Below are 144,179 nucleotides of genomic sequence, written 5' to 3'. Positions count from 1 at the left end.
TATGTAAATATAAGTCAAAGTACCTGCAAGGATTGTTTTCGGTTTAACTCTATTGCAAGTATCCCCTAAAAAAGTAATAACCTAATGTTACGAATTAGAGAAATAAAATGTAAAAGAACGATATATGATAAGATGTATGTATCTAATTGTATGTTTCTTTTTAAATAGAACTTTGTCCTGATGAAGGTGTTATTACACAAACCGAAACGCTGCGTCAACAACTTGTTTTTAAATTGTTCTTTATGTGAATTGATAACTTGTTTTTTTTTTTTGTTTTTTTTTTAAAAACCTTTATTGTGCAAGAAGAGCATACAAATACGGGCCTACAACCAATCAGGCCGGCCACGATACATTATGCATAGCACATTAAGCAATAAGGAAATGTACGGTAGCACTCAGCATTGAGCAAGCAAGTAGTCAAGTCGGGGAAAGGCTGAGTACTACTGCCGAAAACAGGATCAAAGAAGGTTAATTTTTTTTTTAAATAGGGAGTATAGCAGGATCAGGTGCAGTTTCAATTATCTGGATCCCCATAGCGGCCACGAAGCAAGCAGCAAGACGGAAAGGCATCGACAAGAAACAATATCAACTACAGGTCGCATCAATCAGGAAATAAACGCCACATATCAATTCTGTGCCAACCGTGACCCGCCATTCACCCACCAACCACCTAAGCAAATAGTAATACAGAACAAAGGAGCCAGAACAACAACAGTGGTGACACGCATCCTCTATACCAACCCAAATGATAGGAAAAAGAATTGGAGGGAAGGGGAAAGGGGGAGGTATTACAAAAGGGAAAAGAAAGAACGCTGCGCTGAAGCGAGCGCCCCACAGTGAAAAAGGGCGCACTAAGTAACTGAAGGAGCGCACTGTCAGGGTGGGGGCGCGCTGGTCATAACATATATGCAAACAATACCAGAAAAGGAGAACAAATCGCCCCCCATCCTCACCTACAGTCACGTCACGGGAGACTCGCTCAGGCACGGCGCCCCGATAAAGAGATACAAAAGGGCCATAAAACAAAGAAAGAAAACAAATAAGAAGCCTCAACCCACCCACCCCACCCTGCACCCCTGCAGAAGGCTATGGCCTACGCCCCCAGCAGTGTGCCTGTCGCCCTAATTAAGAACCCAAAATGTAGAAAGGCCAGAAAGAAGGAAAGGAAGAAAAAGGCAAAAAGAGAAAGAAGACCAGGGGGAGGGGAGGAGACCATCATTCAAGACGTACGGCCCCCACCGCCCACCCCCCCACACACTTATGCAACATCAAGATGAGATCAACACAATCACAGGTACCATAAGGCCCCGGGGGGATCGTCCATATTATCGTGATCAGGTGCATTCGTCTTCTCCAACCGGTAATCAACAGTCCTTCGAGTTCAGCCAAGCTCACCCCTGACCTTTCTTGGTCATAGCCACCAGACGTGATGAAGGGTTGGGCAGCAGGTGTAAGCCAGAGGGACCCGGCAACCAGCAGCAAAACAAGAACTGTTCGCGGTAGTCTAGACTTTCCAGTGTTAACAACAGGAGCAGCAAAGCGCAGAAATGCAATTCCGCCGCACAGGGAAGCAAATTCTCCCCCACGAGGCACCAGCGGGACCCCGCCAAGACAAATCGGAACAACCATTCGCGTTGGTCCCCGAACACTCCAGCAGGAACGGGCCCCAGCATGGATCCCGCATACGATCCCGGCACAATCAGGCCAACCTGGAGAAGCAGAGCCGCAGGAGTAAAGTCTTGTCGACGCCCGGCGTCATCACCCCCCATTGCAACCAAGGGGGACGAAGCAGCGCACACTCGAGGCCGAGCCGCATTTACTAGGGACGGCCCAACAATCATGGCGGCGATCCGTCGATCTGGTGCAGGGGCGGCGGGGGCCATGGCCACATGTAGAGACTGCAGGGCTGCAAGGACATCACAGATCGTGGGCTCGCGCTCACAGGGCCAGCCCCCCATACATTCCAACAACACAAGATCAGCGCCCAGAGGAAATCCGTGATCCAGGGCGTCGGCCGCCATCTTGTAGGATCGGCCGCGGCTCCACGCTCCACTACTCCCGGAGCGGCCTCTTAAGCAAGGCCACCGCCGAACTTCACTCGGGCCCCCGGAATGGCAACCTTGGTGCAGAAAGGAGAGCCACCAAACGGGGGTTTGCCAGCGCCTCCGCCCCGAAGGGGCCCCGCCGTCTCTGGTCGCAGGGCATCAAGATGGCCGGACAAGGCAACAAGGGGGGGGTACCCTCGTACGCGGTTCACCCCCATCCACGGCGTGCCGCGCTCTACCGCCGGGCCCACCGGTCGCTGGATCGAGCCCGGACAATATCCTCCAGCATAACCGCACAATGGCCCTCACAGCCGACCCCTCTCCTCCACCAGGGGCCGTCGCCGACACCACCTCTCCGGCCGATCCAGTCAGGCAAGTCCCCGGTCTCCACGCCACGAGGGCCACGGATCGAGCAGGAGCACAGCTTCGGGTCCACAGCTCGCAGGAGCCCCGGGGTCAGACGGTAAGCCAGAGCATTGCTTCACCTTCCAGTTTTCTACCGAGTGTGTCGTCTCGGGGCAGGATTAATGGCAGGATAAGCGCGATGGGAAGGAAGGCTGGCGGAGCCGAGCTACAATGCGGCCATCACGGTCGCGAGCTTGGCTCCTCCCCCCGATAACTTGTTTTTAAATTGTTCTTTATTTGAATTGACACATTTTTAATCCTTTCGTATGGCACTTTATTTTTGTATTTATTAATGCATTGTATGTAATAAATTGTACAATTTTCATATCGATTTATTTTTTAATTGTTATTATTTTTGAAATGTGGTTGCTGATTTGTTGATATTTTGAGTTATGAGGGGACATATAAAATAGGTTTTTTCCCTTTGGAAAACTTTGGGACCTTTTTCCTCTTTTGATTACATATCACTCCTTGTCCTAGATTGAATTTGTAAGGAGACCTCCCTTATTTTTGACCATTCTGGGATATAGCACACACGTCTGTGGTTACTGCATAAGATAGTAAATAATTACAGATTCTCAGGGTAGCCCTGTTACATGGTAGACAGTGAATTGTTCTAATCACACACAGGAGGGGTGCAAGCTGCAGACATGTTGTGGTGAGTTTTCATTTTCATGCCTTACACTGAGCCTGAAGGACTTTCCATCCTTACACTATTCAAAGAATCCCGGGGAAGCCCCTCTCTCTTATTTCAGCATCAGCCTGAAACGTCATAAGCAGTAATAAACCACAAACAGCTGAGGAGAGACCAGGAGGAAAGAAATGAGTAAACAATACACTTTCCAGCACCAGGACGTCTGCTAAATAATAGACAGCTCGCCGCCTTCCTTGAATCCAACAACTCCCTCGACTCCTCACAGTCCGGCTTTCCAGCCAAACACAGCACCGAAACCGCCCTTATTGCAGCGACCGACGACATCCGAACACTACTGGACAACGGAGAAACAGTTGCCCTCATCCTACTCGACCTTTCCGCCGCCTTCGACACAGTCTGTCATAGCACCCTCATACAACGCCTCAGCAACATCGGCATACAAGGAAAAGCCTTGGACTGGATCATATCGTTCCTCGCCGGAAGAACCCAAAGAGTCGGACTCCCCCCATTCATATCAGAGGCCACCGAAGTCATCTGCGGAGTACCACAAGGATCATCACTCAGTCCCACCCTCTTCAACGTCTACATGAGCCCCCTCGCATCCATCGCGCGACAACACAACCTTAACATCATCTCTTACGCTACCCAGCTGATCCTCTCCCTTACCAAAGACCCTAACACCGCCAAAACCAATCTTCATGAAGGCATGAAAGAAGTAGCCGAATGGATGAAAAACAGCCGCCTAAAACTCAACTCAGACAAAACGGAAGTCCTCATTCTAGGATCATCCCCCTCTGCCTGGGATGACTCATGGTGGCCATCGGCCCTGGGCACGGCACCCATACCCATAGACCACGCACGTAACCTAGGCTTCATCCTAGACTCCTCCCTCTCGATGACCAGACAAGTCAACGCCGTCTCATCCTCTTGCTTCAACGTACTTCGTATGCTCAAAAAAATCTTTCGCTGGATCCCCACCGAAACAAGAAAGACGGTCACCCACGCACTGGTCACCAGCCGACTGGACTATGGAAACACCCTCTACGCCGGAACTACATCCAAATTACAGAAAAAAATGCCAACGCATCCAAAACGCATCAGCCAGACTCATATTGGACATCCCGCGCCAAGCTCACATTACTGGTCACCTGAAAGACCTCCACTGGCTTCCAGTCCACAAGAGAATAACGTTCCGTCTCCTCACCCACGCACACAAGGCCCTCTACAAACTAGCACCCGAATGCCTCAACACATGACTGTCCTTCTACACACCGACCCACCAACTAAGATCCTCCAATCAAGCCCTCGCCGCAGTTCCGCGCATCCAAAAATCCACCATGGGAGGAAGATCCTTCTCATACTTGGCGGCCAAAACCTGGAATTCTCTCCCCAATCACCTCCGCCTTACCCAGAACCACATTTCCTTCAGGAAGGAACTTAAAACCTGGCTATTCGATAAATAATCCCCCCCTCCCCCAAGCGCCTTGAGACCCTCTGGGTGAGTAGTGCGCTATACAAATTCCTGAACTTGAACTTGAACTAGGCCTAATATCTGCAAAGTGTATATATTTCTTATGTTTAAATTTGATTTGGAAATAGTTACTAGTGACCACTAACTATGCAAGATGATTAGAGTAAAAGTGCCTATTATGTTTTATTCACTTTTTCAGTGGGTCAACCACGAGAAAGCAAACTCAGCTTTTTAGGTCTCGCCTATGCAGCACGCATGCGCGGCATAGGAGACCTTTAGCCGTCGTGCAGCTCTTTTTCAAAGCTCGTACCCGTGCTTGTGGCAGAATACGCCTTGCGGGAGTGCGCAGCGGCGCACCACAAGCATGTGGTTTGAAAAAGAGGAGACTGCTCACTCGCGGGTGCACCCCTCAGCCTCTCTCTCCCACTGCAGCCTGCACGCCTTTTAAAAAAAAAATCTTTCAGCACACCTGCTTGTCTTTCTCTTTACCCTTCTCCCACTTGTTTCCCTTCTTTTAGCACTCTTGTTCTCTTCTGTTGCTTTTTTACCTTTTTGTTTTTTCTAATTTGTCATTCTCTGCCCATGGAGGCACGCGCGCTTGTCTTTCTCTTTACCCATCTCCCTCTTGTTTCTCTTCTTTTTAGCATTCTTGTTCTCTTCCGTTGCTTTTTTACCTTTTTTTTTTAATTTGTCATTCTCTGCTCATTTCTCCTTCTGTCTGTTTTCGTTGCTGACCCGTCGGACTGGCCTGGGGCGGACTTTACGGCATGCACCCCCCCCCCCCCCACCAGGGAGCCCGGGAGAAGGGGTCTGCCGCCCACGCCAGGAGTTGGCCTTTCTCTGCTGTACCCAGCCACCACCTCTACAGCCTCCCAGAGAAGGAGCTACTCCCTTCCACTACCCAAGCTGACTTAACTGCTCCTCTGATTTCCGTGAAACTGCGTCAGACCGCTGGTTTTCCTGCATCACTGTGTAAGAGCTTCAGAGGGAGAGATTGCTTCCCCGGGTTTTATCTGCCCTTTCTGCCGCTCTCCAAATGCAGCCAAAAATGTATGCCAAATGCAGCCAAATGTGGCAAAACCTCTCAGTTTTGACTTAGGCTTGTTCTCATGGTGCCTGAAAAAACACAAGCTTGCAGCTGTGCAAATGGGCGGGCCCGAGAGGAAATAGAAAATTCTCTGCATTTTTTAATGTACCTGTCTGTGTGTGTGTGTGTGTGTTTTCATGCGTGTGTGTTTTCATGCGAGTCCATATTCAAAAATATACGAGGGTGCATCTCTGGGCCCTGCTGCCACTATAAGGTGTGCTCCTTCTTAAAGGTCTCAAAGTTCCTCATTTACTTTTCCCTATTACCAATCTTGTCTCCTGTCCTATTACTCCACTTCTTTCCTCTTTCTTCCCATCTTTTGCCACTCCCTCCTTATTCCCTCCCTTCTTCCTCTCTGACATCCTCTTCCTTTGCCTCGTTTGTTCGCCCTTATGTTCTTTCTCTCATCATTATCCCTTTCTCATGTTGCAAGTATCCTGCTCATACACAGAACTGTGCACAGAGACCTAGGACATCGGTGAATTATGGTGTACACAGAAACTCACCTCAGCACCTAGAAAACCCCAACCAGCTAGCATCAATGTCCCATTAGCTCTTCGTCCTATAGCAAAGCAACCAATGATTGGACAACCTAGAACATGCGACTTAGTACAAACTCAGGAAAGGTGGGAAGTGAGAGCACTCTTTCGTTATACTCTCATACCAGTTCACAACAGGAGTAAAAAAGAGACACAGTAAGGTTAAAATATTTATTTTAATGACGTGATCTCAGGTGAGGTATCTTAGCCAACATAAGCAGACATATGATTAGAAATAATATGGTCAGCATTGTTACAATTCCATAAAACACAAAAGGAGAAAGCATTTTACAATGCTGGTGAAAACAGGTAGTATAGCACCTAGTTATAACACCCTCCCTATATAGGAACTATGTTTATAAACTAAAGGTCTCTTAGGCTTGTGTGGGGGACCCCATTACCTTTCTGCTCAGTAAGAGTAAATCACATCAGGATCAGCATGTAGCTCTCTGCATCCATGGAAACGGAAAATCTTCCAAGTGTGTGAATTCATGGCAACTGTGGAATAATAAAGGCGCCAGAATCTCAGTTGGCTCACAGCTGCCAAATTGTTGGGTCTAAAAGTGTTACTCGATCATGTCGAACAACATCTACCCTGTTATGATAACCTTGATGGCTTCAGCACTCACTGTACAGACTAGGGGCACGATGTAAGTCTAGTGATGTCGAAAACAAACCTTTTCTCATGTGTTGTGTAGACCTTCACAAAGCCTAACTTACAAAAACAGCTATGTGCAGTGTCGTGTGCAAAAGCGGCAAAAAGGTAAAATGGCGTTTGAACTTCTAATGCGCCATGCTAACATCACTCTCATTCCAAGGAGGCCTTAGGCCACACTACACCCTCCCTTGATCGAAGAACGCACCATGAAGCGGGTAAAAATTCATAGAATTCATAGTTGAAGTTCGAATGAGACAGAACCAAGTTCATAAATGTTGCCAAACTTGATAAATGGGAAAAAAAATCTGAATTAAAAAGGGGGACCAAGTCATTTTAAACATCCACAGGTGGCTATGTTGTAAAATAAGACCTCAAGTAATGATATGTAAAAAACATGTATACATTGTTGATGAGAGAGAAATAATTATTGTACGACTAGTATGTGTCTATGAAGTAGAAAAAAATCTTTCCTTCAATCCAACAGCGTATAGGCACTGTATGCCGCAACAGCCTCCAACAGGAAGGTGTTGTATCATCCACAAACATTTCTGCCATCCAGTTAAGTAATGGGAATGAACATACATGTTCCTCAATGGCCGGAGCCTCTAGCACAATCAGAGGACAATTTGGGCTTACTTCGAGATAACTGCGTGCCAAGTCGAGTGCAGCAGACCATATATTCCAATTGCCAAGGACCCCATGAGCCGCTGCGCAGGCCATAATCCCACTTCCAGAACAGTCTAGTTCATGAGCAACTAAGGGACTCATTAGTAGATCATAATCCGGGTTAGGAGACACTGTGTTGCAGAGACACAAATCCAGGGCCCATTCAAAACCGCAATCCAGGCAGTGGAAAACAGGCTGCATGCATGTAAAGTACGAAAACCGGAAGGATAAGCCATACGCCACACTCAAAGTAGCCAGAGGTAGCGATCCATAGTATTCAAGCATCCGGTTACGAAGCTGGAGCAGCCGAGGCTGGTTGTCGAGGGGCACAAGATGTGCAACCATTTTTCAAACTAACAATAGTATGCCGGCTCCCAAAGCTAGAATTAACAGGAAACTGCTAAACAGGCTGGATAAAATAGAATGAAAAAATGACGGTATCACACCAAATAAAGGGGCCTATTACGATAGAGGATTTTCCGCATCCTCCGGGCCGGCGGAAGCCACCGCCGGCCCGGAGGATGCGGAAAATCCTCTGCGGACCCACCAAAGACCCACCGCCGCATTAGGATGGCTGGTGGGTCCTGGTGTCCGTCCGCAGCTTTTCCGCCGCGGTTGGCTTACAACCGCAGCGGAAAAGCTCTAATATGGTGACGGTGTCTCTCAGACACCGTCAGCCATATTAGGATGGGCTGTGAAAAATGCTTTCCGCGGCGGGTTTTCTGCCGTGGAAAAGCATGTGTAACTTCACTGCGGGGGCCCGTTGTGGGCCCCCTGGGTGAAAGGGGGGTGGGGTGTGCACATGGGAGGTACCTATGGTACCACCCTGCATTTGTATGCAGAAATCGGCAGGCACCGCACGGTGCCTGCCGCTTTCTGCATACAAATGCAATGTATGCATTTTTACCATTGCGGCGGATGCAGCTTGAAGCCGCACCAGCCGCAATTGTAAAAATAGAGGATGTGACCGCCAGGGTGGCGGTCACATCCTAATTGCACTGGAGGGAACTCTGCAGGCCATGCGGAGGTTCCCTCCTACTCAGGTCCGTCCGCCATCATAATCGGCCCCATAGTTTGGAATGAGGTCACAAGGACAGAACTTACTACTTTAAAAAAGTGTGCCAAGCCCGTGGTGGAAGATGCATTAAAGATTGTGTGAATCAAAGCACCGAAATGCAGGGGTAGGTCATTATTTAATAAGGCATGCACCTCCGTTCGAGTGTTAGCAATGTGAAGGACGAATGTTTCACATGCAGATGTAAGGGGGACTTCTTTCTGGGACAAAAGAGCCCTTATTCCACTCATCTTGTTGAACTCTGCTTTCAAGGTCGGAATAGAAGGCCAGATGGATACATCGAGCCTCCCATGTGGAGGTGGAAACAGAACATTCTTACAGCAAACAACACTTTGGGAAACAGTAACGATATACAGAATTCCTGCAAGCATACCACAGCAATCTTCATTATTTAATAACAAATAACTACCGTTTGCAAGCAACGTGAAAGTTGGTGTAATAGCCGCGGTTGGAGTGCCTTTCAAAACACACGCAAGATTCAATGCCAGTACATTACAAGAACCATGCAATTGCAGATTTCTACAGACTAACGAGTGATCTGGTGTGGATGTGCAGTCTTCACCTTTCAAATAAACTTCCTTTCCTTCCCTCAAACCCCTATATGTAAACGGGAGATTCCAGACTTCATGAAGAGGTTCAAATCTACCTATCGCATAGTGCTTCATACATGACTCAAATCTAAACAGAGGGAAAGGTAGAGTTATTAACCCATGGATGAGCCAAACAGCCGAATCGGATTCGGCCAATGAAAATGGTAACGGTTCCAGTTTCTCAATATGCAGCAGTGAAAACGTGGCATCTTTCATTGACATAAATTGTTGTTTAACAGTCAAATTAAAAGGTAAAAATAAAGACGTCGTGTTCATGTAATCCCAAGGCACCTTCCCAGTTGATTTTGTCCATGATACAGAACTGCAACGTCTTATTGTACAATATCAACAACAGAAGAAACAATATTATCTAATGTGTAAATATGGGAAGAAAGGGTGTTAATGCTATTATCTACAACAGCAAGTACTACTTTTTCTAAATTAGCTTGATCAAAAGCTCTGAGCCTAGAAGCAGCTTCAATTTGGGACAGTTACCAAACTTCGTTATAAATAGCATATATCCATCTTTTAAATCTGCCTGCTGAAGGACCTTTCACGAAGTCATTAAGGTCAACACTGTCAGTTAATTTGGAGAAATGTAATATTACTGATGCCAAGGTGGAGGGTTTAAGCCTTCTTTTGCATAGCTTGCCAACACAATAGGTCGTAACAGAATGACCATTCTCAAAATGGGGATCTACTCTAACCACGGTATAACCAGGGCTCAAACTCAGAAAACGGTGTTGGCAGGAATCTGCACTTTTTTGCCATAGTAGCCAACCTTCAGGATTCAACCCAGAAATATTAAAGGACGAGTTCTTCAACATGGCTTGTAAATCAGCAAGTGGAGCACTGGTGTAATTACCCCAATGGGGGTATTCACCCAGATCAGGAAATGAAGGAGCATTTAATTTTTTAGACGTTGCCAATCAGGTGGTTTGTGATATAGTCAAATTCAGAAACAACATATGGTTCAGGATGAGACATGCACAATGCAAAGCCTTGGTGCCTTGCACTTGCCAACTTTTAGAACCCTAAACTGATTTAAGATCTATAGTATCTTTCCACATTTTATAGCCCCCACAGCTAATTGGTCAATAAAGGACTTCGAATACAGCAATTTCGTGTGGGTAAGTCTAACTTTGGAAAAGGACTTCTCAGTCATTTTAAAATAAAATGCTTCTGGATTTGACTGATCAAAATCAGTAAAATAAGAAAACGTTTTCAAAAGAGTTTTGGAGCTGCCTTCAACAGGTGCGGGACAATGTTCCCACTGCGTGTAGTTAACCACATTTCTAAATGTGTTTGCTTTGTGCAGAAAATGATTGCCATAGTGTTGGAAACAAAACAAATCACCATAATTAGCAGAATTCAAATACAAATCTTCAGCATCAAAAGCAGCATAATATTTCAAATCAGAAAATAGTGCCTCTACTGCTTGTACGTCCCAATCATCAGAGCGGATATTTCGTTTAACCACATCCCCCATAGAAACACAGAGTATATTAGGGAACATTAATAACCTTTGTGGGCCCATGAATCTGGAACTTTACAGCATCCCATACAATCCCATCTAAAACGGGCCAAGCAGTTATATTCACAAATGTCTGGTCCCTTTTCATGATGTCTGGCTAAACAAACAGGAGAAAAAGGGTCTGAGGGAAAATATTTAAAGGCCTACCCAGGGTGAAGTCCCCTACTCAATCAATTCAAAACCAAAAACACACTGGGGGTCTACATCAGAGCCTATCGTGCTCCAGAAGTAAACGCACACTCCTAACCAAATCAGTCGGAGTTACTGAGGCTATATATCATTAGCTTACTCATAAAGTGCCAAAATAAGCAACCCATATGGTGGGATTCATTACAATTGTCGAATAGACCCATACAGAGAAAGAATGGATGTCCATCAACGTCAGATGTAGATCATGTATTCTCATTTGGTCATCTAAATAGGAATGGTGTGTCTCATGATCATTGAGACTAATCCATAACCTGTACTCATCTGGGTCACATCTCCAAATGTCGTGAAGACCATGAGCGCAATGATCGTGCTGGAGTCCAGTGCAGTGCAGAAAAATAATAAAGTGTGGTGGAATTAAAAAAGGATAGAAGATCAATACAAAGCTTTAATATAACTTGATCTCTCCCTTACTAAAAACAGGAACAGTGCAAAGATGCAGTCTAACCATATAACTGCATGTATCCGGCCAACATGTTTCAGCCTCAAGGGAACCAAATCCCACGGCTTTCTTCAGGGCCACAGTCCTTAACGTTTTCTACTGCATATCAAAAACGTGAAACATAACTAAACCAATCAAAGGATACAAATGTGTTGTAAATGTTTCTCTCAATCCTCTGTATCAACCAGTATCGTTTGTATCTGTTCACAAAAGAAATCGGAGATATATAACATGAATCCCAGAATAAGGTTACCTCTTGGCCAAAGTCCCAAAAAAAAGGTGACTACTATTTATTAACTCACTAAGTACTGACCTGCATTGTACAGGGAGTATACCTCACCTCTCCTGGTACCTTGCTCAGGTTAAAATGAGGCTCCGCTCTGTAAAAGGTAAAGAAAGGGATGAAAGAGAAGCGGTAGGCTGAAGTAACCTAGTCTTCTCCTGACTGCCTTGACTGATACCCTTCAGGTCTTTACACCTTTTAGAGCATTTACCAGGTCTTAAACAGAAAGAGAAAAAGACCCTGTCCCCGAAAACAGTCCCAAGTACCCATCTCAGTCTGTACATTACTTCATCAGAGCAATAAATGTAACTGCCCTTGGGTTCGTACTACGCACAATGAATCACTTTATTGTTAAAGAATGCTATCGATAGAGGAGACATAATGAAGACCCTCATTTAAATTACAGCAATGGAGTCACCCTAACTATCTGCTCTTTGTGGCCTCAGCCATTACTTTCGCGCTGAAAAACGTCTTTAGCAGTAACCCTACTTCAAGCAGCTCACGCCTCACCTGTCCGTCGTTGCCTCGTAGCTTGGAAGTGAGCTAGGAGGGAGGCAACGAGGGCAGGATTGTGGCCGCTTAAAAAGGGTGTATCAAGGGGAGGAGCCTTCCTAAGCGTTCAACTTTATACAGAATGGTGAAATAACGTGAAATGTTACATACCCCCTTGTTGAAAACGCGCTGTTCTAAACTCGCGATCGACTCGTTGTTTATCAGGCGGGGAGACGGTGCTGTCTGTTGCCTGATCTGATTGAAAAGCCGACCAAACTCCTCTCGCGAGAGCAGCGCGCCGGACTACAAAAAAGCATCATTACGCGAACCATTGTAGTTCTGAGGCCAGCTCTAGACAAGCCGCCAAATAAACTTGAAAACGAGCGGATTGTCTGATACATTTTGTGAAATCACGCTCACTACCTCTATATCAGTATAATAGGTTGGGCGTGTGACTGACAGAGTTGTAAAGTTATGTCTACCCAAAGATACATACACCCCATTTTAGTAGTCCTGTTCTACTATCCATTCCCTGCACCAGCTTTATTGAGCCCTGTCAAACCATGAGGCCAGAGAGCACATCTCTTAGGACAGAGCCGTATCGTCGACACTGTCCGAAACCCACAACTAAATAAATTGAAAAAATATCCAATGCTGTGAACAGGCGGTGGAACAGTCCTGTATTGACAACAAAGTAGGGTGTGTGAAGTGTAAGGACATGCCAAAATCATTATATGTTTGTGCAGTCACGTGGAGAAAGTACTATCAGCAATGATACACTGCCCAGTCACCTAAGGGATGGGTATCTACCAAGGAGAAAAAAGGGGAAAAACAGTGTACCAATTATAAGTAATTCATCCTGCCATGCTAGTGTGCACTATTAGAAGCCTTGGAGAACCTTTAACATCAATTCAGGGCCGCCCACGGGATCTCGTCATTGAGTCCACTAGTGTCATTGGTCAATTCCACCCTTATATTAAGTGGTGGAAGAGGTATATAGACAACATCTTGGTAATTTGGAGAGGAGGCCGTGAGTCAATCCTCTTGTTTCATCAGTGTCTGAACATGCAAAACCAATTTTTGCGGTTTACAGTGGAGATCAATAAAGACAGGATCTCCTTCTTAGATCTCTCTATTTATGCCACCGAGTCAGGGCTTCAGAGTGAGCTATTCCACAAACCAATGGCCAGGAACTCTCTTCTGCTATATCCCAGCATCCCAGCACCCCAAAGCCCTTAGAGATAATTTGCCCTTCGGGCAGTTTCTCCGAGTGAGGCGCAATTGCTCAGAGAGAGAGACTTTTTCTAAACATGCTACTGAGCTATGTCACCAACTATCTGAAAGACAATATCCGAAGAGACTAATTAAACGTTCTCTTAAACGGGCCTCCAACAACAATCGCTCAAGTTTACTTGATCCTCCGGTGCTTAAACCACCATCAGAACGTATCACTTTTGTTAGCACTTTTAACACCAAGTCTAACAACATACAACAAATAGTCAGGCGACATTGGAAGCTCTTGAATGCCAGCAACAACAAAATTGAGCCCCCCCTCTTTGCTTTTAAGAGGTCAACTAGCCTACGTGACAAATTGGTCCACACTCGACCCAAAGATGTACCTAATAGACCCATTGGCACATTATGGGATCTCCCAGCTGTAACAGGGCACCACCCTTGTGGTGCTTGCTCAGTGTGCCCCCAGACTGCTCGTTCCCTTGAGGTCGACATAGGCACTAGCCGTCTGTGGGTGCAGAAACAGTTCACCAACTGTAACAGCACGAATTTAATCTATCTACTTACATGTTCTTGTAACAAGAAATATGTTGGGATGACCACAAGGAAGGTACGCACAAGAATACTCGAGCACAAGAGTGTATTTAGGTGCAAAAAAACAGTATTGAAACTGTTTAAACATTTCTTAGAGCGCAATCACCAGGAGACTGATTTCACATGGACAGTTTTAGAGAAACCATATGTTGCGCCACATGTAGCTGACATCTCCAGGTTTCTTTTTCTTAAAGAACAAAATTGGGTCTACAAATTGACCACTGACACTAGTGGACTCAATGACGAGATCCCGTGGGTGGCCCTTAATTGATGTTAAAGGTTCTCCAAGGCTTCTAATAGTGCACACTAGCATGGCATGATGAATTACTTATAATTGGTACACTGTTTTTTCCCCTTTTTTCTCCTTGGTGGATACCCATCCCTTAGGTGACTGGGCAGTGTATCATTGCTGGTAGTACTTTCTCTACGTGACTGCACAAACATATAATGATTTTGGCATGTCCTTACACTTCACACACCCTACTTTGTTGTCAATACAGGACTGTTCCATCGCCTGTTCACAGCATTGGATATTTTTTCAATTTATTTAGTTGTGGGTTTCGGACAGTGTCGACGATACGGCTCTGTCCTAAGAGATATGCTCTCTGGCCTCATGGTTTGACAGGGCTCAATAAAGCTGGTGCAGGGAATGGATAGTAGATCAGAACTACTAAAATGGGGTGTATGGCGTCATCTTTGGGTAGACATAACTTTACAACTCTGTCAGTCACACGCCCGACCTATTATACTGATATAGAGGTAGTGAGCGTGATTTCACAAAATGTATCGGACAATCCGCTCGTTTTCAAGTTTATTTGGCGGCTTGTCTAGAGCTGGCCTCAGAACTACAATGGTTCGCGTAATGATGCTTTTTTGTAGTCCGGCGCGCTGCTCTCGCGAGAGGAGTTTGGTCGGCTTTTCATTCAGATCAGGCAACAGACAGCACCGTCTCCCCGCCTGATAAACAACGAGTCGATCGCGAGTTTAGAACAGTGCGTTTTCAACAAGGGGGTATGTAACATTTCACGTTATTTCACCATTCTGTATAAAGTCGAACGCTTAGGAAGGCTCCTCCCCTTGATACACCCTTTTTAAGCGGCCACAATCCTGCCCTCGTTGCCTCCCTCCTAGCTCACTTCCAAGCTACGAGGCAACGACGGACAGGTGAGGCGTGAGCTGTTTGAAGTAGGGTTACTGCTAAAGACGTTTTTCAGCGCGAAAGTAATGGCTGAGGACACAGAGAGCAGATAGTTAGGGTGACTCCATTGCTGTAATTTAAATGAGGGTCTTCATTATGTCTCCTCTATCGATAGCATTCTTTAACAATAAAGTGATTCATTGTGCGTAGTACGAACCCAAGGGCAGTTACATTTATTGCTCTGATGAAGTAATGTACAGACTGAGATGGGTACTTGGGACTGTTTTCGGGGACAGGGTCTTTTTCTCTTTCTGTTTAAGACCTGGTAAATGCTCTAAAAGGTGTAAAGACCTGAAGGGTATCAGTCAAGGCAGTCAGGAGAAGACTAGGTTACTTCAGCCTACCGCTTCTCTTTCATCCCTTTCTTTACCTTTTACAGAGCGGGGCCTCATGTTATCCTGAGCAAGGTACCAGGAGAGGTGAGGTATACTCCCTGTCCAATGCAGGTCAGTACTTAGTGAGTTAATAAATAGTAGTCACCTTTTTTTGGGGACTTTGACCAAGAGGTAACCTTATTCTGGGATTCATGTTATATATCTCTGATTTCTTTTGTGAACAGATACAAACGATACTGGTTGATACAGAGGATTGAGAGAAACATTTACGACACATTTGTATCCTTTGATTGGTTTAGTTATGTTTCACGTTTTTGATATGCAGTAGCAAACGTTAAGGACTGTGGCCCCGAAGAAAGCCGTGGAATTTGGTTCCCTTGAGGCTGAAACATGTTGGCCGGATACATGCAGTTATATGGTTAGACGGCATCTTTGCACTGTTCCTGTTTTTAGTAAGGGAGAGATCAAGTTATATTAAAGCTTTGTATTGATCTTCTATCCTTTTTTAATTCCACCACACTTTATTATTTTTCTGCACTGCACTGGACTCCATCACGATCGCTCATGGTCTTCACGACATTTGGAGATGTGACCCAGATGAGTACAGGTTATGGATTAGTCTCAATGATCATGAGACGCACCATTACTATTTGGATGACCAAATGAGAATACATGATCTACATCTGACGTTGATGGACATCCATTCTTTCTCTGTATGGGTCTATTCGACAATTGTAGTGAATCCCACCATATGGGTTGCTTATTTTGGCACTTTATGAGTAAGCTAATGATTTATAGCCTCAGTAACGCCGACTGATTTGGTTAGGAGTGTGCGTTTACTTCTGGAGCACGATAGGCTCTGATATAGGCCCTTTTCATGATGTGTCAAGAGGAGTGGGGAGCCAAAGTTCCATCAATTAGTCTAATTGTAGATCTTTTGTGAACATTGTGACCATTTACAAAACAAATAAAGTACACCACAAATCCGATGGACATGAACAAAAATATAGAAAAACGCACCAGCCAAATGTAAGTCCAAGGGGGTATCAAAAAATGTTTTTTAAACCAAGTAGAGAAAAATCGACATTTTTGAAGGGGACTTTGATGTGGTCGATCCAGTGTCAAATGAGAAACGTGATTGATTAGCCACACAGGTCTCCAAATCAGGCAGTGATAAGTTAGTGGGGTAAGTATACTCAGTATCATCAAGAGGATCACCAGCAGGTGTATTCAATAAAGTATTTGCAACTGTATTCATTTCACTGGCAACATCAGGCCCGATAGCAGTATCCAAGGCCAAAACAGAGTGTTGCGCCATTGCTAGACTCGAGACCGCAGGTGTTATACTAATCGGCCACCCTGTGTAGTTTGACATTGTCAATGGAGATGTACCTGTTCTCCTTTTGCCCAGGAAGAAGAGGTAAAATGACTGTTCTTATACCCTGCACACCAAGCACAGAAACTGGAGCTCGATAGGAGGGACCGAATTCCTTCTTGTTTTCGATCTTCTCGCGGACCAGTTCTCCAACTTGCGGTAGCCGGCCGACTACCGGAATCTGCAACGCAGCATTAGACGTGGAGGGCAAATGTTCCTTTGCAAGACTGTCTCTCGTGTTTTGTAGGTCCTGTAAAACATTAGAATGTTCATCTATGTCAAAGGATGCGGCCGCCACCGCCATGTCTAGACTCTCAAGGTCTGGAACAAACATTTTGATGCAAAAGAGCATTTCGTATGGGGTCCGCCCACCCAGAGACCTTCTAAGGAGATTATTTCATGCACGTTATACGCTATAAAGGTGGGTTAGCCAGCCACGGCCAGTACCTAACACCTTAGCTGTCAAGGATTGCTTTAAGACACGGTTCATCCACTCCACAACACTATTACCCTCAGGCCGGTATGGAGTAGAAAATTTGACCTGGACCCCCAAAGAACTCATGGCATCCTTGTGTGCCTTAGAGGCAAACGCTGGACCCTGGTCCGAATGGAAGGTACCACACGCAGAAATTCCCACAAAGACACACAAATCCCTTACGACAGTTCTGGAATCAGCACTGCGTTGAGGCCACAACCACAATAAGCGTGTGCAAGAGTCAACTGCTACTAAGATGTACTCATACACAGTATCAGAGGAGAAAGGACCGCAGTGATCCAAATAAACACATGCAAGCGGTTTATTAGACATGAACAACTGAGTTTGGAGCAGGCGTGCAGCAGTAGAAGGTTTAATTTGCTGACAAATACCACATTGAAGGACATAATCACGTGTCTGTTTGTACAAACCCCGCCACAAATAACGTTGCTGGAGGAGAGATACAGTAGCTGACACTTAGGCATGCGATGAGGCCATCCCAGTGTGGTCTGCTGTAATCAAAGTCTGCCTGCGGTCCGCGTTGGGAATCAACCTGCCACCAACATTGTTAATTCTCACATAAGGAACTTTATCAGGGCTTAAATGATAGGAGTACTTAGAAGGGAAACCCGTAGGGTAATTGCCTCCCTTCTCTGTCGCGGCAATAGCTGCCAAGATGTCATCATCAATCTTACTTTTGGAACGTGTAACTGCTGCTACTGCATATGTTGCAACTGCGGGCTTTACAGCATAATCCACGATTGTCATTGTATGATTGAACACAGAAGTAACAGTCACTTAGAGTAGTCACACTGGGATCTACGTACTCCAATGCAAGCATCAGAGCACGAAGTACTGAATATTGGGCGGTACAGTCCCCTAATGTCTGTGTATGCACGACATCGGACTTGAATTCACCATCCACCATAGTACCCACCACAATTGTGCAGGCGGAAGAATATGCCTGCTTTGAACCTGTAGCCGCTTGCGCGCTTCTGTCGGTGTAAATGATACAATGAAAATCCTCAAGTGGGCGCATGGTCAGAGGAGCATAATGAACAAAATCATACTGCAAGAACTCTTGAGTCTGCAGAGAGGAATCAAAAATGAACGTGACATCCGGGGATGTCAAGGACGTTTTGCCCATTGTATCTCCCGCGGGTGTAAAGTTTTGAAATTTGGTACACTGGCTTTCGTCACTGCCTCCAAGGCAGGATATGGAGAAACAACCAAAATGGGTTTTCCCTGCGACAGTGCACGTTCCTTAAGAATCGCCATTTGCACTGCTGTCAAAACTTTTTCCACAGTAGAAAACCTCAACTCAGCCGAAGTGTAAAAGTGTGACTTGTAAGCGATAGGGACTGTGTCTCCCTCATTAGAAGTAAGGTACGTGAAACCCACCGCCCCTGGTACGATTCTTATAACCAGGTTGGTGTGGTTATCACGGGTCAACAAGACTTTAGATTCGAGAAGATCAGCCTGCAAAGATTGCAAGATGGCTGAATGTTCAGGCAGCCAGCACGATTTGGAGAAATTTGGTTGTATCAAAGCGTAAAGTGGCTTGATACGCTGGGCATAATCTGGAATGTAGGTACGCCCGAAATTCAAAAAGCCCGGTAATGATTGTAGTTTTTTCAGTGTTGTGGGAGCGCGCAGTTGTGCGAGTTTCTCTAGGAAGTGAGGAGCCAAACCTCAACCTTTATTGTTGAGCTCATAGCCCAGGAACAACACTGTGTACTCTGCAATGTGAGATTTCGCAAAGTTGAATTTATAGCCAAAATCTGAAAAATTACAAATTATGCAGTCAACGCGACACAAATGCGGCCATAATTCGTCGTCTGTGAGATAAATGTCATCCACATATGAAAATACATCTGCGACGAGCCTCTCCAAAAGAGAGACTATGCGGGCGGCATACACACCTGGACTATTTTTGTAGCCCATAGCCAAATGACAGAATTGGCGTAGTTTGCCACCACTTGTAAAAGCTGTCCATTGACTACTAATAGAGGACAGATTGTGGGCAAAGAAGCCATTGGATATGTCAAGTGTGGTTTTAAACCTTTTGCGCACAAGACTATCCACAAGAGCAGAACTGTGAGTATTCTGCACCGCACACGTACGACAATGTGAATTTAGGTATCGGTAATCCAATACCAAATGGTACGAGCCATCTGGCTTGGTCACAGTAAAAAGAGGGTTATTCATTGGAGACACACACGTTTCAATTACACCTTGATATTCCAATTGTTCAAGGATCTCAGCCACAGGAGCTTTCGCTTCACGTCGCATGGGGTATTGGGGTTGAGCCTGCGGCATTGACCGTAAGGGTATATCATGTCTGGGGGAGAATTATCCTAGCCACAATGAGTACAGTACAAAGCAGACGCAAGCACCTTAGCCTAATCTTCCGCAAAACGCAGAGCCTGCTCCTTCGGTACAGTGTGCGTGAAACTGGGGAGGATTACCTCCTCCCCTTGTGGAGCGGCCAAGACAAAAGAAGGGGGCCAGTCGACCTCTGCCAGTAAAATGTCATAAGTTGTAGTCAGATTTTCCCCCAAAAAACCTTTTATAGCACATTGTATGTCATCTTCAATTAAAAGGTCGATTTCAAAAAGCCTGTCAGGGGGAGCCACTCTAGTGTCAGCTGTCTCAACTACAACGAAGGTGTCAGTCGCTGTCACCTTCAGTAGTGGACGCAGCGCCTCTTGCACTATGGTAATCTCTACCGCGCTGTCCAACAGCGTCAGTGCCCATGTCAGATGCCGAAGCTGCGTTCTCACTAACTGTGGCATATCTTGCTGTTAATGTTGCTACTTTTTTATTTTGAAACTGAGGCCTTTGACATGGTGTGTCGTCCTGCTTGCCTTTTTTCCATCAGCCTTACGAGGCTGCTCACGGCTCTGTTGTGCACCTCGTCCTCTGCCGCCGCCTCCTCCACCAGTGGGCGAGACCGATGTTTCCTATAAAGAACGAGGAGAACGTTGTTCAGGAACCTGAAATCTATCAGGTGACTTAATTGTACTGCGGTCACGCAACTCATAAGTTCGCTCGGCAGAGGCAGCTGTAAGTGAAGCAGGACAGGACCCTTGTTTCTGTTGCTGTTTCCCCTGTTTTTTATTCTTACTTCAATTTTGTTTCGGAACTTTCTGGCGTTCATCTTTATCAGAAGACACCTGTGGTGTTTACTGCTGTGTTTGGTTTTTAGCGAAAGGCTTAACACCCAATCTATTACGGCCAACTGTCTTATAAGCCTCCGTAATAATTCTCGGTAACTGACGGGATTTGTCGGCATCAGGGACATCGCGCAAAGCACTAGACACCTGGAAGCTTACCGCATCTCCCTTAACATTTGCAAGGACGAGATCGCGAACCATGTAAAACGCTCCCACGAGTCGCATCCATAACTCGACAGCCGCCTCCGGCCCGGGCCCATCTTGAACACGTTTAACGACGGAGGGTAGGACAGCCATTGAGGTGGTGCTAAAGCACCTAGTATACACTGCCGCAAAAGTCACACCCCAAGTGGTACAGTCATTCACTTCTGGCACTAAGTCTTTCTGCAAACTAATGGTAAGGATCCTGTGTTTCTCCACAGGAGTGGTATTCAGGAACACTGCCTCCAGTTGGTCAAATTTCTCGGCAAGCCAGAAAGGCATCTCATCCTTGTCTTGGGGACGCTTGCCCATAACCGCATTAACCATAACGGGACTAAGCTTCAGCCCGTTCGTTCCAACTGGATGCGCCGCACCGTCCGGGGCCCCACCCGGGAAGTTGCGGGCAACGTAGTGAACCAAACCCCTTATCACTGACACCGCAGATGCATAAAGGGTCCTTAATTCCGCAGCTGTACACCGCACCCCATTAGGGTACGGAGTATATCCAGCTAATGCAGGCCAAGATGCGCCTGCAATTGACAACGGCCTTGTCTGACCGCCATCATAATGTGGGGACGGGCGCCATTAAACCAAACGGCATGCTGCCATACTGAAATTGGAACTTCCTGTGTCCGATACGGAGCGTAGTCTGCAGGCACGGCAGCTGGAGTATAAGTGTGAAAAACACCAGAAGAACCATCAACCGCAGGAAAAGTGACCCATGAGTAAAACAACTCAAACAGGTACGCTGCATTCACCGATACAACAAAAATCACTGTCATGCCTTCTAAAGAGACTTGGAAATCCTGCAAATGATTGCACACAGCCACAAGGCTGTGTACTGGGATATCAACTGCAGCCATATCGACACAGTGTAAGATAAGTACAATGCAATACAAAAGCACAACAGGGTAGTAACTCTATAGAAAACCCTTTTATATTATCAAGCTTGAAGAGACCTATGTAACTAGGCAGGTTTATCCCTACACCACTGATAGTGAGGGGGTCGTGGACTGATATAAGCACTACACAAGAGTCTCCAAATAAGACCACACTCGTTGGTGGCGCCCTGTTGCAAGGATCCTGCTCATACACAGAACAGTCCACAGAGACCTAGGACATCGGTGAATTTTGGTGTACGCAGAAACTCACCTCAGCACCTAGAAAACCCCCAACCAGCTAGCATCAGTGTCCCATTGGCTCTCCGTCCTATAGCAAAGCAACCAATGATTGGACAACCTAGAACATGCGACTTAGTACAAACTCAGGAATGGTGGGAAGTGAGAACACTCTTTCCTTACACTCTCATACCAGTTCACAACATGAGTAAAAAAGAGACATGGTAAGGTTAAAATATTTATTTTAACGACGTGATCTCAGGTGCAATATCTTAGCCAACATAAGCAGACATATGATTAGAAATAATATGTTACAATTCCATAAAACACAAAAGGAGAAAGCATTTTACAATGCTGGTGAAAACAGGTAGTATAGCACCTAGTTACACCCTCCCTATATAGGAACTATGTTTATAAACTAAAGAAGGTCTCTTAGGCTTGTGTGGGGGACCCATTACCTTTCTGCTCAGTAAGACTAAATCACATCAGGATCAGCATGTAGCTCTCTGCATCCCTGGAAACGGAAAATCTTCCAAGTGTGTGAAATCATGGCACTGTGGAATAATAAAGGCGTCAGAATCTCAGTTGGCTCATAGCTGCCAAATTGTTGTGTCTAAAAGCGTTACTCGATCATGTAGAACAACATCTACCCTGTTATGATAACCTTGACGGCTTCAGCACTCACTGTGCAGACTAGGGGCACGATGTAAGTCTAGTGATGTCGAAAACAAACCTTTTCTCATGTGTAGACCTTCACGAAGCCTAACTTACAAAAACAGCTATGTGCAGTGTTGTGTGCAAAAGCGGCAAAAAGGCGTTTAAACTACCAATAAGCCATGCTAACATAACACTCATTCAAAGGAGGCCACACTACACTCAAATCTTATTATTTTTGTTTCCACATTTCTTTAATCCTTTTCCTCTTCTCCACTCATTTTCATCTATCTCTCACAGTACTCTACCCAAACTCCCCGAAGAGTAAACCAACAGGCTCTGGGTTTACCCGTTTCTGAGTGGGTTTTAAAATCACTGCACTAGGTACAGGGCAGGCTCCCGCCTCTAGGCTGGTGTTACCAGGCAACTGCACAATTGATCAATAGGCTATTATTCACAAAATATTGTGTAAAGCTTCGAAACTTTACAGATTTTAGGGACTGGTACAAATTAATTAGATTATTCTGTGAAAGATACTAAATATACATTTGCATGCTAGGCTAAACCATCACTAGAAATATACAAGCATTGGCATAGCCAATAGGTCTCACCTTTGGGACCTTATAAGTGTTTAGCCATGCAACAGTTAATGCTGTTGCACCAAGGATATTGTGCTGCATAACTAAATACTCATAAGGTCCCAAAGGCGAGAACTATTGGCTATGCCAATGCTTGTTATTATAGTCACTATTAGGTTTAGACCTCTGACCTTCAATGAACAGCTCCTTTATTAGTACAAAAGTAACTAATATGAGCAGTGTAAATTGTGAATAGAAGGTAAATTCTGTGGTGTTCAAAGTAAACTAATATGTGTAGTTATAACCAGTAAAATATTTAGAAATCATTTTCCGAATGAAATATAGAATTGTTTTTGTACAAATGTTTTTTTGATCAAAGCCAATGGAATTAAGGGAGTTTGCATAGGTTGAATTGAGCCCATAATTAGGGCTATGGCACATGTACAACATAAAACTGTGCCTACCTGAAACAGATAAACAAGCATTTGCAATGCACAGGGTCTCGCATTGGTGAAAGTTAGAGATATGAGAACGCAGAATTGCCACGTTAAAAATAACTTGGAGGATGTTTTACAAATTTAGGTGACCGCTCCTGGCACTTTCAGAATCTAAGTACAAAACCAAATTGCTGGTATTTTAGCTGAAAAAGGAGGGAAACCTCGAGTCAGAGCAGTAACATGAGCCCGGAAGTCCCGGCGCAGCCAGAGAGGGGCAGACGCACAGACACACCCACTGCACACGGAGAGGGGCAGACGCACAGACACACCCACTGCACACAGAGAGGGACAGACGCACAGACACACCCTCTGCACACAGAGGGAGGCAGACGCACACACACACACACACACTTCACATAGAGAGGGACAGAAGCACAGACAGACCCACTGCACACAGAGAGGGACCGACGCACAGACACACACACTTCACATAGAGAGGGGCAGAAGCACAGACAAACCCACTGAACAAAGAGAGAGAAAGTGAAACTTACCTTCACTTCCTGCATTTCTGAATCATGGCGGCAGCAGCTCAGCTCGGGAACCTCCAGGAAGAGGCCACTTGTTCCATCTGTTTGGAATATTTTAAGGATCCGGTGTCCATAGAGTGTGGACACAACTTCTGCCGCTCCTGCATCACCCAGAGCTGGGAGGGAAGAGATGGAAACTTCCCCTGTCCACAGTGCAGGGAAATATCTTCTGGGAAAAACCTCCGACCCAACAAGCAACTGGGGAACATCGTGGAAATGTTAAAACAGTTTCATCTGCCCCCCGTGAAGCCCCCGGAGGAGAATCTGTGTGAGAAACATAGTCAGGCACAGCTGCTGTTCTGTGCAGAGGATCAGAGGATGATATGCTGGGTCTGCCGGGAGTCCAAGGAGCATAAAACTCACTCAGCAAGTCCCGTAGAGGAGGCTGCAGAGGAGTACAAGGTACGTCCGTAGGCCTTAAGGGATCTCAGTCACTTTTTGAGCCCCATTGAAGCCTCTGCAGAGGATCATACTGTGTGTGTGTGTGTGTGGGTGTTCTGGAACTACAAGTAAAGATTACAGGGTGTGAGTATTCAGAGATCACAAGTCTCTTTTATAGGGTGGCCAGATGGCTCCATGTCACAGGGACAACACATTTCCATTCCTGGATTTTGCTTTTACATATCATTTTCATCTGGTGTGTTTAAGCAATAGGGTTAAGTAAAATGAACCAAGACTGCAACTCCCAGAATGCACTGTTATGTTAAATCAAAAGTACAGAAATTAAAATGTTTTGTCTCCGTGGCATGGCGTCATCTGGGCACCCTCCCTGTGGATGCCATTGAGGAGGCTGCTGAAGAGAACAGGGTATGTCTGTGGGTGTTCAGGGAATCAAAAGGCACCGAGAGTCCATAGAGGAGGCTGCTGAAGAGAACAGGGTATGTCTGTGGGTGTTCAGGGAATCAAAAGGCACCGGAGAGTCCATAGAGGAGGCTGTAGAAGAGCTCTAGGTATGTGTGTGGACGTTTATGGAACATAAGGTACCCGTGGACCCAAAGAGAAGTCTGTGCAAGGAGTGTATGTGGGTGTTCAAGATTCACAAGTGAAGGCATTCTGTACTTTCTGCAGAGGAAGAAACTGTAGAGGAGCACAACGCGTGTCTGTGGACAATCATGATTCCCAATTTAGGGGTGTTAAGTGTCCTTCAAGAAGGCTGCTGAAAAATACAAGATATGTTTGTTGGTGTTTAGGGATTGTAAGTGAATCCACTCCATGAGGGCTTTAAAAGGAGCTGCAAAAGAGCACAAAGTGTGTCTGTCAGAGCGCTGGGATCATGGGCCGTATACTGTGATCCACAGAGGCGGCTGCAGAGGATCAGAAGGGATGTGTGTGGGTGTTTTGGGACCTTGCACTAGACTCCAAGGATTCCGTGTGGCACTGCAATGTGAGTTGTCGGTGTCAGAAGACTTTGAGACCATACAGAGTGTGGCACACGGGTGCACATGGTCATTGAACACATAAGAAGTTGTGCAGCAATGCAGGGTGTAGCACAGGAGCTCAGATGGTCATCAGACACAGCAGAAGGTGCAGAAGAAGAGCTGCAGCAATGCATTGTGACGCGCACAGGATCTCAAGGGCATTGGTGCAGATGACTCCCCAGCAATGCAGGATTCACCAGACACAAAGTGAAGTGCAGGGTCCAGGTGCAGGAGACTTACATCGTCATTAGCACAGAGTGAAGATCTCCTGTAGCTTTAGCGGCATGAAGCTCGCCGGCTTTGGGGACCCCTCACAGGATGAATGACCGTTGCGCTGGGCTGCGATCACAGGCTCCTGGTCTGGGGAAGCTCAGAGTCTTCGACCTCCTCACCTCAAAGTGATGAGCACTGGACTGAGCTCTGAGTGATCAGAACAAGACCCCCTGCCCCCACCAATCCCCCCCCCCCCCGCAGGCAGTCCACCTCCGGGGTCCTTCCTCAGAAGCAACAGAGGTCCTTCCTCTGCCTTGGGGGTCTAGCGCCTCCTGTCGAAGGGAGACGGCCATCATTCCCGCCTCTGGTCTTCAGCGTTCTCTTCAGTAGATGTCCTTCTTCGGTCCTGGGGGTCTAGCGCCTCCTGTGGAAGGGAGGCGGCCATCATTTCCGTCTCTGGTCTTCAGCGTTCTCTTCAGTAGAGGTTCTTCCTCGGTCCTGGGGGTCTAGCGCCTCCTGTCGAAGTGAGGCGGCCATCATTCCCGTCTCTGGTCTTCAGCGTTCTCTTCAGTAGAGGTCCTTCCTCTGTCCTGGGGGTCCAGTGCCTTCTGTAGATGGGAGATGGCCATCATTCCCACCTCTTGTCTTCAGCGTTCTCTTCAGTAGAGGTCCTTCCTCGATCCTGGGGGTCTAGCTCCTCCTGTAGAAGGGAGACGGCCATCATTCCCACCTCTGGTCTTCAGCGTTCTTTTCGGTAGAGGTCCTTGCTTGGTCCTGGGGGTTCAGCGCCTCCTGTAGAAGGGAGAAGTCCGTCATTCTCGTCTCTGGTCTTCAGCGTTCTCTTCAGTAGAGGTCCTTCCTCGGTCTCGGGGGTCTAGCGCCTTCTAGAGAAGGGAGACGGCCATCATTCCTGTCTCTGGTCTTCAGCGTTCTCTTCAGTAGAGGTTCTTCCTCGGTCCTGGGGGTCTAGCGCCTCCTGTTGAAGGGAGGCGGCCATCATTCCCGTCTCTGGTCTTCAGCGTTCTCTTCAGTAGAGGTCCTTCCTCTGTCCTGGGGGTCCAGTGCCTTCTGTAGATGGGAGACGGCCATCATTCCCACCTCTTGTCTTCAGCGTTCTCTTCAGTAGAGGTCCTTTCTGGGTCCTGGGGTTCTTGCGTATCCTGTAGAAGGGATGCGGCCATCATTCCCACCTCTTGTCTTCAGCGTTCTCTTCAGTAGATCTTTCCTCGGTCCTGGGGGTCCAGCGCCTCCTGTAGAAGGGAGACGGCCGTCATTCCCGTCTCTGGTCTTCAGCGTTCTCTTCAGTAGAGGTCCTTCCTCGGTCCTGGGGGTCCAGCGCCTCCTGTAGAAGGGAGATGGCCATCATTCCCGCCTCTGGTCTTCAGCGTTCTCTTCAGTATAGGTCCTTCCTCGGTCCTGGGGGTCCAGCGCCTCCTGTAGAAGGGAGACGGCCATCATTCCCGTCTCTGGTCTTCAGCGTTCTCTTCAGTAGAGGTCCTTCCTCGGTCCTGGGGGTCCAGCGCCTCCTGTAGAAGGGAGACGGCCATCATTCCCGCCTCTGGTCTTCAGCGTTCTCTTCGGTAGAGGTCCTTCCTCGTTCCTCGGGGTCCAGCGCCTCCTGTAGAAGGGAGACGGCCATCATTCCCGCCTCTGGTCTTCAGCGTTCTCTTCAGTATAGGTCCTTCCTCGGTCCCGGGGGTCTAGCGCCTTCTAGAGAAGGGAGACGGCCATCATTCCTGTCTCTGGTCTTCAGCGTTCTCTTCAGTAGAGGTTCTTCCTCGGTCCTGGGGGTCCAGCGCCTCCTGTAGAAGGGAGGCGGGCATCATTCCCGTCTCTGGTTTTCAGAAAAGGTCCTTCCTCAGTTAGGGGGGTCCAGTGCCTCCTGTAGAAGGGAGGCGTCCGTCATTGGTCTTCTGTGTTCTCTTCAGTAGAGGTCCTTCCTCGGTCCTGGGGTCTAGCGCCTCCTGTAGAAGGGAGACGGCCATCATTCCCGTCTCTGGTTTTCAGAAGAGGTCCTTCCTCAGTTAGGGGGGTCCAGTGCCTCCTGTAGAAGGGAGGCGTCCGTCATTCCCGTCTCTGGTCTTCTGCGTTCTCTTCAGTAGAGGTCCTTCCTTGGTCCTGAGGGTCTAGCGCCCCCTGTCGAAGGGAGGCGGCCATCATTCCCGCCTCTGGTCTTCAGCGTTCTCTTCAGTAGATGTCCTTCTTCGGTCCTGGGGGTCTTGCGCCTCCTGTAGATGGGAGACGGCCATCATTCCCGTCTCTGGTCTTCAGCGTTCTCTTCAGTAGATGTCCTTCTTCGGTCCTGGGGGTCTTGCGCCTCCTGTAGATGGGAGACGGCCATCATTCCCGTCTCTGGTCTTCAGAGTTCTCTTCAGTAGAGGTCCTTCCTTCCTCCTGGAGTCTAGTGCCTTCTGTAGATGGGAGACGGCCATCATTCCCGTCTCTGGTTTTCAGAAGAGGTCCTTCCTCAGTTAGGGGGGTCCAGTGCCTCCTGTAGAAGGGAGGCGTCCGTCATTCCCGTCTCTGGTCTTCAGCATTCTCTTCAGTAGAGGTCCTTCCTCCTTCCTGGAGTCTAGTGCCTTCTGTAGATGGGAGACGGCCATCATTCCCGTCTCTGGTCTTCAGCGTTCTCCTCAGTAGAGGTCCTTCCTCGGTCCTGGAGTCTAGCGCCTCCTGTAGATGGGAGACGGCCATCATTCCTGTCTCTGGTCTTCAGCGTTCTCTTCAGTAGAGGTCCTTCCTCCGTCCTGGAATCTAGCGCCTCCTGTAGATGGGAGACGGCCATCATTCCTGTCTCTGGTCTTCAGCGTTCTCTTCAGTAGATCTTTCCTCGGTCCTGGGGGTCTTGCGCCTCCTGTAGATGGGAGACGGACATCATTCCCGCCTCTGGTCTTCAGTGTTCTCTTCAGTGAAGGTTCTTCCTTGGTCCTGGGGGTCTAGCTCCTCCTGTAGAAGGGAGACGGCCATCTTTCCCAACTCTGGTCTTCAGCGTTCTCTTCAGTAGAGGTCCTTCCTCGGTCCTGGGGTCTAGAGCCTTCTGTAGAAGGGAGACGGCCATCATTCCCGCCTCTGTCTTCAGTGTTCTCTTCAGTGAAGGTTCTTCCTCGGTCCTGGGGGTCTAGCGCCTCCTGTCGAAGGGAGGCGGCCATCATTCCCGTCTCTGGTCTTCAGCGTTCTCTTCAGTAGAGGTCCTTCCTCTGTCCTGGGGGTCCAGTGCCTTCTGTAGATGGGAGACGGCCATCATGCCCACCTCTTGTCTTCAGCGTTCTCTTCAGTAGAGGTCCTTTCTGGGTCCTGGGGTTCTTGCGTATCCTGTAGAAGGGATGCGGCCATCATTCCCACCTCTTGTCTTCAGCGTTCTCTTCAGTAGATCTTTCCTCGGTCCTGGGGGTCCAGCGCCTCCTGTAGAAGGGAGACGGACGTCATTCCCGTCTCTGGTCTTCAGCGTTCTCTTCAGTAGAGGTCCTTCCTCGGTCCTGGGGGTCCAGCGCCTCCTGTAGAAGGGAGATGGCCATCATTCCCGCCTCTGGTCTTCAGCGTTCTCTTCAGTATAGGTCCTTCCTCGGTCCTGGGGGTCCAGCGCCTCCTGTAGAAGGGAGACGGCCATCATTCCCGTCTCTGGTCTTCAGCGTTCTCTTCAGTAGAGGTCCTTCCTCGGTCCTGGGGGTCCAGCGCCTCCTGTAGAAGGGAGACGGCCATCATTCCCGCCTCTGGTCTTCAGCGTTCTCTTCGGTAGAGGTCCTTCCTCGTTCCTCGGGGTCCAGCGCCTACTGTAGAAGGGAGACAGCCATCAATCCCACCTCTGGTCTTCAGCGTTCTTTTCGGTAGAGGTCCTTGCTTGGTCCTGGGGGTTCAGCGCCTCCTGTAGAAGGGAGACGTCCGTCATTCCCGTCTCTGGTCTTCAGCGTTCTCTTCAGTAGAGGTCCTTCCTCGTTCCCGGGGGTCTAGCGCCTTCTAGAGAAGGGAGACGGCCATCATTCCTGTCTCTGGTCTTCAGCGTTCTCTTCAGTAGAGGTTCTTCCTCGGTCCTGGGGGTCCAGCGCCTCCTGTAGAAGGGAGGCGGGCATCATTCCCGTCTCTGGTTTTCAGAAGAGGTCCTTCCTCAGTTAGGGGGGTCCAGTGCCTCCTGTAGAAGGGAGGCGTCCGTCATTCCCGTCTCTGGTCTTCTGCGTTCTCTTCAGTAGAGGTCCTTCCTTGGTCCTGAGGGTCTAGCGCCCCCTGTCGAAGGGAGGCGGCCATCATTCCCGCCTCTGGTCTTCAGCGTTCTCTTCAGTAGATGTCCTTCTTCGGTCCTGGGGGTCTTGCGCCTCCTGTAGATGGGAGACGGCCATCATTCCCGTCTCTGGTCTTCAGAGTTCTCTTCAGTAGAGGTCCTTCCTCCTTCCTGGAGTCTAGTGCCTTCTGTAGATGGGAGACGGCCATCATTCCTGTCTCTGGTTTTCAGAAGAGGTCCTTCCTCAGTTAGGGGGGTCCAGTGCCTCCTGTAGAAGGGAGGCGTCCGTCATTGCCGTCTCTGGTCTTCAGCGTTCTCTTCAGTAGAGGTCCTTCCTCCTTCCTGGAGTCTAGTGCCTTCTGTAGATGGGAGACGGCCATCATTCCCATCTCTGGTCTTCAGCGTTCTCCTCAGTAGAGGTCCTTCCTCGGTCCTGGAGTCTAGCGCCTCCTGTAGATGGGAGACGGCCATCATTCCCGTCTCTGGTCTTCAGCGTTCTCTTCAGTAGAGGTCCTTCCTCCGTCCTGGAATCTAGCGCCTCCTGTAGATGGGAGACGGCCATCATTCCTGTCTCTGGTCTTCAGCGTTCTCTTCAGTAGATCTTTCCTCGGTCCTGGGGGTCTTGCGCCTCCTGTAGATGGGAGACGGACATCATTCCCGCCTCTGGTCTTCAGTGTTCTCTTCAGTGAAGGTTCTTCCTTGGTCCTGGGGGTCTAGCTCCTCCTGTAGAAGGGAGACGGCCATCTTTCCCACCTCTGGTCTTCAGCGTTCTCTTCAGTAGAGGTCCTTCCTCGGTCCTGGGGTCTAGAGCCTTCTGTAGAAGGGAGACGGCCATCATTCCCGACTCTGGTCTTCAGTGTTCTCTTCGGTAAAGGTCCTTCCTCCGTCCTGGGGGTCCAGCGCCTCCTGTAGAAGGGAGGCGGCCGTCATTCCCGTCTCTGGTCTTCAGCGTTCTCTTCAGTAGAGGTCCTTCCTTGTCCTGGGGTCCACCGCCTCCTGTTGAAGGGAGGCGGCCACCATTCCCATCTCTGGTCTTCAGCATTCTCTTCAGTAGAGGTCCTTTCTCGGTCCTGGGGGTCCAACGCTCCTGTAGAAGGGAGACGGCCACCATTCCCATCTCTGGTCTTCAGCATTCTCTTCAGTAGAAGTCCTTCCTTGGTCCTGGGGGTCCAGCGCCTCCTGTAGAAGGGAGACGGCCATCATTCCCGTCTCTGGTCGTCAGCGTTCTCTTCAGTGCTGTGCAGAGCTCCATAAAGTTAATAGGGGGCAGTTTATATCATGTCCTAGGATAGTTCACTCCAATTCAACTGTCCAGCCAGATTCATAATTAGCCACAGACCTTTAGAGGGAACAAGTGAACTTGAGAGTGAACCACACACAATCCCTCCTTCCATCAGGATAGATATTCAAGGCAAAAGTTGTACTTGGCCTGAAATACAATCTAATGGAGGGTGGGGGCAGTGGGGGTGTGAGGAGCAGGGAATGGTGGGGAGGCTACAAAGAGAAGGGGGACTGTAGGCGCAGACTACAACCAACATTCTGATTCACCCTAAAACAGAAAGCGTTTCACACACACCGAGGCCCCCATCACCACACATGTTCACAATATTGCATCCTATGGACCTGGCCTGAAGGTACCTGAGCGTGATAGCACTGTGAGGCCGTTCTCATGGTAATACAGCGCTATACAGATCTGTGTCACTACATGCATGCTACACATACACCCTATTTCTCTGTCACAGACCCTGCCTGGTGTTGGGGCCTGCACTCTTCCTGTGTCTCTTCTCCCACATACCCTGCCTGGAGTTGGGTCCTGCACTCTTTCTGTGCCTGTTTTCTGTCACAGACCCTGCCTAGGGTTGGGGCCTGCACTCTACGTGTGCCTGTGTTCTGTCACAGACCTTGCCTGAGTTTGGGGCCCGCACTCTCCCTGTGCCTGTGTTCTGTCACAGATCCTGCCTGGGGTTGGGACCTGCATTCTTCCTTTGTCTGTTTTCTATCACAGACCCTGCCTGGGGTTGGGGCCTGCACTCTTCCTGTGTCGGTTTTCTGTCACTGACCCTGTCTGGGGTTGGGGCCTGCACTCTTCCTGTGTCTGTTCTCTGTCACAGACCCTGTCTGGGGTTGGGGCCTGCACTCTTCCTGTGTCTGTTCTCTGTCACAGACCCTGTCTGGGGTTGGGACCTGCACTCTTCCTGTGTCTGTTTTCTGTCACAGACCCTGCCTGGGGTTGAGGCCTGCATTCTTCCTGTGTCTGTTTTCTGTCACAGACTGATCATTTCTTTTGGTGTCTGTTCCCTCACAGATGCTGCATGTGGCCGGCACCTGTATAGGACAAGGTCCAGACGTGGTTAATCAGCCAAGGGGATCTAGATGTAACATATTTAAGAACAATTTGGATATGTGTGGCCAGAATTTACAATCTGGACATCTGTTACTGGTACTGACAGTCTAAATTGATATGGGCAGTACTTACAATCTGGATACAGAGTGTAAACCGAGGGGATGGCCCCTGGGAAGATACAGATGTTTGGGAAGGTCAAGGGTGAGCGGTTGGGTCAGGGAGGATGTATGACGTTATAACGCATACTTTTACCACGCATACCATTACAACGCGGTATTTACAACGAATACCGTTACAACGCATAGCGCTTAGAGGTGCTGGATAGTGGTAAGTATCATTTTCTATTCCAACACCAGTCCCCGTGGACACTAGGGAAGGTGTTGGATAGAAAATTAAACTTATTCCCTATCCTAGAGCGCCCCCCAGCGCAATGCGTTGTAATGGTATGCGTGGTAATGCCTGCGTTGTAATGGTAGTGCATGGTAAAAACTTTGTTGTAACCGTTGTATACCGGTCAGGGATAGTGCTCATTGGAGAGATGGGTCTTCAGCATTTTCCTAGCTTGGGGGAGGGTCGGAGCTGATGCCATATCGAAAGGGATGCTGTGCCAGATCCTGGGAGCATGAACGGAGAAGGCTTGCCTTCTGGGTATTTCTTCTTACAATTTTTTGTCTGGAGTCTGGTGATATCCGCACTCCTAGTCAGATGTTGTTACCTAGACTTGGCTGCTTTGTTTTGCCAGGTGAGCTGGGGTCTTGTTATCGAGACCTTTATGCGATGCCGCTGGACTGGAAGGAACAGCTAGTCTAGGTCTTTTTCTATTTTAACCCACATGAGGATTCAAATACAGCGATATTTAGTAAGCAAGAGCAGCAGAGCTGTAGATAGTAAATAAAGTGATATGTGACAATAAATAAACACCTACTATTTTAAGACAGACTTGACCAGTGAATTTCATCTAAACTTTCCATTGAAATAAAAAAAAATACATTAGGGGAAGCAGCAGAATTGTGCATAAGAGATAAAGTGCTGCATGGTGATCAGTATGTGGTAAGTAAGTAAGTGCTGCATGTGAAATTGCACAGAATATCTTGATACAAATTCAACCAGTGACTTCCATCTAAATGCATCCTTAAATACATAATTTATTTTTCATATACAGTGCGGAAAAGTGCTATGTGGCCATAAATATAGATTTAATAACCTTTAACAGGTTGAACCAATGGAAGACATGTCATCCCCTATAAAGAGCTGGGCCTGTAAAATGTCATCTAGGTCGAGTAATATATAACTTTAGTCCATCCGCAGCTAATGCTACTGCTTCTAGCTCAACTCAGAGCCCTCCGACCCAGTTTGTGACTGGGGACCATATCTCTCGACCAGTCTTTCCTTCTTATGGCCTTTAAGTTTGTATAAGCTGACCTCTATATTATTAATAGACATGAATCTATTCAGCCACAACACAAACGTTGGGGGGTCAGGTTTGAGCCAATCCGATGCGATACGTAATCGTGCTACCGCAGTGGCAACGAAAATCAGGTACATTTCTTCCTGACCTCTGATATTAGATCATGCGCTATCTACCAGTCCTAAAAGCATCGTTACCGAAGTGAAGCTAATAGAATTTTTGGTAATAGGATTTTAAAAAGCCTCTATTCCTTTAATAAAAGGTAGTAGCTGAGGACATGAGTAAAACATATGCACAATCTCTTGATCAGCTCTGCATTGTTTACACACAGCCGCCATCTTTCCCCCTGTTATCGGCTCTAGTGTAGGTCTTTTAATGTGAACGTGTTATGATTTATTCAAGCCGCTTCATGATCAGGGGTGCTGGGGTGGTTTTGGAGCGACCATTGACCAGGGTCATGTCTCTGCCCCATGGGAGAGGCCTTGTACTTTTGTTCTGAAGTCATCTTCCAGGAGAAACCACTTCTTAATGAGAGGACATTGGAATCAAGCGTTCTTGGCATTCTTTGTCATTCATTCATTGTGTTGCTTGAATGAGAGGTCTGTGTCGAGGGGGGGGTAAAGACCGATGGGTTTACATTGGAGACACAGGCTTAAGTCTGTGGTTGTTCTGAGCTGGTGTCAAACAGGAAGAGTTCAGTCTTTGTGGGGTTTAACTTTATGACATTAGTGAACATCCAAGACTGGATGAGATCAGGGCAGGGTTTGTGGATGTCATTGGGTGAGGATATTTAAGGTAGAGTTGGGCATCATCTGCATATTGATGGATCTTGATGCTGCTGTCTGTAAGGATGGATCAGAGAGAACCCATGTAGAGGTTAAAGATGATGAGAGAAAGGAAGGAGCCCTGAAGTACTCTGCAGGAGACGGGGAATGTTGGTGATCTTGTAGAACCTTTTTGCATGAACTGGAGCCATTTGAGGAGGAGGCTGTTGTCGACTCCTTGTAGTGTGGCTGTCTCAGGCCTCCATACACAGTTATTGCACTTAGAAAACTCGTTAGCTTTGATATTTTCACTTGGTTCTGTGTTGTTTTGGAATGTTTGATAATGTCTCTAGGACAACATCTCTTCTTTGGTGCCAAGTCTATCTGTTTCCATGCTTTGGGCATAAAGTGTGAACAATGTCAAGCAGCAGTAAGTGCCAGCGATGAAGCTTGTTTCCATGGTCCAGGGATTCTGATCCTTCTTGGCAAGAACTGGTACAAAAAAGGGACATCATTGTCTGTGATACCTGGGGCTGGTGCTCACAATCCTGATATGTGTGACTGGTACTTACAATACTAATGTATGACTGGTACGTACAGTCTGGGCACGTGTGGCAGGTACTGTAGTTACTTTTTTTGTAATTAAGACCACACTCTACTGATCTACTCTTATTTCTTGCCCTCTCATCCCTACAGGTGAAACTTCAAGAGTGGCTGCTTGTCCTGAAGAAACAGGAGGGATATTTTCTGGAGTCCAAACTCAAGGAGGAGGAACAATATAAAACCATGAGGGTGAGTGGCTGCAGTGAGTGCTGTGTCTCTGTATATGTCTGTGCCCATGTCTTTGTGTGTCCTCTTTAGTTCAAGACACACAGAGGCGGATGAGTCACACTACAGACTGGGTCATGGTCCCCACCAAATAAATATTCTGACCGGAGTCACTGCACCTGGATATTGGGGCTGAAATCGGACAAGGGCTCGTCCTAAAAAACATAAAATCAAGTAGTACTCTTCTGACCTTAAAGTAGTACTTGCATACTCACACGGTGCGTGTTAGAGTATGTGTGCAGTGGGGTGGCATTATCTGGCTGTGAGTACGTACCACCGTGTGTGTGTGTGCATATATGTGTGTGTGCATGTTCATGCTTAGGGATACGTGTCTAAGTATGAGTTTATATATGGATGGCCCTGGAGTTATCTTTGGGAGCACATGCTTGTCTGCGCATCCCTATATCCGTCTTTTGGGCAGGATTACTGCTTGTGTGTGTCTCCATATTCATATATAAAATTTTGAGCCACAGAGTATACAAATACATGTCCTTATCTTTATGCATGCATGTTTGAGGGTTGTGTATGCTTTAGTCTGGATTTATTGGCTGTGAGTTTGTACCTACATAAGTGAATGCCTGCCTGTGGGCTTGTATATCGCAAGGTCTGGTGGCATTTGTGAGTGTCCACATACATGTGTGCATCTGTGAGTTCGTGACGTGAATGCATAAGTCTGGAGTTATACATCCGTGAGATTTTATATCCATTTGTGTGTGAGTATATATGTATGAATGTGTGTCTCTGAGTGTGTGCATGCATGGACTGAAGATATCCATCTGTGAGTTTGGATGTATGACGTTACAACGCACACTTTTACAATGCATACCTTTACCACACATTTTTTACAACGCAACATCCATTACAACGCATTCCATTACAACGCATGCCATTACAACAAAATTTTAAAAACTACATTTACAACGCATTCCATTACAACGCATACTACCTTTACAACGCATACCATTACAACGCATTACATTACATTGCATGTTTGGTAAGTATTGGATAGTGTAGGGGTCAAATTTACTATTCTAACTCCAGGGGGTGCAACAGTAGGTTAAGTGTTGGATAGTGTAGGGGTAAAAATTACTATTCTAACTCCAGGGGGTGCAACAGTAGGGTAAGTGTTGGGTGGTAATGTTATGCGTTGTAATGGTATGCGTTGCAATGACATGCGTTGTAGTGGTGTGCGTTGTAGTGTCATGCGTTGTAATGGTTGCGTTGTAAATGCATGTGTTTTAATGGATGTTGCGTTGTAAAAGTTTCGTTGTAATGGTAGTGCGTTGTAAAAGTTGCGTTGTAAAGGTTGTTACCCGTGAGTTTGTACAAGGTTTGTGTGTGAGTATATATGTATGAATGTGTTTCTGAGTCTGTGCAAGCATGGACTGAAGATATACATCTGTGAGTGTGTACAAGGTTTGTGTGTGAGTCTGCAAATTAATGTGTGTGTCTGTATGAGTGGGTATCTCTGTGGATGTGTGTATGTATGCACGTTACCGCCCCTTGTCAATGTTCCGCCACTACCTACCTCATCCCCGCTCCCCTATGCCCTCCTCCCGGAAGGAGGTTTAGCCCAAGACACTGTGCACGCATCAAGGCTATCTCAGGACCTGCCTACCTCAATGACGCACAGCACACTCGGTCTTTCGAACATTTACGCTTACCTTTGCCTTTTTATGTGATTTCTGCCTCAAATCTGTTGTAAAGCGCTCCGATACCCTCGGGTCTGGCCAGTGCAATATAAAACCTCTTAATAAATTTGGAGTTATCTATCCATCCATCAGACTGAGAAAGCCTGGTGTAAGCCCCTTCCTAAACAAAGGTTTTAGCAATGTAATAATGCTACGGTATTGTATATACATCGTCGAACACAATAAATAATATACCTCTCTCTAGACCTCTATTTCTTTACCTTGTAGAATGAATCTTAATGGGTTATACATACATTTTGTGAAACATCATGGATACAACATCTTATTATTCAAAAATTGTATTTATTCATTTTAGTTGGTATCTGTATTCATTTACATTGATAGTATTAAAACAGGGAAAAAAATGGAATCTAGAAAAACATACATATTCATAAAAATCTTTTTGTCACAAGTTTCGCTTTTTAATACATTTTCTACATAGACCAACAATTTCATATCTTTATTTACAAATTCAATTTAGTTCTCTTCACTGGACCCCTATAATAATATCATACACTAATCACGTAAACAGAATCACATTCACACTCAATCACACCAATAAAACTAACATACACCCCCAAAAGCACATACACATCCTGGTCAGAAGGGGACATAGATATTGTGAATCTCCATGACCGTGTTGTGGGTTGGGTGCATACAGTAAGGTCGACCCCCGTTTCGGTGGAATATGTCTGATGTTAACCACCTTCTTCAGGACCTTCCAAAATCATATATCTTTCACCTAGTGGTAGGAGTACAGATAATAATGATGCAAGAAAAATTCTCAAATGGTTGCCGCCTTCAAATTAACAAACTATTGTTAAGTCTGTTGGGTCAGTTATAGATGACTCCTATTGGGATATGGTTCTGTTAAACCTGCGTAGACCGGAAGAATCCTCTCTGCTTATTCTTCCAAGATATTTTCTTTGTAAGTGAACAACATCGCTTCTAAGTTGACGTTATTACCTGTTGTCTGTAGTGGTGCCACCACACTGGGGAACCATGTAGAATAAGCAATCATATAGTTTATTACATCCATGAATCATGTCCTGTTAATAAGGGCTCAGGCTTCCATAATTGAGTCTATTTCTAAATAGTATTCGACGTATACAGAACCTAGAGGGACGGAACAATCAGGAGAGGCCACGGAGGCCGAATTTGCACAGCTATCCTCGGAAAGGAACAGTTATATAATATGCAGCAAAAATACTAAAACAGGAAATACGAGGATAAATCAGTTGCAAGCCCATAACCAGGAGGGGATGCCTCCAGAAACTGTGTTAAATACAAACATCAACAGTCCTGTCACGGCGGAGAGCAAAGTGAATTCAGGCAATAAGGGCACAATACGCACAGACCTTGTGATCACAAAGACGGACCTCAACACCAACCAGGTCATGGACCATAGGGAAACAAAGAACATTAGCATTTGCCAATCCCGAAGCAAGGTCACGACAGACTTACCAATTTCCACTTTCATAAACATAGATCACCGCCAGGGACAACATCTTGAGGCACTTGCAGAGCATAACCACATCAGCATGGAACAACATCAGAGAGAGTCAACGAGCCAACTGCCGGAAGCCGGAAATTACAATCAAATGATGGGAGCAGCCGGGACTCATAGAAAAACAGGAGTACACCAGATACATGCTGCCGCACAATCAAATATGCAAGAAACAGAAACCAACAGTGTTGGACTTGGCCCGCAGGGCAGGTTCACCCCTAGACTTTTTGCCTTATTTGTGACCCTGTGTTAGTGATTTTTGGGTCTCTGCGCACTTTCCCCTGAGTCCCAGAGTGAAAGTGCGTGCGTGTAGTATGGCTGGCCTGCCCTCCCATAGGAATGCATGGGGAATGTGTGTGTCCCTAGTAGTTCCTGATGCGTGGGGAGTACAGGCTCGAGTTTAGTATGTATAAACTCGTGAGAGTGAATGCTGCAAGATGGTTTCTGCGGCATGTGTGTGTCTAGTTGGGAAGTGCTACTTCTGGACATTGAGATATGTGTGCAGTGAGGGTGCTGGAGCGTGATTGGCTGGAGCTGGCTGGCATGCCAGGCTCCAGGAAGTCTGGATGGGTCTGCCCGGTGGTGAGTGGGAGATTAGCATGAGTGATGTGTGGGAGGAGTGTACCTGTGTCCTGGATGGGCTGGGTTTTCCCCACACAATGCTGGCTCCGCCCCCCTGTGGTGTGTCTAACGACCCTAGCCTCCCCAGTGAAAGGAATGGGTGGTTGGGCCATCAAGAGTGCTCCAGAACCAGCTGCGACTGGTTTTCCCCCCACCCTGCACCCTGAAACAAAGGATTTGTCAGTATAAGAAGGGGCTGTGTCCCCACTGAAAATGTTCTACTTTTGAATCCTGCCAGAGGGGGCTTGTGCCGCTGCTGGGGCCAGAAGGACCGCCACTTGGGGAGTCTCCCTGCCTGGAGACCCAGTGTGCTGGCTCTGGCCCAGCCTTGCCCCCCCCCTGCCTGCCTCCAGCCCTGCTGGAGCCCTGTCCTGTCCTCCAGTGCTGGGGAGCACTGAGGACTTCTTTGCCTGCAGCCTGAGAGCGCTGCTCTCTGCCCTTCAGCGCTGGGAGCGCGGAGATCGCCTGCCTAGCGCTTGGAGAGCGCTGGATTTTACCCCTAGCGCCTGGGAGCGCTGTGGTCACCCCTCTAGCGCTGGGAGCGGTTGGTCTGCAGAGGCCGGTGCCCACCCGGCATTGTCCGCCCCGAGCGAGGGTCACCGCGCTCCTTAATTGAATTGGAGGCCGGTGCCCACCCGGCATTGTCCCCGGATCACCGCCGCAGCCCAGGAGTGTGCTGCCCCCGCCGGGCCGCCGCGCTGCCTACCGCGACCCGGAAGTGCTGGGTCGGCGGGCCAATCGCTGCGCGGCCCGGGGGAAGCCGACCGGAAGTCCCGCCCCGCTGCCGCGACCCGGAAGTCAGGCAAGCCGGGGGCAAGACAGAGAAGAAACCGGAAGCGGACGGGAGGCCACCCCGCGCTCCGGTGGAAAGAGAAGCCGGCGTCTTCCCGTTTCCTCCCCAGGCTCCCAAAGAGAGGGAGAGCCCAGGGAGGAGTATCCAGAGAGCCCCGAGGAGCGGGAGCTCTCGAAGAGCAGAGCCTGCCACGTCGTGCCTGGGACACCGGGACGAGAGGAGAGGAGCCCCGCCCGCAGCCCAGCTGAACAGCCGGTGAGTGCGAGGGCGGGTTCGGTGTGTCCTGCGAGTGGCCCCAGTGAGAGGAGCCCGTTTAGCATTCCTTTTGGCCACGAGGTGCCCCGGGGGCACCAGTCGAGTTAGAGCCCAGTGAGGCTCTTGGCAAGCATCATTGCTTTGGGTCCCCAGAGAGGGGGACCCCACAGCCCAGCGAGGCTGCACCTTTTTGTTGCTGGAGCCCTGAGAGGCTCAGCAGCCCCCCTTACTTGTGTAAGAGAGCCTGAGAGAGGCTCACCAGTGCCACAGTGGTGGTTCTTTGAGCCCAGAGAGGCTCCAACGTTGCCCTAACTTTCCCTGCTCCAGTTGCCCAGCACTTTGTGGGCAACTGCCACGTTTAGGCCCTGACATTGGGACACCGGGACAGTCACAGGTGGTGACTTGTGAGTTTGGCGCAATTGTTATTGATTCTGCACCTCTGAATGTATTGTTTATGCGTCATGTGCCTTTACACCTCTGAATGTTACGGCATCATGTGTTTTGCTTTTACACCCCTACAGGTAGTGTGACGTGTAGGTGGTTGTTTTCTCCCTAGTACAGGTGGTGCTAGCGAGGCCCTGTTACCAGTGATTACTGGTTGTATGCTCTACTTTTATATTGGGTACTACAAGTGCTATTACTGAAGGTATTGCTGTTACTGAAGGTATTGCTAAAGTGCTCTTACTGAAGGTATTGCTTACAAAGTGCTATTACCCGTGACAGTGATCCAAGTGGTCCTGTCCTGTACAAATATCCCTTGTAAATTCCGCCCGTGCCTGCTGGCACAGTGTAACAAGATGTGTGTTTTATCTGATGTATATTTATTATAATACAAAGGCTATTTTTACATAACCTTGTGTGGAGTGTTTCTTTGTGGTGGGCCTTGGGTGTTGTTGCTGGGGTGCATGCGCAAATACTTAACTTACATCGCCTCCAAGTTTAGCCTTGACTGCTCGCGCCACGTTACCTAGAGGGCGAGTGAGGGGTTATCTTGGCGTGTAACTCCCTTGCCCTGACACTTAGAAATGGCGATCCCTGACTGACCTCGACACGAGTCTTGGCCGGCCAGGGTCCCGTTTCTAACATTGGCGGCAAGCGGTGAGGATAAGGATTTGTGTTTGCGTTGTACCACAGTAGCAACTGGCCACTACAAAGCTCTGCATTTTAGATAACCACATTTTTGGGGATTATTGTGTTTTTGGTGAAGTTCCATTATTGCTTCTCCTGAAGAGTGTCATTTGATAATTGTGTTCAGTACATTTGTGCCCCGCCCTGCTTCCAGAGCTTGGTACCTGTGTCTCATGTGGTCAGGTTGAGAAGTCAGGGGTGGTAGAAACTGCCTTACCGATCCGAGGGGAGGGTGTGTGTGGATGAATGGTGTGTTTCCCTGGACGCATGAGTGAGTTCTTTTTTTTTTAAGGAGAGTGGAAGTTTTGGAATTGTGTACTTTTACTTCAGATTGCTAGGTCCCTTGTGTTGCATGTGTCTGTGAGCATCCTGTCAAGATGGAATCTCCTTTTAACCTTTGTAGCCTGTTTAAGTACAGTGTGCATGAGTTGGTACGGTTATGTAAGGAGAGAGACATCCCAGTGAGTGAGTCAGACACCCAGTCCAAGCTTAGGGATAACATGATCCTGTGGCAGAAGAGTGACTGGGAGCGTGAGCACAGTGAGAGGGAGAGGGCCCGGACCGCACACCATGAGGGTGGTGGGTCTGAGGGGAGCCCTGAAGAGTCTGATGTGGAGAGTGAGTTTGACAGTGAATGGGCGCCAGCAGAGAGCGAGTACCCCCTAGATAGGGAGTCCCTTGCTGGGTCCCGTGTCAGATGTAGCCCCCCATCCCTTTCCCTGTCCCCAGAGGAGTGGGTGGATAGGAGAGAAGAGAGGGAGCACCAGCTGGCCATGGAGAAGCTCAGGTTAGAGCATGCCAGAGAGATGGCGCAGCTGGGTGTGAATGAGCGGACTGCAGAGGCTGAGAGGGCCTTGGCCAGGGAGAAGTTAGCCCTAGAGTGTAGGTTATCCCCTGACCACAGTCATAATTTTCTGGATCCCCCAGGGAGGGTTGAGTCCAGTGGTGGCAGCTATGTAGAGCCCAGTGCGAGCAGTCCCACCCCCAGTTCCCCCAGTCTGGTACCTGTTTCCCCATAGGAGGAGTTAAGGTTGAAATTCAGGGGCAGTAGGAAGCTGCCTCACCAGTCGTAGGAGGAGTTTGAGGATGAATGTTGTGGGACACTGTTTGATTGGGTAAAGGTTCACACGAAAGATGATTTTGATGTCTTGTTTGAGTTGATTGTCAAGGAGCACCTGCTCAGTTGTTGTTCTCCAAGGTTGCGCACACACCTGTTGGGGTGTGGATTGTCTGAGGCAAGTGAGCTTGCGGAGGAAGTGGACCGCTGGGAGAGTGCTAGAGGTTCTTTAGAGTCCCTAGTGAGTGAGTCCAACAGTAGTGGTACAGGGAGCTTCCAGCCCAGCGTGGTGTAAGAGGCTCAGTGTAGCCCAGCTAGGTCCCAGTATAGTGAGAAGGGTGGAAGGGCTGACTGCCTGGCTCAGTGGAGCAGGAGTCAGGGGGTGGCTGAGAGCACCCAGAGGCCCGAAGCCCTGTCTCAGAACTTGGGTGGTTTCTTGAGGGAACACCAGGTTAGGGACCTAGGCGGTCCTGTTAGTACACTTGAGGAGGATCTCCTAGTGTCTAGGGAACCTGGAGCGTCTGTAACTAGAGCTCCAGGGGTTCCAGTGTCCGGCAGTGTCGCTCCAGTTGGGAGGGCACAGAAGTCCGAAGCGAGGAGTGATTGGGGGATGAGTTTCCCAGTGGATGCACCAGTGGACCAGAGACTAGCCAGTGGGGCTAGATCTTCTTGGGTGGACCCGGGTGGCGCCACTTCTGGTCTGGGGGATCTTTGCGCACTGTCAGGTGGACAGGAGGCGGGAGATCTGCGCCAGACAGACCGTCACACGACACATGGGTCATGTGTCAGCCTCAGGGGGATTGCGTGTGAGTCCCCAGAAGTCCTGGAGTGCCAGGCAATTATTCCACCAAAGGTTTTAGACCGGAGGTTGGGAGGCCAGGTTCAGGTTCGGCCTGACCTGAAGGGTAGGACGACTGTAACCAGTGTCCTGACCGGTTCTTCCAGAGGAACTTCTCCAGTTGGGAGAGGGCAGACCTCTGGAAGGGGGTGCAGAGGGTGGGAAAGCCCACCTCTGACCCCGGCGCAACCTGAGGGGTTAAACCCTGGGTTGGAGTGGCGTTGTAAGGGTACCCCTCGCAGGAGGAGGAACCCTGGAAGAAGAGATAAGGGGAGGAAAGCCTTCTCTGAGACTCCTGGTCCGCCTGAGGTTGTAGACCAAAGGCTGGTGAACCAGTGGCAGTCTAGTCCTGTCTTGCAGACAGGGAGAGTGGAGAATGGACACTATGTGCCAGGGGTTACTACCCCCCGCTCTGCGAATTGGCAAGGACCGGTGGCACCTGGGTGGCCCAGGGCCTGGTCCTGGCCGCGGACAGCTGAGGAGTACCAGTGGGGTAGCCCAGTTGGTCCTTACAGTAGCTTTAGAAGGAACCCTAGGGGTTCACCGTGGCATAGAACAGGAGGGTGTCCCGGCAGTGGCGGGCCTGCGTCCGTGTTCTATCGCCCCAAGCAGGGAAGTCCATCACGGTGGTGATTGTTCTCCCCTGCGTTTTGGCTGGAAGGGGGTTGTGTTGGACTTGGCCCGCAGGGCAGGTTCACCCCTAGACTTTTTGCCTTATTTGTGACCCTGTGTTAGTGATTTTTGGGTCTCTGCGCACTTTCCCCTGAGTCCCAGAGTGAAAGTGCGTGCGTGTAGTATGGCTGGCCTGCCCTCCCATAGGAATGCATGGGGAATGTGTGTGTCCCTAGTAGTTCCTGATGCGTGGGGAGTACAGGCTCGAGTTTAGTATGTATAAACTCGTGAGAGTGAATGCTGCAAGATGGTGTCTGCGGCATGTGTGTGTCTAGTTGGGAAGTGCTACTTCTGGACATTGAGATATGTGTGCCATGAGGGTGCTGGAGCGTGATTGGCTGGAGCTGGCTGGCATGCCAGGCTCCAGGAAGTCTGGATGGGTCTGCCCGGTGGTGAGTGGGAGATTAGCATGAGTGATGTGTGGGAGGAGTGTACCTGTGTCCTGGATGGGCTGGGTTTTCCCCACACAATGCTGGCTCCGCCCCCCTGTGGTGTGTCTAACGACCCTAGCCTCCTCAGTGAAAGGAATGGGTGGTTGGGCCATCAAAAGTGCTCCAGAACCAGCTGCGACTGGTTTTCCCCCCACCCTGCACCCTGAAACAAAGGATTTGTCAGTATAAGAAGGGGCTGTGTCCCCACTGAAAATGTTCTACTTTTGAATCCTGCCAGAGGGGGCTTGTGCCGCTGCTGGGGCCAGAAGGACCGCCACTTGGGGAGTCTCCCTGCCTGGAGACCCAGTGTGCTGGCTCTGGCCCAGCCTTGCCCCCCCCTGCCTGCCTCCAGCCCTGCTGGAGCCCTGTCCTGTCCTCCAGTGCTGGGGAGCACTGAGGACTTCTTTGCCTGCAGCCTGAGAGCGCTGCTCTCTGCCCTTCAGCGCTGGGAGCGCGGAGATCGCCTGCCTAGCACTTGGAGAGCGCTGGATTTTACCCCTAGCGCCTGGGAGCGCTGTGGTCACCCCTCTAGCGCTGGGAGCGCTTGGTCTGCAGAGGCCGGTGCCCACCCGGCATTGTCCGCCCCGAGCGAGGGTCACCGCGCTCCTTAATTGAATTGGAGGCCAGTGCCCACCCGGCATTGTCCCCGGATCACCGCCGCAGCCCAGGAGTATGCTGCCCCCGCCGGGCCGCCGCGCTGCCTACCGCGACCCGGAAGTGCTGGGTCGGCGGGCCAATCGCTGCGCGGCCCGGGGGAAGCCGACCGGAAGTCCTGCCCCGCTGCCGCGACCCGGAAGTCAGGCAAGCCGGGGGCAAGACAGAGAAGAAACCGGAAGCGGACAGGAGGCCACCCCGCGCTCCGGTGGAAAGAGAAGCCGGCGTCTTCCCGTTTCCTCCCCAGGCTCCCAAAGAGAGGGAGAGCCCAGGGAGGAGTATCCAGAGAGCCCCGAGGAGCGGGAGCTATCGAAGAGCAGAGCCTGCCACGTCGTGCCTGGGACACCGGGACGAGAGGAGAGGAGCCCCGCCCGCAGCCCAGCTGAACAGCCGGTGAGTGCGAGGGCGGGTTCGGTGTGTCCTGCGAGTGGCCCCAGTGAGGGAGGGCCGCTCCCCTGAGAGGAGCCCGTTTAGCATTCCTTTTGGCCACGAGGTGCCCCGGGGGCACCAGTCGAGTTAGAGCCCAGTGAGGCTCTTGGCAAGCATCATTGCTTTGGGTCCCCAGAGAGGAGGACCCCACAGCCCAGCGAGGCTGCACCTTTTTGTTGCTGGAGCCCTGAGAGGCTCAGCAGCCCCCCTTACTTGTGTAAGAGAGCCTGAGAGAGGCTCACCAGTGCCACAGTGGTGGTTCTTTGAGCCCAGAGAGGCTCCAACGTTGCCCTAACTTTCCCTGCTCCAGTTGCCCAGCACTTTGTGGGCAACTGCCACGTTTAGGCCCTGACATTGGGACACCGGGACAGTCACAGGTGGTGACTTGTGAGTTTGGCGCAATTGTTATTGATTCTGCACCTCTGAATGTATTGTTTATGCGTCATGTGCCTTTACACCTCTGAATGTTACGGCATCATGTGTTTTGCTTTTACACCCCTACAGGTAGTGTGACGTGTAGGTGGTTGTTTTCTCCCTAGTACAGGTGGTGCTAGCGAGGCCCTGTTACCAGTGATTACTGGTTGTATGCTCTACTTTTATATTGGGTACTACAAGTGCTATTACTGAAGGTATTGCTGTTACTGAAGGTATTGCTAAAGTGCTCTTACTGAAGGTATTGCTTACAAAGTGCTATTACCCGTGACAGTGATCCAAGTGGTCCTGTCCTGTACAAATATCCCTTGTAAATTCCGCCCGTGCCTGCTGGCACAGTGTAACAAGATGTGTGCTTTATCTGATGTATATTTATTATAATACAAAGGCTATTTTTACATAACCTTGTGTGGAGTGTTTCTTTGTGGTGGGCCTTGGGTGTTGTTGCTGGGGTGCATGCGCAAATACTTAACTTACATCGCCTCCAAGTTTAGCCTTGACTGCTCGCGCCACGTTACCTAGAGGGCGAGTGAGGGGTTATCTTGGCGTGTAACTCCCTTGCCCTGACACTTAGAAATGGCGATCCCTGACCGACCTCGACGCGAGTCTTGGCCGGCCAGGGTCCCGTTTCTAACAAACGGTATAAATTGGCAAGATACAACTGCATTGCTGTTCACACCAGAATACATTTCTAAGGGCAGATTTGACATTATGAATCACGGCAACATTCTTCGCTTACTATCTCACATACCAACCCTGTCTGAAATCACGTCAACTGACCTAGTCTCGATAGAATTTATCAAAGGCAAGGATGCCGAGTCTAGGGGGAAAACGCGTGCTTTATAGAGTTAACCTACTATCGCACAAATAATATATCAAGAAAGGGATACTTTTTAAGAACTGGGGGATAACCATTATGCCACACATCAAGCCAGGATATCCCGACCTGCTGAGGCCAAATCATACAGCTGGAAACCCGGCACCCGATGGTAGGTTCATCAGCTCGGTACTGAAAGGAGCCAGGGGGCAAAGTAAAACAAATGGAGAAGTCTTCCTGGCAAAATGTGAAAGTAATCAAGTCCCCACAACAATACCAAAATGGGACACCAACATAAGATGGAGCTCAAGAACAATAAACAACAGGGGTACAGATTGACAACTTAGAGGGAAAAGAGAAAGATCAGTCATAAGTCGGTCTCTACGGATATGTTCCTGGAATGTGAATGGCCTGGCAAGCAAACTGTTGGATGCGGATTTCATTGATTATATCAGGGCCTTCGACATTGTGGCTCTACAAGAGACCTGGCTGAGAGAATCCCCACACTTGCAAGGATGTCTGCGCTTCTACACAAGTGCACTGGCTGAGGCAAAACACGGCCATCTACAGGGGGGCTTGGCCACATATGTTGCATGTGAAATTAATCTCAATGTCCAGAATCTAGGCTCTTCTTCATTTGCAGGTCTTGCTTTAAACTTACACTGCTCGGGCTCAATACTAGCAACAGACCTTAACATCACAATTATCAACGTCTATATCCAACCAAAGCGAAAAGGTAAATTAATAAAAGAAATGTGCAAGTTGGTAGAAAAATATATTACAGAAGGACCATCAGCGGAGCTCATTCTTACAGGTGATCTAAACCTAAATCTAATGGGGCCGAAATGTCGATACAAAACACAATCTGGAACATTCCAACGCAAGGGGAGCCACCTTCTAGCAAGCAAACAAAAGCAGGACTGTCGGCCTTGGAAGAATTGGAACACTTACATTTAAGAGCACTAAACGGTAGATCAAGAGGAGACAATCCCCCTGTAGCAACATACTGCTCATCCAGGAATAATACTATTCTGGATTACACTTTCGTCTCCCTTGATCTGTTCCAGTACATTACCCTATTTCGTTTAGGGAACAAAGGGGATAGTGATCACCGGCCACAAGAAATTGAGCTTAGAACAACAGTCCAAATGTTCCACCAAACCTGGAACGATGCCACCACTACTTTAAGTGGCTAACTCAGGACATGGAAGTAGTGTCTTCTCGGTTATGAGGGCATGCTTGGAACACCACTGCAGGTCACCAAACAGGTACTGTTCTGGGCTTCAGGGAGCTATAACATTACAGTTTTGCAAAACACAGGCACACATTCCTTATTAACACTGGTCATACAAGGACACAACCCTCTACCAAGGAGAGAGCTATGAGGTGCAACCCTCTGCCAGGACCAGTGACACAATACAAGAGCACAACACTACCAGGACTGGTGTCACATCACAGGAGCACAACCCTCTACCTGTATACTAGTGACACATACAGTAGCACAACCCCCTACCAGCAGTGGAGACATATCCGACACCACAAAATGTCTGACACCAGTCAATTTTGGTGACGCATGAGAAACGCACCGCTCTCCACTGCTGAACCCCTCCTATTCCTACTGGGACGAGGCGTGCCTCACGTGATAACACACAGGCTCCTGCTCTAAGGTACAGTGTGATGTACCTCACCTGATAACACACAGGCTCCTGATTCAAGCCACAGTGTGACATACCTCACCTGATAACACACAGGCTCCTGCTCTAAGCCACAGAGTGACGTACCTCACCTGATAACACACAGGCTCCTGCTCGAAGCTACAGTGTGACATACCTCACCTGATAACACATAGGCTTCTGCTCTAAACCACGGTGTGATATACCTCACCTGATAACACATAGGCTCCTGTTCTAATCTACAGTGGGACATAACTCACCTGATAATTCACAGCCTCATATCTTAGGATAGGACAAGATGTCGAACCAATCTCCTCACTCATCTTTTACAGAAATTGATTAATTACCTTCAGAAACATTGATTTATCTGGTAATTCTGCATTTTGTAACAGAATGCACATACTTTGTTTATGATTTTGAACGTGAAATTCCCACATCAGTGATTCCCCATCACTCTGAATGAGGGCCATTGTAGGACACCCTCTCAGCGTCTCCTTCTGGGTGAACACATCCATTGTGGTGGCAGGACAGGGGCAGCCCGCACTCCCCAAATCTTGTGTCTTCCCTCCCAAGAGCTGAAACTTCCTGGACCACCTTCTTTTACAGCATCATTTGACTTCAGCCAGTCCCTCCACTCAGCCTGTCTTTGACTGTCTCTGCCTGCGGTGGGTTCACTTCCTTGCACTCTCCATGAACGAGCTTCTCTGCAGCTTCACAAATTCTGACCTCTCTACAGTTCATGAGGTGTCTGAGGGAAGGGGGAGGGCAGGAGTGTGAGAAGGATGGAAGACAGGAGAAAGGAAGGTAGTAAGAGATTGCCGTTCAGAAATTAGGAAAAGCACATTAGTGATCTTATATTTTAAGGAACTATCCACCCGTCCACCCTCCTTCTGGACTCTGACTCCAAGTACAGCTTGTAGAAAGCTTTTTATTATCTAAACCGCTTTTCTTTGCTTCTGACAGAACAAGCTAAGAGTTGAGAAGAATAAAATTGAATCTGATTTTGAAAAGCTGCGGCAGCTTCTGAAAGAAAATGAGCAAGCACTGCACAGAAGACTGGAGGAGATGGAGAAGAAAATGACCATGATAGAAAATGCAAATATCACCAAACTGTCCAATCAAATCACCTCTCTCAGGGCCCTGATGACGGAGATAGAAAAGAAGTCTGAGGCGCCAGCGTGGGAACTCCTGAAGGTGAGATACTGTTTGGGAAATAAAACAGAAGAAGGAAGTGAAATATTCTTATTTTGTGTGCATTATTAAATGTATGAGTGGAACACATGTGATCTCCTGGCTGGGTCAATGCACAGTGACCCCACACACTCGGACAGCCACACACAATATACAGAGATGGATAATTTACATTGTCCCACTTGATGCTGTGAGCCCAACTCAATATACAAACTGTGAAATGTACATTGACCGTTTACGGTGCGATATACAAGTTAATAACCCATCTATATACAAAATATATATGTGTTTTATCTATTGGGATAATGCAACACACCAAGCAATTCCAGTGACTGTAAATATGTATGTATAGGCATTTATATAGCGCACTACTTACCCAGAGGGTCCCAAGGCGCTTCGACCGCTGCGAAACCCTTCCTGGCTTCCCTGAGAGATGGTCCCTTAATGGGTATCTCCAGGGTGAGACCAGGCATCCCCGGCGGTCGGGTGGGGCCATTAGTGAAGATGAGGCAAGCTAATGCCCAGAGTTGCCGAGTGTGATCGCTGATCAGAGTGGGCACCGAGGCGAGAGAATTCTCGAGTCCGCTGACCCTGGTCCAGAAACCTGCCGCGCCGGGAATCGAACCCTGGTCCCGGGCTGTGCTCTGCTCTCGGGTCTGCCGCCTCTAACCAGTGAGCCACACTACTTCACTAAATAATATATAAAGACCAAGGAGCAAAAAGTGTTAAAAGTTATATAGAGATGGAAAGCTTAATGAGCGACAACACCCGGGAGAAATGGAAAGAACCCAAATTCCTTCTTTTCTAAGTTTGAAAACATTTCTGTTCTAATGCGGTTACTTTTCTCCTGATGCAGGTGGCCACTTAGGTTTGCATGCACTGAACCTCTTGTTAGGGTGAACAGCTATATTACTAGGAATTTGGAATCAGTAATGGAAAGCTGTTAGAAATGGGATTTCTGGCTAGCTGAGACTTGCGCCAAAGCGAAGCAGAAACCACCACTCTAGTCAGGATAAGGGAGTTCCACTCCTAAAATAACCCCTGGTCACCCCCTTGGTAGCTTGGCACGAGCAGCTAGGCTTATCCTAGAGGCAGTGTGTAAGGCGTTTGCACATAACCAACAGTAATATTGTGTATGCACTACAAAAGGAAACCACACCAGTTTAGAAAATATTTTTATATACTTTAAGACAAGACCAAATATGATAAAAATCCACAATACTATACTTAAAATCTGCCATTATCAAAATAAGTTTCAAACACAGTTCCTTGATGTCGATAGCTCCGTCTGGGGCTATCACGGCATTGTGAACAACAAATCCAAAAGTTCTGGCTGGTAGTGGGGTCGCGCGCCAGCTGCAGTGCCGGGAAGACCAGCCAACAGTATCTGTATGAAACGCAGGGCGATGGGGCCCTTGAAGTCGCTCGCGTTGCAGGTCGAGCTCCTCTCTGATGGAATCAGGAGCGCTGGCGCTGACAGGCGTCGGGTGCTGCGGTGCGAAGTGCAGCGGTACGGCGTGCGGTGCCCTCAGGTCGTGGTGCGAGCAGCGGCTCGGTGGCGGCGTTAGATGACGTCGTCGGTGAGACCAGGGTCGTGGTGCGGGATGAAGGTGCTCGTCACGGTGCGGGCAGGTCACGGTGCAAGCGGCTGCGTCGTCGTTGCCGAAGCGCTGTCGTCGGCTGACGAACGGGAGTCGATGGCACCGGCATTGGTAGGCCAAGGCTGCGGTGCGGGATGAGGGCGGTGCTTCGTGTAACTTACAAGCGGTGTCCTCGAACCACAGTGCAAGCAGCGGCGTAGACTTCGGCGTGGAGCGGTGCAGAGTGCAGTGCCAACAGGCGTCGTCGGGGAGACCAGGGTCACAGTGCGGCGTTGCGGCGGTGCTCTCTAGGGTACCAAAGCTTCGTGAAGCGAAGCGGTGCGGAGTGTGGTGCTCACAGGTCGTGGTGCAACCAGCGGCTCAGTGGCGGTGTCAACAGGCGTTCTTGGTGAGACCAAGGTTGCAGTGCGACGGTGCCATTTGTGGTGCCTTCAGGACACGGAGTCGGCAGCGGCGTTATAGGCGTTGTCGAGTTGCTTTTCCTTTGATTGCAGCACACACAGACAGTCCCCAGTGCTGCGGGCAATAGAGCTTGAAGTCTTTGTGGTTCCTGAGACTTCGTGAACAGGGGGCAAGCTCTACCTCAAGCCCTTGGAGAGGCTCACAAATTAGGTTGTAGAAAGTCCAGACCAGGTCTTTCACTGCCCAAGACAAAAGCAGCCACTGCAGGTCAGCCCAGCAAAGCACCCAGCAAAGCAGTCTTTCCATTTAGCAGCTTCTCCGGCTCTTCTTCTTGGCAGTCTTCTTGTCCCAGATGAGTTCTAAAGTTCAGGGTCTGGGCCCCAGTATTTGTACACAACAATCCTTTGATCTTTTAGACAGAGGGTGTCTGTGTCCGGACAGAACCAGTCCGGCCTACTCTGGTGTGATTTCCTGGCAGGAGGTGGAGACGGCATTGTCAGAGGCAGACCAGGCCCTTTGAGGTGCAAGGAAATCTCCCCCATCTTCCCCCATCGCAGCCCAGGTCTATTCAGCCCTTTCCTGACATACCTAGACTATCTGGAGCTACATCCGCTCCCCAGCCTTCTGTCATCCAAAACCCAGACAGGCAATCCACATCCCAGTAGAGGCACTCAGGACGGCCGAGCAAAATAATACCCACTTTCTAAAAGTGGCGTTTATGAACTCAGAATAAAAAGGGCACCCTCGCTAAAAGCTGCGTCTTTAGATTCTGAGTTCAGGCATAATAAATTTAATTTCCTTACCTCCTTACCTCCTTCCCCAGGCCAGTTGGGTTTATAAGATGTTATAACCGGATGGCCCGATCCATCGAATGGGGGGAGGGGTGACCTTACAATAGTGAAGAGCGAATTTGGCTGTATTCACTATCAGGACATCCCACACACACACACACTCGGGCATGTCCTACCTTTCTCATACAATGCACCCTGCCCATAGGGGTACCTTGGGCCTACCTTAGGGGTGTCTGACATGTAATAAAACGGGAGGTTCCGTGACGGGCCAGTGTGGGCATGGGCCGAGTCAACATGGCAGTCGCAACTGCGCGCAGACTCTGTGATGGCAGGTCTGAGTTAACTTTTTCTGTGCTATGTGCGTGGGTGACACAATCCGTGCTGGAGGCCCACGAGTAGCGTTTGATTCACAAGCCCTAGCACCCGTAGTGCACTTTACTAGGGACTGACATGCAAATCAAATATCCAATTGTGAAAACATCAATCCATAACATACTTTACCACAGGAGCACCTGCACTTTACCACTGATCAGCAGTGCGAAAAGTGCACAGAAACATTACGCCAGCAAAAACAGTCAAAATCGCGAGGTCAAAAAGAAAAAACTCAGGGGAAACACGCCAAAAGATGCTAAGTCTAACACATGTCCCCTCCAGCTGAAAGTAGGGAGAACTACCCACCCTCCTGGGAGTTATATTCACTAAGGCAGAAGAACCTGGACAGACCATCTGCATTGGCGTGTTCTGTGCCAGGGCGGTGTTCCACCATAAAGTCTATTGCCTGTAGAGAGATGGACCACCTCAGCAGTTTCGGATTCTCACCTGTCATTTGCATCAACCATCTGAGGGGCCTGTGGTAGGTCTGAACCCGGAAGTGAGTCCCAAACAGGTATGGTCTCAGCTTCTTCAGCGCCCAGACCACAGCGAAAGCGTCCCTTTCTATGGCACTCCACCTCTGTTCCCTGGGCAGTAGTCTTGGCCCTCTTCGTTTATTTGCGAGAGCACCGCTCCCACTCCATGCTCTGAAGCGTCGGTCTGCACAACCAATTCCTTGGAGAAGTCGGGTGCCTTGAACAAGGGTGCCGTGCACATGGCGGCCTTCAAGGCATCAAAAGCCTTCTGGCCGGACTCAGTCCAGATCGCCATCTTTGGCTGCTTCTTGGAAGTCAGTTCAGTTAAGGGGCAACAATGGTGCCGTATCACTTAAAAAACCTCCTGTAGTACCCGGTGAGTCCCAAGAAGGCCCTCACATCCGTCTGGGTCTTGGGGGGCTCCCAAGCCAGAATGGTGTCAATCTTGGGCTGTAGGGGCGCCACCCGGCTGCTCCCTACCTGGTGTCCCAAGTACACCACCGACCCCTGCCCGATCTAGCACTTACTGGCCTTAATCATGAGGCCTGCTTTCTGCAGCACCTTTAACACTTACCTGAAGTGCTGCAGGTGTTCGTCCCAACTGGAACTGAACACCGCAATTTCGTCCAGGTATGCTGCACTGAATTTCTCCAGCCCAGCCAACACCTGGTTGACCAACCTCTGAAAGGTGGCAGAGGCATTCCTCAACCCGAAGGGCATCACACAGAACTGGTAATGTCCTTCCGGGGTTGAGAACGCGGATCTTTCCTTGGCCCCCTCAGTTAGAGCAATCTGCCTGTACCCCGACGTTAAATCAAACGTACTAAGGAATTTGGCAGCTCCCAACCAATCGATGAGCTATGTTTCACCGGGGGGCTGTCACCGGTGTCCACATCCTGGGTATACCAGTGAGTAACACCTGGGGTCAAGGAGAAAAGCAGGGCAAACTGCCCCAGCAACTGGCGACACTCGCTCTGTTGCTCAGTGGTCAGGGTGGGGGAGAGAATCCCACCATCCACCGACCCATCCCCCTCTTGGGCAGACAGGAGGTCTTGGAGAGGCTCACTCCCTGCTTCCTCCCCGTCGTCCGTCTCCAAGAGCATGCTCACTTCGGACCTCTCAAAGTGGGGCTTGAGGGGGTTCCCGTGGAGGACCCATAAAGGGGTCCGGGGAGCCTGCAAATCCACCAGGTAGGTGACTTCACTTTTGCGCTCCACCACCTCAAATGGTCCAGTCCACTTGACCTGCAAGGCACAAGGTTCCACTGGGGCCATAACCCACACTTTTTTCCCAGGTTGAAACTTGACCAGAGTGGCATTCTGGTCATACCACTTCTTCATTTCTTCCTGGCTGGCCTCGAGGTTTACCTGAGCGAGTTTTCTGAAGCAGGCAGTTTGGTTTCGGAAGGCCAGCATGTAGCTAAACACATCCTGGGGCGTCTTCCTGGGAGCAGCCTCCCAGCCTTCCTTCACCAAGCTTAGAGGACCTTGCACCGGGTAACCGTACTGTAGCTCAAAGGGACTGAACCCGAGAGACTTCTGGGGTACCTCCCGGTACGCAAAGCAAAGGCACGGTAAGAGGACGTCCCACTTTCGCCTCATGGGTTTGGTGAGACCCTTGTTCATGCTCTTCAAAGTCTGGTTGAACCTTTCCACCAGACCGTTACCTTGGGGGTGGTAAGGTGTGGTGAACTTGTAAGCAACACCACACTCCTTCCACAGGGATGTCATATACTTTGATATGAAATTGGCACTCCTGTCAGAAACCACCTCTCTGGGGAACCCCATCAGCAGAAGATCCCCATTAACGCCCAGCCCACCACTGGCGCTGTTGTTGTCCTGAGAGGGATTGCCTCTGGGTACTGTGTGGCATGGTCCACCAAGACCAGGATGTACCTGTTGCCCATGGCTGTCTTGGGATCCAGTGCCTCCACAATGTCCATCCCTACCCTCTCGAAGGGTGTCCCAACAACTGGGAACGGTTAGAGAGAAGCTTTGACCTTCCTCCCACTCTTGCCACTTCCCTGGCAAGTTTGGCAAGACCGACAATGCACATCCAACTGCCTTCGCATTTGGGGCCAGAAGAAGTGGGTGACAAGCCTGTCAAAGGTCTTGTCCTGCCAAAGGCATGTCGTGAGTCAGATCCAGTAGCAAGGTCTGGAAACGCTGGGGTACCACAAGCACACAGGCTGACCCAGGTTCCGCGACCTTAGGCTCGCTGTACCGGAGATCATTCTCCCAGTAGATCCAATGTGACCAGTCGCCTGGGCTGCGGCCTGCCGCGGCAGACCCTCCAGAGAAGGGTACTCTTTCTGCTCCTGGCAGAACTCCTCCCTGGTGGGACCCCCTTTTTGCTGCCAATGGTTCAGCTCAGAGATTTCCCCCAGTTCGGCTGCATGTTCCCCTGTAGAAACCGGGGCGTCCCCCCTCAAGGTCTGCCTCCTCCCGGGCCGGGGGAACTTCGGGGCCGGTTTACCACGCCCCGGCCCTTTCTCTTGGCAGGGACCTAGGCCACTGTTTCAGGCTCCGGGTCCCTCTGATCACCCTCTCTGGCCACCATGGACCGAGTGGACACGCATGCCCACTCTGACAACCCAAGCTTTTCCAAGTGGGACCTGAGCTCAACATCCTTCCACAAGGACTGCTCCAGGTCATTACCGAGCAGACAATCGACAGGCATGGAAGGGCTCACAACTACCCTCAAAGGACCTGTGACCCCCCCGCCCCACTCGAAGGGATCCTGCGCCACCAGACACTGGTTCTCTGAATTGTCGACCGCAATTACTTTGTGGAATTCCCCTGGGATTTCCTGCTTCTCAGAGATCAGGTGACACCGAACTGAGGTCACACTGACTCCAGTATCCCTCAGAGCTTCTACCCTTTGCCCATTGATGGTTGCCTAGGTGCTGTATTTCTGTGTGTTAGGGGGCACCTGGTTTCCTGGGACCATCTCATTGTCCCCTAGTGAGATGAGGGTCATTTCTGCAGGGTCATCACCCTCCTGTGGGTACTCCACCTCCTTCCCAAGCGCTACGCTAGCCAACACTTTGGACTACCCATTAGTGGGTGACTGCGCCCCCTTTGAGAACCTGGGGTCCCCCTTCATGTGTCCCACCTGGTCACATGCAAAACATCTGTGGGGGCCGGTCTCATCCGGCTTTCCGGTTGAGACAACTTGCTTCTCATCTCCGGGGGGATGCGAACCTTTACCCTGGGTGTTATTTTGGGGCCCTTTAGAGAACTCCTGTGTTTTACACTTGTCCCCCCCCCCCTCCCCCCCTTTCTGCTGGGGACTGTTAGACGGACCGGGAGGGTCGGCCGAGGACAAGGGGAGAGGTCTCCGGGGAGAGCCGTCTCCAGCGATCGTACAGACGAGTAACTTCCCCCCCACAGATGTACACCACACAGAGATAAGGTTTAACGTTCTTTATAAGCAATCTTTAAGTACGGTGGAATGGTACAAGGAGGTCTGGACTCAGGGGTCCCCTCGATTCTAGTCTCTTGGTTTGGGGTAAAGGGGTAGCGGGACAGTCTTGTTACCAATCTGGTAGATGCGATGATAAGATGGATAGCTCACAATCCTCGAGCTCGGCGTTCTAGATGATCGGGCCGCGGCGGAGCCATCAGGTCCCGAGATGATCGATGATAGCGACGGTCCGCGGCGGAGCCAGCAGGTCCCGGTGAAGGTGGTAGTTACAAACGGTCCGCGGCCACGCCAGCAGGTCCCGACGAGGATGAAGGTTTCAGAAGGTTGCGGCAGCGCCAGCAGGCAAGACAGTAGTTCGCAAGGCAGGGCTACGGCAGCGCCAGTAGTACGTCAAGGATGAGTTCTTCACTGCGTCTCTCGACTCCAGGATACAACTGCCTTCCTGCTCTGGAGCTGCCCCAATTATAAGTCTGGTGCCCTTTGATGTCCGGACCCTCGCACTTGGAGGTCGGGAGGTCCAGGATGAGGGAGTCCAGACACCCAGCAGGGGGGTGGAGCCAGCGCCTGGGGGAGCTGGGGGCGATCGGCACCTGGCGGGGGAGAGCCATCGACACTTCTTTCTCCCATTGACCTGCCAAGTGGTCCGCTCACCTCCTGGGTGGATGGTGGTGCCGGGATGTCGGGGCCTGGCCAGGCCCAGGGTTAGGGTCGATCGGAGGCCACGCAGCCTCGTGGTGCAGTGTCCAAGATGGCGCCCAGGCCGGGCGAGGGGGCCGGTAGTGATTCGGGCCCATGAGGCAGAGATGTCCGGGGACAGGGGTCCCATATGAGACGGGGAGCGGGTGGTTTCTGTGTGTAACACCTGGAGGGCCGGGCTCGGGCCTTGTCATGCGGGGAGGGAGCAAGCCCTTCACGTGGCCTGTCCAACATGCGTCCCCCCCAGCTGAAGGCGAGGAGAGTCACCCATCCTCTTGGGGACTCTCCTCGTCGAGGCGGAAAAAGCGTGACAGGCCAGCTGCGTTGGCGTGGTCTTGCCCAGGTCGATGTTCCACAGTGAAGTCCATCCCCTGCAGGGAGATGGACCAACGCAATAGTTTTGGGTTTTCCCCCCGCATCTGCATTAGCCACTGCAGGGGCCGATGATCTGTCTGCACCCGGAAGTGGGTACCGAAGAGATAAGGCCGGAGCTTTTTGAGGGCCCACACTACTGCGAATGCCTCTCTCTCTCGATGGTGCTCCAGCGTTGCTCTCGGGCCAGGAGGCGTCTGCTGATGAAAGCCACTGGTTGGTCAAGTCCTTCGGGGTTCAACTGGGAAAGGACTGCCCCAATGCCATGGTCGGAGGCATCCGTTTGGACGATGAATTCCCGACTGTAGTCGGGGGCCTGGAGCACAGGGCCGGAGCACATGGCGGCCTTCAGCTTCTCGAAGGCCGCTTGACAGTCTGGGGTCCAGTTGACCTTCTTTGGGTGGTTTTTGGATGTGTGTTCCGTGAGGGGCCCCACAATGCTGCCATAGTCCCTCACGAACCGCCGGTAGTAGCCTGTGAGTCCCAAGAAGGCGCGGACCTCGGTCTGGGTGATGGGGGGCTGCCAAGACTGGATGGCAGCGATCTTGAGTTGCAGAGGGGCCACCAGACCGCTTCCCACCTGGTGTCCGAGATAGGTCACGGACCCCTGGCCAATTTGGCATTTGCTGGCCTTGATCGTGAGGCCGGCTCGTTGGAGGGCCTGCAGAACCTCTCGGAGGTGGTTGAGGTGGTCGGACCAGTGGCGGCTGTACACAGCGATATCCTCCAGGTAGGCGGCGCTGAATTCTTCGAGTCCCGCCAGGACCTGGTTCACGAGCCGCTGAAATGTTGCTGGGGCATTCTTCATGCCGAATGGCATGACCTTGAAGTGGTAGTGGCCATCAGGGGTGGAAAAGGCAGATCGTTCTTGGGCCCGGGGTGTGAGACCGATCTGCCAGTAGCCCGCTGTCAGGTCGAAGATGCTGAGGTAGCGGGCAGCTCCCATGCGGTCGATTAGTTCATCTGCTCGGGGGATGGGATGTGCGTCGGTTCTGGTGACAGCGTTCAAGCCCCGGTAGTCGACGCAGAACCGGAGCTCAGGAGTGGTGCCGGGGGCGGCCGCTTTGGGGACCAGTACCACTGGGCTGGCCCAGGGGCTGTCTGAGGGCTCGATGACCCCGAGCGTGAGCATCTTGGACACCTCCTCTTGGATGCAGGCCCGTACCCGATCTGGTACGCGGTAGGCCCGATGTCGGACAGGGGGACTGTCTCCAGTGTCCACGTCGTGCAAGCACCAGGGGGTGACCCCTGGGGTGAGGAGAGCAGGGTGGCGAACTGCAGTAGGAGGTCTCGGCAGCCTTGGCGCTGCTCCGGGGTGAGGGCCTCTGAGAGTCGGACCCCGTCCACGGAGCCGTCCTTCTCCCGAGTCCGTAGGAGATCAGGGAGTGGTTCGGAATCCTCTTCGGCCCCGCTGTCTGTTGCCATCAGGAGGCTGAGCTCCGAGCGCACAAAGTGGGGTTTTAATCTATTGGCGTGGAGGACCCGGAGGGGGTTCCGTGAAGATTCCATATCGATGAGGTAGGTGACAGGGCTCTTACGCTCGACCACTTTGAAGGGCCCTGTCCACTTGTCCTGCAAGGCGCAGGGTTCGGTGGGGGACATCACCCACACTTGTTGGCCGGGTTCGAATTCGATGGAGGAGGCATTTTGATCGTACCACCTTTTCATGTCTTCCTGACTGGCCTCCAGGTTCGCTTTTGCCATGTCTCTGAACCGTCTGGTCTGATTGCGTAGAGTCAGGAGGTACTTGAAAACATCTGGAGGGTTCTTCAGGGGGGGCATGTCCCAACCTTCTTTGACTAGGCTGAGCGGCCCTCGCACAGGGTGTCCATATAAGAGTTTGAACGGGCTGAAGCCGAGGGACTTCTGGGGGACCTCTCGATAGGCAAAGAGGAGGCACGGCAGTAGCACATCCCACTGGCGACGGAGGGGCTCTTCCAACCCCCCAATCATCCCTTTGAGCGTGCGGTTGAACCGCTCGACTAGCCCGTTTCCTTGAGGGTGATAGGGGGTCGTGAATCGGTAGGTGACCCCACACTGTTGCCAGAGGGACTGCATGTATTTTGAAATAAAGTTTGTGCCCCGGTCGCTGACGACTTCTCGGGGGAAGCCCACCCGGGAGAAGATCCCCATCAAGGCCCGGCCGACTACCGGGGCTGTCACAGTTCGCAGGGGAACAGCCTCGGGGTAGCGGGTGGCGTGGTCTACCAGTACCAGGATGAACCGATGTCCTTGTGCTGTGCGGGGGTCCAGGGGCCCCACAATGTCTATCCCCACCCTCTCGAACGGGGTGGTGACAACTGGGAAAGGTTGCAGAGGTGCTTTTAGTTTGCGGCCGCTCTTCCCGCTGGCCTGGCACGTGGGGCAAGACCGGCAGTGATTGAGTACGTCGTTTCTCATCTTGGGCCAGAAAAAGTGGGTCACCAGGCGACTGTAGGTTTTGTCCTGACCCAGGTGACCAGCCAGTGGGACATCGTGGGCCAGGTTTAGCAAGAAGTCTCTAAAGCGGAGGGGCACCACTAGCACTCGACTGGCCCCTAACTCCGCGATTCTCTGTTCGCTGTACAACAGGTCGTTGTCCCAATAGACCCAATGGGTTCCGGAGGTATCCCCTGCGCTCTGGGCGAGGGCTTGTTGGCGGAGTCCCTCGAGGGAGGGACAGGTCTTCTGCTCTTGACGAAACTGTTCCTGGGTGGGCCCCCCTTCCTGACGCCACTGAGCCAGGTCGGGAAGGTCCTGGGGCTGAGCGAGCCCTTCGGGAGTTTGCTCTGGGGGGACGGCACGGTCGGTGTCTTCTACTGGAGCGACCGGGGGAGGAGGTGCTGGCCATTCAGGTTCTTCGGGTCGGGGGATGGTACGGGCAGCCATGGACCGGGTGGTTACGCACGCCCAGTCCGGGAGGCCCAACATCCCCAGGTGCTCTCTTCTCTCTACGGCGGCCCACGGGGAACTCTCAAGATCATTCCCCAGGAGACAGTCCACGGGGGCATCATCTCGGACCGTCACTTTCAACATGCCGGAGGCTCCTCCCCACTCGAAGGGGACGCAGGCCATCCGACATAGACTCTCCGAATTGTCGGCTGAACGGACAGGGCAGAGAATGTTCGGCAGGATCTGTTCTGGGGTCACCAGGTGACAGCGGACGGCTGTTACACTGGCCCCGGTGTCACGTAGGGCTTCGGCTCTGCGTCCATTAATGTTCACCCACTGACTGTACTTCCTGGTGTTGGCGGGTAGGGGGGCCCGCGGGACCATGTCTCTTCCCCCTAGGCACGCTAGAACCATGGCGGCCGGTTCCCACTCTTGGTGTTCTTGCTCGCACTCCTCTTGTTCTTCGGAGATTTGTTCTTCCCCCAAGGCGGCGGCAGCCATCTGGCGGGGTCTCGGAGTCTGGTTCTGTGGGCAATTCGGGTCATTTGCGTAGTGGCCGACTCGCTGGCATCGGTGACATTGGCTCTGTACCCCGGGCGGGCCGGGGGGTTGCCCCAGTTGGCCGGGGGTGGGGTGCTGGCAGCGGGAGCGGCCGGGGCGTTGTCTCTTCCTCGTCCCTGGCCCCCTCCTCCTCCGCGGGGACGGTGCTGACCTTGGTTGTTCCGGTTCTGTTCATGTGGCCCATTTCGGCCCACTCGGGTAATTTCCCACCGGTCAGCCTCGGCGGCGAGCTGCCGTGGATCAGTCAATTTACTGTCGAGGAGGTGCTGCCTGAGCTCGACGAAGCAGTTGTTAGATAGGTGCTCCCACACCATGAGATTGAAGAGTTGCTCGTAGGTCGTTACATTGCTTCCCTTGATCCAACCCTCGAAGGCTCGGCTGAAATAGTTCACGTACTCCACCCAAGTTGTACCCGGGATCCGGGTGCAGTCTTGGAACCTCTGGCGGTACATTTCGGGTGTGAGCCCATAGCGGGTGAGGAGGGTAGCCTTCATGTGGTCATAGGAGGTCATCAGGTGCTCTGGGAGCTGTAACAGGGCGTCGGGCCCTCATTGACGAACCTCCCCCATAGACCGGCTCCCCAGTCACTTCGATCGATCCGGTGGGAGGTCATAGCGATCTCGTAGGCCTTGAACCATTGTTGTATGTCGTCATCTCGGAAATATTCTCGAACGACATCCTTGGGGATGTGTACTTTCTTTTCTGTTGCTCCCGGGGTGCGCGGTTGCTCGGGCACCCCTAATTCTTTGTTCTGCTTACGTAAGTCTATTTCCGCTAGTTTGCGCTCGTGTTCATACGCTAGTCTCTTTTCTTCGAGTTCTCTTTGTCTCTGTTTCTCTTCCCGTTCTTCTCGGAGCCGCAGATGTTCTAGGTTCAGTTTTTGTTCGGCTAATTTGAGTTCGCCATCCATTTTGAGCCGGGCCATTTCTAATTCATGTAGTCTGCTTCTTTCTCGTTCTTGGATCTCATCTTGCGAGAGACCCGTTCTTCGCTCCTCGGGAGCCGTGGTGTTCCTCTCTGATGCTGCAATATTTTGGTCCGGGGGTCTGACGGCCCCGGTTTCTGCCCATGACTCAATGGCGTGCTTGAAATCGTCTTTAGTACTCAGACCGGTGGTAGCGATACCTAGTTCAATGCAGAATTGTTTCAACTCACGATGGCTGTACTCTTCCAATTTCTCCATCTGGAATTTCTCGGTGGATCCACTCTCTTTGGTTGTCATTGTGGTTTCGTCGTGGGGTGAGCTACTCTCTGTACGATTACGCGTTGATTCGGATCGCGCCGCTGGCCACCAATGTTAGACGGAACGGGAGGGTCGGCCGAGGACAAGGGGAGAGGTCTCCGGGGAGAGCCGTCTCCAGCGATCGTACAGACGAGTAACTTCCCCCCCACAGATGTACACCACACAGAGATAAGGTTTAACGTTCTTTATAAGCAATCTTTAAGTACGGTGGAATGGTACAAGGAGGTCTGGACTCAGGGGTCCCCTCGATTCTAGTCTCTTGGTTTGGGGTAAAGGGGTAGCGGGACAGTCTTGTTACCAATCTGGTAGATGCGATGATAAGATGGATAGCTCACAATCCTCGAGCTGGGCGTTCTAGATGATCGGGCCGCAGCGGAGCCAGCAGGTCCCGAGATGATCGACGATAGCGACGGTCCGCGGCGGAGCCAGCAGGTCCCGGTGAAGGTGGTAGTTACAAACGGTCCGCGGCCACGCCAGTAGGTCCCGACGAGGATGAAGGTTTCAGAAGGTTGCGGCAGCGCCAGCAGGCAAGACAGTAGTTCGCAAGGCAGGGCTACGGCAGCGCCAGTAGTCCGTCAAGGATGAGTTCTTCACTGCGTCTCTCGACTCCAGGATACAACTGCCTTCCTGCTCTGGAGCTGCCCCAGTTATAGGTCTGGTGCCCTTTGATGTCCGGACCCTCGCACTTGGAGGTCGGGAGGTCCAGGATGAGGGAGTCCAGACACCCAGCAGGGGGGTGGAGCCAGCGCCTGGGGGAGCGGGGGGCAATCGGCACCTGGCGGGGGAGAGCCATCAACACTTCTTTCTCCCATTGACCTGCCAAGTAGTCCGCTCACCTCCTGGGTGGATGGTGGTGCCGGGATGTCGGGGCCTGGCCAGGCCCAGGGTTAGGGTCGATCGGAGGCCACGCGGCCTCGTGGTGCAGTGTCCAAGATGGCGCCCAGGCCGGGCGAGGGGGCCGGTAGTGATTCGGGCCCATGAGGCAGAGATGTCCGGGGGCAGGGGTCCCATATGAGACGGGGAGCGGGTGGTTTCTGTGTGTAACACCTGGAGGGCCGGGCTCGGGCCTTGTCATGCGGGGAGGGAGCAAGCCCTTCACGTGGCCTGTCCAACAGGGACCCTGCCCACCTTTGGCTGAGTCTCGCCCAAAACGCTTTCTTGTGGACCCTGGTACTCACTCAGCGGTCCACCTCCAAAGCAAGCTTCCTAGGGTCAGTCTGCTTACTATCAACTAGGTGCTAGTGCAGATCTGCAAAACATAGACTGGACAGGTCCTCCCATGCAATCAAATTGTAGAGCCCCTGATACTCTGTCACATTACTGCCTTTTACCCAGCCAATAAAACAATCGGCAAAACACATCCACACACTCCAACCATGTGTTGGCATTGGACTTCTTAGTGGACCTAAACTGGTCCCTCTACTTTTCAGGAGTAAGACCATACTTAGTGAGGAGGGCGTCCTTCATGTCTGGATAGGTGAGGTGATACCCCCTTGCCCAAAGCTATTAAAGTGTCCCTCACGTCTTCAGGGAAGAGAGGCCTCAATCCTACTCCCCAATTCTCTTCAGGGACCCCATTCATGTGGATTGCTGCTTCGTACCCCTGAAACCACCATTGTATGTCATACCCCCTTCTTGAATTCCTTGCCCACATTCTTAGGGATGTGCACGATTCTGTCTGCCTGTCTTGATGAGTTGCTGCCACCATCTGAACCCGGCCTTCTTCTTAGCTCTAGCTCCTTAAGACCTCGCTCATGGTCTAACATCATCTTTCTTCTATGGCTATTCTTTTGTTTTCCCTCTCATTTTCCACCCTGAGTTTTTCCAACTTGAACTTCCTTGCTTCCCGCCTGGCCTCCAGGTCCTCTGGGGACAGGCCACTGCAGCCTGGCTGGGAGGTTTCTCCCCCTCTAAACAGCACTTCCAACCTAGGACTAGGCTCCTCTGCCTCTCCACTAAGATCACCAGATTGCCCACTCACATTTCTGGCTTCTACCCAGGCCGTCAGTGCCTTTTGTAGCTCGTCCTTCCTAGTGAGGCCTCTGACTTGGACTTTTAGGTTTTTGCAAACGGATTTCAATTTTCTAACAGTGTAGAGCTCCAACCTATTCTCCTCAAATCAATTTCCATGGATGCAGCAGATGATGCTATTGATTGCAGCATGATCAAGTAGAAAGTTCACCTGGCAAGATCACAAAAATCAGCCATCTGCGATATGGTAGTAGTCCACACCAATCACCGTAAGTCACGTGCAAACGCAATTCCTATCCTCACCGCTGACAACCAATGTTAGAAATGGGATTTCTGGCTAGCTGAGACTTGCGCCAAAGCGAGGCAGAAACCACCACTCTAGATAGGATAAGGGAGTTACACTCCTAAAATAACCCCTGCTCACCCCCTTGGTAGCTTGACACGAGCAGCTAGCTTATCCTAGAGACAGTGTGTAAAGCATTTGCACATAACCAACAGTAATATTGTGTATGCACTACAAAAGGACACCAACACCAGTTTAGAAAAATAGCCAATATTTTTATATACTTTAAGATAAGACCAAATACAATAAAAATCCACAATACTATACTTAAAAATCTGCCATTATCAAAATAAGTTTCAAACACAGTTACTTGATGTCGATAGCTCCATCCTGGGCTATCACGGCGTCGTGAACAACAAATCCGACAGTTCTGGCTGAACACGGGGTTTGCAGGCCAGCTACGGTGTCGGGAAGACCCCCCAAGTACCTGTGAGAAATGCAGGGCGAAGAGGCCCTTGAAGTCACTTATGTTGCAGATCAAGCTCCTCTCTAATGGAATCCGGAGCGCTGGTGCTGACAGGCATCAGTTGCTGCGGTGAGAAGTGCAGCGGTGCGGCGTGCGGTGCCCTCCGGTCGCGGTGTGAACAGCGGCTTGGTGGCAGCGTCAGATGGCGTCGTCGGTGAGATCAGAGTTGCGGTGCAAGATGAAGGCGGTGCTCATTACGGTCCGGGCAGGTCACAGTGCAAGCAGCGGCATCGTCGTTGCTGAAGCGCTGTCGTTGGCTGACAAACGGGAGTCGATGGCGTCGGTAGGCCGGGGCTGCGGTGCGGGATGAGGGCGGTGCTTCGTGTGACTTACGGGCTGTGCCCTCGAACCACGGTGCAAGCAGCGGCGTAGACTATGGTGTGGAGCGGCAGTGTTAGGGAGGCCAAGGCATCCTCATGAAGCCAGGCGGTGCAGAGTGCGGTGCCCACAGGTCGCAGTGACAATTTTATATTACGGGTGACCCGTGATTATATTACAGTGTGCAAAATGAATGTCCACAAATTGCTGCCCGGCAGCAATAGAAATTTAATTTACAACTGGATTGTTTTAAAACCCTAAACGGCAACCAAATTCCTCACCCATATGGCCTAGGGTGGGATTAGAGGTGTAAACCTCCTTATTGTGGTCATACGCTGTCACTTTAACTGTGATGCTCTGCTCAAATAAGTTGATTAGTTTACAGACGAGAAGCTTCCTGAGAAGTAAACGGCACTAGATGATGGTGACACAGAACATCCAGAACATCCCTCCGAGGGTGACAGGGAGCCTCCCTCGCAGGGTGACAGAGAGCCTCCCTCGGATGGTCAAAGTTGAAGTTGTTGATAATTACTATGACCTGTCCATGTTGGTAGAAACGTGTAATTTACCAGTTAGTCTAAACACATGTTCAAATGCCATTTCTTCCTCTAGGAAAATGATAAATAATAAACCTATGTTTCACCGGGTGACCAATTTGGGAATCAAGCCCACCACCAATTTAGCTAAAAGTTTGACCCGTAGTTTTGTGCCAGTGTTGAGAAATGAAATGTGACCAGTAAGACCCACATTCCAGGGGAGGCTCATCCTTCTTACAAGAGAGGACCACTCTTGCCTCCTGCTAGAATGATGGACCCGGACCCGTTGATATGACCTTGTGACTCATTCTAGGATGCTCTCCCATGACCTTTTGATTTAACATCTCTTGTAATGACAGGAAGGTGAATCCTGACATGTTGATGAACCTCTTGTCAGTCAAGGACAATGGGCCATGACCTATTGATGAACCTCAAAGGGTCCTATGCATTTGATTTATCTGATAATAGTGTCCCTCTGCTTGCTACTACCCACTAAGGCAGTCACTCTACTGACTTCTGATTGCAATAGACCAGGCTTCTCCAACGAGTAGCGTGTGAGATACTGTTATCTCTCCAGATACCTGCAAGTAGCTCATGTGTGTTGCCCAGCCTACTAAATTCGATGATTTTCCTTGGTTGAATTAATATATGTTCACTAAAATTCTGAAGCGTATATTTAAGATGAATATGTATTTATTTTTAGAACTCATGAACTGATCTTTTGAGGAAATATGGATTTCCAAAATATATTTAAAGCTGTTATTTGAGTGATAAATCATGCAGATTTGGAGAGACGCATTATTATTATTATTATTACCCGGGGCCGGGAGCATTGCACCTATGGTGTCCTGTATTACTCTTGCAGCTTTGGAGAGATGTTTTATTAATAACTAGCAGCCCGCCCCGGCGTTGCCCGGGGCAGAAGGGGGCTGGGGGCGGCATCGTAGCAGGAAAGGCGCAGCAGAGTGGCCGGGAGCAGCAGAGCGTACTTACAGTGTTTCCTTGCTCCCGTTTTGTTGGTCCTGGCCGCTTCTGCCCACGCTCATGTCCGCTGGTTCTCTGCGCTCGTTTTCTTGGTCCTCGCCGCTTCTGCCGACTCTCCTGTCCGCTCTTACTCTGCGCTCCCCTGGGCATGTCGACGCTCCTCTACTCGCTCCGGACCTTGGAGGGTGTCGCTTCCGCGGTTTCTCCGAGCTCGTTTTCTTGGTCCTGGCCGCTTCTGCCGACTCTCCTGTCCGCTCTTACTCTGCGCTCCCCTGGGCATGTCGACGCTCCTCTACGCGCTCCGGACCTTGGAGGGTGTCGCTTCCTTTCTCCTGTCCGCTCCTCGCAGAGTGTTGCTTCCGGGCTCCCCCGTGATGTCAGCACGCGTCAGCACGCACGTCGTTAGCTGGCACTACTTCTAAGGGACTACTTTCCCTTAAAAATTACGTTTCCCTTCTAACATATATATTTTGTTTTTATATAGCCTATGTCCTTCTGCTTGCCCTGACGTTTTCAAAGATGTATTGGGTGTTTGGATTGGTGGTGTGTGTAGGAAGGTGGATATCTGACTATCGTTACCCCCAAACCTTTTGCCTGGTGTTTAGCTGGTTTTTGACATAGTTGGCCTGGGATCCTGCTATTCAGGGCCCCAGGCTAATTGCTCTCTCCTTAAAATGGACTCCATGTACCTTAGGTACATACACAATTGGAATTGGTTCACCTTATTGCCCCCTGTAACAGTGTACCCTAGGTACCCAGGGCATAGGTGTTTCCAAGGCCTACCAGGGGCTCCAGCATGTAGTGTGCCACCCCTGGCCTGGCCTCCATATTTGACACAACTGGCTGATCACTCAGCTGGGGTAAGTTGGTGTAATCACCTCTTGCTTAGGTGTAGTATATCTATACCTAACCTAAACTGGACACATATGTTCCTATCAGCCACTTCTATGGAAGGCCTCATCAATACTGGAGGCAGAGTGCTTGGAAATATGTGAGATGGTGCTCTAGCATGAGCTGAGCCTGTCTGCAGCTGTCGGGAACCACTCCCTTAGCTGTTCCGGGATATTGCCATACCATATACTCTTAAGTGCATTATAATCCTCGCGGTTATTTGCTAACTTTGGTTTGGCTTTATCAAAACATGTCGAGTAAGGTGTCATACGATTTGGAATACTATCACCTCGACAGTTCTGTCGACGGGGATAGCATTCCACCCTTCTAGAGGGACACGACATGTACATAACCTGAACCCCGGTTAAAGTTAACCAGAGCCTCAGCATCACAAAATGGATGCTGCCACACAGACACAAGTCTGACCTCCTGCTGCTGGGAGTCCTTCCAGCGAGGGAGGCTTGGACAAAGGGTTTTCTGCCTTGGGAGGTGCGAGCACCACCCCAGGCAGGATTTTGTGTATTGGGTAGGACAGGGCTGAATAGAATCAGACATGCCCGGGGCACACAAGGTGTCCCCGTGCATAAGCCAGTCCAAACCGGTCCTGGGACTTTCCAGACCCAGGTCTGGCGAGGAGCTGGACAAAGGAAAGGGGGTGTAACCGCCCCCCTTCCTGGTCCCACCCAGAGGAGGGACCTAGCAGGTGATCCACCCCTCAGATTGGGAATAAGAGTGGGAGCAGTGCCATAGCACCTCAGATCATCCTGAATCAACTTGAAACTAAGAAGACGACTGGACTTCGACATTCTGCTGCACAGAAGACTGAAGAGCATCTCCCTTGTGGCCTAGGAGTGGCCACCCTGTGAACACAGGCACCATCCAGAAACTCGACGTCTGCTTTGCCGCCGCCTCCCGCCGGAGCCCGAGCCCAGAGCCTGACAAGACCCAGACTCCCAGACTTCTCACAGCCCGATCCACAGTCCCTGCAAAGAAGGGACCCGTGGAGGCACTGAGAGACGTGGGACCGGACCTCTTGAAAGACCCCCGAGACGCTGACTGCGCAGCACCCGAGGCACCCTCGACGCTGTGCTTTGGGGTTTGAGAAGCCCCTCAACCGAGCAGCCCTTGCACCGAAGATCACCCCGAGCATCTCCACGATCTGCGTGGGGCCCTTTTGCATCGTGCCACTCAACGCGCCATCCCGGCCACTTGCCACGTGGTCAGCGGCCGTCTTGGCGACGAAACCTACAATCTACACTGCGGGTCTGGTTGCTCCAGACTTGCCCTCGCTCCTGTAAAAGTGAGCACCCACTCTGACCTTGCTGGTCCGAGTGATAAGCCTTTTTCGATTCCTGCGTGGCTTGCATTAGCCAAGGCCTGTTGGCTCCGATCAAGTTGCCGACACCGCCATCAGCTAGAGGCTTCGTGGGACAGCTCGTGACCGACGCCTGGACGTCCTCGACCTCTTCGTGTCCACGTGGCTGCAGAGAGAAGCTACACCTCATCGCCTGTTTGCACCCGACATCGCCTGGTTCCATCCTGGTTCCATGGTAGTCACTGGCTAGTGACTTTGAACATTGTCCCCTCTGCTTTCAGGTCTTCACCACTTCAGATCCACCCTTGGATCCACCGGAACTCTTCACATCGAGCCGCCTGCAGCATCTTCAGCTCCAAGCACCATCGACCTGCGTGACAAAACCCGACACTACTTCGACCCTATGCACCCGCTTCCTGTGGGTGAGGTAACTCAGCAACGCCGGTGTTCCCACACTGGTACACACCTCTAGTGTCTGTGTCTAAAGTTTCATTCATCTAGGTCACTCGGAAGGTTCCTTAATAACTAACTTTGTAACTTTTACGCACCATTGACTTAACATTGGTATATGCGTGCACTTTCCGCACTGCACCCGAGTCCCGCGGGCCTTTCCCGACTTCTTCACTGTTAGTCCCGAACAGCTCCAGCGATTCCCCAGGCCCTAGGCCTACTTCCTTTCAGCTAGGTGGTTCTTATACCACTATTTTAGTATATGGTTTAGGTGGCCCCTAGGGCTCATCCATATTGTGCAACTTTGGTATATTTAAACTGTGTTTTGTTTTAACGCTTATGCTTCTGTGCTCATAAAGAGTATAGGGGATATTTGTAGTAAATAAATATATATATATTTTCAATATATATCTGTGTGGTGTCCTTTCATCTGGTATTCAAGGGGATTGTGTAGGGTAAGACCGCTTGCTTCACATGCCTTTACGGAGTTTAGCCTAAGACTGCTTTGTCCACGCTACTAGGATAGCTGGTCTATAAGGTTGACTTACAACCAATCATCATACGGGTTGCTTGGCATGGTACAAGGTGATCACTAGAACTAGTGAGCATCATATACCAGGCCAACTTCTCACATTGGTGGCAGCGGTGGGATTTGAGCTTGCTGTTGTTTTACCATTACAATCTTTGAGAGTATCATTTGAAAGATCATACAGGTACCTGCTAGGTACATATTAAAACAAGACTAGTATACTTAAGTTCTACTGAACTTAGTTGTTGTAGAGGATAGGGAGTAGCACGCCCTGATTACAACTACTAGATAGGTTTAGTAGGTAAACACCAGTGTAGGTAGATTGCAACATATCCACCCACACTAGAGCAATGTCTGGAGCAGAGGGATCCACGGGGAATGCCTCTGTTGAGAGTGACCCTCCAAGGGCGCCATCCAAATTTGCTATATTCTCCTTTAAGGAACTAAGGCAGCTATGTGCCTTAAGAAGTCTTAGGACAGGGCCATCCCCTACTACAGACCACCTTAGAGAGCTTTTATACCAGTCTGAAGCTCTAAAGACCTCTAAAGCAGACCCCACAGGGAATGCTGAAGGAGGCTCTCCCACTGAAGATGACCATACTGACACCCCTGTCCCTGTAGTCCAGATAGATGAGGATGACCAAGTCATTGGAGATACTCAGCCTGAGGAGGAGGAGGAAGAAGAGGAGACAGAAGGGGGGAGCAGTGATTCTGATGATGGTAGACTTAGTCAGGTGCCAGCCAGCAGGCTTAGCCAGGCTAACCTAAGTTTATTTGGGACTGAGCTAAGGATGACCTTGCCCAGACCCCCAAGTGGGCTTAACCAGGAGCCCAGGAGGAGGAGGAATCACTCAGGTGAATCCAATACTTCCCAAGCTTCTAGAGGCTCTCATGGTCACTCCAGAAGAGGGATGACTAGCCCTCAGATAAGGGAACATGAGGCCAGAATGAGAGAGGCTGAGCTTAGGATCCAGAAGCAAGAATTAGAAGTTGCCCTGGCCCAAGAGAAACTTGCTAGAACAAGACAGCCTAGAGAGAGTGGATTAGGATCCACTGGTGGCAGCACTATCCCTAAGGATAAAGACAGGTCTGTTGATACCAGAAACCTGAGTAAGATTGTGCCCCCCTACAAAGCTGGGGATGATATCCACACATGGATGACTGCACTTGAGAGAGCCTGCAATGTACAGCAGATCCCTCAGGAGCAGTGGGCAGCAATCTTGTGGCTCTCCTTTGAAGGTAGAGGCCGAGACAGACTCCTCACAGTTAGTGATGGGGATTCTAGAAACTACCTGGTCCTGAAGAGTGCTCTGATTGATGGGTTAGGCTTAACCACTGAACAGTACAGGTTAATGTTCAGAGACACCCAGAAGACACAGACTCAGGACTGGTCTGAATTTGTTGAATGTGCCACTAAAACTCTGGAGGGCTGGTTGCTGGGAAGTAAGGTTACAGACTATACAGGATTGTATAATTTAATTATGAGAGAGCAAATCTTAAGTAATTGTCTAAATCAGCTTCTACATCAGCACCTGGTGGATTCTGATCTGACCTCTCCACAAGAATTGGGTAAGAGGGCAGACAAATGGGTCAGAACCAGGATCAGGCCTAAGAACCAGGGTGGTGACCAAAAGAAAGAGACTACCAAGCCTCAAGAGAAAGGTGGGAATAACAGCAAAGAGAAAAATTCCCCAGGGCCCCAGAACTCCAAGGATGGGGGTGGGTCCCATGACACTTCCTCTACCCAGAAAAAGCCTTACTGCCATGCCTGTAAACAGGTTGGACATTGGAAAACAGACAGCTGTTGTCCCAAGAATGGTAATAAGGAGAATATACCTCCAAGTAAAGCTCCAACACCTCCTGTCACTGTAAGCAGTGGTCCCTCAGGTGGTGGGAGCACCCCCAAGAATTTGGGTGGGTTTACTTTTGGAGCTCAGGTGGATTCTGGCCTAACCAGGTCCCCTACCTCAGATACTCTTGTCTATGAAACTGGCATGGGGTTTGCCAAGTTCACTGCTTGCCCAAACACTTTGAGCAAGTATAGACAGGAGCCCCACATCAATGGTTTGAAAGTTGAGGCCTTTAGAGACACAGGGGCTAGTATCACCATGGTGGCTGAATATCTAGTCCCCTCAAGGCAACTTTTACCTGATGCCACATATCAGTTGACAAACATTGATGGAATAGAAACCAAATATCCCATGGCATCTTAGCTGGGGAGGTGTCACTGGCCCAGAGAGAGTGGCAGTGTCAGCAAACTTGCCTGTAGATTGCCTACTTGGTAATGATTTGGAAATCTCAGCCTGGGCTGAGGTTGAACAGTAAACCCATTCCGAATGGTAAATCTCCATGGAAAGGTTTGTGGGGCTGTGATGGCTAAAGCCCCAATCCAAGATGTCCTTCCTGAAAAGGTTGGTAGGGCTGAGCAAACCTCAGCCCCATCTTTAGCTAACTTCCCTCCTGAAAAGATTAGCAGGGCTGTGATGGTAACAGCCCATACCCAAACTGAGTCTCCTCCTGAAAAGGTTGGTGGGGCTGTGATGGCCACAGCCACAGCCAGTAGTGTGGCTCACTGGTTAGAGGCGGCAGACCCGAGAGCAGAGGACGGCCCGGGACCAGGGTTCGATTCCCGGCGCGGCAGGTTTCTGAACCAGGGTCAGCGGACTCGATAATTCTCTCGCCTCGATGCCCACTCTGATCAGCGATCACACTCGGCAACTCTGGGCATTAGCTTGCCTCATCTTCACTAACGGCCCCACCAGACCGCCGGGGATGCCTGGTCTCACCCTGGAGATACCCATTAAGGGACCATCTCTCAGGGAAGCCAGGAAGGGTTTCGCAGCGGTCGAAGCGCCTTGGGACCCTACGGGTAAGTAGTGCGCTATATAAATGCCTATACATACATTTACTATACAGCCCAAACTCAGACTGATACCTGGGTAGTGAAGCCTGAAATGATGGACCACTCCACCCAAACTAAGAGCATTGAGGAGGAAGAGAAATCTCCCTCCCACCAGACTTTAGGAAAGGATCAGCCTCTTCAGGGAACTGGTCTTACCCCTGATGAAGGAACTGTCCCAGCGGTTGTTAGGCCTGGCCTGACAGAGCCTCTGATGGCAGTGGACCCTTCTCAGGATGGACCCAGTCTGGAGCAGGTAACCTGCCCCTCTCTACCTTGCCTTAGTCAGCCCAGGGCTGCAGAGGACAAGGACAGTGAGCCCCAAAGGGCCCCCTGTCAAATAAAGTACCCCCATCAACAGATTAGGGGCACCAAAACCAGTAGCCCTAGTGAGGTGAAAACTTTAAAAACTCCTGAGGGAGCCCCCTTAAAAGTAGTTAGGGACCTCCCACAGATGGATTCTGTTGGGCACAGCCAATCCTGGGACCCCAAGGCCCCAAGCCTGACCTGTCCCTCCAGTAAGCCAAACAAAGGGACCCAGCCTCCAGCTTTAGGTAGCCAGAGGTTGACCCTGAGAGCACAGTGCAACTCAGTCAAAGAAAGAAAGGCACACATGGTGGAGAGTGATTGGAGGAAGCTGAGTCCTACAGGGGAATCTCACTTCAGTACTCCAACTCAACACCAGCCTTTGACTTTGCAAAGACACACCACAGGTAGAGATTCCTATGGTGGAGACCCTCAGATACCCTTAGGGTGAGGGATTGCTTAGTGGACTATGAGACAGGGGGTAACCAAGCCAGAGCTGGTACTTCCTTATATGGCCACTTAGGCAATATAGGCTTACCTGGTCAAGGATAGCTTTATCTCCTTTTGTTTGGGGGGGGGGGGGTTGTGTAGGAAGGTGGATATCTGACTATGGTTACCCCAAACTTTTTGCCTGGTGTTTAGCTGGTTTTTGACATAGTTGGCCTGGGATCCTGCTATTCAGGGCCCCAGGCTAATTGCTCTCTCCTTAAAATGGACTCCATGTACCTTAGGTACATACACAATTGGAAGTGGTTCACCTTATTGGCCCCTGTAACAGTGTACCCTAGGTACCCAGGGCATAGGTGTTTCCAAGGCCTACCAGGGGCTGTAGCATGTATTGTGCCACCCCTGGCCAGGCCTCCATATTTGACACAACTGGCTGATCACTCAGCTGGGGTAAGTTGGTGTAATCACTTCTTTCTTAGGTGTAGTATATCTATACCTAACCTAAACTGGACACATATGTTCCTATCAGCCACTCCTATGGAAGGCCTCATCAATCCTGGAGGCAGAGTGCTTGGAAATATGTGAGATGGTGCTCTAGCATGAGCTGAGCCTGTCTGCAGCTGTCGGGAACCACTCCCTTAGCTGTTCCGGGATATTGCCATACCATATACTCTTAAGTGCATTATAATCCTCGCGATTATTTGCTAACTTTGGTTTGGCTTTATCAAAACATGTCGAGTAAGGTGTCATACGATTTGGAATACTATCCCCTCGACAGTTCTGTCGACGGGGATAGCATTCCACCCTTCTAGAGGGACACAACATGTACATAACCTGAACCCCGGTTAAAGTTAACCAGAGCCTCAGCATCACAAAATGGATGCTGCCACACAGACACAAGTCTGACCTCCTGCAGCTGGGAGTCCTTCCAGCGAGGGAGGCTTGGACAAAGGGTTTCCTTCCTTGGGAGGTGCGAGCACCAACTCAGGCAGGGTTTTGTGTATTGGGTAGGACAGGGCTGAAAAGAATCAGACATGCCCGGGGCACACAAGGTGTCCCCGTGCATAAGCCAGTCCAAACCGGTCCTGGGACTTTCCAGACCCAGGTCTGGCGAGGAGCTGGACAAAGGAAAGGGGGTGTAACCGCCCCCCTTCCTGGTCCCACCCAGAGGAGGAACCTAGCAGGTGATCCACCCCTCAGATTGGAATAAGAGTGGGAGCAGTGCCAGAGCACCTCAGATCATCCTGAATCAACTTGAAACTAAGAAGACGACTGGACTTCGACATTCTGCTGCACAGAAGACTGAAGAGCATCTCCCTTGTGGCCTAGGAATGGCCACCCTGTGAACACAGGTACCAACCAGCGACTCGATGTCTGCTTTGCCACCGCCTCCCGCCGGAGCCCGAGCCCAGACCCTGACAAGATCCAGACTCCCAGACTTCTCACAGCCCGATCCACAGTCCCTGCAAAGAAGGGACCCGTGGAGGCACCGAGAGACGTGGGACCGGACCTCTTGAAAGACCCCCTCGACGCTGACTGCGCAGCACCCGAGGCACCCTCGACGCTGTTCTTTGGGGTTTGAGAAGCCCCACAACCGAGCAGCCCTTGCACCGAAGATCAGCCCCCCAGCATCTCCACGATCTGCGTGGGGCCCTTTTGCATCGTGCCACTCGACGCGCCATCCCGGCCACTTGCCACGTGGTCAGCGGCCATCTTGGCGACGAAACCTACAATCTACACTACGGGTCTGGTTGCTCCAGACTTGCCCTCGCTCCTGTAAAAGGGAGCACCCACTCTGACCTTGCTGGTCCGAGTGATAAGCCTTTTTCGATTCCTGCGTGGCTTGCATTAGCCAAGGTCTGTTGGCTCCGATCAAGTTGCCGACACCGCCATCAGCTAGAGGCTTCGTGGGACAGCTCGTGACCGACGCCTGGACGTCCTCGACCTCTTCGTGTCCACGTGGCTGCAGAGAGAAGCTACACCTCATCGCCTGTTTGCACCCGACATCGCCTGGTTCCATCCTTTCCACGGTAGTTACTGGCTAGTGACTTTGAACATTGTCCCCTCTGCTTTCAGGTCTTCACCACTTCAGATCCACCCTTGGATCCACCGGAACTCTTCACATCGAGCCGCCTGCAGCATCTTCAGCTCCAAGCACCATCGACCTGCGTGACAAAACCCGACACTACTACGACCCTATGCACCCGCTTCCTGTGGGTGAGGTAACTCAGCAACGCCGGTATTCCCACACTGGTACACACCTCTAGTGTCTGTGTCTAAAGTTTCATTCCTCTAGGTCACTCGGAAGGTTCCTTAATAACCAACTTTGTAACTTTTACGCACCATTGACTTATCATTGGTATATGCGTGCACTTTCCGCGCTGCACCCGAGTCCCACGGGCCTTTCCCGACTTCTTCACTGTTAGTCCCGAACAGCTCCAGCGATTCCCCAGGCCCTAGGCCTACTTCCTTTCAGCTAGGTGGTTCTTATACCACTATTTTAGTATATGGTTTAGGTGGCCCCTAGGGCTCATCCATATTGTGCAACTTTGGTATATTTAAACTGTGTTTTGTTTTAACGCTTATGCTTCTGTGCTCCTAAAGAGTATAGGGGAGATTTGTAGTAAATAAATATATATATATATATATATCTGTGTGGTGTCCTTTCATCTGGTATTCAAGGGGATTGTGTAGGGTAAGACAGCTTGCTTCACATGCCTTTACGGAGTTTAGCCTAAGACTGCTTTGTCCACGCTACTAGGATAGCTGGTCTATAAGGTTGACTTACAACCAATCATCATAAGGGTTGCTTGGCATGGTACAAGGTGATCACTAGAACTAGTGAGCATCATATACCAGGCCAACTTCTCACAGTGTACTTTTCGAGTTTACCTGGCTCAAAGGACACAGTTCTCTCTTTATAATGGTAGTATAGATAACACCATTGAACAGGGGCATTGCACCTATGACGTCATGTATTTCTCATGCAGCTTTGTTCACAGATGTCGCAGAGTATTATATCACAAATGCTGATTCTCTGAGTGTTCATCAATGTGTGGTCATTTGCTGCGAATCAATGTAGCCACTACAGCCAACATGTGTTTCGCAATTGGAAACATTGGACCCAAAATCCTTGCCAATTAATTCTTTATTAGTTTACATTCTCTCTTAGAGTTATTCTCTAATTCTTATGAGGCCACTTTCCATTCGCCAGCTGTGATTCTGGCGTCGCCCTCTAAGCAGTACGTTTGAGTCCTTACACTGACATGAACTTGTAATATAGCCACGCCGCATGCAAGTCATAGACACTTGTCATAAAGAGTCCAATACTCCAAATCCTTTCCTCTTGCCTGGTTCTTCTTTAAACTTTTATATAGCTGGTCTTTCATCTCCGCCCCATCAGTCCAACAGCTCACCCAATGCTGGGATGAGTTAATCCAGTAACTGGTGGGAGCTTCACACAAGCAGATCCTTCAAAAGTCCCGAACACCACGAGAGGCGGTCACATTTCTTTGTCCTTCCTGGGCAGCTCTGATCTCATTTCCTAGATGGCTGCCACTTACACGCACTCCTCTAGTACTCCTTCTGCCCATACCTCCTCCTGCAGGGCACTCTCCCAGCCTCCCTTCTGCTCGTACCTCCTCCTGCTGGACTTTCTTCTAGCCCCCCCTTCCTTGTTCCTCCTCCTGCAGGGCACTCTTCTAGTACCCCTTCCTTGTACCTCCTCTTGCAGGGCACTCTTTTAGCCCCCCTTCTTCTTGTACCTCTTCCTGCAGGGCACTGTTCTACCCGTTCAGCTCTTAACTACTCCTTCATGGCACTCTTTTAGTAATGCTTCTGTTCGTACCTTACTCTTCTGAAGAACACTCTTCTAGTATCCCTGCTGTTCATACTCCTCCTGCAACGCCTGTTACCTGTAATACTATTAGTATAATAAAACATGGCGCACCAGGATCTACAACCAGGGCTTCTGGCAGGTTATTCACTGTTAATGTAATAAAACATGGCGCACCAGGATCTACAACAAGGACTTCTGGCAGATTATTCACTGTTAATGTAATAAAAATTGGCAGAAAACGAAGGTGGAGCACAACTGTCATAAGGGCGAGCTGCCTCTGTCTTCTTGGCACTGATTTTGCTACCTCTGAAGCCAGGGGTCTCACAAGCAGGGCCATGGGTCACAAGGGGCAATCCAGGAGTCGCAGCTGCGACCCCTGGCAAGCCCTAAATGAGGCCCCTGCATGTGACCCTGTTGAGAACATGATACAATGTGTCAAGTGAATCCATTCAGAATATCAGACTGTGCTGTGTTTTGTGACTCCATTCAGAATGACGCTGTGCTGTGTCATTACCATTCAGAATATCAGTTTCTGCTATGTCATTTGACGTCAATCAGAATGTCACACTCTGTGCTGGGTCATGCGATGCCACAGAATGTGCTGTGTCATGTGACCCCAGCACTGTTTTCTAGTCATAAATCGATTGAAGTGTTTCACTCCTACAAATACTATCATAACTTTAACATCTTCTCTGGAAACTGATTTCCCGTTGTTTCTCTGTTTTGCAGGATGTCAGAAGCACCCTAAGCAGGTAAGGCTGGTTTAATATTCTCCTCTCAGTGTGTAAGGTGCAGGTCTCACTGCTGCAGTGTGTAAATGCCACTACTAAGTTCACACAAAGTGTTAGTAAACTTTCAGATTCTCATAAAATCACTTTGTATCCTAACAAAAACTCTTAAGTCCTCAGAAAATACCTTTGATTCCTCTGAAAACTCAAGTCCTCTGAAAACTTCCTTGGATCATCAGGAAATGCTCTTAAATTTTCCTAAATCCCTGTAAGTCATCAGAAAACTCCTTTGAATTTCGAAATAATTGATCCAGAAATTAGCTGCTGTCCTCACAAAACATATTTTTATCTACAAAACCTACCTGAAGTCTGCAGAAGAGTTCCCTGAACACACACAAAACTAATACAAATTCTGGAAACTTCCCCTCCGGTTTCCTCAATTAAGAGTTGTGGAAAAACTCATTCAAAGTTTCCTAACTACAATGCCAGTCTTTAAAACATCCCTTCAGTGCTTCCAAACAGCATTGAAATGTAATTAAAGCCATGTTCAGGCCTCATTCATTAGTAAATTCCCTCCAATTAGAAAAGGTCTCGTCCAGTTCTCATAAACTTCACTGTAATCCTCAGATCTGCTCCTCGTCCTAAGAAATCTCTCTCTGGTCTGCAGTGACCTCCCTCCAGTCCGTGGCATCCTCTCGAGTCTTCAGAAGCCTTATTTCAATCCTCAAACTTCTGGCCTGGCACCACATCCTTCTTCAAGTCCTCTGAGACCTCCTGGTGTGTCTCCCAATCCTCATTTCTATCATCCGTTCTTTTAAGGTCTTTATGTATCATTTTTGGAAACAATACAGATTCAAACAATAAACATCAGCGGCTCAGCGTCCTGTCGTATTACATTGAAAACATGGGGTGTGGTTCAGAGGCATCAGATTATTGTAATTTTGTAATTCTAAAATAAGATAAAGAGACATTTGTTTACAACTATTGCATCGTGGTCACACCATTGGCGAGGCCGTCTGTCCACACACGTCTCTGTTCCTGTTGGATGAGGGGGGAGGCTGACCCTATCCCTCTCAGCCACCTTCTCTCACCTGCAGAGACTGCCCCCACATCTTAATTTCCTGTGGAGTGTCTCCATTCCAGAGGGATCCTTCCACGGGCCTCATATCAGTCCTTAAACCTGTAAATATGTTTCCAAACCTTCTCCATGCGGTGACACACACATACGTGCTGGTCTTGTAACTCATTATTAGCAGAGCTTAATGAGACATTGCACTTCTCAATGATGAATTTTGTTGTGTAGCTAACAATGCAGTCTCCTCAAAGCCTGTACGGATACATGCCATCTAGATCACTTAACAAAACAATTAAAGATGGCGGTGGACCACATATAATATTTACACATGTTTCCAACACTGAGGTTCTGGTCAGTTTCACGAAGGATGTGCTGTCTTGGCAGTTTGTCTGTTGTGGCCCAAAAAGGTGCAAGGTAAGGAAGTTCAAGCGGCGTGTGACAAATAAACTGGCTCGTAGGTGCAGGGAGGCCATTTCAGGTCTTGGCTGCCAAATGGGAGAACGAGCGGCCGCCCCTGTTAGTCCATTACAGGAGGGAGAGTTTTACCCAAGCAGTCACGGGGACCTGGGCGGTAAGTAGTACATGTAAAGGGGTGTCCCCGTCTGGGAGAAGGTTATAATACACGACCAACAAAAAGTAGTTAGAACCACATTAGAAAGAAAAACTAAAATAACATTCTATACTTTTGAGAAGTGTGTATTGTCAATTATTCACAATACATTGATTGACAATTTCAAGGGAATTTCATACAATTATCACAGAATTGTTGTGCCCCGATAGGGAAGGAAGGAAAAGGAGGGAGTGCTCGGGGGAAGGTTGGTGAGGAATGGATGAACACAGTTGTGAGTGATGAGTACACACAGTATAGGCAAAATCAAAACAATTACATCAACAAAAGCCAAATAATTTATAAAGGCATAGGATGATGGATAATTATCATAACAAAACTTTCGACGGACACTGAGTCAGTGCTGGACTGTAAAGGACAAGTGCCGGAAGTTGAGTGGAAGACACCGTCGACGTTTCGACCCCTATGAGTAGGCTCAGTTCAGTCCTTAAGTGGGGTCTTCATCAGGACTAAGAAGGTGAGGGGAGTGTTGGGCAATCCTGTTGGATGAGAATAATGAACCTATGAATTCGATGATTTTGATGAGGGTACAGCATAGTCAATGCATTCGGACTACGATGGAGGTAGGGATGCTAAAAGAATTACCATGGAATCATGGCCGATGTGGCTCGCGATGTGGAACAGCAATGGGCTGTGGTAGGTCACAAGTCACTCGCCGGGAGAATGAATCTCACTATGAGCTACAGAGGAGTAAAAGAGGACAACCAGTCAAAAGGGACTTGACCCTATACTTCTGTCATACAATTAAAAACCAAATAAGAAAACACCTTGAACCGTATAGTGGGAGTAAATGATAAAGAACTTTGAATATACGGCTGTACTGCTGAATGGAAACTGATTACCAATCACAATAAGGTGAAAGGCGAAGCCCAAGGGGAACAACACATCTCGCTGTGGCAGTTTGTCAAACCCAGTATGGAAATTAGGTTGGGCATCATGAGATTATCAAAGAAGTATCTCTGTATCAAACAATGTTTTTGCAGACAGGAGATCAATATTGGATATTACTCCACAGCGTCATGCAGTTATTAAATGTGTATCTGTATATGAAAGAAATGCAGGAAGCAGTTGAATACTAAACGGTTGCTGCAAGGGCAGTCATGCATGCTATGGAAAGGGAGGCATACCTGTACATGAAGTTAATGGCCCACAGATGTGGGTATTTAAACATCAGTTGCAGGCAGCGTTGTATGTAGCATCAATAGTTAGATCGAATCAGGGGTCTTAAAGGGAAAAACATGAAAAATCAATGCAGTGTGCAATCTATTGAGAATTATGAACGGAATGGCGACTAGTGAAAAACAAACAGCGTTTGGGCTGCATCACATACCTATCAAATGTTTTCACACGAAAACCGGGTCCGTTTCAGGTAACCGGTGTGCGCGTTCTGGATGAGGCGCCCGGGGGGCTTGTTGGCCGGGGCACCGCGCTCGATCACAAGTCTGGAAAAAATGGGACTTGGTGAGGGAAGGGGCCGGTAAGGTGACCCGATCGCTGAAATGCCTTAGCGCGTTAAGGTAACGTACCGGTAGTGCTGCTGTCTACTCCGAAACTCCGCGAAAGACTGCTACGTGGAGTTCGGGTGGGCGGGGCCAATCTATATGATGTGGCACGCCGATCATGGAAACAGGAGAGGTACTACTCGGCGAAGTGTAACACTCGGACAAACATTCATGGTCTATTTGAGGCACATTAACTCTGAACGCATTGGGACGCATCATGGCGAGGAGTTGTAAAAAATAGTTAAGAAAAATAATGATAAGACAGAATAAGTTTTTTTGCGCAAATCACGTACAAAAGTTTTGAAAATAGATCTTGTAAATGCCATTGAGACTACCGCTCAACTCTCTAGCAAGAGGTTGAAAGCGGGTGTATAGTCTTAATAATCAATAAATAACATAATGATAAATACAATAAGACAGGATTAGTATTTTTCGGGATTAGTATTTTTTCGCCAGACACGCACATGTGTTTTGAAAGTGGATCTTGTGAATACCAATAAGACTACTAGAGTTAAAGGCTTACCGCGCAACTCTCTAGCAAGAGGTTGAAAGCGGGTATGTGGTCTTGATAATTAATACACACACATAGGTACTCTGTGCAGGGTGACATTGGCTATGTGTTCATGTGCTAGAACAGAAGTACACTCATTGGATACAAAGGCCCTGCAACTCTCAAGCATGAGGTTGAAAAGGGGATACAAAGGCCCTGCAACTCTCAAGCATGAGGTTGAAAAGGGGATACAAAGGCCCTGCAACTCCCAAGCATGAGGTTGAAAAGGGGATACAAAGGCCCTCATGATGCCCAACCTAATTTCCATACTGGGTTTGACAAACTGCCACAGCGAGATGTGTTGTTCCCCTTGGGCTTCGCCTTTCACCTTATTGTGATTGGTAATCAGTTTACATTCAGCAGTACAGCCGTATATTCAAAGTTCTTTATCATTTACTCCCACTATACGGTTCAAGGTGTTTTCTTATTTGGTTTTTAATTGTATGACAGAAGTATAGGGTCAAGTCCCTTTTGACTGGTTGTCCTCTTTTACTCCTCTGTAGCTCATAGTGAGATTCATTCTCCCGGCGAGTGACTTGTGACCTACCACAGCCCATCGCTGTTCCACATCGCGAGCCACATCGGCCACGATTCCATGGTAATTCTTTTAGCATCCCTACCTCCATCGTAGTCCGAATGCATTGACTATGCTGTACCCTCATCAAAATCATCGAATTCATAGGTTCATTATTCTCATCCAACAGGACTGCCCCACACTCCCCTCACCTTCTTAGTCCTGATGAAGACCCCACTTAAGGACTGAACTGAGCCTACTCATAGGGGTCGAAACGTCGACGGTGTCTTCCACTCAACTTCCGGCACTTGTCCTTTACAGTCCAGCACTGACTCAGTGTCCGTCGAAAGTTTTGTTATGATAATTATCCATCATCCTATGCCTTTATAAATTATTTGGCTTTTGTTGATGTAATTGTTTTGATTTTGCCTATACTGTGTGTACTCATCACTCACAACTGTGTTTATCCATTCCTCACCAACCTTCCCCCGAGCACTCCCTCCTTTTCCTTCCTTCCCTATCGGGGCACAACAATTCTGTGATAATTGTATGAAATTCCCTTGAAATTGTCAATCAATGTATTGTGAATAATTGACAATACACACTTCTCAAAAGTATAGAATGTTATTTTAGTTTTTCTTTCTAATGTGGTTCTAACTACTTTTTGTTGGTCGTGTATTATAACCTTCTCCCAGACGGGGACACCCCTTTACATGTACTACTTACCGCCCCTGTTAGTCCGGCGGATGCGACAGGCGGCAGCTAGGGATCTGCATGTTTCCCGGTGGGCTGGTGAAAGGTCATGCGTTGGTTGAGGAACACAGCCCCTTCATTGTGTGATGCCTTGTATGACTTGTTTTGTACTGGTATCTCTTCATGACTGGTGGCCAGTGGAGTTTCCTGAGGTGAGCGGTTATGTGTGTCCGTCTGGGGAGGTTGAGGATGACCCTGGCCGCTGTGTTCTGGATCGTCCGGAGTTTCCTCATGAGTTGGACTGTTATTTAGAGCCGTATAGTGAGTTATAAATTAAACAAATGCAGTGCTCTGCAAGAGTTCTTCCAGTTCTGACACATCGGGCTTATGAACAGATGAATCCAGAATAAACGAGAACAACAAAACATTGACCTGCCCGTAGTAACTTATCTCTCCATCTTCGGGCATGTTTGCGTAATGTTTCCTTGTTGCTGTGTTACTCAATGTCTCCTTTGTGTAGTGTCCAAGCTTATTCACATTCTTAAGTGGTCTGCGTACACCCATGGAATATCATGGTATGCCCATTAGCGATATGTATGGTTCGCTACAGATAGTCGCCCACGTCTCGACCAGGCGAATCCTCAGGGTCACCGCCCTCTATCTGTTGCAGCTCATTTAAGAGGTTGTCCCAACATGCTGCTATGGGTTCTCAACGCAGTTCTAACGTTTCTTCATGCTTGATGGAGATGCTTTCTGCCTTGGCCCATCCTAACAATGAGTGACGCCATGCCCTTACATGTGGTGGGTCTGCCGCTTTCCACCGTCTAGTTAGGAGCCTTTTAGCTACTATTATCCCCAAGTCTAGGAATCTAGACACTACTGTTGTGGCAGGCGTCCTCCTGAATTGATGCAGGAGGTATACGGACCGTTCAAAATGTAGTCCCTGACCAGGGCCGGACTGGCCATAGCGGGCACTAGGCGTTTCCCCGGTAGGCCGCTAGGGTGGGGGCCTGTTTTGGGCCCCTGGGGGGGCTGTTTTTGTTACGGGGGTCGGCAATGTCGGCCCCCGGTAACAAAATCGTCCGAAACCGGCCGTCGCAAACTGCTCACCTGCACTCCCCCTGACCCCAGGGGCGGCCAGCTGAGCAGTTTGCCAGGGCCGGTTTCTGTTCTCAGTCCGGCCCTGTGCTCGACCTGTGCATGTGTGTAATATCCTGGTTATCGTGTTCCAGTACCCTCCTATTCGGGGGCAGCTCCATAACAAGTGTACTAGTTCAGCTCCTGGTGGGTGTTGTGTTTGTTTCTTGGGGTTGGTAGGATTCCTCAGGGTGACTTCACCAGCGCTTGCTGTGATCCGGTTAGTGAAGTTGTCTATTGCTTATTCCGTGTCCAGCTGGAGGTGGGTAGGTGAAAGTTGAGGGTGTTGATCCAGCGTTGTTCTGATGCTTTGGACCGGCTGCGACCTGTTTTGCTGGCAGTGAAGGTGGGGGTTTGAGGGGCTCTGAGAGGATGAAGTGGACGCAGTGGTGGTCGGTCCAGGTGAACTCTTCAGTGTAAGTGTAAAGATAGGGTCAAGCGTGTCTCCTGCGATGTTAGTGGGGTCGGTGACCAATTGTTCGAGTTCGAAGTTGGCCATACTTTCTAGGATGTCAGCTGTGTTGGTGTCATCAATGTTTTCAAGGTGAAAGTTGGGGTCTCCTAGGAAGATCGTTTCACCTCAATGGTGATAGGAGCGATGAAGTCGGAGATGGGGTTGCAGAAGGGAGGTCGGAGTCCCGGGATCTGTAACAGAGGGTGTTGGGTTCTCGACGCAGTCCTAACGTTTCTTCACGCTTGATGGAGATGCTTTCTGCCTTGGCCCATGCTAACAATGAGTGACGCCATGCCCTTACATGTGGTGGGTCTGCCGCTTTCCACCGTCTAGTTAGGAGCCTTTTAGCTACTATTATCCCCAAGTCTAGGAATCTAGACACTACTGTTGTGGCAGGCGTCCTCCTGAATTGATGCAGGAGGTATACGGACCATTCTAAAGGTAGTGCCCGACCAGGGCCGGACTGGCCATAGCGGGCACCGGGCGTGGGTAGAGGGTGTTGCCGATTGTGGTTATGCTGTTCGTTTGGAGTTGAAATGCTCCATGAAGGGGGTGGTATTGTCTGTGGTGATTGCGCATTTGAGAGTCTCTTCACGGATTATGGCTGTGCCACTGCCGTTTCTATTGGTCTATTCTCGCTGAGTGATCTTGCATCCGTCTGGTATGGCTGTGGCAATACTGGGTGCTTATGTGGGGTTCAGCCAGGTCTCTGTGATGAAGACGGTGTCTGGGGTGGTAATGGTTTGCCAGATTTCTGTGGCGTCTTCTCTAAGAGAGCGTGTGTTGTTCAGCAGGCAGTTGATCTCTCTGGAGGTGTTGGCCACGGCCCTGCTGTTGAGCGTGTGTGACTTGCTGTGGCTGCTGAACGTGGTGTCAGTTGTTTCTCTTTTGGTACAGGTAAATCGGCAGTTCTGGCAGGAGAAAGGGCCGTTGATGGTCGTGGGGGAGGGCTAGGCGCAGCAGTTGTTCTGCCATCCGGGGTCCAGGGCTTTAAGTTCATCTGAGGTGAAGCACAGGCAGTCCGTTGTGGGTGGAGACCTAGAGTCCATGCACGGCATACCCACTGTGCGCGTCTACTGTGTGGGTGCGCTGTGGTCTCCCTGCCAGAGGACTGGGTTACTGGCAGGAGGGTGCCAATGGTGCCCATAGGGGGGAGACAGCAGACACGACGGGGAGCTACGCAGGAGGCGAGATGTAGGGAGCTGCAGGGCACTGGAGATTCCGAATTTTAATCTTGTGTATAGTTTCAGACCCAGCTGTGAGGAGAAGGTTGTGATATATCAAAAAGTGGGGTCGAGCATTAGCAGGTGATACCCTGACTTAAGATCTGGTTTGGAGAACAAGCTAGCTCCTTTGACCTCATTTATTAGTCCATCCTCTCTAGGCGTGATATGTTGTTGTCTTTGGCATGCCTGATTTAGGAGGTGCATGGCCACACACAGCCACACGTCTCCTGGCTGTTTGGGCTTCCGGGTGACAACAGTTGTGGAAACCCAGGGAGTGGACCCATAATCTCACCCGATGATGTCCGCCTCTTTCAGCCTTCATAGCTCCTCTTCCACTTTTGCCTGAAGTTGAATCGCCCCTCAGTGATGTCAATAGATTGATCAATCTGAGGATGCACAGTCTTTACTTTCAAACACCCAAGGCCATTAAACAGGCTGTTGCTTTCCTGGAGAAGATTGTCCAGCTCAGCCGTTTGGCAAACTGAATCAGCTGAAGACTTGTGGCTGCCTGGCAGCTTAGGAGCCTTCCTGCACTCTTTGGTAATGAGCACCTCTGCCCTGACTGCTTGATCTCATGAGTGAATCCACTTTGAAGACTCCTGTTAAGGGTAGTGGGTTTGGATGTCTTTATCTTCTTTGTTTGATTATGGATTGAGCTCTCATCAGTTAACATGCACACACTGGCCAGGTCTTTTAACCAGGCATAAAACTCATCCATTGATCCATCAAGGTTCGATCTCATTTGACAGAGTATGAAATCTTCATAGTTAGGGTGTACCAGGGGTGCAAAATATATGCACTCACCATGGAGTGTGAAGCAGACCGGACCGAAAAGGGTGTGTGAGAATCTGGAGCTCTCTCTTCCTCTCCTCCAAAACACCATTGATTGCAAAGTACATTTATGTTCTGTCCAGGCCCACCTTCCATGTAGGTGCCTGTGAAGAGGATGACCAAGAGATCACAAATGGACTGATGGCGAGGATGGAAGACATCTTGGGTGGTCTGGATGTGTGCACGCAGAGTGGAGAAGGCGGGTAGTCAGTCAAATCAAATTCAAATAAGCTTTATTCGGTCTTTTTCAAAAACCATAAAAGCGACAAAAGAAAGAAAGAAATACATGCATATATAACTCATCAATTCAATACAATGTTAAAAGAAAACCGACTATTTAAAACCAACTAAAATCAATTTAACGAATCAACTAATCAAAGTACACAGAGTCCCCTTCATCAAGTATTATAATTCCGTACTTGGGGGCCAGGATAAAAGTCATGCAAGTCCCAGATACAGATGGGGCCGTCTCCAATTCTGGGCTCGGTAGATCGTAGATAGGGGGCAATGTTCCTGTGTTTGAATTTAATTAACATCAAGTCTCCCGGAATGACTTTGGGCAACATACCTAGCCACCCCACCCTCCTGACGCTCAGGATTCCGCCATCTAGAGCAGGTGGCAGCGGTCTGTTGTTTTTGAGCCAAAAAATGGCTTTGTTCAGCAGGTCCTGGCGTGTTTCAAGTTTGCCCTGACTAAGTGCAGGGACCCCAGAGAGACCGGTCACTTGTGGGGCGGCTTCAGGGGGTAGATTAATTCGATGCCTTCTTTCTTGAAGTATCCTAGGAGCTATGAGAGGGACATGTTTGGAATTAGAAGTAACATTGCGGCCACTTGGAATGGGTGTATTAGGAGGGGGATCAAATGTTCGTACTTTCCTGTGAGCAATTGACTTAGGCTTTTCATGGTTAGTAGGGAGAGTAGGACAAGTGAGTATAGCAGAATTACCAGTTAATGGATGAATCCTTTGTACTGTTTTTTCTATATCGGTCAACCTGACCCCCAGATCATTGATTTTAGTGAACAGGGGTGATAATGCAGAGTTTAACAATCGCTCAATGTGAGCCAGTAGGGTCAATTGGAGGGGTGATACAGAGTCATTTGTTCTAGTCCCCGCCTTATCCGGCGTTAATAAAGTTGGGTTAGGTGGTGATATTGAGGGGCTACAGGGCATTTGATTGACATTAGATATCCTTTTACTGGTAGAGACCCGGGACAGTGTGTTAGCTGAAGAAAGAATTTTTTCGGGGGATAAAAGTACATCCTGGGGGGTGCAGTTTATGTGGTCAGTGTCTCTGCCCACTATAGGGGGGATTGATATGGCAGGGACATAGTTTGTGCCACACAGGGCATTCAGCTCCTCCCAGATGGACATAGTTATTGGACAACAGAAATAAAAATCCGGGAGCGACACTAGGCTATTCAAAGCGATAGAGATAAAAGGGTTGAGCTTCTCTATACCTCTTCCTTCAGTGGGGCCATGGGGTGGCCCGTCCCGTCCTCCTCGGGTCCTCTGAGGGCCACAGAGGGCCCACCCTTTGCCCGGGCTTCGCCCGCGCGCGTCCCGGGAGCTCTCCTTCAGATTTAAGCGCCGGCGGGCGCGGGCACAGCGTCAGCAGCGTCATGGCCGCAAGTATTGCCGGGATTGGTAGTCCCCCGGTCAGGAAGCACAGCGGAGGTGACCCGGTGTCCCCCGTGGGTCTGGGTGTCTATACTGTGGCGTGGAGGTAAGGAGCGTCGTCCTCCGTGCTCCGCTCTCTGCCCCTGGCTCAGTCCCCCGCTCCCCAGGAGCTCTCCTTCAGATTTAAGCGCCGGCGGGCACAGCGTCAGCGGCGTCCTGGCCGCAAGTATTGCCGGGATTGGTAGTCCCCCGGTCAGGAAGCACAGCGGAGGTGACCCGGTGTCCCCCGTGGGTCTGGGTGTCTATATTGTGGCGTGGAGGTAAGGAGCGTCGTCCTCCGTGCTCCGCTCTCTGCCCCTGGCTCAGTCCCCCGCTCCCCAGGAGCTCTCCTTCAGATTTAAGCGCCGGCGGGCGCGGGCACAGCGTCAGCGGCGTCCTGGCCGCAAGTATTGCCGGGATTGGTAGTCCCCCGGTCAGGAAGCACAGCGGAGGTGACCCGGTGTCCCCCGTGGGTCTGGGTGTCTATATTGTGGCGTGGAGGTAAGGAGCGTCGTCCTCCGTGCTCCGCTCTCTGCCCCTGGCTCAGTCCCCCGCTCCCCAGGAGCTCTCCTTCAGATTTAAGCGCCGGCGGGCGCGGGCACAGCGTCAGCGGCGTCCTGGCCGCAAGTATTGCCTGGATTGGTAGTCCCCCGGTCAGGAAGCACAGCGGAGGTGATCGGGGGTAGTCAGTCACACCTTGAGGCTGGTCCCTACGGTGTCGATACTGCAGGGAGAACACATCTGCAGCAGACCGGAGTGGTGACCTGTGTTGCAGTGATGTCAAGAGCTGAGGCAGTTGGGATTTGCATGTAATAAAAAAAAGTTCCAAAATCTAAATTACGCTTCTTTCCAAAAAGATGGGGATGCTTTAGTCCACAAGGGAAAACCAAATAGGATGATGGACGGAGTGTTGAACATTGCAAGCACTCACCCCCAGTCAACTGATCTGGGTTTAATCCATCATCATTCTTTAGCTCACTCCACCACCCCAGTTCAGACATGGCCATTTGCAAATCAGTCTGACCCTTTGCCTCATGGGAACAGTCCAACCCGAACTGCCAAGCCATGTCTTCCCTGGACCAGAATAAAGCTTCCTGGGACCGGTTTCTGGCTAATCAGCCGTCATCAGCCAGGCTAGCTTGAATCCAGTGGCAAAGTGAGCAAGGGACCCACGTCTGGGCATACCCTGCCAACTTAGGGCAAACAAGGCAAAACCAAAGGGGATGATGGACCGAGTGTTGAACATTGCAAGGGGGCAGAAAGACCTTTGGGGTCACATTGGAGGTTGAGGCTAGGCACGATGTGTGGGCAGGTAACCCCCCACACCTAGTAGCAATACAAAAGCTCCCTGGTGTCTAGTGGGATTTCTGCCCCTCCCACTGGAGCAGATTGGGTTAAAGGCCTCATCTGTCCCCTGGGTTGGACAGAAAGTTTGCTGCGGTTCATTTAAGGTGTTGGGTTAGGTCTAATGCGTCGGTCGGCCGATCCCACCCATTTCTTCCCCCAAAAATCATCCCTGGTGTCTACAGTGCTCCCCCCCCCGCCCCCCCTCCTTCCAGCAGCTAAACAAAAAAAAAAAATGAAAATACACCGTGGTTTATTATCATTTTATTTTGTGTCCTGGAGTCTGGGGGGCGGGCCAGGGGGATAACTGGCAACCGCGGGGAGTAGTATGACCTATCAGTGTGTAAGACAGTTTGGCTGGCCGTCACAGGCATGCCAAACCATCAAGCGCACTTTGCATGTTCTCCACGCAGGCTGCATTACAGCCTGGATCGTGAACATGCCCACGCTCCCAGTCCCTGGCTGAGCGCCGAACCACGACACTCAGACCAATCACAACTCTTCACTGCAGTGTTGTGATTGGCTCAGGGGGGCCTGGTTGCTTCCTGCTTCGGGCCAGAGCAGGGCAATGACAAGGAGGGACGATGAGAAGATGTGGTGGAAGTAAGGTGAGTTAAATTTAAAAAAAAAAGTTTTACTACCCTAATCCGTGCCAACCGCCACTGGGTGTCTAGTGGGTAAAAGCTGCCAATATACCCCCATGGGAGTAGAAAGACTTTTGGGGTGGTGGGTAGGGGGATGCATTACCCATTGCCTGAAGGGGGCGCCCCCCCCCCTCCAAATATAATCCCCAGTAGTCTAATGGGCTTTCTGCTGCCTGCTGGGGGGAAGAGTGGAGGAAAGACCTCCTATCTACGACTGATGAGCGGGTACAGGCTAGGCCCAGGGCCTCAGAGGGCAGCTCGCACCCATTTTGTCAAGAGACCCGAGACCAAACGCTGCTTGTGGGGCCACCTCCATCAGGGCAGGACTGCTTGATGCTGCAAGATATCATGGCCTCGATCCAGGGGATAAAGTCCTCGCTGGAAATACTTATGGACTTGGTCACGAATGAGGTATCCCTAATGAGGGCGGATCTGCGGAACATGAGCTCACGAGTGAAGGAAATAGAAGACAATACCAACTCTCTCGGCCTAGACACTGAGACCCTCAAAAGCCAAGTTCACGATCTAAGAAAGGCTAATAACCCAATGGAGGCCTGACTGGAGGACTTTGAACGTAGATCGCGACACAACAACATATGCATACTGGGGGTTCTGGTGCGATCAGTGGGGCCTGCAGTAGACCTCTTTCTTGAAGACCTGGTACTTTTTGGTGGAACGGGCCCACCAAATCCATGACCTATCATAGCCTGAATTTTTACTTCAGAGACTGGAACGTGATATTACAAACTGCCCACAGTGCACCCCCAGTGACTTATGAAAATGCGCAAATAAAATTTTTCAGGACTTTACACTCGAAGTTCAGAGACAACGCCGCAGCTTTCTCGAAGGCCAAAAAGCGTTGAGGGACAATGCAATTAAGTGTGCAATGCTCTTTCCTGCTATATTACGAGTGGAAGCAGAGGGAAAAACATCTCCCCAGAAGAGGCCTGGGAGTGGTTGGATGGTTGGAGTACTGTCACCAAGCAGGGGGCTCCGAACCGGCTTGGATGACGATGATGGCGTCAGGAGATTCATCAGGACAACAGACCCGGGTAAACACATCAGGAGGAAACCAGGGAACCTCCTGAACACGATCCATGAACAGAACGCAAAGAGATGATTTGTGCTATTTTCGCACTATCAGACTTCTCACATGGCGACATGGAACGGTGTATGGCACAGGCCAGGATTGAAGCACAGACCACAGTCTACTGAGATATGGGAGGCAGCAAACATATGAAGATGGCTGAAATATATAGATGCAATGGGATGATAGACGAAAATTCTATTTAAAAGTGTTGCACTACTGTGGGATTTAGTTGTGCTCTTTGGTACTAGTTATGAGAGAGGCCGGGGGTGCAGTTCGTTGGGTGGTCCACAGTTCCTGTACTTGTTTCATGTTGTGGTGGGGCGATGGGCACTCTGCCGAGTTTGGTTGCAGGCAGTTTTGAGTTTGCTGTGCAGGGAGGGCGGGATGGAGGGTTTCAACATTTGGGGCTGAAGGGAATGGGTTGTGTTGAATTTAATGTTATTTCTCTTGATGATGTGCTCCACACATATTGTAACGTAGAGACTACACTTTATCTATGTACGGAGAGGCCCGGCCCCGCATGGCTACAGACAACACTAGGCCCCTGGAATGATGATGCAAGCAGTCTCTGATATCTGCATCCTATCCTGGAATGTGAAAGGATTGGGAGACCGACTCAAGCGGGGTAGTGCTACAATATGTTAAACGGCATTCACCTGACGGTGCTCCTACTACAGGAGATGCATCTGATGGGTAACACTTGCAAAGCCCTAAGCGGCAGGGGTCACAAGTTGGTGATACATGCAGGTTTGACCACAAGTTCTAGAGCAGTAGGCATTCTATTAAAAAATAATTGCAGTTGACAGTGAAGCAATCCCCTACAACCCCCTACATAGATGCACAGCCCTCTCTGGGATATGGGAGGGGGAACCAATAAATGTCCTATCAGTATATAACCATCTGGCCTTACACAGCAGCACTCTTCTGGACTTGGGTGAACTCCTATTAGGGGGTGACTTTAATATGACCATGCGTGATTCACTTGACTGTCGACCCCCACGCCACGTGACCACTTCCCACACACATTTGATGGCCTTCTTTACAGCAATGGGGTTGGTAGATGTATAGCAAACATATACTCCCATCACTCAGAATTTTACATTTCCCTCGGAGGCTCATTGGGCGTCTCTCCCGTATTTCCCTCCTACTCACTTTGGCCCACCACGTCTCGTGATTCCGAGAGATGCACCATTTGGCTAGGGGGATATCTGACCGCTCCCCCATTTGGGCTATATATATGGCATTGCTAAATGGAGCAAACACAAGGAGATGAAAGACTGAGCGCTGAAACATTTCAGACACTCACCCCCAGTCACAGATCTGGGCTGAATCCATCATCATTCTTTAGCTCACTTCACCACCTCGGTTCAGACCCAGCTATATGAAAATCAGTCTTGACCCTGTGCCTCATGGGAACAGTCCAGCCCGAATTGCCAAGCCAGGTCTTCCCTGAACCAGAAACCAGCATCCTGTGACCGGTTTCTGGATAACACCTTCATCAGACAGGCTAGCTTGAATTCAGTGGCAAAGTGAGCAAAGGACCCACGTCTTGGCATACCCTGCCAACTTAGGGCGAACAAAGCAAACACAAGGAGATGATGTATGGAGTGCCAACACGTTTCAGACACTCACCCCCAGTCACAGATCTGGGTTGAATCCATCATAATTTTTTAGCTCGCTTCGCAACCTCAGTTCAGACCCAGCTACATGCAAATCAGTCTTGACTCTGTGCCTTATGGGAAAAGTCCAGCCCGAATTGCCAAGCCAGGTCTTCCCTGAACCGGAATCAAGCATCCTGGGGCCGGTTTCTGGGTAACACCCTTCATCAGTCAGGCTAGTTTGAATTCAGTGGCAAAGTGAGCAAGGGACCCACGTCTGGGAAAAGGCGATTCGATGGGTTACCGAGATCTCTCAGGGCACCAGGGTGTTTCTTACAGATCCCCAAGATATTGCGAATGCCTTCTCAGATTACTACAAGCACCTATACTCCCCAGTCGGGGCTACAAATATGTGACATTCCCACGACTTTCTCTGTTATTTACGACTTCCTACACTCCCTACTGAAGACAGAGCCTTCATGGAAAGTGATCCTACAGAGGACACAATTGCCCAAGCGATTCCCAATATCGCATCAGGCAAAGCAATGTGTCAGAACGTGCTCCCGATATAGTTATACAAGATTACTATGACTCTTATTGCACCGCAATTACTTTAAATGTACTTGGAGAGCTGGGAAAAGGGGGTGCTCTCCAGAGACCAAAGGCTCGCTTCCATTGTGGTCCTTCATAAGGAGGGTAGGCCAGCTGAGGACTGCTCCTCCTGCAGACCCATTTCCCTCCTCAACGCTGAGATCAAAATGTTGGTGAAACTATTAGAGTTCAAAAAAAGGAGGTACCCCTGGTGTATATGACAGGGAAGGGGGTGTTAGTATCAGCAAAACAAGAGTCCCTGTTCAGACAGTGGTAGGCTAGAGTGGCCAGACAAATAGTGCTAGACGGGGTAGGAGATATATGAATAGTTCTCCCTATACTATTTAACTCATAAAAACCTGTGCAAGCAAGGCAAAAAATGGAAATTCACACAAAGTCATACGAAAGTATACTCAAAAGACCAATTTCAGTTGATTACAAAAAATAGTAATAAAATTTATTCCCTCCCAACATGGGTTACATTCTAAAACATAATAAAAACATTAGGATTTAAAAACCACCAGCGGTGGTGAGGCAGTGAATATGTAATTTAGTCAAAAGTGAACAAAACAGTGAAACTATTAGCCCAAAGATGAATACAAATTATTACCAAATTGGTGCATCCACACCAGTCCTGTTTCACTCCAGGTAGAAACACGACCTTCAATCTGCGATGTCTCCACGGAATGTTGGGGCTCGCCCTTTCTATACAAGAAGACCCAACTATTTTGTCCCTTAATGCTCGTATGGCATTCGACACTGTGGAATGGCTATACCTTTTTGCTGTGCTGGAACGGATGAGCTTCGACTCCAAGTTCTTCTCCTGGGTACGATTATTATACACCAATTCCCTGGCCTGGGTAGTCATTAATGCGACAACCTCTAGATAATTCCCCTTGAGGTGTGAGACCACAACAGGGTTGCCCTCTTTCGCCTCTCTTGTTTGCCCTAGTTCTAGAACCACTGACTACCTGTGAATTCTCTGACCCTTTGATACGTGGCCTTCACTGGATGGAGGAGTGGGAATACATAATTTCTCTGTACGCTGACAATATATTATTGTATATAGCAGCTCCCGCGTCTCCCGGAGTCCTATACTGGAAATATTCACAACCTTCGGTAGGTACTTGGGATACACCATTAAGTGGTCTAAATGGACGCTATGTGTTCTCTGTGGGTACTCTTCGTGACAAGATAGGGGATGTGTAGCAAGGGTAGTTTCTGATAGCTTCCGATATTTGGTATCTATGTCACCACTGATCCCGACTCATTCTATGACAATAATCTCCAGGGTCCCCTACAGAATCTCAGGAGAGACGTTTGCCACTGGAGGGCCCTGCCCTTGTCCCTTCTTGAACGAGCTGCTTTGTCCAAGATGATGGCACTGCAGCGGTTTCTTTACTTGTGCAAAATGCACCATTCTCAGTCCCCGATACCTACTTCCGGACTATAGAGACTGAATTAAGGACGTTGTTGTGGGAAGGGGTGCCCCTCATATAGCCCTCAAAAAACTGACACATGACTCGTATGACGGTGGTATTACGTTGCCCGACATCCACAGATATTACCAGGCAGCACAGCTCACAACTGTTCACCAATGGGTACATCGGCCTGCAGCCAATACGACGTTTCATATGGACTGTTATGTGTTACGGCCACTTGAATACACACGATCACTGTACACCTCCCCATGTTATATGATCCTCACAGGACCCACAGCTCTTCCGGTCCAACTGTGGCACACAACTCTTAAAACACTGGACTGGGAGGGTAGGATCACCCAGACAACACCACTATGGGACTCAGGAATACTGGGCACATTAGGCCGAAGACCCGGCTTTGATAAATGGGACCTGATAGGTTTCTCCAGGGAGGGAGATCTATGGACGGGTGGAACAGTTTTGCCGTTTCCTGATTTACAGCATGAATATTACCTCGTCGACCCAGAAACCTTCTGATACCTTCATGTCCACCACACTTTATGGCAGCCACGTATATATACCCATCAGTAGGCTAATTCCTTATTTGGATGTAACACAATACGAGTAGGTTTGAGTGAGAATAGTTCTTTTTTTTTTTGTCACATGATTTGAGTCCATTTCACTAATTATAATTTTGTCATAGAAAACGTTGTAAAAGAAAGAGAACAGCTGACGCTCACAACCCTTTCTCTACTTGTCCTTTTGAGTCTGAAAAGGTCCAGGGCTTTGAGCAAAATTCCTCCATTACATAGGGATTCATTTCCAGATTCAGGATCTCTGGACCGTTCTTGTTTACCCTAAACTTTAATGGCAGCGGTCCCTAATGGGGAGGTCCTCCCTGAAGCATCCCTGTTAGAAAACAGAATATTAGATGACGGCATAGTATGCAAAGCGATCTCCTTAACGTATAAAAAACGTATGTTCGAGGCATGTGGGCTGTTGAATTCAGATCTGTGCATAGATCGCCGCCTAGTGTTGGGTCCGGATGATTGCACATTGTTGTCCTGGAAGACTCTTCGAAGTATCACGAGATAGGTGGCTCCTCCCCTGGACTACAGTGCGCATGGGCATCGACTCCATCCCCAGATTGTTTTTTTCCGCCATTGGGTTCGGATGTGTTTCGGTTCCCTCTGTCGGAATCGATAGTTGTTTAACTTCTTTTACTCGAGACCAAAAGGTCTTTAGGACTCGCGTCGGTATTGTCTATCGTTCGGGTTCGTTTGTTTCATCGACTCCGAGCCAGCTCCGCCCTTCCGCGTGCTTTCGGCGCGGACGGGCCTACACGACGCTCCAAACTACTTCATCATGGAACGAAGTCTATTTAAGAGGTGCCCGGTGTGTGCCTCGAAGTACCCACATATCGATGTGCACCCGGTGTGCAATAAGTGCTTGTCGCCGGACCACGACGAGGCCAAGTGTATGGCCTGCTCCAAGTTCCGGTCGAAAAAAGACGCTTAAGCTCCGCCGAGCTGCAAGACTGCAGGCCCAGCGATCGGCGCCCCCTCCGACTGACATCTTCGACACCGAGGATGTCGGCGACGACACTATCCAAGATATCACGGAATCTAACCCGGCGTCGGAGGTCGAGGAAGACTACGACGCGGAAGACGAGGATTTCGATGAAGTCGTTGAGGAGGTAGGGGACGACGACGGGGCCATTGCCACCGTAGAGGATAGCTCGGAGGAGGAGCTTCCTCACACTGACTCCGGGGCCAGCCAACATTATAAGGCCCAGTCTGAGGGATCGCCTTCGGGCCTTACCCAAAGTCTTGATTCCCGTCCCATGGCTCCGCCTTCCGGCCCGGCCACGGACATTGATGCGGCGCCACTTACGGTACAGAAACCGAAAGTGAAACCATCGGTCTCGACGCCAGGCGTCTCGAAACCGAAAGCGCAAGTCGCACTGGTCGGATCGAAGGCTTCGGAGGCCTCGGCGCCGAAGAAATCCAAGATGGCCGTCGAGCTCAAGGGACACGCCAAAATGGCCGACCCGAAGACTACGGTGTCGAAGCCGAAGTTGAAAACGGGCGACGCGGGGGCGTCGGCGCCGAAGTTGGTCGACGCACTTAAAAGTCGCATCAATGCCAAAAAGGTCGACGACCATAAGAAGACCACGAAGAAGCGGCAGGACGACCCCAAGTCTATCGCTGACCCGCTTCCACTCGACAAGGCCAAGGGGGCTGCTGCGTCGGCTCCGAAGACTGCGGCCTCGGTCGCCGGGCCAAAATCTGCTTCAGAAGACTCTCTCGAGTCGGTCCGTCCCTCCGCGTCGCTCACTAGAAAGGTCAACGAGTCCCTTCAGCGTATTAGGGAGGGGACCGCGGCAGTCGAGCCGCAGGACACTGTGCCCAAGGCTCTCCAGAAACCGGCGAAAGTGCCAACGCCGATTCTCTTCACGTTACCGCCGAAAACGGCGCCGAAGGCTTTCGCAGCAAAGCCTGGGGCCGGGGGGCCCTCGAAGTTATCCTCGACGCCGAAGGCATCGTTGGTGGTTCCAAGCCCGCGCCACCGACCACTGGCAGAAGAAGAGCGTCGAGAAGTAATCATCAACGCCAACACAGGCAAGCTCTCTCTCCTTAAACGGAAAATCACCCCTGAACCAGCTTTGGAGCATTTCCAAATCCCACTGAAAAGAAAGACAAACCCTGCTGGTGCCTCTGCCCCTTTAGAGCCAGCATCACCTCAAGGCCATGAACTTTCACCCACTCATTCTAATGTTGAGGAGGATGATATTGACGACGAGGATGAGTATGCCTACCCAGTCTACTCAGACCCAGAGGATGTGACTGAGCCTTGGTCGGCTGGTGGCGACCCTGGGGACTCGCATTCCGGACAGGAGCCTCAGCTCTTTTCAGCAAAAACTTCTCCAACTGAGGACTCTGCAGCTTTCAATGCTCTTATTGAAAGGGCGGCAGCCAACCATGATGTCGATCTCCATGCTGACCCAGTAGACGTCGATTTTCTTTTTGACACCTTTTCAGTCGCTGAAAAAACTGTAAAGACTTTGCCAATGCTAAAAGGGGTGTTAAAACATGCGCCGGAGGTCTTCAAGGAGCCCACCCGAGTCAAGAGTCGTCAACCCACGTATTGACAAAAAGTACAAGGCAGCGCCCACTGATCCAACGTACATCAAAGGACAGTTGCCTCTGGATTCCTTGGTCGTCTCCAATGCTCGCAAAAGAGCCAACTCACAGACTACGGGTGATGCTCCTCCCCCAGACAAGGAATCAAAAGTATTTGAGGCTTCGGGGAAGCGTGTTGCTGCGCAGGCTGCAAACATATGGCGCATATCCAACATACAGGCGCTGCTTGCGCGTTACGACAGGGCTCACTACGACACTCTAGAGACCCTTCTACAACACCTGCCAGAGCAGTATAAGGAAGAAGCTGAGATGCTGATACAGGAGGGGAAGCTTATCACCAATGCTTCAATTAAGTGCGCTCTGGATGTGGCTGACACCGCCTCAAGAGCGATAAACACTAGCGTTCTACTGCGTAGGCATGCATGGCTCAGAATATCAGGTTTCAAGCCAGACATTCAGACTACCATCCTCAACCAAACTGTCAACCCAGACCACCTGTTTGGCCCAGAAGTCGATACCACCCTCGAAAAAATGAAGAAGGACACCAACACTGCTAAGTCTATGGGTGCCTTGCAGTCACAGCAGTTTCGGGGTGGTTCCTTTCGCCGCTCCAATAATAGAGGCACCTCAAGGGGTCAAGCGTCACAGTCAACGCAGTTCTATAAGAGTAACACCCAACCCTCCTATACCAACAAGGGTCGGGGTGGATACCGTGGCAACAACGTCAAGGGCAGAGGACGTGGTAATAACAGCTCCAGGTCCTCCGCCGCCAACAAACAGTGACGCCTTGTCACTGCCCCCTGACCACGCAATACCGGTCGGGGGGAGACTCCAGCAGTTCCTGCCCGTGTGGAAGTCCATCACCACGGACAGGTGGGTCAGATCTCTTATCCAATATGGTTATTGTCTGGAGCTCACATCCACTCCACCCAACATACCCCCAAAAAGCCGTCCTATGTCCGGCGAGCACTTGCACTTGTTGCAGCAGGAAGTCAACGTCATGCTGCAAAAAGGAGCAATAGAGCTCGTGCCCCTGCAAGAACAAGGTACAGGAGTTTACTCCCTGTACTTTCTGATTCCAAAGAAGGACGGATCCCTCAGGCCCATCCTAGACCTCAGACCTCTAAACTTTTACATTCTGTCGGAACATTTCCATATGCTCACGCTGCAGCAGGTTCTCCCACTGCTTCGGCAAGGGGACTTCCTGGCAACTCTGGACCTCAAGGATGCGTACTTTCACATTCCACTGCATCCTTCACACAGAAAGTACCTCAGGTTCACCATTCAAAACCAGCACTACCAGTTCAAGGTTTTGCCTTTTGGGGTCACCCCAGCGCCGAGGGTCTTCACAAAGTGCCTAGCGACGGTGGCGGCGCATCTGAGACGTCAAAACATCCACGTCTACCCCTATCTGGACGACTGGCTCATTCAAGCGAAGTCGGCCCAGCAGTGCGCCGACCACGTGTCCCACACCATTCACCTTCTGCACGATCTGGGTTTCTCACTGAATTATCCAAAATCACATCTCCAGCCCGCCCACATACAGCAGTGTAGGAAGGGGGAGTCTCTAGTTGACGCAGTGCAACACTAGCGACAAGCAGGGACTCTCTCTTCCTCGTCAGGGCTGAGGGTTACCTTCAAGACAACCTCTGCTTACCCTCTAGGTAGTGTGGCTTAAGCAGTCTTAGGCTAATCTCTGGGGCACATAGGGTTAAACATTTGCAATACTACACCATCACAACCAACCCACCACACAATGACACCAAACTGTATTTGTAAAAATATATATTCTTTATATAAATTTCAAGCAGGCTTGTAAATACAGTCTTGGTTCAATATAAAACGGTTCCAGTATACTTTCAATTAAGTTGCCACAGTTCTTCCTTTAGCAATAATCAGTTCTTGGTGTTAGCGTTTCACTAACAGTTCTTATTCAGCGTGAATCCCCCGCATGGGGATTCAAGGCTCCTCACGGTACTTTCCTCGGCCTCGGTGATCTACCGGACTTCCTCCAGCGGTCCGCTGGTCTCTCTGCGCTGCGAGGCGCGGTTGATGATGGGAGAGAGAGCGGGGGCCCTGGGAGCGCTCCGCACGCAGCTCCGAGGCTGGGCGGGGCAGCGGGAAGGACACAGTACCTTGTGGGAGAGTTGGTGGGGCACAGGTCAATGCGGCAGTCCGCGTTGCGTTGTCTTCCGTCCGGTGCTTGGAGCGAGCGGCGGCTCGGCTCTGGCTCGTGGGTCGACGTTGCTGTGCGGGCCGGGTTGCACGGGGCCAGCGCCTCGGGGTTTCCTGAGCAGGAGGGCACACTTAGGGGACAGCGCTCCTCGGCGCAGGCCTCTATCAATCCAGGCGACGTTCAGGCACCCCACGCAACAGCTGTTTCTCGGACAGCGGCGGCGCGTTCAGGGGCACAAGACACGGAGGGGGCAAGCAGGCACCGGGTGCCACCTCTCTTCACGTTGCAAGCTGCAGCTCGGGGTCAGTCACTGTGCTCGGATCAGCTGGGCTGATCTTTACGATGCTTCTGGGCCAGGCAGGCGGCAGTCACTTTGTTTAGGGGAAGGGCAGCTCCCAGAGCGTTGCTGAAGAGCGCGATGGTCACAGCGCGCTCCGCTTTTCCTGGAGAGGCTTGCAGAGGGGAGACAGCGTCTCGCAGTGGTTCCTCTGTCAGGGGGTAGCGCCCACTGTTCCTGGGGCGCTGGTCAGGGGGCAAGTTCACAAGCAAGCCCTTGGCGATCTCTCAGCAAAGTTTGGCACAAACTTTCACAAAGCAAAAGTCTTCTTGTAGTCTTTTCTTTTCCTCTCCTTCTGCAGCAAGGCACCAGACACAGGCCAGAGACAGCACTCCGCCTTGTCCTTCCAGGTCCTTCTCGTCGGGCAGAGTTCCTTCTGTAGCCCAAACAGGATCTAATTTACAAGGAGCAGGGCTCCTACTTTTATACTGCATTTCTTTTGTTCTTGCAGGCCAGGGGGGCCTTTGCATAGCCACTTTCAGTCTCTGAGTACTTTGCTGGGTGCAATCCGGCTTCTGCTTTCAGTGTGAGGGGCAGGCACATCAGACGCTCCACAGGAGGTGGAGCCAGCATTGTGCGGACAGGGGCAACCAGAAGTACCTTGTTGATGGGGCTTCGCCCTTCCTGGGCCAGGTGTCGGCTGAGTCATCAGTCGCTCCCCAGGAGGGTGGAGCCAGCATTGTGGTGGCAGAGCACAGCTAGATTCAGAGTCAAGAGCCACTCCTACCTCCCACTAAGGTGTAATCTTCGCATTCACCACCTGTCATCCCCCAGCCCTGTCACTCACACATCCCAGACAGTCAGATACACATACCAGCAGAGGCGGGCTGAAATGGTTAGGCAAGCAAATGCTAACTTTCTAAAAGTAGCATTTGCAAACACAGGATATTAAAATAAACTTTACTAAAAGAAATATTTTATTATTCTGAGTTCAGGCATACTAAACATGACTCTCTACCATGCTCCCTGAGCCTGCTGGGATTATAGAGTGTAATAATTCCAGCAGCCCATTCTGGCCTAACGGAAGCAGGTAGCCTTACAATAGTGAAATACGAATTTAGTTGTAGTTCACTACTAGGACATGCCGCGCACATCAGGGCTTGTCCTACCTTACACTTACAGTGCACCCTGCCCTCAGGCCTACCATAGGGGTGACTAATATGAAGTCAAGGGAAGGTTCAGGGGCTGGCAAGTGGGTGCACTTGCCCAGCCAGCATGACAGTACGAGACTGCACATCTTAAGGCTGCTTCTGTGGGTGGCGCAACCAGCGTTGCAGGCCCACTAGCAGTATTGGCATTCACAAGCCCTGGCACTCCTAGTGCACTTTACTAGGGACTAACAGTAAATCCAATGCACCAATCATGGACATCAATCACATGTACAATTTACAGTAGGGAGCACTTGCACTGCGGCACGGGTCGGCCGTGGCGCAGTGCCCTGAGTATCGGAAAACCAGCAAAACATCGGAGGCACACCAGCAAAAAGTGGAAGGGAAACTAACGCCAAGGTGCCAGGTCTAACAGGCAGTATCTGGGTGCGACTATAAACACTCTGGCGGCCACTGCGCAGCCGAATTCAGTGAGAGTCAACAGCATTCAGTCGCTGATCCAAAGATTCAGACCTCAACACTCGCTTCCAGCCAGAGTGTTCATGCAGTTGATAGGCATGATGGGCTCCTGCATCTCCATAGTCCATAGTCTCCATAGTCCCGCACGCGAGACTACATATGCGTCCGCTTCAGGAGTGCTTAGCACGTCAGTGGACACAGGCTCAGTGTTGGTGAGCGGTCGGGCATACAACTCTCTGCATTGGTGGAATCCACGAAACCTTTGCAAGGGCCGACCGTTTCAAGAGCCTGTGCCGCAGATCATCCTGAAAACGGACGCTTCTCTCCAGGGTTGGGGAGCGCATGTACTCCAATACACGGTGCAGGGACTATGGACACTACAGCTAAGGAAGATGCACATCAATGTACTGGAACTGATGGCAATCTTCATGGCCTTAAAGGCATTCAAAGTACATCTGTGCAACAAGGTCGTGTTGATCCGGACGGACAACATGACAGCCATGTACTACATTCAGAAACAGGGGGGCACACACTCTCCGCAGCTGTCTCATCTGGCTCAGAGCATGTGGAAGTGGGCCATTCAGAGGAACATTTTCCTCATGGCAGAACATCTCCCAGGCAAGGACAATCAAATGGCGGACCTGCTCAGCAGGCACAGCCATCAAATGCACGAGTGGGAGATACATCCATCAGTACTCCAACCGTACTTCCAAAGGTGGGGTCATCCAGAGATCGACCTGTTCGCCACAAGGGAGAACGCAAAATGCCAAAGCTTCGCCGCCAGGTTCCCACACCCGCAATCACAGGGCAATGCGATGTGGATGAACTGGTCAGGCAGATTTGCGTACGCTTTTCCCCCAGCACCCCTGATACCGCTGGTGGCGCGCAAGCTCAGGCAGCACTCGATGACTCTCATCCTAGTTGATCCAACGTGGGCTCGCCAACCATGGTACACCACGTTTCTGGAACTCTCCGTGGTACCGCATCAAAGGCTTCGTCTCACACCCAGCCTTCTGATGCAGAGCCATGGCGACATTCAGCACCCAGATCCGCAACAGCTCAACCTGGCGATCTAGCTCCTGAAGTCCTAGAGTTTGGCTACCTCAACCTTCCTCCCAATTGCATGGACATCATTCGGGAGGCTAGGAAGCCCACTACTAGAGCCTGTTATGCGGCGAAATGGAAGCGGTTTGTCATCTATTGCGCAACCCACAACATTGATCCACTAGATGCTTCTATTCAAAACATCATCTGTTACCTGTTCCATCTGTACAAGTGTAATCTGGCATATACTTCCATTCGCATTCACCTGTCTGCAATGGCCGCATACCTCCAAAATAGACAGCACCTTTCACTTTTCAAGGTGCCTGCCATCAAAGCATTTCTGGAAGGCCTCAAAAGAGTCATTCCGCCACGGACTCCACCAGCTCCTGAATGGAACCTCAATGTGGTTCTTACAAGACTGATGGGTCCTCCCTTTGAGCCACTACATTCTTGCGAGGTTCAATTCTTGACATGGAAAGTGGCTTTCCTTGTAGCAATTACATCGCTACGGAGGGTTAGTGAACTGCAAGCCCTCACAATCCAAGAGCCTTTCTTCCAAGTTCATGCTAATAGGGTAATGCTCCGCACAAACCCTAAATTTTTACCTAAGGTTGTGTCTCAGTTCCACATCAACCAAACCATTGAGTTGCCGGTTTTCTTTCAGAATCCAGAGTCACTGGCGTTAAACGGGCCCATTGATAGGACCAAGGATTTTAGGAAAACTAAACAGCTTTTTGTTGCCTTTGCGCCACATCACAAAGGTAACCCTATTTCCAAGGCTGGTATTGATAGGTGGATCGTGAAATGTATTCAAATCTGCTATGCAAAGGCAAAGCGCACTCTTAGCATTCCACCAAGAGCCCACTCCACCAGAAAGTTGGGGGCCTCTATGGCTTTCCTTGGAAACATTCCCTTAGAGGACATATGTAGAGCAGCCACATGGTCTACCACACATACATTTACTAAGCATTACTGTGTAGACGTGCACTCCAAACAGCAGGCAGCTGTAGGGCAGGCTGTTCTCAAAACACTTTTCCAAACTGCTGCAGCTGGCACGGGCGGCCGCCGCTAATGGAGGGACTGCTATGTATTCTATGCACAGATATGAATTCAGCAGCCCACATGCCTCGAACCGCAAATGCTACTTACCAGTATGCATCTGTTCTTGGCATGTAGAGCTGCTGACATTCATATCACCCGCCCTCCTCCCCGGCGCCTGTAGCAGCTACAGTGTTCACATAACATTTCATGGCATGGTCATCTTTCACTGAGTTTCACTCCATCTTGGCCACAATGGCTAAAAACAATCTGGGGATGGAGTCGATGCCCATGCGCACTGTAGTCCAGGGGAGGAGCCACCTATCTCGTGATACTTCGAAGACTCTTCCAGGACAACAATGTGCAATCATCCGGACCCAACACTAGGCGGCGATCTATGCACAGATATGAATGTCAGCAGCCCTACATGCCAAGAACAGATGCATACTGGTAAGTAGCATTTGCATAACAGTGCATCCGACACATTGCTTCAGCTCCAGCAACGTTGGGTACTGACATAGGAGACATGGAGGATGAGGACTGGCTGGTAGCCCTAGCCTCTCCCAAAGAGATGGCGATCAGATCACGATTTTGTCTGGTGCAACTCAAGATACCACACAGGGCGTATGTCTTTTGCAATACATTGGTCAAAATGGGAAGGAGCCCTGAATCAGCTTGCGTGCGGGGGTGTGGGGGAGAAGGCACCTCTTACCATATACTCTGGCACTGTCCAGCAATGCAGACTTATTGGACATGAGTGGTGGCCTGTATAAACAGTGTCAGAGGCGGGGGCACGTCTTCCTCTGCAAAGTGGAGAAGTGTGGCTCACTGGTTAGAGGATGCATACCCTGAAGCTGAGGTCAGACCCGGGACCAGGGTTCGATTCCCGACGCGGCAGGGTCCTGAACCCAATTGTCCACGGACTCGATAATTCTCGCTTCGGTGCCCACTCTAAACACGAGTTCACACTATGCAGCTCTGGGCAACAAGCTTTCTTAATCTCCACAATGGCCCCCCGCGGTGGGATGCCTGGCTTTCACCTTGGGGATGCCCAGCATGGGTGATCTCACAGGGAAAAACAGGACGGGTTCCCAAGGCAAGCGCCGAGATGCCCAAGGGTACATCGAGCGCTATATAAGAACACACATACATACATACATACATACATAAAGTGATGCCTCCTGAATGTGTGGGAGGCCACGGATCTGGGCCCCATGGAGCAAATATGGGTCACCCTAGGCCTCATGGTCCCCAAAAGGAACATAGCAAGATTGTGGGGAGCAGAATCACCACCACAGCTCAAGGATTGGAGGCGTGATATGGACTGGTGATGGTGGCGGAGAAGGTGATCTATGAGGGTCGCGGTTGCCCCCGTAAGTGGGAAAAGATTTGGGGTCACTGGAATGAACTTCTGCTCTGCTTCAGGAATGAGGTTCTCTTTAATGGCCATGGGTGGGAATGTAGTCACAAATGTATGTAGTGATGTAGACTTATGATAACGTCGAGTTCCAACTTGTGTGAAGCGGGGGATCCTGTCTCTATTATGTAATCTACAAAGCCTGATGATATTGATTGGATTTTCCCGTCGTCTTATATTTAATAAAAAGATGTGATAAAAATAGAGTCTACACTCTGTAAGCCTGAACCGTGTCAGGATCCAGGCCTCGTGCTTGAGGGGGGCAACACTCTGTACACCTATACCATGTCAGGATCCAGGTGACGGGTTGCAAGAGTCGCCATTGTAACGCTATACCATCTCAGGAGCCAGGCATCTTATTACATGAGTCTACACTCTGTAAGCCTCTAAAATGACAGGATCCAGGCATTGTATTACTGGCCTGCACTTTGTACACCTTTCCCATGTCAGGAGCCAGGCGACATATTACAAGAGTCTACAGCCTGTGCCATGTCAGGATTCGGCATCGTATTACAGGGGTTACACTCCCTACGCCTATACCATGTTGTGGTCCAGACGTTGTAGTACAGGTGTCTACAATCTGTAAGCCTGTAACTTGCCAGAAACCAGGCATCCTATTACAAGGGTCTACACTGTGTTCGCCTGTACCATGTAAGCATCTATGCATCGTATTACAGGGGTGTACACTCTGTAAGGTTACACCATGTCAGGAGCCAGGTGTCATATTACAGGACACTATACTTTGTAAGGATACATCATGTCATCAGCTAGGTGTCATATTACAAGAGTCTACGCTCTGTAAGGCTAAACCATATCAGGATCCCTGCGTTGTATCTCAAGAGTGCACAGTCTATAATGCCTACAGGCCAACAACAGGCTCGGGCAGGTCCAGGCAGGTCAAGTTGGTTCTGGTCAGTCCTTCCAGCAGCAGGGCAGTCCTTGCAGCAGCAGGGCAGTCCTTCCAGCAGCAGGGCAGTCCTTCCAGCAGCAGGGCAGTCCTTGCAGCAGCAGGGCAGTCCTTCCAGCAGCAGGGCAGTCCTTGCAGCAGCAGGGCAGTCCTTGCAACAGCACGGCAGTCCTCCCAGCAGCAGGGCAGTCCTTCCAGCAGCAGGGCAGTCCTTGCAGCAGCAGGGCAGTCCTTCCAGCAGCAGGGCAGTCCTTCCAGCAGCAGGGCAGTCCTTCCAGCAGCAGGGCAGTCCTTGCAGCAGCAGGGCAGTCCTTCCAGCAGCGGGGCAGTCCTTCCAGCAGCAGGGCAGTCCTTCCAGCAGCAGCTCAGTCCTTCCAGCAGCAGGGCAGTCCTTCCCGCAGCAGGGCAGTCCTTCCCGCAGCAGGGCAGTCCTTCCCGCAGCAGGGCAGTCCTTCCCGCAGCAGGGCAGTCCTTCCCGCAGCAGGGCAGTCCTTCCCGCAGCAGGGCAGTCCTCCCAGCAGCAGGGCAGTCCTCCCAGCAGCAGGGCAGTCCTTGCAGCAGCAGTGCAGCCCTTCCAGCAGCAGGCCAGTCCTTCCAGCAGCAGGGCAGTCCTTCTTCTGAATCTTCCACACGGCCAGGAGTGTTCTGATGATATGTTCTAAAGGTCCCCATTTCATACTGGTGTCAGCTTTATGCGGGGACATTTCCCAACCAACCCCAAAACTGGTTCTGGTCAGTTCTTCCCCATCCCCTGGTCTTGTCTCTAAACTGTCTAGTGTGCCAAAGGCAAGGCCAGGCCTGGTGTCAGTTTCCTTGTGTGAATCTTTAGAAGTGTAATTAGGGTGGGGTCCAGCTTCTCCCCAGCCATCCAATCAGGAAGGCCCTTCCCCCTTACATCCTTTTCTCAGTGTCTGGAAGGGTGTCAACCAATGCCAATATGTTTTAAAGGGAGAATCAGTGGGAGCTGGGAGGCTTTGACGGCAGAATTCATTGCAGCCCACATTTGACCCATTAAAGGTCATCTGATGGATGCATTGTAGGTGTAAATGACCCCAGACTGGGATTGAATAAAGGGATTTGGATGCACATCCTCGTGCACGTGGGGGCTTCCAGAGCACAGTGGGTTCTTATTTAACACATATCGTTCTCACAACTGAAGGAGTCAAGACGGTAATATCATATATCAATAATAAAATGAATGCCCCTGCCGACCCTATGGATCCCCCATAGGATAAATCACAGATAGATCCTATGGATGCCACAGACAAGTTCAGCCAAAGATGAAGGAAGAATCCTAAGAAGTAACAGTGCCTCGAGGTTACGTCTTATAGTGACGTGAACTCGCCTCTCTCCAGAGGTAGTATGCTGCGCTAATCCCATTAAAAGTTCTAGAACAGGGAAGACGGGGTTTACAGTGGCAGGGATTGTGTGTTTATTGATCCAAGGTTCTAGAGCAGCGATGAAGGGTTTCAAAGTTGTAGGTATTGCGTGCTAACCCCACCAAGGTTCTAGAGCAGTGATGATGGTGAATAAAGTTGCAGGGATTATGTGCCTGTCTCCCTCTGTAGAGAGGGTATGTGGGCAGAGAACTGTTGGCAGAGATCTCTAGGCAGAGATCTCCCAAAGTACTGGAGCTTTTGAGCATTCATCATTGCTGATAACAATATTTCCATTACCCACTGTGTGCAGCGTAACAACCTGAGAAGGATGAAAGGGTGAGTTTGCCTTGCTGGAATTCACAGTTATGTCTTACAGGTCAGACAGATGCCGGCATTGCGCTCTTACCTCCCTGAACCCTCTTGTAAACTTGAGGATATATTTTTAGAGGGGTTTGTCCTCTAAAGTTCTAGATCAGGGATGATGGAGTTTGCAGTAACAGAGGGTGTGTGCTAATCCTGCCAAGCTAGTAGAGGAATGGCTTATATATTCTTGTCCTTAAATCACCATCCAGCTAAGTAAGCTGTGAGCCAAGACGCCTCCACCCGGAGCGTCCAGCGTACATGCATGCTGAATATTTCTTATAGTTTTGCCCTTTTCTAGGAAGGAGAACTGCCCATTTCTCTGCAAGATAGCGGTATAATCATAGGATGTTCCGATTTACTTTGCCATATCACAAAGGGACGCCATCTTTTCTCTTCTGAGGCTGACTTGCGGTCCAAGTCCAGTCTACTTACATCTCTTACAGATCTTAGCCTTTTGTTTTACCTTTGGTGGGTCGGGAATAATCAATTTCTTACAGATTTCCTTTCTTGCTATAAATATCAGAAATAATATACATGTATATATAAATATCCAAGTTTAACTCATCCTAGTAAGGGCACAAGTCCATTTCAAATAGGATAAGGGAGGGGGTTACCTTAAGTTTTTCAGCCAATAAGTTCTTGAAACATCTGAGGTACATTCCCCCGGAAGGAGGCCAATAACGTCAATCCACAAACATGCCATTCGTATATTGTCCGCTTCTGTGTCACTGTACTTCTTAGATTTTGATGGTTCCAACATGGTCTTTCTTAGCTAACTTCGCTGGTGACCAATAAGCTCTATGGGGAGTCAACAAATGAATCTTTTTAAGTGGTGCTGGTTTGACCAGAGTGTATGACAGATTTAAAGATACTCGCCATAATTGCTCTGTAGCCAGCTCTGGAAGATCCTTTTCCCAGTGCAGGGATGGAACTCCCATTTTATCATCTGCTGCGGAAATAAATATCCAAAACCACTGGAGATTTTCCCACCTTTAAAGGAGATCATCTCTATCACTGTGCTGCTTGAACATAAAAGATCTTTGTCAAACAAGAGACAAGAGGCATTTGGCAAAACAGGAACCGTTAGTCCGATTAAACCTAGCGGCCGGGAGAACAGTTACAGGCACAGGGTCAAATTTCAATCCATCTGTAGCAGTCTTATAGAAAGTTCATTATTGGCAGGAAAGTTATTCTGGCGATCCTTGTATGGCGAGGAATACAAGTTGCTGCCTCTGGAGTCATAAATGATTTTAAATGTATAATCCAGGTGGGCCTCGACCTTGCATGGACACAATGCGGCCAGTGGGTAACGTGTCCCGATGTCTGGCATGGGGAGCGCCCGATTGCTGTGTTCTGATTGGCTATATGCCCATTACAAAATAATGGGGTAACCCAATAATAATTACCAGATAACAATAATTGCCAGAAGATCTTGGTACAATGAGGTAATGAACAAGTGGTCCTTGACTGCTTTAGAGAAGAATAATTTATAGCTTATCATGTGTGTGTTGCTTAATTAAGTCAAACACTGGTAAGACATACCAACAATGAACACAACAACATACCCTGCTATCTAAGATAGCATTTTCAAAACGTACAGTGAATGTAAAACACGAAAGCGCCAAAGAATTGTTTAGGTCCAGTATATTTAATTTCATATACTTGAAACAGATCAAAAGGTAATTTATACAAAAGGAAGGTACAAAGATTGCTCAAGGGACGGGAGACGAATGGGTGTGCTCGTGATGAGTAGGGAAAAGTGAATAGTCACTAATATTCAGAGTTTATACATTTCTAATGCTTAGGCAATAGACTGGTAAAGAGACCAGTACAGAAAGGCCTGTCCCAAACCGATTATTTATGACATTTTTTACAGTTTTGTTGCAAATGCATAAATGCAACATCAAACGAAGGGGATGGGATGAGATACAGGCCATTGATGGGTGGGGTGCGTCGCCGTTTCGACTTGGCTTGTGCATAGAGGGTGACTTATACCTCTGCTGTGAGTCTTCTTCAGGACTGAAAGGGGGAGCAGGGGGCAACCTAGGGGTGAAAGATCAACTGTTGGTTAATTGGCGCCTATTACCCAATCCGCGAGAGAATTGAGGGACGTTATATTACTGACCTAATCCTGGTGCCACACAGGCATCTCAGGTAAACCACTGGAGGTTGAGTAGTTAATGGCTCTGTCAAGGCTTTCTGTGGAAAACCAATACTAAACTTAGTATGCAGACAATTCTGCAATGTGGCACAGGATATGAGGTCACTCTGAGTTCGAGGCATGTGGGCTGCTGAATTCATATCTGTGCATAGTCCGCCACCTAGTGTTGGGTCCGGATGATTGCACATTGTTGTCCTGGAAGAGTCTTCGAAGTATCACGAGATAGGTGGCTCCTCCCCTGGACTACAGTGCGCATGGGCATCGCCTCCATCCCCAGATTGTTTTTTTCCGCCATCGGGTTCGGATGTGTTTTCGGTTCCCTCTATCGGAACCGATAGTTGTTCTACTTTTACTCGAGACCAAAAGGTCTTTAGGCTGGGCGTCGGTATAGTTGCGTTCGGGTTTCTTACTCACTCTCAGCTCCGATCTCCTACTGCCCTTCCACGTGCTTCGACGCGGACGGGCCTACACTACAACCTTTGCTATGGAGCGGACTCCATTCAAGAAGTGTCCGCTGTGTCACTCTAAATATTCGCACCTCGACGTGCACCCCGTGTGCAATACATGCTTGTCACCGGATCACCGTGAAGACACCTGCATGGCGTGTTCAAAATTTAGGAGTAAGAAAACTTTGAAGATTCGCCGGGCTAATCGGCTCCAGGCTCAATTGTCGGCTTCGGCACCCCCACCTGATGACATCTTTCAGGAATCTGTCGAGGAAGAAGACGACGTACAAGGGTCGGACTCTGGCCCCGCGTCCGAGGAAGAGACCTACGACGCGGATGAGGAGGCCTACGACGAAGTCTCCGGCGAGGTAGGGGACGACGAACTGGTTTGTGCCACGATGGGAGATAGCTCGGAGGAAGAGCATCCCCAACCAGACTCCGGGGTTACTCCCCGTCATACGGCCCAGGTCGAGGGATCGCCTTCGGGCCTTACCCAAGATCTAACTATGAGTCCTACGTCCCCGCCTCCGGGCCCGGTCACGGACATTTCTAACAAAAAACCGAAAGTGAAGCCAACTGGTCTCGCACCCTCGGATGCGAAACCGAAACCGAAAGTGGCGTTGGTGAAGAAGGTTCTGGAGGCGTCAACTTCCACGAAACCCAAAATGGCCGACTTGAAGAGCCACGCCAAAATGGCCGACCAGAAGAGCCGCGCCAAAATGGCCGACCCGAAGCCCTCTGGGTCGGCGCCGAAGGTGAAGGCACCCGACGCAGCTGCGTCGGCACCGAAAGGGGTCGCGGACCCGAAGACGGCTTCGAAGAAGCGTCACGCCGACTGTGCGCCAGGCCATGGGGCGTCGGCACCGAAGAAGAGGCCTACCGGCGACCGGGCTCTCGGAGACGAAGAGTCGCTCGAGACGGTTCAGCCCTCGGCATCCCTTGCAAAGAAGGTGGCAGAATCCTTAAGGCGGATCCAACAGTCCACTGTGGTTCCCAGCCAGGACACTGTAGTGCCTAGGTCCACGCCGAAGCTTGCCAAGGAACAAACGCCCATTCGTTTTACCCTTCCTCCCAAGTCGGCGCCGAAGGCCTTCGCGCCTAAGCAGAGCGGACACTCTCAGGAAGTATTGACGCCGAAGGCTGCCTTGGTGGTGTCGAAGCTTCGGCTCCAACCGCTTGCGGTGGAGAAACGTCGTGAGGTGATCATCGACGCCAACACCGGAAAATTGTCGCTCCTCAAACGAAAGATTACGTCGGAGCCGGCCTTGGAACCTTTTAGGATTCCACTCAAGAACAAAAGATACTCTGCGGACTCTTCGGCTCTGATGGAACCTCTGTCTCCACAAGCCCTGGAACACTCGCCGGCCCATTCCCCCGTGCCTGATGTGGACGAGGAAGAGGCCGAGTACAACTATCCTGCGTACTCGGATCCGGAAGAGGAGCATGTGCCCTGGACAGCAGGAGGCGACACAGACGACCCGCAGTCGGGCCAGGACACTCAACTTTTCGCCGCAAAGACGTCCCCGACAGAGGACTCGGCGGCATTCAATGCATTAATTGAGAGAGCTGCAGCGAACCATGACGTCGAACTGCACTCAGACCCCGTGGATGCAGATTTCTTGGTCGACACCTTCTCGGTAGCCGAAAAACAAGTCAAGACACTACCGATGCTTAAAGGGGTGCTGAAGCATGCACAGGAGGTATTCAAGGAACCCACCCGGGCGCGGGTGGTCGATCCTCGCATCGACAGGAAATATAAAGCGGCGCCCACGGATCCCACGTATATTAAGGGACACTTGCCATTGGACTCCCTGGTGGTGTCCAACGCTCGAAAAAGGGCGAATTCGCAGACTACTGGTGATGCTCCTCCCCCAGACAAAGAGTCCAAGATCTTTGAGGCATCAGGCAAACGCATTGCTGCACAGGCAGCGAACATCTGGAGGATCTCTAACACTCAAGCCCTGCTTGCACGTTATGATAGGGCCCATTATGACACATTAGAGGCCATCCTGCAACACTTGCCTGACCAATACAAGGAGGCGGGGGAGATGCTCATTCAGGAGGGTAAACTCATTACAAATGCATCCATCAAATGTGCCCTAGATGTGGCAGACACTGCCTCCAGGGCTATCAATACAAGCGTTTTACTTAGACGCCATGCCTGGCTTCGAATTTCTGGGTTCAAACCCGACATACAAACCACAATACTGGGTCAAACAGTGAATCCTGACCATCTGTTCGGCCCTGAGGTGGATGCCTCCCTAGAAAAGATGAAAAAAGATACCGAAACTGCCAAGTCTATGGGGGCTTTACAAAGTCAGCAGTTTCGGGGTGGTTCCTTTCGCCGCTCCAATTCAAGAGGCACCTCGAGAGGCCAGGCATCCCAGTCCACGCAATACTACAAGGGTAACACCCAGTCCTCGTATAACAACAACAAGGGCAGGGGTGGCTACAGAGGCAATAATATCAAAGGCAGGGGACGTGGAAACAATGCCTCCAGGTCCACCACCTCCAACAAGCAGTGACGTCTTGTCACTTCCCCCCGATCACACGACACCTGTCGGGGGGAGACTCCAGCAGTTCCTGCCGGCATGGAGGTCCATCACCACGGACAGGTGGGTGAGGTCTCTTATCCAGTACGGGTACTGTCTAGAACTTACGTCCATTCCACCGGACATACCGCCAAGAAGCCGTGCTATGTCCGAAGAGCACTTGACCTTGTTGCAGCAAGAAGTACTGGTCATGCTGCAAAAAGGGGCAATAGAGCTCGTTCCATTGCAAGAACGGGGAACGGGTGTTTACTCCCTGTATTTTCTGATCCCCAAAAAGGACGGATCACTCAGGCCGATCCTGGACCTCAGGCCCCTGAACTGGTACATCAACTCGGAGCACTTCCATATGCTCACATTGCAGCAGGTGCTTCCCCTGCTTCAACAGGGGGACTTCCTAGCAACGCTGGATCTGAAGGATGCCTATTTCCATATTCCCCTGCATCCTTCCCACAGAAAGTATCTCAGATTCACGATCTTAGACCAGCATTACCAGTTCAGAGTCCTGCCGTTCGGGGTCACCACGGCACCGAGAGTTTTTACCAAATGCCTAGCGACTGTGGCGGCGCATCTCCGTCGCCAGCACGTCCATGTCTTTCCATACCTAGACGACTGGCTTATTCAGGCAAAGACGGAACAGCAGTGCGTAGACCACGTGTCACGCACCATTCACCTCCTGCACGATCTGGGATTCTCTCTGAACTACCCAAAGTCCCATCTCCAGCCCGCCCACGTGCGACAGTATCTGGGCGCGACAATCGACACTCTGGCAGCCACTGCGCAGCCGAGTTCAGTGAGAATCGCCAGTATCCAGGCGCTGATCCAACGATTCAGACCCCAACACTCGCTTCCAGCGAGGGTGTTCATGCAGTTGATAGGCATGATGGCCTCCTGCATCTCCATTGTCCCGCACGCGAGACTACATATGCGTCCGCTTCAGGAGTGCCTGGCACGTCAGTGGACTCAGGCTCATGGGCAACTGACAGACCTAGTGTTGGTGAGCGGTCGGGCGTACAACTCTCTGCATTGGTGGAATCCACAAAACCTTTGCAAGGGCCGACCATTCCAAGAGCCTGTCCCACAGATCATCCTGACAACGGACGCCTCTCTCCAGGGATGGGGAGCGCATGTACTCCACTACACTGTGCAGGGACTATGGACACTTCAGCAAAGGAAGATGCACATCAATGTGTTGGAACTGATGGCAATCTTCATGGCCTTAAAGGCGTTCAAAGTACATCTGTGCAACAAGGTCGTGTTGATCCGGACGGACAACATGACGGCCATGTACTACATCCAGAAGCAGGGAGGTACACACTCTCCACAGCTGTCTCATCTGGCTCAGAGCATGTGGAAGTGGGCCATTCAGAGGAACATCTTCCTCATGGCAGAACATCTCCCAGGCAAGGACAATCAAATGGCGGATCTGCTCAGCAGACACAGCCATCAGATGCACGAGTGGGAGATACATCCATCAGTACTCCAACCGTACTTCCAAAGGTGGGGTCATCCAGAGATAGACCTGTTCGCCACAAAGGAGAACGCAAAATGCCAAAGCTTCGCCGCCAGATTCCCACACCCCCAATCACAGGGCAATGCGATGTGGATGAACTGGTCAGGCAGATTTGCGTACGCTTTTCCCCCAGCACCTCTGATACCGCTGGTGGCACGCAAGCTCAGGCAACACTCGATGACGCTCATCCTGGTTGCTCCAACGTGGGCTCGCCAACCATGGTACACCACGTTTCTGGAACTCTCCGTGGTACCGCATCAAAGGCTTCATCTCACTCCCAGCCTTCTGACGCAGAGCCATGGCGACATTCAGCACCCAGATCCGCAACAGCTCAACCTGGCGATCTGGCTCCTGAAGTCCTAGAGTTTGGCTACCTCAACCTTCCTCCCGATTGCATGGACATCATTCGGGAGGCAAGAAAGCCCACTACTAGAGCTTGTTATGCGGCTAAATGGAAGAGGTTTGTCGTCTACTGCGTGGAGCACAGCATTGACCCGCTAGACGCTTCCATTCAAAACATCATATGTTACCTCTTTCACCTGTATCGTTGTAATCTAGCTTACTCTTCCATCCGCATTCACCTGTCGGCTATGGCAGCATACCTCCAGAATAGGCAGCACCTGTCACTCTTTAAGGTCCCTGCTATCAAGGCTTTTCTGGAAGGACTCAAAAGGGTCATTCCACCAAGGACTCCACCAGCTCCAGAATGGAACCTCAATGTGGTTCTTACAAGGCTGATGGGTCCTCCCTTTGAGCCACTACACTCTTGTGAGCTCCAGTTTTTAACTTGGAAGGTTGCGTTCTTAGTAGCAATCACATCGCTACGGAGGGTTAGCGAACTGCAGGCGCTCACCATCCAAGAACCTTTCTTCCAGGTACATGCTAACAGGGTGGTGCTCCGCACTAACCCTAAGTTCTTACCCAAAGTGGTCTCACAGTTTCACATAAACCAAACAATTGAATTGCCGGTGTTTTTCCAAAACCCAGAGACGCTGGCGGAGCGTATGCTCCACACCCTAGATGTAAAGAGGGCCTTGATGTACTATGTGGACAGGACAAAAGATTTCCGCAAAACCAAACAACTTTTTGTTGCTTTTGCCACACAACACAAGGGAAATGCAATCTCCAAAGCAGGAATCGCTAGATGGATAGTAAAGTGCATTCAGATCTGCTATGCTAAAGCTAAGCGCACTCTCACTATCCCACCAAGGGCCCACTCCACTAGGAAGTTGGGGGCCTCTATGGCTTTCTTAGGTAACATTCCCTTAGAAGACATCTGTAGAGCAGCCACATGGTCTACCACTCATACTTTCACTAAGCACTACTGTGTAGACGTGCATTCAAAACAACAGGCAGCTGTTGGTCAGGCTGTTCTAAAAACACTTTTTCAGACTGCTGCAGCTGGCACGGGCGGCCGCCGCTAATGGAGGGACTGCTATGTATTCTATGCACAGATATGAATTCAGCAGCCCACATGCCTCGAACTGCAAATGCTACTTACCAGTATGCATCTGTTCTTGGCATGTAGGGCTGCTGACATTCATATCGCCCACCCTCCTCCCCGGCGCCTGTAGCAGCTGCAGTATGTATTCATATACACACATATGCTCATAGCATGGTCATCACTCACTTCTTCACTCCATCTCTGCCAATGGCTAAAAACAATCTGGGGATGGAGGCGATGCCCATGCGCACTGTAGTCCAGGGGAGGAGCCACCTATCTCGTGATACTTCGAAGACTCTTCCAGGACAACAATGTGCAATCATCCGGACCCAACACTAGGTGGCGGACTATGCACAGATATGAATGTCAGCAGCCCTACATGCCAAGAACAGATGCATACTGGTAAGTAGCATTTGCATTTGCCCTCACCCATTAGCAGTGAGCTGAAATCCACTCATGGGAGCCCACCTTGTGAAGTCCTCACCGGTATTTAAAACCGCCAATTAATTAGAACAAGGTCATCAGACATTTGAATTAATCTGTGAAGACCTGCAAGTTAAGGAGATGGAACGAAGTTAAATAAGGGTGAAAAGCTGCCAAAGTAGTGCTTCTCGTTTTGGCAGTGGTTTCAGAAATTTACCTTAAATGAAAAGCTGGGCGTCGCACGCCTCGTAGAATCCCTTTTGCCAAGTTCAGAAGCAGGAACGAACTGGCAGAAGGCTTCCGTTTATATGCCGAAAGCAGTGTGAGCCGGGGAAACGTGAACGTCGCACGTTCAGCCCTCGCGCGTCATTCAAGGAGCTCAGAACTCGTAATCCACGGAGCCCGAAGGTTAAGTCCAAAGGCCCACCAGGGTGGATGCCAGAGAGTGCAATACTGTAATATCCTTAAAGCCATGCCGGCAATTTTAAAAGGTGCAATTATATACAGTGATAACTCTCAAATGAGAAGGTACAGACAAGAAACTGGGTTCAATCTCAATTGGAGAATAACATGTGCCTCCAAGCATGCCTAATCGGAGATATGTGTAGGAGTTACATAACACGTATGTGTACTAACTCCCTACAGTGCAGTGAGAGCGATAGGGTGCCATTATATGCAGTGTACTAATACATAATGGGAGTACGCAGTGTGGGAGAAAACTAATGTGGTATTCGCAATCGTGGTAATTATTCATGTGAGGATACCGATTTGCGTAGGGAGTTGTACATATAACATAGGAGGAGCTTAAGGGGTTTATATGCAAGAGAAGAAAACATAGTAGTTCAACAAACCATGGGGATACATATTTATGCATGTATAAAGGTCACATGTGAAGGTACGGAGCGACAACAATTAGGTGTATATACATGATGCCATGGATGGGAGATGCATACATATATTACAATTCATATTTACAAGCGGTGTATATACATGGAGTGCATACATATTACTAATCATATTTACAAGCGGTGTACATACATAGAGTGATAAGGAATCTAATGTATTCTGCCTATTTACAAACTATAAAGTCGGTGCTGGGTAGCAATATAGCCTGCCTATATACATCCTACGATCTATATATGCCGTGTCAGAATGTGCAGGTCTAAGGACCAAGGTTCTGGATGGGGGTGTTTAGGCAATACTCAAAGTAGCCACCTGTCTGGCTATCTCCTCAGATTTGTTCAACCCCCTAAGTGCTGTGTCAAATGTGTGAATCCATTTACACTCACAATAGTTCAGGGTGTTGGAGAAATTCCCACCCCTTGGGTTCCTTTGGACTTTTTCGATCACCTACCCTTTTAGGCTCGGCCGAGTGCCCAAAGGTGATAAAGTGTTCTACTTGTGGGGCACCTTGTACCCCACACCGTATTCAACGACAGTGTTGTAAGACACAGGTTTTGACTTTCTGTGTTGTTTGCCCGATATATAAAAAGTTACAGGGGCATGAGATGGCATATATGACCCCTGAGGAGTTACAATTGGTGTGATCCCTCATTGTGTACGTGTAGACATTGTGTTTGAAATTCTTGATCTCCTTGGTCATAGGGCAGGCTTTGCAGCCCCCACACTTAAAATGGCCCTTGATGGGGGTGATGTTCCATAGTGGTAACTGGACACTGTTGGGTTTGGGTGGAAGTAAAGATTTCTCCAAAAAGTCCCTGATACTTTCCCTTTTCTAAAGGCATGCATGGCGGGGTTTGGTATACCCAGATCGTCAGCAACCAGGTGGCAATGTTTGTTAACATTGCTCTTGGTGTACACAAGTTAATCGATCCTGTGTCTGGGAATTATTGCTTTAAGGTTCCAGGAGATACTCCCTGTGGCTAAACCAGGCCCTCTTACGCGCCTTCTTGAGGAGCCTGACGGGATAGCCACGATCAGTCAACCAATACTAATTTAAGTATTGGTTTTCCACAGAAAACCCTGACAGAGCCATTAACTACTCAACCTCCAGTCGTTTACCTGAGATGCCTGTGTGGCACCAGGATTAGGCCAGTACTACACCGTCACTCAGTTCTCTCCCGGATTGGGTAATAGGCGCCAATTAACGCAGTTGATCTTTTACCCCTAGGTTGCCCCCCCTTTCGTGCTGAAGAGGTATAAGTCAGCATCTATGCACAAGCCGAGTCGAAACGTCGACGCACCCCACCCATCAACGGCCTGTATCTCATCCCATCCCCTTCACTTGATGTTGCATTTATGCATTTACAAAAAACTGTAAACATTTTTATAAATAATCTGTTTGGGACAGGCCTTTCTGTACTGGTCTCTTTACCAGTCCATTGCCTAGCATTAGAAATGTATAAACTCTGAATATTAGTGACCATTCACCTCTTCCTACCCATCACGAGCACACCCATTCTTCTCCCGTTCCTTGAGCAACCTTTGTACCTTCCTTTTGTCTAAATTAACTTTTGATCTGGTTCAAGTATATGAAATTAAATATACTGGACTTAAACAATTCTTTGACACTTTCTTGTTTTACATTGACTGTACGTTTTGAAAAATGCTATCTTAGATAGCAGGGTATGTTGTTGTGTTCATTGTTGGTATGTCTTACCAGTGTTTGACTTAATTAAGCAACACACACATGATAAATCATAAATTACTCTTCTCTAAAGCAGTCACGGACCACTTGTTCATTACCTGATTGGCTATATGTTCCTAACTAATGTGGCATCTGAATTTGTAGTGTTTTAGGAGCACTCGTAACCCCTCCAGCCATGCGTGCATTATTGGGGCCAATCTCCGGCTGTGTGTACTTTATATACACAAGACTCCACCAGAAGCAGATGTAACCTGTTAGTCAGCCTTCCTCTCACTGAGCTGACCACCGCTCATAGACGACCCAATCTGAGGCACTCCGTGGACTCGCATGAAGCACGCTGGTCTCACTGAGCTATCTGCCATAGAACACCCACATCCTGTCATAAGATGTTAAAGGTACTTTTGGATCTCGTTAGAGCTTTGACTGTTGTGTGTGAACAGTAACTCACACTGAGCACTAGTCCATAGGCGCTGCTCTTAATACTGAATCTTGTTTCAAATACAGGTCTTATGTAAGCTATATAAGCTCAAATACATTTACATGTGATGTTCATCCTTCGTTCCTGTGGCTGTCATTGCTCTTTAATACCAAGATGATGTGTGTGTTATTTATTACAGGTGTAATAATGTGAAGATTCAGAGCCCAGAGATGATGGTGAAGAGTTATAAAGGTAAATATCATTGTGACGATTAGCTCTGTATGTTATGGTTCATGAAAATGATGTGGTATGGTATGGTTTTGTGTGGTATGGTATGGAATGTTATGTTTGTATGGTATGGGATAGGAAGGAATGAGATTGTGTATGGTATGGTATTGTATGGTTTGGAACGTTATGATTGGATGTGAGGGTGTGGTGTGCTATGGGTTGGTATCATGGTGTAATATGGTATGGTGGGATGGTGTGGTGGGATGGTGTGGTGTGGATTGGTGTGGTGTGCTATGGAATGGTATGGCATGGAATGTTATGGTGGTATGGTATGGGGTAGGAAGGGATTAGATGCGATTGGATGGTGTGGATTGGAGTTTTATGGAATGTTATGTTATGGCGGTATGGTATGGAACGTTATGATGGGATGGTGTGATGTGATATGGGGTGGGATCATAGTATAATATGGGATGGCATGGAATTGCACCTCAGAATTTGGCATGCACTGCATAACTCATTCTGTGTTCCAGAGTTCTAGCTCCAACAGTTACCTAACACATGCTTCTACAATGACCCAGCACATACTGACCTAGGGCATGCACCTACACTGACCCAGCACATGCACCTACACTGACCTAGCGCATGCACCTACACGGACCTAGCACATGCACGTACACAGACCTAGCACATGCACCTACACGGACCTAGCGCATATACCTAAACTGTCGTAGTTCGTGCACTTACCCTGAGCTACCCAATGCACCTACACTGACCTAGCGCATACTTCTAATCTAACTTATGCACCTATAGTGACGTGGTGTATGAACCTACACTGACCTAGCACATGCACCCACGCTGGCCTAGCGCATGCACCTACACTAACCTAGCGCATATATCTACTCTGATGTAGTGCATCCATCTACAATGCAGTGTAGTATATGACTGGTACTGTATACCCTGGAGTAGATCTGTCATTCTGTACCATCAAATGCAGTGTACTGACTAGTACTGTATACCTTCGAGTAGCTCTCTTGCTCTGTATCATCTAATATAGATTACTAACTAGAACAGTATGTCTTGGATCAATTCTGTTTTCTATACAATCTAATGCAGTGTACTGACTAGTATTGTATACCTTCTAATAACTCTGTACAATGTAATGCAGTGTACTGACTAGTACTGTACTCCTTGGAGTGGCTCTCTCACTCTGTAACGTCTAATGCAGTGTACTGAGTTGTACTGTATACCTTGGAGTAGTTTGCCATCTAATGCGGATTACTGACTTCTACAGTATGCCTTTGGAGTAGCTCTGTGACTCTTCGCCATCTAATGCAGTGTTCTGACTAGTACAGTATACCTTCTAATAACTCTGTACCGTGTAATGCAGTGTACTGACTAGTACTGAATACTTTCTAATAACTCTCTCACTCTGTACCATGTAATGCAGTTTACTGACTAGTACTGTATATCTCTAGTAGCTGTCCTTCCCTGCAGCATCCATTGCGGTGTACTGATTACTACTGTATACCTTTGAAGTATTTGAAGTAGCGTTGTCACTCTGTGACTATTAATAGAGTGTACTGACTAGTACAGATCACCTTCTAGCACCTCTGAGATGCACCCCAGTTGCAGAACATTTGCCCCAAGATTTCTCATCCTTTTCTACCTGAAGGACAGCTGTCGAAGCCTGGTTTATTTTTGAGAAGCCGCTTCACCTCTTGTAAGCCTTTTCTTTCCTCCTAGTTCTTGCTTCTGCTCTAACTTTGCTACTTTAAGGCTCTTATTTTCCAGTAGTGGGGAAACTTCCAGTAGTAAGGTTGGATCTAATTGTAATAAGGGTTTGCTTATCATGTCACTATTTATTCGACTGGTGTCCTTTTTGGTCACTGTGAGTATCTGCCGCCTGAATTCGGTCCAGCTCCTCTCCCAGCGTATTAACTGATTCTGTTCTGTTAGCGGTTATTTTTTAGGTCTCGCCTAGGCAGCGCGCATGCGCTGCTCTAGGAGGGCCTTTAGCCATCGGTCTTCACTTTTCAAGCTCTGCACTCATGTTTGTGGCAGCATCCAGCTTGCGGGATCGGCAGCGGCGTGCCACAAGCACAAGTGCAGTGCTTGAAAAGTGAAGACTGCACGAGCACGCACGCACCGATCCTGGGCTTGTTCTATTAGTTGCTCTCTCTATAAGCAGAGAGAAGTGTGTATATAGATTAGCCACAAGGCAGCGTGAACAATCGGAGAGCGGCTTGGAAACATGAGGCAGCATACCCGATCACCTCCAGCCTCTGATGGCGTGTTGCTGGGCAACCGAGTACACCGTCTGCACTCCCAGGTGAAGCATTTGCACCCTTGCTTGTGTTGTGTGTTAGCATCTGAAGAGTAGCGGTGCTGTCCCACAGCACCGTGACCAAGTATACAATGGCGTTGTACTACTTTGGCCGAGTTTGGGACTATTTTGGAATGTATTTATGAGCGCTTTTCACAAGCGCAACTGTTTATAGTAAAGTCACTTTTCACAACCACTACTGTGCCCCCGCCCACTTTTAGTGCATGCCGATCTGCACCTTTCCTCCCTCCTCTAGTGCTACGTGTCTCTTCGTCTAATTACCGCCACAGCTCTTTGCTCCGCCATGAGACTGCCCGTAGCTCCTCTTATGTTGTTCATCCCTTCTTCCATTAGCGTACCTTGCCCTCTCCTGTGACCGTAGCGGATCTGCTAAGCAGCCCCTCTCGTTGCTAGCTCCATTATTGCCGCCCCTGTTCCCTGTGTGGGCTTGGTCAGGGAGGCATTTTCAAGTTGAATACAATATACACGTTCCTCATACCCCACAGACACACCGACCAAGATATGAGATGTCCATTAACTTGATTACGATTCTCTAATTGTGACTGATTTGCATATGCAGCGGTAGTGCTGTGGACGTCAGGCAATATTTATATATGTGATTTTCTTTTTGCTTGCGTCACGGCGCAAGGTATTAAACAGTTATTACGTCCATGTACCAGACCAAGGTCAAGACAAAGAGTCACTGTAGGTGATGCACAGCTGCTTGTTTATTGTCTCCGTTTCTGGGACACTTTAGCTTCAAAGTCGGGAGCTTCTTGAGAGGATGGTTGTTCTGAATGGACAGATGACGTGGTACTCCCTTAAGTGCAGAAGTCACTTTGCAGCAATTTCCACAGCTTTCTAAGTTGCCAAGATAGACTGATTCATTTTACCTGTATAAACAACAAGAGAGAAAGGGCAAAATAAAATACTCTCACACCCCTAAGGATAATCAGTCCAAAACAACAAAAGAGTATCTAAAACTATAGTACATACAAAGATCAAAAAGGAGAAACGGCGAGACGACCCGTCCACCACCACCCTTAAGTGCCTTATATCAGAGAGTGTACTGTGTCAAAAGGATAGTGACTTCCCAGTGTGGAAAAAAGGAACCCTCAGGCCCCCACACATGGTAGGTAGCCATGTTTCTTCATCGGGTTCCTGTAGTTGGTATGTGTAAGGGTATAATAAACCAAACAAGTGCAGATTAAAATGGGTGTAGACCACTCCCTCGACCAACACTTTTAATAGAGGGGTGATTCGAACCCAAATAAAAACAGTGTGAATGTACGGACAAAAAAGGGTTAAGTAAATTTGAACACCCTGTCCTAAAAATCGGTCGAAATGTTTCAGCTTTAGGGTCTTGTTCGACCCAGCATTCCTCAGGAACAGTGGTAAATTCTCTCCCAACGGGGCAGGACCAACCCTAAGTAGCCTACTCACATTGGAAGGAAGATAATCAGCTATACGTATGTGTTTTTACCAACTTGTAATCGCTGTACTGATAAAAGCTCAGGTGCACAACCTCTGTTCTATGAGGGATATGGAATCTGAAATGAGACCAAAAACAAAACACCAACATACAAAATAAATCAATATTTTTTAAAGAAATCTTCGATTCCAGATATATATTACAGTTATGATTATGAACTACCCATCACACACCCAGTGACACAGAAAAAGATATGCATTCATTTAGATAAAAACATATACCCCTATCCATTATGATCAGGGCAAACTCAAACTTATGCTACTGACTACCATTCATGTAGTAGTGCTCTCATTATTGCGTTACATATAATCTAGCACAAAATCCGGGGGTCTTTTATGTGCCCCGTATACAAAGATGATGGCTTGTCTTTCTTGTCCAAAATCTGTATTATATAGAAAAATTAAAAAACAACAGTATTCCTTTGAAAAATTACTTGGGGGCCAGGTGTATTAAGCTTCCCTCTCAGTAATAATTTATTTATATCACGCTTTAGAATCATGAAGACTCTGGTACATGCATTCAATAGTTTAATTGAACTCACTCAGCGTAGTTTCCGACTGTTTCCTAAACACAGATAAAGGCAACTTTTTGCCTCAGGATCTATTTGGAAAAAATAGACCTAAAATCAATTTCTTTATCGGTATTGTCACAATGTAGATAATGTTGTTTCAACCTAAACATCGCAACTGTGGCTTATTATGAGTAATGTCTGACTAATTAGAATCGTGTTGTTATAGTTGACTTACTTAAATGATCCTAAATGTAAGGCTTCATGAGTCCGTGGTGGGGGAATTCTTCACGGCAGCATCTATCAAATTAGTACGAAATTAGAGTTTATTCCCATTGACCCGGTATGTATGATTCTCCTTATCAGTATCATTATTTACAAATTTAAGTCGTTCATTTCCGTGTCAAAACGAAAAACGCTCGTCCATGCTTAAAATGCCCCATTAATTATTCAGACACATAGCCCTTCTTCCCAAAACACGGAACAGAGCTAACCACTTAAGTTTGCACACTGATATCGTCGCGTTTAGATAATATCTGGCGACTTGGTGATATCTTAATAATTGAATTTTGCAAGACGCTCGCAAAATGCAAACAAAACTTCATGGTTAAAACTGTAATCATTTAGCGCGCATTTACTTTTATGCCGATTAATGATTAGTGGTGCACGGTAAACGTTCCGTGTGAGTCAAAGGTCTAGAAAACTCTGAAACATTTTCCACGTACTCGCTAGCTGGCGACTCCCCGCATGGTACCTATTCCAGTCTCTTCCACGGCTCGAAAACAACTCGAGCCGCGGAAGTGACCTACTTTTAACCTCCCACGACCCTGCGTGGTGCCCAAGTGATCAGATAGATCACGTTGTTTACAAGAATATTTAAAGTCCCAGTACCACTATTTAGCAGGGAATCAACAATAGCGGTGTCTTTAGCCAGTTATTTTGGAGCATTATGACCCAGTGTTTTAAAGGGGACCTTAGGACAAATGGTGATTTAATATTTGAATCACTCCATGGGCCCTTATATACATAAGATGAAATTCTGTATTTAGCAACCGAACTCCCTTAATAATTATGGGGAAAAAAGGGGGGGGTGGAACTATCTTCAATAAAGGAAGTACTCAAATTGTGCAACAATACCAAATGAAATCCCTGTATGTCTACCTTTTGTGATATGAATGTAAATCGCATTACAAAATGCGAAACTTTAACCGAGGTTAAATTATTCTTAATACTGTCAGTTACAAGTGGTTGCCAGTTCTCAGAATCTTATGTTAGGAGCTTTAATTATATTTTGATGGGGTACTCTCTGCAGTCTAACAGCTTTCTTACACGGAAAATGACAAATTACTTAGTCACTCCGATCTAACATGTCAACATTTGCCTCCCATATAGTATATCAGCGTCTCATTACCACTTAAAAGGCTAGTAATGGAGTCACAGGGCTATTAGATGATGTGCTAAGAATCACACAATTCACTCTAGCGAAGGTGCTTGGATTCTGCAGTGCCTGCTGGGTGCGAAGCCTGCAACAAAGTTGTCAGAGGGTACCTCCTTCTGGGTAGCGTGTGTTCGAAATAAATGGCACCTTTTGGTACGCATTACTTTTTTTTTATTGTTTGAGATTTTAGACAAGCTAATGTGGATGAGCATTTTATTGGCCAGCGATTTACATCAGTGAAGTAAACTGTGTACATTAGTACACCACCACCAATCCGACCCAGACATGAAATATCCCCACATTGAAATCACCAAGAGATTCAGGTGGGGTAAAATGGCCATGTTTAATAACAACACTGTATAAACATGACAAGCAAATAACATGCATTTCTGATATTCACAATCACATTTTAGAACATCTCTTGCTCCTCTCACGTTCCCAGCCCTAAGGGAGGAGCCCCATCTGGCTCGCATCTCGCAACTGGGTATCCTACTCCAGGTGCCACGCACCTGCCCCTTAGAGTGGTGGGCCCGCACCTCTGGTCCTTGTCTGCCATTTCTAGAGCCCACCCCTCGACCACCAGGCTGCCCTGGGACGCCCAGGAGGCTCGAAATCTGTCGCCCTAGCCTCCCCAGCCGGTGGTGACTTCCTCCCAGCGGAGAGCTTACCATACCAGCGGAGAGCAGTGCTGGCCTATGGAGTCCGCCAGGCAGCCTCCCATCCATTGTGTTAATCACTGTTTACTGATCGCAGGTCTCTTTTCCGCAACAACGCCCCCCCAAACCACTATTCCAAGGGACGGGTGGGTGGGAGTTTCAAAGGCCGGTCCTGGATCGCGGTGCAGGCTACAGGGCAGTCAGGTATCCTGGAGTGGTAGCGGGGACAGAGACCCTGGTCACAGGGAGTTGACCTTAAATAGGCCAAAGGTCTCCGCCCCCTACCACTCCGGACACGCATCACCGCCTCGACCCGGAAGTGAAACGCGGCCGGCTGCCGAATGGGCCGCCCGGCCGCCCAACCACCAATGACTATGGGCGTCCCGATTCTCTGCGCTTGTCATAGTAGATGGCAGATACGCCCTGTAAGTAAATAGGAGTTTACACGCCTGGGGGGGATTAGGGGTGGTTGAAGGGGGGCTTTCCCACTACTTGATGGCAAAAATGTTTGTGGAAACTGACTGCTCTGTAGGCAGTTTACATTTTCTGTATATACCTTCTTTGGAGACTTTACATTTGGCGACCATCTTTACTTTTAATTTTTGAGCTTCCCAGAGGTCGTATGTCACCAACGGTGCTCAGATAAGAGTTTCCCACAGTGTGGCAATCACTGGTACAAACGCAACGCTTAACAATTGTTGGTAATTGCACTGTATCCATGGCGAGGAATTCCAAGTCATTTTTTTAAAGATACCGGAAGTGACACACGGGCGAAGTGCACAGGCAGCAATTTGTTACTTGTGCACAGGCAGCAATTTGTTACTTTCACTGTAACCAATATATGTTTTTTAATATAAACAAATAAAACTTTCTTCCAACTATCGAAGTGGTTTGAGACAAAGGCGACGGTAGCGTGCAGTGGCATGTGGTGGTTATATAAGAGATATGGATTCGATCCTCACTTAAAAAAAAGTCATTATGCAAACACTCCCACATTTGTGCAATCAGGCGGCAGTATTATTTAACCAGTCAGCGCAGAGCTCCAGAACAGAAACAGGTGTCCACTCACTGGACTTGTGCAAAGTTGAAAATCAAGATGTTGCTGGGATCGCCGCTTTGTTCTTGAAGTAGTCAGAATATCTTTAAGCTGGCAGAGGAACTAGGGGTCAAACAGTGAGCTGTAGAAAGCCCCTTTGCACGTAGGAACTTCAGAGACAGCACAGGAATTAATCACTTTTGGTGGAAGTGAAGTGTTTCAGCAGTCACCTTTGTTTGGGAACATTTTGGGATTTTGATTCTTTCGGTTTGGGCCTCCCACGTTCTATTTTATCTGTGGTATAAGTTTATGTTCATTTGTCCTGACCTTTGACCTATGTTTTTACCCTTTAGGCTCCTACCTTTGAATTTGACTTTGAACTTGTGCTTCTAACCAACCAATGCCATTTGCTTTCTGTTATCTGGTTCTGTTTTGTGATAGGCGCCAGCGTTGTCCTAGTTGCGACCGCTCTGTGTGTGTGGGGCCCTGTGTGTGTGTGTGTGGGGCCCTGTGTGTGTGTGTGTAGGGCCCTGTGTGTGTGTGTGTGTGGGGCTCTGTGTGTGTGGGGGGGGGCTCTGTGTGTGGGGCTCTGTGTGTGTGGGGGGGGCTCTGTGTGTGTGTGTGGGGCTCTGTGTGTGTGTGTGTGTGTGTGGCTGTGTGTGTGTGTGTGGGGCTGTGTGTGTGTGGTACTGTATGTGTGTGGGGCTGTGTGTGTGTGTGTGTGCGGCTGTGTCCGCGAATACTCTGTACTACTCTCTAATGCTCACCTATTGCCATTGTAAATGACGATACCATTTATTTATGTTTAAAAAAAAATAAAATGAAAGAAAATGTCTTTAGCAATGCCAATAGCTCTACCTTTAATAATGCCGAGACCATTGCATTGTAAATGCTTGTTGAGCTTTGTATGTACTATAGTTTTAGATACTCTTTTGTTTTGGACTGATTCATTTTACCACCCACAAGTGACCCCTGAGTGCCTGCGAATGTTGGTTTAGGGATCATAATGAAAGACTTGTTCAGAAGGGGTAAAGGTTCGAATCCCTGCTGTCCATTCTGTTGATCAATAGCTTTGATTGCAACGATTTGACTACCAGGCATTGGCACCGTTTGCAAGTTATGCAAGCTCATACTGACCTGTTGCTGTTCACAGATTCGGCTATGGGCAGAATCATAGACATCAATACACCAAAATGGCAGGTGTACCGGAAGTGACATCACACATCATTTGACTTTAATGATATCACATTAGGGGATGCATATGACTACTACTGACTCCAAGGCATGGTGAATAGTGACACGGCTCATGGTCCTCCATGCTAATTCAGCATCATGTCAAGGGAAACAGTGATGTGGCAGTCTCCAGCTGTGATAATTGAGAACATGAAAATGGTGAAAGGACAAAAAAAAAACACGGAGTACTCTTTCAAGGAACTTGGGGCCTCATTTATGAGGACACTTGCGCTATTGGAACGTGCCTTTTTGTGACGTTCCGTGGCGCAGAAGTCTGCGTGATATTTATCAGGCACCACTAAGCCACTTTCTTTCGCTTAATGCTGCCTGATAAATATCAGTCCCTTTAACGCAGTGTTCTGCGTTAAAGGGGCGTGCAATGGGTGTTGCTGGGGGCGTTCTCAGCAACATCCATGGCCTTTTGACACTTCTCCAGATTTACTGAGGTAGTGCCAAAAGCTTACGCCGAGGCGTAAGGGGGACGCAACGGGGAGAAATATCTTTATTTCTCCTCGTTTTTCCTTTTTCTCTGTGTGCTGCATTCTGCAGCACACATAGAAAGAGGAAAAGCCTCTTGTGATTATTTTTGTACACAAAGGTTTCCCTTCCTGTACAAAAATAATCATTCCCGCAACGCAGGCACCCTTACACCATGGTGCAAAGGTGCCTGCGTTAGCGCAGGCAGTCCATTGTGCGTCCGGCACAGGGGAGAAGGACAGGAATGCGCCGTATCTTATAGATACTGCACATTACTGCCTTTTTCTTTTGGCGTAGGGAAGCGCCGCAGGAAGGCCTGCGGCGCTGCCCTACGTCAAAAACTCATAAATGAGGCCCTTGGTTCCTTTGTTCATGCAGTACATAATGCAGGAAATTGACGTGCAGCCCATCTCTTTGTGTGGGTGTGCAACTCTGATCTTGCCTCTGTCCGCAATTCCTCATTCTTCAGGAAGTGGCTTAGTCAAACGAAGGTGTACTCCAGCCTTCCTGCTCCATCGAAGTATAGGTGATTTCACACAAGATGCATACACTTGGCGTTCCATTTGTTTCTGGAGGGAGGGAGGATGAGAGATAGGAGAGCAGTAGAGGAAACAGGTTGGAAAAGGACGGATATCCGTTCTGACTACTAGTAAACCCTGCTGATAACTGTAGGGTCTAAATAAACACAGGACTCTCCCAACGTGGGTGTGCTCCTCCCATTATTTAATTAAGATCTACTCACACATACATGTGGTACTAGTTATGCTAGCCATGTAAACTACATGGATTTACACAGGAAAAGCTGGTAATCGTCTCTACATGGTTTGATCGGCTGCTACTAGTCGATGTCTTGGCCGATTCATGGGGCTGGTCGTTGTTTTGAGTGTATCCCTAACACACATCAGTGAGACACCTTCCGAATCATGTACAGCACCCATCAGGAGACTTGTTACCCGGATCTCTTGCACAAGAAAACGCGTGGAGTCGGTCACTTGGAAGAGAGATCTACTGACCGGTGACCCTGGGCCCAGAGCACTGCTCAAGGCCTCGCGCAAGGTCACAGATGATCTTAATGGTGATATTACATCACTATCAAACTTCTTGATGATTTCACTAAAATCATGTTTGCTGACAGTGGGAATATTGCTGTTTCATTGAGTGACCATCGCAGGGCCATCTACATGTTGTGGTAGTGGAACCTTCTCGCTCATTTCAATGTCTGATTATGTGTATTGGTGGAGTTTCAAAGACATCAAGCATTATCTTTAATCAGTCAAGAAATTGGTTATGAGTGACTTTTATTGACGAGTACAAAACAGGCTTTTTTGCTCAGGCTTTATCGTTAACTGCAGCAATACATTGTTTTGATTGTTTTCCAAGCTGCCTTAAACACTGATCTTGAATAAGGGAATAAACAGGGCATTTTCTAGTCAGCCTAAGACTTGCTACAGATCGTGTTTTCACACTACTGCCCCATGTTTAACAACTCTGAAGGGAACATTTTCTGTTGAGGTACAGTTTTTACTGTTCATCACTGTATTTGTGTTTGAAAGAAAAGATATTAACCCCTTCCATGCTGGTGACGAACCCCAGCCGTCATGCACTACGGTGCTCGTGTGCTGATGACGGCTGGGGTTCGTCATGGCCCGCCCGTGTTCGTCCGGCGGCCGCACACGGGAAAAATCGCGGCCGCACGGAAGGGGTTAAAATAAAAGTAAATATCCCTTCATTCAACACAAAATACCATTCCACATAATTCCACTCATAACACACAATCTCACTCCACATAGTTCCGCTGCACTCAATACCACATAATTACTATCCGCATAATTCCACTGCATGCCATGCCACATAATTCCACTACACAAATCCACTCGACACAATTCCGCAACTAAAAATTACAATCCAACCCACATTATTCCACTACACAGCACATGCATACACGCACATAACATGTGTTTTACACAGGTAAAGCACATTGCCATTTACAATGCCACTAGCTCTAACTCAAACAAATGTGAGACCTATTGCATTTCCAATGCTTGTATTGAATGTTCCCTGTAAGATGAATGAATGAATATACAGCTACATAACAAGAGCAGCTTTGTTTTTATTAAATCATTAATGCTCGAAATATTTGTTCAAAAATGAACCCCTTTGCGGTCGATGCAAAAACAAATTCAGTTTGGGATGGATCCCTAAAGACATTTACTAATTCAGTGACAGCACGGCTTGTAATGCGGGTTTACCCATCGTTAATTTAAAGGCCCAAACAACAATCTTTTTTATTTTGATATCTCTATCGGTATTTCATATAAATAATATAACGGCAGTGACACGATGTCACCCAAGGCCCTTTTCTGTTTCTCGATAGCGCATGGTATATTCTCCTAATGGGAGCTTCTTTGTTATTCACATGTAAGGGACTTAAAGCTTGAGTATATCATCACTGCCATTTGCTTTCACGCACACAAAGCACTCCACAACGCCGGACCAGCCTACCTTAACAGCAGACTCCGCTTCTACACCCCCACCCGCCAGCTCAGTTCCGCCAGCCTCACCCTCGCCGCTATCCCCCGCATCCAACGAATGACCTCCGGCGGCAGATTCTTCTCCTACCTCGCCGCCAAGACCTGGAACACCCTCCCTACCCACATACGGCAGACCCAAGACCTACTCGTCTTCAGAAGACTCCTCAAGACCTGGCTCTTCGAGCAGGAGCAGGAGCAGCCCCCCCCCCACCCCTACACTTCAGTGTAGTGAGCAGTCTAGTACCGCTCTCTTTAGTGTAGTGAGCAGTTTAGTGCTGCTCGCTTTAGTGTAGTGAGCAGTCTAGTGCTGCTCGCTTTGGTGTAGTGAGCAGTCTAGTGCTGCTCGCTTTAGTGTAGTGAGCAGTCTAGTGCTGCGTGCTTTAGTGCAGTGAGCAGTCTAGTGCCGCGCTCTCTAGCACAGCGTGCTCCTTCCAGATGTGGTGTAAATTAATCATATGTAAAACAGAAGCAGTAATTACAGCCTTTATTTGTGTCATTAAATCTCTAATTCTGAATCTCTTCTCTGCAGTGATGGTGACTCTGGATCCTGACACGGCTCAACCTCAGCTCCTCCTGTCTGAGGGGCGGAGACGAGTGAGAGAGACGGGCACAGCACAGCCCCTGCCGGACACCCCGAAAGAGATTCACCACCTACTACTGTGTGCTTGGGAGCGAGGGGTTCACCTCCGACAGACATTACTGGGAGGTGCAGCTGCTGCAGGAGGGGAGAGGGTGGCGTGTGGGGGTCGTAGCAGAGTCTGTGAACAGGAAGGGAGTCTTCACATGGTCACCTGAGGAGGGAGTCTGGGCTGTGGAGCGGTGGGGGGGTCAGTACAAGGCTCTCACCTCCCCTGGCATCACTCTGTCCCCTCGTGAGAAGCCCCTGAAGCTGGGGGTGTATCTGGACTACGAGGGGGGGCGGCTGTCCCTGTACAATGCTGATTCCTGGGAGCTTCTCTACTCCTTCCCTCAGGCCCCCTTCACACAGAGGCTCTTCCCGTTCTTCTGGCTCAATGGAGCGGAGCTGAGGCTGGTGTGAGAGTGACCCCCCCCCCCCCCCCCCTCAACTATCATCTACTGTTCAAACACCAACATTCCAAAGAATCTTCTTCACAACGACCCTCCCACATGTTGCCATGACACCCAGAAGCCTCACTTGAAACTGACTGCTACATACCTCTTTTCCTTGTACATTTTTTAAGACAAGGGCAGGAAATGTTTGCTGTGTGAATTATGCACCAGACATCATGTAACATATGATAAAGTCTCTGTAAAATTCAGAAATGTGTATTTCTTTCGCACGTGGAGCTTTGACATTAATCTGCACATTATAGCGCTGCGCTGAGAAGAACTTATTAAAAGTGATTGTTTTTAAACATGACCCTAGAAACCAGTCATGCCCCGCCCAACAACAGGGATATTATTAAATACCTCAGACGCAAGACAGTTGTCACGTGATCCAGATTCAGGGCGGCTTTAGGACAGTGCGACCGGTGCAGCCGCACCTGCGCTAATCTGGGAGCAGTGATGTGTGCAGAAATAACTTTGGGGTTTAAAAGCACCTGCTGCTTCCTTGTGTGTCCAGCAGGTTTCAGGGAATAAAAATGTCAACGCAGGTGATTAATGTTTCTCCTGGAGAGAGATCGAAGTTTTAACTTGTCACAGTTTCAACTCATCCTTAAGTAGCGCAGAGGGTTAATATGCCAGCTGCAAAGAATGTGTACATGCAGAACACAGAACGTTAATCCTCATTGGTTTGTGTAACATTTCCTGTAGACTGATTTACACATATAAGATTCATTGCCTCTGTTAATGTGTGTTTGTTGTAAAGTGCTCTGACACCCTAGAGTTGTCATGAGTAGCGCTATAAAACAAAAGACATGCGTATGAGAGAGGGACTGTACAGAGATGGGTGCCACTGTTGGAAGGTGGGGGTGAGGGAATATTTGGAAATGGTGTCATGAGCGGAGGGGCGCGAAAAAATATTGTCGCACCTGACGCCTCTAACTCTAAAGCGGGCTCTGCCCAGATTCTTTTCGATCCATTAATTCAAACGCAATCGTTTTTTGTAGCGCTGCTATTCTAAACTCACGGTTTCGAAGGTGCTTTCATATGTGATAGGGAAGAAAATGGACCATCAGTGAAGTCAAATATTTGTCTATGATTGCAAAGCCGCAATTAATCCAGGTGTTCTAGTTTCCCTCTGTACAAATTAACTACTAAATGGATATCTATTTGTGTCTCCTTTTTACCTTAAATATTTATGCTAACGATTGCACTGTATTGTATCATTTATATAAACCTTCAAGCTGTTACCAATGGCTGCAGCTGACGTCACTGAGAAATGGACCTCCAAGCCCTAGACATTCATTTAAGATCCTTATGAATTCTGGGCTTGTAGTTTTGGTTTACTTCAGTACAACTATTAACAATATCAGATTAACATTTTTTTTTACTGGTTATAAATTAATATTACCAGCAAAACATTTACAAAAACATACTAAACAGATCAATTTACGATACTTGCAATTGTCGAACTGTTTTCAGGAGCTCTGTGTCAATCTGGGGTAACTGGACTCAAACTATAACAAAGAGAACCTGTTACCACTGGTGTCCTGGGGGCTTCACCTTACTGTTGGGTCCAAGACTGAGCACCAAGTGAACCCCTCGCCCCTTGACTCTCAGAGTAGTGAAGACGAGCAGTCCAGGGCTTATTCAAGGAGAAGGTGTGGGGTTAGAAACCAAGAACTCTCTAAAGCATAAAACAGATAAAGGATTGTTCAGCCAGTGCTTTTACTTGAAAAATGAAATGTGTTTTAATCACAAACACAGAACTCAGGACTGTACACAGAAAATAGAGGGGACAGAAAGATGCACCTAGTGATACTCTGGGGGTTGGGGGTGGTCCATAGGGGCCCTAATGTAGATAGGCTGTTGCCCTGTGGTTACAGATAGAACGACATTTGTTTTCACTGGACTCGTCAGGGGGCGCCCCTCCAATAGTGCACGCGCTCACACAGAGCTCCTGGGGGCAGCCAGTCTGACTCTGCCTCGGCCCTACCGTGAGCACTTACCTCCGTGGGTGCCCAGACGCATGTCTCCAGCCCGGGTGAGGGGCGAGAGTGAGAGCGTTAGAAGTGATGGGTAGAAAGGGAGCGAGAGAGCGGTGACAATGGAGGGGAATAGGCGAGTAGAGAGAAAGTGGTTGAAGTAAAATGAGAGGGAGAAAGAGAGAGAGAAGGGAGTGAGATACACTGATGTGGAGAGAAAGAAAGGGGAGATAGGAAAGAAGTGGAGAGAAAAAGCGAGGGGTCGAGGTGAGGGATGGTGGGGAGAGGGAGTGTAAGAGAGACAGAGGGAGGAGGTAGAGAGTGGAGAAAGAATGGGATAGAGAAAGAGGGTGGGTGGTGTGAAACAGAGTGAGAAAGAGAGAGACTGCCAGCAGTCAGTCTACAGGAGGAGTGACTGCTCAGATGAAGGAGCTGCTCGTCTGCGGGTTGTCCGGCTCCCACCGCCTGTGATGGACTGAGGTGACCCGGGCCCTTGGGATTTGCATTAAGAGGACACCATGCATCTGACCCGCCCAACTGGACCCTACGGATGAACAGGTGTGTAATCTAGCGCCAAGGTGCCCCGGCCTGAGGATCATGGTAGCCCAGTTAAAATGCACCAGAGCAGAGGCTGGTGCATGGACTTCCCCCTCCAACCCACTCATCCCCCAAGGACCCAGCAGCAAAGCTGAGGTTGGTGTAGGAGCTGCCCCCCATTTCTGCAGTAATAAAATGTAAGAAGGGTCACGCGCAGAGATGCTGCCACCAGGGCCAGTCCCTTGCAGCAGATTGAGAGGACAGTGATAGTTGTATCCAGGAGGGTTGCACTTTGGGTGCCCCCTGGACCTTATTGTTCTACAATTATTAGGTACACACATCTATCAACTTCCGTCACAACTGACCCGTAACCCTCTTGCCCTTATGAACTAGGGGTCTGCACATAACTCTGCCAATCCCCTCAATTCCACCTCTCAGAGACCTCTGTAAAACCAGCCCTGGTCGCTCTATCAGTGTATTAGAATCCTGACATGAAGTACCGCACCTAAACAGGTGATCACTCCATCACAAAAGCTGCTGATGGTGTGTTGCACGTCTTTACCACGACCGGTGCCAGCTGCACTTGCATCAAGTGGTATGCCGATTCAATACCAGCCCTTGCTGGATTGTACCGTCTGTGGAGGGTGGGAAGCTATGGAAGAGGACAGCCGGGGTCCCAAAAGTGGCATGTTACGCTTTTAACAGTGGAATGTGCTTCCACCAGTTTTGCCGCTGTTGGTATGAATGTTGAGGCTGTGTGACACCCGCTAACACAATGTTTGGGCTGTAGATGGTGGGGGAACAGTGGGAGTCATCCCGGGCCAAGGGGGCAGCAGTCTGAGCCTTAAATGATGGCTTGACTGGCATGTTATCCAGAGAGGGAAGTGGCCGTCGGACTCAAAGGGGGTTTCAGTGGTGGTTTTACAATGAGATATCAAGGCCCGCGACAACAGTGTTGGTCAGTGTCAGCCAATGATGAAGGAGAAACCAAAGAAAGAAGTGGAGGAAGAAAGGATTGCAGGCCCAATTCTGAGTGGCCCTTCCCAGATTTGAAGCTGCCTCTTTGGGGGTAGTTCCAAAGAAAACCCCAGGGGAATATTGTTTAATTCACCATTTATCATCGCCAGAGGGGCGTAAGTGAATGGCTGCAAGACTCAGGAAGATGCAACAGAGCAGTGCGCTGCATCGGTTGATACTATTAGTTTTGGGCAGAACAGGTCAAATGTGACATTAAGTCGGCATTTCACATAATACCAGTTCATAGATTGGAGATTTCTTTGCTGGGGATGTCATTTGAAGGGACAATATATGCAGACAGAGTTATGTCCATGGGTTGTACAATTTCATGTTCTCTTTTTGAAATTTTAAGCACCTTCTTACAATGGGGTTTTCAAGAAGAGCTGGTCACAGACTGATTTCACATATCTGGATGATTTCTTGTTTGTTGGGAAGAGAAGTTCAGGTAATGACAGAGGAGTATTGGGCATTTTTCAGGACTTGGCAGAGGCTTTTGGGGTGCCCCTAGCACCGGAAAAGACAGAGCAGGCGAGGTTGCCAGGAGACAAAGTACAAGAGATTATTTTATTTGTAGAAGAGGTCTGCAAAGAGCGGAAGTTGGTGCTCCATTAGGTTAAATGTTTGTTGGAGCCTCTCAATTTTGCATGCAGAGTGGTCAGAGCTGGAAGAATGTTTTGAACAAGGTTGGGCTTTGCCATGTCAGGGGTGGATTTACCGTACCATAGAAGGTGAATGGCAGTTGCTCCTCGGGCAGATCTGCATGTATGCCAGCATGTTATTGAGAATTTAAACAGAGTAAGCATTTTTTTTTGCAGAGGACGGGACAAAGTGACATGTACAGATTTTTTCTGAGCAAGAGTTCCTTGGTTGTGGCTTGTTCTGGGATGGATGGCGGTGTGCAGAACAATTACATTTTCACTGGCGGTTGCTTTGGTGGTGTGTTGTGTGAAACTGATGAACAGAAGAGTAACATTCAACGTGGATAACATATCAGGGGTTGAGTTGTTTAACAGAAGGCAAGGACTTGAGGGTTTCGCGGCTCTTGTGGAAGGGTTGTACTGTTGTCTGCATTTCAATATTGCTTTTAGAGCAAATCATATTCCTGAAACGAGAATTGACATTGCTGATACTTCATCTTGTTCTCAGTGGAAGAGTTTTTGAAGTTTTGCCCTAGAAACGGAAGAGATGACAACCAGGTTGTCACAGGACATCTGGTCACTGGGGCAATGAGCATGCTGGAACTTGCCGAACATTCTCTATCAGTAACTAGTCGATGAGCCCACTGAAAGGATTGGTGGGAGTTTAAATATGGTTGGGGTAAGAAAAAAGGGGGTGATAAAGACGGTTTGGAACTGAGTAACGAGGACATCATGCATTTTTGATTATCTTTGATTGACAGGAGCTTATCAGCTGTTACCATTGCTGGGAACCAGGGAGGTTTGTCATTCATGTGAAGTTATTTTAGGGATATGACCCGGGGGCTTAGGAACTGGTGAGGCGAGTACTAGCGGGTTGGTCAAAAAAGAATGGAAGGAAATCTAAGCTATGGGATCCCATTACATTTCACTTGTTGACGAGGTTAATCTGGGTGTTGGGGTTTTGCAGTTATAATAATTTTGAAGTTGAAATCTTTTAGTCTTTAACTTGTTATGGATGTTTTTATGGTGTTTAAATTGTTGGGCTCAAGGAAGAGGCCAGGTGTAAAACAACAAGAGGTGGGAATGGAAGATATGTTTTTGAAAATATGGCTCAGGCGTTCCAGAACAGATCATAGAGGGCTAAGGAGATGGGTTGTATTGAAGACTGGGCTTGTGACCGAGGCTGGTGGACTTTTGACAAATTTGACAATTTCCAGGTGTATTTAGGAGATGAGGTTGTTTACCCTACTGTAGGTGAGTGAGTGACTGCGGCCAATCTTTTGGGAATATTGGGAACATCAGCGAAGGGCTTTGGCATATGCTCTTTCCAGACTGATGCTGCATCTGAGGCAGCAAGGTCAGGACTTCAGACTGAGGACATAAAGAGGGTTGAAAGATGACAGTCCAGGCGTCGTGAGTGGTACATATGAGGTTAGGATTTCAACTGAGGACATAAGGAGGATTGAGAGACGACGGTCCAGGCGTCGTGAGAGGTACATATGAGGGAGTAGGGCTATCTGGTTTTTAAGGCATGGTGGGATTGGCTATATTATTTTTGTTTTAGTCTCGGTTGTATACAAGGCCCATTGGCAGAAGGAAAAGTGATGTGGGTCGTAGGGCAGTCCTTGGTTCAATGGGCTACAAAGTTCAAGTAGTAGACACGAGGTATATTGGTGGTGTAAGAGTGGGATGAGGGGGGCAGTTGTTGCCATTATTGTCTGAACTATTTATGGGCAGAGGATGTCCAGATTTAGTAATAATAAATCTAGCAGAAAATGATCTGTGCAGCTATTGGGCCTCTCTTTGCTGAAGAAGATGAAAGAGGACTTGGTGAGGCCGAAGAGCTTTGGGGCTACACATGCATCGGATGGACTGAATCTATTGTGGGATGACCTAAAACACAACGCCATGGACACAGCAAGACACAAACTGAATGGAGCAATGAGAGTCTTTTTGTGCAAGCATGGGGATGAAGGGTTTATCACATGGGAGTATGAAAGAAGTAGATGCCATGTTATATTGCTCAGATGGAGCGCATGCGTCCCTTTTGGGAAATTAATATTTTGGATTTGCAGGTGTTGTTTTCAAAGCTGCTAAGTGATAGGGCACAGTATTGAGCATTACAGGAACAAGCTGAAGGTCTGTGTTTTTGTGCTAAAGTGAGTTGGGCAGAAAAACACCTTACCATGGTTTTACAGGTTAGCAGTATTTAGCGGATGATGAATCACAAGCGGGTGTATGCACCCCTTAGGGGGGAGCACAGCTGAGGGACTGTAGAAACTTTAAGCTCTCCCTCTCTCTCTCCTTCCGTCCCAGAGCCAGTCTCCTTACCTTCATAAGGCCCGTTATTCTTCTCGTTTCTCTGCATTTGCAGACATTGGATCTGGTTTTGATGTTTTCGCACTCGTGATTAGATATGGCTTTAACACCCGTTTCTCGGCAAGGCAATAAGTGTGGCGTCTTTCGGGGACGGTGACCTCAATACAGCATGCATGCTTAGGAACTTTCCTCCTTTTATTGCAGGTTATTCAAGTCCATTCCATGTGCCCACTCTCGGTCACATTCACCCTTTGGCCATCCATGGGCCTAAAATGCTTTGCCGGATTCGGGGTTTTTATTTATGCACCAAATCCAACACTTGTCAGTCAATTTTGTGAAACATAATTTGTGAAACATAATTGGCTCAATGGGGATGGGCTCTTTTCTTGTTATGACATTTACTCTATGGTTGAGCCATTGGTCACCCCTGGCCCTATACTGCAATGCTAGACTCCAATTTTTTAAAATATTTTATCCTTATATATACAGTTTGGGGACTGCTTACACTTTATTCATGAATGCAGAATTGTTTAGTTAGTGTGAGTGAGTGCCAAGTGATCAAATGAGATAGGGTGAGTGAGTGCCATGTGATCAACTCATTGCTAGTATGGGTGAGTGCCATGTGATCAACTCAGATAGTGTAAGTGAGTGCCATGTGATCCACTCAGATAGGGTAAGTGAGTGCCGTGTGAACAACTCAGATAGAGTGAGTGAGTGCAATGTGATCAACTCAGATAGTGTGAGCGAGTGCCATGTGATCAACTCAGATAGGGTGAGTGAGTGCCATGTGATCAACTCAGATAGTGTGAGTGAGTGCCATGTGATCAACTCATTGATAGTATGAGTGAGTGCCATGTGATCAACTCAGATAGTGTGAGTGCCATGTGATCAACTCATTGATAGTGTGAGTGAGTTCCATGTGATCAAATCAGATAGGGTGAGTGCCATGTGATCAACTCAGATAGGGTGAGTGAGTGCCTTGTGATCAACTCAGATAGTGTGAGCGAGTGCCATGTGATCAACTCATTGATAGTATGAGTGAGTGTCATGTGATCAATTCAGATACTGTGAGCGAGTGCCATGTGCTCAACTCAGATAGGGTGAGTGAGTGCCATGTGATCAACTCAGATAGGGTGAGTGAGTGCCATGTGATCAACTCAGAAAGTGTGAGTGCCATGTGATCACCTCAGATATGTGATCAACTCAGATAGGTTGAGTGAGTGCCATGTGATCAACTCATTGATAGTATGGGTGAGTGCCATGTGATCAACTCAGATAGTGTGGCGAGTGATCAACTCAGTGTGAGCGAGTGCCATGTGATCAACTCAGATAGGGTGAGTGAGTGCCATGTGATCACCTCAGATATGTGATCAACTCAGATAGGGTGAGTGAGTGCCATGTGATCAACTCATTGATAGTATGGGTGAGTGCCATGTGATCAACTCAGATGGGGTGAGTGAGTGCCATGTGATAAACCCATTGATAGTATGAGTGAGTGCCATGTGATCAACTCAGATAGGGTGGTGAGTGCCATGTGATCAACTCAGGGTGAGTGAGTGCCATGTGATCAACTCAGATAGTGTGAGCGAGTGCCATGTGATCAACTCAGATAGGGTGAGTGGGTGCCATGTGATCAACTCAGGTAGGGTGAGTGAGTGCCATTGGATCAAATCATTGATAGTATGAGTGAGTGCCATGTGATCAACTCATATAGTGTGAGTGCCATGTGAGCAACTCAGATAGGGTGAGTGAGTGCCATGTGATCAACTCAGATAAGGTGAGTGAGTGCCATGTGATAAACTCATTGATAGTATGAGTGCTGCTTTTCCACTCTACAACATAGATTTAATCTCCCGAGAACTGTTTTTTTAAATATCTCCAACTAAGAAGCTTTCTGGACTCCAAGGGACTGTTAGATCATCCCTCCATGAATAAGATTGACATTCTTGAATGCATCAGAAAGGGAAATAAAATCGGCTTGTTGTATCAGATAAAGATGAACAGATTGCCAGATGATTTATTTCTGGTTGAAAACAAATGGAATGCCAGGTGATCAACTCAGATAGTGTGAGCGAGTGCCATGTGATCAACTCAGATAGGGTGAGTGCTATGTGATCATCTCGGGTAGGGTGAGTGAGAGCCATGTGATCAACTCATTGATAGTATGAATGAGTGCCATGTGATCAAGTCCCCTCTCTCAGCATCCTCTCCCTCCCATCTCTCATCGTCCCTCTCCCTCCCATCTCTCTCATCATCCCTCTCCCTCCCATCTCTCATTATCCCGCTCCCTCCCGTCTCTCACAGTCCGTCTCCCTGTCGTCTCTCATCGTACCCCTCCCTCCCATCTCTCATAGTCCATCTCCCTCACATCTCTCAGCGTCCCTCTCCCTCCCATCTCTCATCGTCCCTCTCCCTCCCATCTCTCAGCATCCCTCTCCCTCCCATCTCTCTTTGTCCCTCCCATCTCTCTTCGTCCCTCTCCCACTCATCTCTCTTCATCCCTCTCACAGTTATCTCTCATCGTCCCTCTCCCTCCCATCTCTCTTCGTCCCTCTCATCTCTCTTCGTCCCTCTCATCTCTCAGCATCCCTCTCCCTCTCATCTCTCAGCGTCCCTCCCCCTCCAATCTCTCATCGTCCCTCTCCCTCCCATCTCTCAGCATCCCTCTCCCTCCCATCTCTCTTTGTCCCTCCCATCTCTCTTCGTCCCTCTCCCACTCATCTCTCTTCATCCCTCTCACAGTTATCTCTCATCGTCCCTCTCCCTCCCATCTCTCTTCGTCCCTCTCATCTCTCTTCGTCCCTCTCATCTCTCAGCATCCCTCTCCCTCTCATCTCTCAGCGTCCCTCCCCCTCCAATCTCTCATCGTCCCTCTCCCTCCCATCTCTCTTCGTCCCTCTCCCCCTCATCTCTCTTCATCCCTCTCCCTCCCATCTCTCATCGTCCCTCTCCCTCCCATCTCTCTTTGCCAGTGGATGCCAGAATGCAGATGCTATGATGCCAACTTGAGACAGAGTATGCTAAAAGATGCACCTAAACAAACTTGCAAACTGTTTCAAGAAACTGAAAGAGACATTATGTACTGCACCAGCATTGGGGCTGCCGGACTACAAACTGTCCTTCCATCTCTGTGTCAGAGCAAAATGGCATTGCAAGTGGTGTGCTGGCACAGCTGGAAAAGATCTGTGGGATACTACTATGTGACTTTGCCTTCAGCAGTGACTGGGCGTCGGCAGCTGTGATGGGGGCGAAGACGGCTACTATTGTGTCGGCCTATATTTGTATTATTTAGGTGCCACATTAGGTAAAGTTGTTGTTGTCATCTGGAGCGACACAACATTTTTCTGCTGGCAGGCACACAGGTTATGAGGTCACCTTGTTTTTTAAAGCTAAGATCATCATTAAAAGATGTACACCTGTGTCCCGAGGGGGTCGGAACGTTAGAGGCTGCACTAACTACTGTAGGCTCTGCTGTAGCACTTGGTGAGAACAGGAAGACTGGCGGCTTCAGTAGGGGTTTTAAAGAGGGTTTTATTGGTATATAGTTTTTTTTCATCAAAGCAAACCAGCGTCCTGCCGTGGAAAATGTCCCCAAAGAAATACTTCTTTCTCCGGTGTTCGCACTTGTTTAAAGTTCAATCAGCCTCTGGGTTGCAGCGTCGTCGTCTTACGTCCGCTCCAGTACCGGCAAAGAAAAGAAACGAGGGTGAAAGGCTTGTACTAATCTGATACGATAAGAAGGACCAGGAGTGAGGGAAGTACCGCCGTGACTTTGTGCACACTCACAATATGAACGCTACGTGATTATCAGGGAGGGAAGTGCTCGTGAAAGGGTAGGGAGGTTTGTCAGGATAGCGCTTGCAGGAAAGCTTAAGTCTGTTTCCTCTGCCCGACCCAACCCGCCACCCGGCCCGTACCTCTTGGAGCCACGCTCCTCCCGTGGGAACGTGGCGGGGCACAGCGTGGAAACGTTGGCCTCCCGGCTTGTCGTCCTCCGTCTCTTCCGGCTCCGTAGACCGTCCTTCTTCTTCCACGAAGTTCACCGCCTCCGGGAAAACGCCGTCCGTCCTCTTCTCTGTACTTCCTGCTGTTGACGTGGTGCCGCTCTCAGGGGGCGGAGTCTCGTCTCTGTGGTTCGTTGTGTTAAAGGAACCGTCTGTTTTAACAAACTGGCTCCAGCCTGACTCTTCCTCTTCAGTCCACGAACCAGACGTATCCTGTTGGGATAATGGGCACGGTAAGAGGGGGGTAGCAGTCCACCATTCTGTCTCAGCGTGAGGTTTGGACCCATGTGCCCCGTCACATTCCTCCCCCCCTGGCTTCTCCCGATCGGGTAGAGGAAACACCCTCGAAAGAAAGTCCGCATTACCATTGTCTTTCCCTTTACGATGGAGTATGGTAAAGGAATACGGTTGTAAGGACAAAAACCACCTAAGGACTCTAGGGTTATGGCTACTGTTCTGATGTATCCACTTTAGGGGCGCATG

The 144,179-nt window shown here is 49.3% G+C and overlaps 1 long non-coding RNA gene and 1 pseudogene across 2 annotated transcripts in view; both read left to right on the top strand.

The window, feature by feature from the left end:
- LOC147710157 (uncharacterized) overlaps nt 1-223 on the top strand; it is a 4,308-nt gene extending 4,085 nt beyond the window's left edge. Inside the window, exon 5 of the long non-coding RNA XR_015295613.1 lies at nt 169-223. This is a non-coding gene — a long non-coding RNA (uncharacterized LOC147710157). The remainder of the gene's footprint in view (nt 1-168) is intronic.
- Nucleotides 224-23,857: 23,634 nt separating this feature from the next.
- On the top strand, nt 23,858-133,170 carry LOC147710156 (E3 ubiquitin-protein ligase TRIM39-like; annotated as a pseudogene). Its single transcript, XR_015295579.1, has 6 exons — nt 23,858-24,512; nt 35,167-35,262; nt 49,260-49,490; nt 78,321-78,343; nt 120,409-120,461; nt 132,661-133,170. The product of XR_015295579.1 is annotated as an E3 ubiquitin-protein ligase TRIM39-like (transcript).
- The last annotated feature ends 11,009 nt before the right edge of the window (nt 133,171-144,179 follow it).

The sequence above is a fragment of the Lissotriton vulgaris genome, chromosome 5 (genome assembly GCF_964263255.1).
Source record: "Lissotriton vulgaris chromosome 5, aLisVul1.2, whole genome shotgun sequence".
Classification (NCBI taxonomy): Eukaryota; Metazoa; Chordata; class Amphibia; order Caudata; family Salamandridae; genus Lissotriton; species Lissotriton vulgaris.
The sequence above is the reverse complement of the archived record's forward strand: the minus strand, read 5'-3'. Positions and strand labels throughout refer to the sequence as shown.